Source organism: Triturus cristatus, chromosome 5_1 (assembly GCF_964204655.1).
Source record: "Triturus cristatus chromosome 5_1, aTriCri1.1, whole genome shotgun sequence".
Lineage (NCBI taxonomy): Eukaryota > Metazoa > Chordata > Amphibia > Caudata > Salamandridae > Triturus > Triturus cristatus.
The window spans coordinates 69,374,578-69,518,756 of record NC_140587.1 but is presented as its reverse complement, the minus strand read 5'-3'; the positions used below and the strand labels follow the sequence as shown (position 1 = coordinate 69,518,756).

Below are 144,179 nucleotides of genomic sequence, written 5' to 3'. Positions count from 1 at the left end.
TTGCCAAGCCACTGATAGCTCTACCTCAGCTGTTTTGACAGTCCCCGAGACACAGCCAGCTCCCAGTCCGCCTGACAGCCAAGTCTGAGTGGTAGTCACCCTCACACACCTATCTCTCACACAGGTGGGCCTGTACTGCACATTGTTGCCCCCTGACTGTGTTGCTGACCATGGAAAGGTACAGTTGCACACATTCCCTGTGCAGCTTCTCGTGGACATACTCTGCACCATGAAGTGGCCACTGGCCTTTTTGCTCTGTGCTGTGTTGAACTATTCCCTGTGCAGCTTCTCGTGGACATTCTCTGCTCCCTGAACTGGCCACTGGCCTTGTTGCTCTTTGCTGTGTTGAACTATTCCTTGTGCAGCTTCTCATGGACTCAGTCTGCACTTTGTCCTGCCCACTGGCCTTGTTGTTCACTGCTGTGAACTCCCTGCCTGTGCAGCTTCTCATGGACTCAGTCTGCATTTTGCCCACTGGCCTTGTCGTTCACTGCAGTATGCCCCCTGCCTATGCAGCTTCTCATGGACATGCTATGCATCTTGTGCATTGCTCTTCTCTTCTCATGGTACATATCTGTGCAATATGTGAATAAAGACAGTTGCTCCTGTTGTCTATTTTGTCAGTGTCCTTACTGAATGTGTGTAAATGGTTTACTGTGCCACATGGTCTGTGTGGCACTTCAACATAGTCAATGTTTGGGCTCACTTACTCTCTTTTTTTCAGGGGTGACCGGGTCTTCAGTTTTTCTTGACCCAGATACTTGTGGGGGCAATGGTGTCAATTTTCAATGGATAGCAGTAGTCATGTACTTAATTAGTTCATGTTGGCTATATTGTACACATGTCAGGTTGGGGGCACTGCCAGCACAGAGTGGATTTCTGCACACAGTATTGCAGGCAGGCTGTCCAGGGTCATCGTGGATGTGTGTTCTTCCTTTATGTGTGCCCAGTGGTGTATGTGTGTGGCCATCTTGTGATGGCCAGTCATCCTAGTCCCATGGCTTACTTTCCATTTGTGCTCATGGATGGCCAGGTAGTGTGCACTGTGAAGGGGTGAGTATGTGGGGAGTGTTGGTGTGTACATGCCTCTGCAATGTCAACTGCACACATGTGTCACCCAGGAGTTGTGTGCCTGTTGTTTTGATTGTTCATCCCTGTGTATGTGGTTGTATGCCCATGTGTGAGTTGTATGTTGTGCACTGTGCAGTGTGTTGGTGTGTCCTGGCAGTTCTGTCTGACTCCTACTTGTTGTTTTTGTCACTTGTGAGTATGCAGAGAGTGTTACTGGCAAGTCAGTGTTGTGTTTTGTTGCACATCCATGTGTCTGGTGGCTGTTTGTGGGGACTGTGCAGACCTGCTGCTCCACACTGCCATTGTGGTTGTGTTTTCTCATGCATTGCTGTCACATGGTGCCTTCTTGCCTCCAGTGTGGCATGTTGTGTGTGTTGTGATTAAACAAAGAAGACTAGCTTAAGTTGACCAAAGTGATGCAGTACTCAAAGTAGTTCTGTCACAGACACCTTGTAGGTGTATTCATGAAGCCCTCACCCACCAACCTAGTTGGTGGCATGCTTCATCATCGGGCCCACCCAGTGACACCTAGTATGTCCCGGGTGTGCTACGACGCCTGATTACAGCGGAGCTGGTATATTGCTGAGAGTGCAGTGAGGTTGGTTGAATTGTGATTTAAAATGGCTTGGTGGTGGTCCCAGTACCCAAGGGTAAATTAAATTTTAATAACTGGGCCGACACCAGCGGTTAAAAGTAAGGCTACAGGACGTGTAAGGGTGGAGAGTTACTGCCCCCTGCGTCCTTCAGATGGTCGACATGTTTCAGCCAGTGCCTTAGAGTATTCTGGCTTTCCTCAGGACCGTTTTTAAAAGGGTGTGGTGAAAATAAAACAGACTTAGTGTTGTGGTACAGACTATGTGATACACTCACTAAGGCGTTTTTCAATGTGTGAGAGGGGGATTCCCTTCTCATGCATACGCTTTGGGTTATTAGCCACGGCTTCCTGGAGGGAAGCAGTAAGGGGATGACCAGTCTTTCTGGTCAGTGCCTGCCTTGTACCTGTTGTCCCGCCGTCGTCCTCCGTCCCCCTCGGGGACATGGACTAGCTTTCTAGTCCTCTCTCTCCCTCTTGTTACACGCATGTTGTGTGTGTTGTCATTCCATCCCCTATCTGTGCTTCAGCTGCCTACCCATTGTGGGTCTGCACTTCCTCTCTTTGTGTATAGTACACTCCTGCCATGTCCCCTAGTGATATGCAGTACACTTCACTTTGGTGTGAGCTGTCCCCTTGGTTTATATGTGTGTGTGCCTCCCCATGACTTCATTTGTGACACTGTGCTTTGTGGTGCGGTTCTTTGGCCAGGGTCAATGTGTCACTCAGGGCATTTCACCAGTGGGTCATGTGTGATGTTCTGGTGCTGTTTGTCAATCATGGTTGCTCCTATGCAGTTCAACTGTGTGTGCTACCCAGTCCTCTGGTCAAGTTGTTTCCACCTTTGTGTCCCAGACGTGTGCGTCTATTGGGTGTTGTGTTGGATGTATGTGTGTTGTTTGTGTTTTTGCTTCACTTCCTGGGTGTGCTGTTGTCTTTGTGCTGTGCTGTATGATGTTGTCTGGGTTGCTGTTCTGTCACTGATGTCTGTGTGTGTCTCGTATGCTTGGTGTGCACACACAGCTTGTTGTGCATGCAGTGCTGTGTGTGTATGTTGCCTTGTGAGTGCCTGGTGTGCATCCCCTGATGTCCCCCTGATGTCCTGCTGTGCCTGTGCATCTGTTGTTTGTTTGCTGTGGCTGTGTTGTTCTGTGATGGTGCACTTCTTGTGTGTGTTGTGGTATGTTGTCTGTGCATTGTTCCTGAGTGATGAGGTTGTGCACCCATTGCCTTTCCCCAGTTTAGCTGCACAGGGCATGTCTGTTGTTGTGGCTCTGTGTGTGTTTCTGTTGGGTTATGTGTTTGTCTGTTGTATTCGTTTTGACATTTGTGGTGGCATCCCTTTGTGTGTGTGTGTGTGTGATGTGTGTGGCTGACCCCAGGGTGTGTGGTTGTTTGTGTGTGTATTGACTGTCAAGTATTGCCAGCCTTCAGTGTGTTTGCCACTGGTGTTGTGTGCTGCTGGTGTGAGGGAGGTATGTGTGTAGATCCTTACTGGTGTTTGTCAGACCTGAGGTGTGTAGATGGGCCCTGTGTGTAGTGCTGCTGGTGTACTCATGTGAAGTAGTTGTATGGATGTGTGGCTGTTCACAGTTTGACTTCAGGGCCTTCCTTTCATCCTTGTGCCTATATGTGGTTTGCCTTGCTGTCTCCCTGTGCTGTTGCACAGAGCTGTCTGTGGTTTGAGTTCACTCACTGTGCTAGCCATGTGTGCTTTGTTGGTGTGAGGGTGTTGTTCTCTGTTCCTTGTGTTGATGTGATGTACACATGCAGGTTGTGTGTCTCCATGGCCTTCCATGTGTGTGCAGACCACCTGGTTTCCCTATTTGTTGTGCTCCATTGCTGTTGGCATGTGGGGTGTGTATGTGTGTATGTATGTGTGACTGTGCAGGCTGTGTGTCCATTTTGGATGTCACTCCCTTGTATGTGTTCATTTTTTGCTTGTCCTCATTTTCATTTCCCTGAGTGTGGTGCTGTGGTGGTGTGTGTGTTTCCCTGGCCCTGTGCTACTGTGCTGTGTGTTGTGTGTTCCTGTGCAGCCACTCCTGCAGTGTCTATCTCCATGATTGTTGTGTGGTGCAGGGTGTGTATTGACCTGGCTTGTTGTTGTGCATGGGGTGCACAGTAGGAGCACATGGCATGTGCCTTCATGGGGTGTGCTAGTGTGTGGTGGTAGGGGGTGTGGCCCTGTGGTCTTTGTGCCCTGCCCATGCCTGGCACTGGCCCTGCATTCTGCATTGTGCGCATGTATTTGCTTGTGTTCGCCGCTGCGGTGATGTGACCGGGACATTGCTGCATGGTGGCAGTAGCTGTGTGTCCAGGATGCAGATGGGTAACTTTGTGGCAGGTGGGTGATGTGTGGGTGCCCTTGTAGATGTGTCCCTGTCCCCCCTAGGGTGTCTGATGTGGATTTGGAACCTGTGTCAGCCCGTGTGTTGTGTTTGTGTTGTTGCGTATCTGCGGCGGCGTCCGCGGTGGTCCATAAGTTCCTGGTGATGTAGCAGGTACAGCAGCGGAAAGACGTGTAGAGCTGGGTCCATGGCAGTTGTGACCGGGACTCTGGTTTCGCGCTCCGGTGTCAAGTTTCTGCCGTCTCTAGTTGGGCGGTGTCTCAGCTGTGGTGCGTCTGCTTGTGTGAGTCATCCTAATTTGTGAAGCGGGATGGACGTCATTCCGCACGGCGGTGAGTCTCCATTGGCTCCCACAGTAAAGTTAGGCCTCCCAACTTTAGGACTCCTAAATGCCTTCTGTGAATACCGAAAGTCTTAAAGTTAGGATTTTTCTTAGTTTAGGAGTAGTAAAGTTAGGACTCCTAACTTTACTACTCCTAAACTGAGAAAAATCCTAACTTTAAGACTTTCGGTATTCACAGAAGGCATTTAGGAGTCCTAAAGTTAGGATTCCTAACTTCTGTAAATACCGAAATAAGTAAGTGCCTTCTGTGAATACCAAAATGAGTAAGTGCCTTCTGTGAATACCAAAATGATCGTAAATGTAGGATTTTGTCTTAAGTTAGTTCTTTGAATCGGGCCCTCCGTGTTGAACTATGTGCCCATGATTTCCAGAGTGAAAGCACAAACACATTTCTTTAGATGTATTCTCACAGTGTAGGTCACATATGTTATGGATGATGGTGCTGGGCACATTGGCTGCAAAGGCTAACTAAAATGACGTTGCAGTTGCACTATATTCTACCGTCTTGCCATGCAAAAACAACTGCATGTTGAGTGTGATGTTGAGTAATATGACCATATCATGGAGATATTAATCAATTAGTCAAACAATGATCCTGTAGCTGTGCATGTTAAGGGGAGGTAACCTGTGGAGCAGTAGTTGTGTCCATGTGTGTGTATAGTCCCCCACATTGTTCATCCCACACCAGTCAGCACAAACCTTTTGTATGAAAGTCACGAAACGTCACAAACATGTTAAGTGAACAAGACAATGTTGTTGGCCTGTATAGCATGACCTTTAATTTTACACAAACATGTTGACAACTTGCAAATATGATGTCATTGTGGGTTCAGTATGGTAAGCATGCAGAGGGATAATCTTGCCAATGTCGTCTATCCACTCTGGACAAAGATTTAGCTAAGGTATATCTGACAGCACTGCAGCATAGTGTCCTCTTCAAGGAGATCTGCAGATCCAGAGATAGTGTCAGAAATAGTGGACACGGACAATTGGTGACCCTAAGACGTGTTAGTAAAGCCCACCTATAAGATCATACCTGACAGGAGCCACAGACCTGAGTATACTTGTCATGTATCCTCCTTGACAATGTGTTACACTGTCTTAGGACAGGCTCTTCACTACCACAAGTGTGTTGTAACAGGCCCATGATTCGTGAAGTTGATCTTTTCCATGTGACAGTGACTGAAAGTGCTTCATGGCTTAGCTCTGCTGTGAAGACATCGGCCACATGCTCAATGAGTTCTGCATCTGTTTAAAATGAAATTGCACACATGAACAATATTGCGCAGATTATGAGCACAAAGTGTGACACATTCCAGACCATCTATGTTGAGACTAGTTTTCAGGATGTATAACAGTGTCTTCTAACATTCATATTTAAGAACAGCATATACAGAGTCACACACCTGGCCTGTTAAACTGCAGACATAAAGATGTACACCAGCTGCCCTGACCCCCAATGGGGTGTAGTGGTACATCTTGTCAAAATAGTGTTGTAGTTAGTTTGGGATAGGCCATAGACAACCCAACCAGAGCTTAGTATAGTAGTCGGATGATTACTGTAACATTGGCTCTTTTCAGAGTGCATGTGCATCAACAGAGACCACACATTTATGCTCTCTCCAAGTTCTACTTGGACATGCTAGATGTTAAAAAAAATATTGAACTGCTGCACAGATGACTTCTGTCTTGCATGTCCATTCAGTCTCCTCATCTATTACATCCATCCAGATCAATGCCCATCTCAAGCAAAGACATTGGAAAGCCATCACCCAGAAAGTGCAGACCCTGGGAATCTACAGCCGGCACAATGGCCATTGCAGGAAGAGGTGGGAGGACCTTAGATGGTGAACCAGGAACATCGCAAATGTCCAGCTGGGGAAGTCCTCCCCCGGTCATAGGGGCATGCGCCGGACCCTGACTCCCCTAATGGCCTGCATCCTGCCGGTGGCCTACCCGGTGCTTGATGGACAATTGAGGTCCCAACAGTGGCTAGGAGGTGGTGAGTATTCTACTGCCTTATTTCAGTATTGGTTACATATCTCTTCATTGTTTCAGGCACCTGCAAACACACCAACCTAGAGCTTGTCTGATGCTAAACCATATAGAATACATGTGTAGTGCTGGTTGGCATTGGTAACATCTCTGTGTTGAACTGTCATGTGCAGAAGTGTCTACTACAAGATTGATCCCTTAACATAGTATGACATCACTGTTCATCACAAGTGAATGGGTAAGCCAAGATGTCAAGTACTTGTGTCTGTTGATGTGCATACATGTCATGTCGCATTACAGACAGGGGTGTTTGGACATGGGTGGCTGGGTCACACATACCCATTTACATATTTTACTCAAACACATCTGATGCTAATATTGATGGTTTGACATACTGTTATGTAGTTCCTTTAAATCTACATAGGATCTGCGCGTTTAGACAACATAAAATGTGGTATTGGTGTCCAGACGGTTTCCAGACACCCCTACCGTGCATGTTTGCCTGTATACCAGCTAGCTCACAGTGCCACTCTAGACTCCTCTTACCAAGGAGAGAATATTTCCTGGCAACTATCGAACATGACAACCCTGTCCTGTCAGGGATCGTGGAAACAGTGCAGTACTTTTTGCTCAGTCACTCATGCTCACTTTGTCTCAGAGAGAAACACAGAATAAACGGTGGGGACGTTTTCAATAAGTATTTATTGAACCAGCGTCATTCTAGTGTAAAATAGGTGTGCTGAAACAACCGTAAGACAGAAACAGATACCAATGATTGTAAGCACCGACAGAGTAAATAAATAGTAGATTCCTACCATAGTGCTAAAACAATAAATACAGGCAGGTATATAAATATATGACAATAATAATGCGTACACCTACGATGCAACCCTAACTAGATGTACCTAAGTGCACCGAGCATGTAAGTAGGTGTAGAGCCAAGAAGCCCGCTAGGATGAAGCTGACCCCATTACCTGAGTGAGAGACTGTGGGACCCCGTCTTGGTCTCAAGATGGACACAACGCGAAGGATGTCAGACCACTGCAAGCTAGAGTGTCTGCGTGCAGGAACCTCAGCATCTCGCGTCAGTGTGTCAGCATGGAAGTCTTTCTCCTCTGCCTGCCCCAACAAAGATATGGTGTTTATATACCCAAAAGGGTGCCCTCAGGGGTTCTATCTGCTTGTATCATGTGGGTCGAGGATGACGTAAGGGATGACCTTTATACATAGTTATTATGCAGAAGATGGTAGTCTTGCTTTGATTCCGAGAATTCTAATGCACAATAAATGAGGCTAGTTTTTGGAGAAAACCACACAGCATTTGTGCAGTACCTTAACTAGGTAAAAGGTCAGTACGAAAACCGTTACGTAGTATAATGGAAGGAGAAATGTAGGTGAAAGATTGGGTGACTACCTAAGCCTATATTGGTGTACATTTATGAATCATAACAATACATGTTATGAGGACTAACAGTAATGTCTCACAATGTGATGTCACATGCTGGTGATGTGTGAGGGGACATTTATGTGACATGCACATATGGAATTGTGGAGAAACGTTAGTCCCCTGTGACATGCAGCATATGTTTCCAAACAGAATTGTTGGAGTCAAGTCAATCAAGCTTTATTCAGTGCATAGTATACAACGATAAAAGCATTCTAATCAAAAAGGTAACATTACTAGTAATCATTAAAATTGTACTAAAAAGATTTTTGTTACATGTAGGTATTCTATCTACAATTTCTATGAAAGTTACTACTGCAATATCGGTCACAATTACTATCTCATAACAAAGAAACAATTGATAATACAAGAACATTTGATCATTACTGAATTAGAATGAAAACATTCCTAAAATAAGCATATAGAAAAATTGTAATCCATACAGATATTAAAAAACATCAATACCCTATTAAAAACTACATTTATAAACTAAGACTCAAGTTCTGGGCATGTTGCAATTTTGTGTTCATTTGGCTTATGTAAACAAAGGTGCTTTTCATAAAGTGCAAAAAGTATAGGCAGTGACTAATATCAGGATGAAAATTAAGTCCTTCAAGTGTTCAAACGTCATGTTTTTTCATACGTTAAGGCTTCTAAATGAGAGTTATCCGTTCTTCTGCTGATTGCCATTTCTATAAAAACAATAACTGCATTCCTAATTTTTATCATTTTCCAAATTGCAGATATAATGAAAAGCTTGTTTATAATGATATAGCTTATTATCTAAAAAAAAGTGGTTTTAACACAAATTTTCGAATGTCATGATAAAAACTACAAAAAAGTATAAAGTGCAACGTGGACTGGCAGGACTTACCGTCACAAGGGCAATTTGGAAGGTTATGACTCCACTTTTCCAATCTAGGGAAAGCTATTAAATAGTGTAAAGAGCCCAACGTTGGCCTGGTTAGATAAAATGCTGGATGTTTCTTACCAAAATAAGGTATGTGTGAATGCCCATCAATAGTGGGCACTCAGAGTAAGATTTGACACTCTGCTTTAAACTAGCTTCATCAACTCTTGCACGCTCCCTAGTGGTAGCTAGCCTTGTCTTTAAGTCTCTTTTACTATAATCCTGGATGGGCAATGGCTCATGAAGATCAGGGTCCACCTTACAATCTTTTAAAAGGTTATGAATATACTCTAACCAGGGAATATTCTTTTTATGGTCAAGGGCAAGGCAATCCAAAATTATATCCTTAGTAAACTTAGTCTCATCTTTCTTCCAGATTCCATGCCAAAAATTAAGTGCCGCTGTGCTTATAAAATCACTAATATATGGTGCACACAGCTCTTTGTGAACGGTGTATGAGGCAGTGGAACTTGGGACTGCAAACACCCCTTCTAAAAATGTGTTTTCTTGGGTTTGTAACAGGCTTGTGTTATCCCTCCCCCATATGGCTGCCCCATAGCATGTGCCAGTCATACACTTACTCCTATACAGAGTAAGGATTTCCCGTACTGGTTTGTTGCCTATTTTTGTAGAGAATCTAAAAATGCCCTTGCATGATCGCAAAAATTTCAAGTTACATAAGTCAATATGTGTGCCCCAAGTACCATTCCTATTAAAAAGAATTCCCAAGTGAAAGATGTGACTCTGTTAATTTGGGCATATCCCACGTGATGTTGCCTAGTCTTCACTCTACTTATCCCGCAAGTCATGACAAACGTTTTGCTAGGGTTCAACTGTAAATCTTTTTCGGTCAAGAAATTCGTGAATTTTTCTATCAAACATTGCAGACCATTCACAGTCCTCGATAACAGGACTGCGTCGTCTGCATATAGGAGTACAGGGGTGGCACGTGTGCTGACTCTAGGGACATCAACACTTAAGTTTTGTAGGAATGGATCAACATTGTTAATATATAAGGAATATAAAAGGGGCGCTAACACACATCCTTGTCGTATCCCCCGAGTGACCCTAAAATCGGGGCGACATTGACCTTTTGTGCCAAACCGTACTCCAGAAGTTAAAAAGGTATAGATCTGCGATAAGTAAATAATAATATCATTTGGAGCACCCAATCCTTCCAGTGTTTGCCATAATTTGCCATGGTTAACCAGGTTGAAAGTACTGGTAAGTTTGACAAAACAGAGGTGTAGCGAATAATATTATTATTATTAATAATAATAATAATAATACCTATTATCAAGCGCGACAGATACCTCAAACAGAAGTGTCCAGGCGCTAATGCAGTTGAGCAGGCTGATAGAATGTGAGGAGACTAGCTTTGGCTGAAAAGCCATGTCTTTAGTGCTTTCCTGAACTCCAATTCAGATTGGATTAGTCAAAGTCCATCTGGAAGGGAATTCCATAATCTGGCCGTTACCACCATGAATGTTCTTCCTCACATACAGGACTTTGTGAATTTGGGAACGCACATCAGATTCTGGGAGTTCGATCTTAAAGAGTGCCTTTGTTGATAGGAGCGAATACCTTTCCTAATGTAGCTGGGACGAATACCTCTTTGGGCCCTGAAAGCTATCGTCAAGGACTTGAATTCTATCCGTTTGGCAACCGGCAGCCAATGGAGCTGTTTGATGTGCAGAGAGGTATGTTGCTTGAATGGCACTCTTCAAATTAATCTTGCAGCTGCATTCTGCACCATCTGCAGTCTCTTAATTAGATATGCTGGCAGTCCTAAGTAAAGACTGTTTGCGTAGTCCAGTCTTGAGATCAGGGTGGCATGGACCACCAATCTTCGCTAGCTCTCAGGAAGTAGGTGTAGAAATGTTCTCAAACCCCTCAAGATGCCAAAGCAGGAAGATGCGATGGAGCGTACTTGGTTTGAGAAGGTCAGATCAGATTCCCATTTTACCCCCAGATTTTTCACCGTGGTTGCGGGGCAGAGGTGTGGCCCATTTCCTCTGGCCACCACAGTCCCGTCGTTGGTGGACGATTTTTGCCAAAAAACAGGACCTCGGTTTTCTCAGTATTCAGCTTATGCTTATTATTATTCATCCAGCTGAATATATCCCTCAGGCATCCCCTGAATCTCGCAAAGGAGTTTGGTGATTGGTCCTTGAAGGAGAACACCAGCTGGGTGTCGTCCGCATAGGAGATGGTGTTTATTCCCCATTTCACGATGAGCGGAAAGAGTGGCACCAGATAGACGGTAAATAGTAAAGGGCTCAAAGCCGACCCCTGTAGTACCCCACACCATAAGGGTTTGGCATCTGATTTAAAAGGGTGACAAATGACCCTTTGTGTGCGGTTGCTCAGATAAGATTTTATACTGGCGAGCGCTGTCCCCTCCACTCCCTCCCACTGCAACCTAGCCAGTAGGATTGGGTGGTCCACCGTGTCGAAGGCGGTAGACAAATCCAACAGCACTAATATGGCTGACGCCCCATCGTCCACCTCCATTCTTATAGATTCTGCCACCTCGAGCAGAGCTGTCTCAGTGCTGAAGCCTGCACGAAAGCCGGACTCTGTTTCATGCAAAATGTCTCAGCTGGCAATGCAATTGGTGAGTTGATGTTGGACCATTTTTTCCAGCATCTTTGCCGGTGCTGGCAGAAGGGAAATCGGGCGATAGTTTATAAGATCGCTCGGATTGGCATTTGGCTTCTTCAGAAGGGGTAGGAGCATTGGCGTGTTTCCATGATTCTGTAAAAATGCCGATAGTAAGCGCGCTGTTCCAAATGTGGTTCAGGGTGAGGTTAATGATGTGGGCAAGTGCTACACACAATTTGTGGGGACAGGCATCTTCTGGTGACCCTGATTGGCATTTCAGAATTTCTTCCAGGGATTCCTGAAGTGATATGGGATGAACTGCAGACAAGGAAACCTCCTTCTCTGAGTGCTCATGGCCAGCCTCAGCTTCTGACTCAATAGTGTCCATTCTTGTTGTGAAGGCATCATATACTTTATGAATTTTTTCCTCGAAGAAGTCCAACAATTTTGCACACAGTGAAGGTGGCGATGGGATCTTACTTTCTAGCGCAGCTGGTTTGGTGAAGGAGCTAACTATCTTAAACATGTCTTTGTCGGAGTTTTCTGCCGTGTTGATTTGCTTCACAAAGTAGTCACTTCTCGCTACTCTCATAGCTTTGTGAAGTTCTTTTAAAGCTTCCTTGTAGGTCCTTTTTGCCTGGGGAAGGTATACTTTCCTTCAGAGGCGTTATTTTTGTTTGCATTTACTCTTTAACACTCTAGGTTCTTCAGTGAACCATGGGGGCCAAAGGAGTGTTTATGGGGGATCTGCCTAGTCTAACTGGGGCTAAATTGTCCAATGCACCAGAGATGCACCCGTTGATCTTCCTTAGCTAGTGTGTATTTCGCTATTTATATCTCTAGGTTTACACATTGTTCCACCATCCCGATACCCCTTCTAAATCCATACTGAGCCTCAGTTAGGTATTGTTCTCGATAACCCAGCTTTCCAGTCTTCCCAACATGATTCTGTCTTCCCTCTGTTGCCTTTTTAAAAATAGGTACTAATATGCTTTCTACCTACGTTACTGGTAACACTTCTCTTATGGTGGCATTAAAAATACTTAATAAAATCGGTGACCAAAAGTCAATGTTATGTTTAAAAACATCAATCGGACCCCGTATGGCCCTGCAGCATTTCCATTTGCAATTTTGTTTAAGGTGTTTTTAATTTCATCCACGGTGATTGGTGTCATTTTAACAGTTTCCACTAAAATAGGATTACTGTTACCACTTTTCGTGACAATCACGGCATCAGGGTGAAAAATACGCTCAAAGTGCATTGTCCATTCATCAGGTGTTACTAGGGTATCTATTTTTGCCACTATTGTATCCTTAAAAAAGGGTGATCTATCATTTCCCAAAATAAAATTGGATCGCGTGTCTCTGCAGCTTGAATAATTTTTTTCCAAACCTTCTCTTGGATTTTTATTTTCCTTAAATTCAGGGTATATTTATATTTTTCCCTAGGTAAGAAATCCTTTCTCTATCCCTGGGACCTTCTTTTAGGGCTTTTTTTTTAGTTCCCTATTTATCTTTGAACACTCCTTATTGAACCATCTGGGATTGTGGTCACTATTTTTCGTATTTTTCAATTTTAAATCACCAGCGATTTCAGTCATGATATTGTAAAAAGCACTTGCAATATCTGAGTTTAAAGAGGAACAAGCCAAACAGATGTTAATGTCTTTTTGTTTTTTCTCTAATAAGTTTTCCATAAATGTAGTTGGGTTCACGCCATTTAATATAAACTCAATTACTACCTTGTGTTTCAATATCTAAATCAGCTGCCTTCCCCCTTTCTTGTCATGGTAGGCTTAGCTTCAGGGTCAAGATTTGCGGGCAATGGTCGCTAAACAGGCTTGCATAAATGAAAAACGTTTTCACTAGGCCCTTACAATTCCCTGATACAATAATGTGATTGATACTCGAGGAAGATCTCGCCCCTTCATTTGTTTGAGTAATTATTTCTCCATCATGTTCAACCGGCTCCATGATTTCTAAGTTATATTTGTAAATAGTCGAATTGATTGCTTCCCCATAGGTATTATGTGGAAAATGAAGGATTGAGTCACCAAATTGGTCACAGTATCCACATTGTTCTCCAGCTAGAATTTTACACTTTTCACAATTAAAATCACCAGCCCAAATTAGTAAATCTACCCTCACCCCCTTTAAAAAATTATCTAATTCTTCTTCTAAAGTCTTAATTACCCTATGTCTTGTACTATCAAAGATATTGTTATAAAAACTTATTACAATAATGAACTGTTTCCCCTTTGAACAAAAATATAAAAACTTAAAGAACTGTGACGAGGAATGGAATTTTCCTAAAGTTAATGGAGAGGTTACTGAAATTAAAGCAGCTTGCCGTCTTTAGCTCTCCCCGCCCTAGAAGGGGTGGCTTGTGTAGAAATAGTTTTGAATCCATTAATAAAGAAGGGTTCAGTATGCCAGGTTTCTTACATCAAAATTAAAGCGCAACCTGTATCATATTTGGCCATTCCCTATCTTTTAACTTTTTTTTTACCCCTGTAACATTCCAGGACATGATGGCTAAAAGCCCTTGTGTTGATAGGCTGGTGGCAGCTTTTTTTGTATTACAGATGGGAATAAAGTTCTTAATACAGACTAATGCTCGATCAGCGTCCTCCTTCTGTCAATCGGTTTCACTACAACCTCTTAGGGGGGCGTACCGTTATGTGAGGGATCGATCAAAAATGGATCATAACTGTGAGGTGTGTTCAATTTAGAGTATATGGACTCATTTCTAAGCCTATAAAAACAACCAAGTGGGACAGCTTTTATGGACTAATCCTGTTGGAAAAAAGGCTCAGCAAATTGGTTTAAAAGTTCTTCCAACAGGGACCCTACCAACTCCCTGCTTCAGAGATTTACAACCACAGTCTCCCTGGCATGATTTTCTAGTACTGCCCATCCAGTTTACTTTTCTTATCATTATATTGTTCTGCTGTAATACGTTAGTACCAAAATTAGTCTTTGAAGAAAACCAGTGCACAACCTGGTTTTTCAAAGTCTCCCATGAATCTGTGTTATTATCCACAATTTTTGGGACATTTTTCAAAACGATGACATAAGGAGTAGACTGGGGTGGTAAATGGAGTGAGACCTTGCTAAAGTTTGTGGCTCATGAAATCCTGCTCACTTTATTCCCTTGATTAGCATTGACAGTCCTTAAGGGATTAATTTTACTAACTTTGTGGGCCCTGGTTTCTGCCACAAATTGAGTGTTAGGGGGATCCTTTGATGGTAATATTGGCTTTGGATAGGTTTTGCCAATGGTGACTGGGGCACTTAGTAAGGGTGGGTGTCAAATTCCGTTCCGCTCGCGGAATTTGCGATATTTTGACATTTTCGCGTTTGGCGGAGAGCGCGAAAATGCCAAAATTTCCGCGATTTGCAGCGTTGCGAAGATTTTTTTCATGTTCGCGCTTTGAAAATGCGTTCTCGCGCGCGCGATCACCTTACGGAGATCCCCGCGTTTGCCGACGAGTTTTCCAATCCGTTCGCGTCCTCCACGAGATGTTGATAGCCGGTCGCGCTATCCCGCGAGAGTTCGCTATCACGTCATTCGCCTCGCCATCAGACACCGCGAGAGTCTGAGATCGCGAACACGTCATTTTCCAACGCGAGAAAGAGCGTGAGGTCGTGAACACGTCAATCTCCAACGTGACAGAGAGCATGAGATCGCGAACATGTAATTTTGGACGTGCCATCGACATCCGACGGAAGTGTGGTGAAGCTCGCGATCACGAACACGCCAAATTTTCAATCTGGAGAAGAATATTATCTCTAGCAGCATAAAACCTTCTGTAAATGATGATTTGGATGAAAAAAACTACTCAGATTGACATTTGCCTGTCCTTTTTTGTGCAAGGAGTCCTTTTAAAAAAAAAACTTTGTGGGGGGAGAGGGAGGAAGTGCCACAGAGTCTCCAACTTCCTGTTCCTGTCCAACAGGCTCCTCCCAGTGCTTTGTCCTTCTCCTGTTCATTCTGCCTATGGACACTCTTTGTGTCTGCTGCATCATTATCATTGGATTTGAGGACTTAAGTTGGTGTTGTGTCTGTTTGATTGGGGGCATTGCAGTTGCTGCAACTACAATTTTGGTACTTATAATTCTTTGTTTTATTTTTTTAAATTGTTGGGGGTAGCCAGAAGGCCCAGAGCAAGTCATGGGTGGGTGCATGATGAAGCAACTGTTCCTTTGGTGTGTGTTGAATGTTTTTCAAACATCATTTATGGCATGGATGGCATTGGATTGAGTTTTTTGGGGGGGTATTTCTGTTTTTGGGTGTGTGTTAAAGAAATGCCTTTGTTGTGTGTGCCTGGTGTGTTGGTGTGCACCCTGCAGACCTTGTTTTGCCCTGTGGATTTTCGTCTTTGCATTTTATTGCATAAAAAGGCAAAGCAGTATGGTTTAGCATGCATCTTGTGCCTGGCTTCTTTTATAGGCCTTTTGTCAGTTCATTGTTTCCCAGGCCTCCTACTTGTAGCTTGTGATTTGTGAGTGTCCATGTGGCTGGTGGCCTTTTCTGGTGGGAGCTATTATTAGTGTGCTGCTTATGCCATATAGGCCTGCATAGTTTTCCTATTGGCTTACTGCTTCCATCCATCCCCTTTGCCAGCAGCAGCTCCCTTCCATTATATTTGTATTTTGGTTGTTGTTCTTATTCTTTCCTATCCTTCCTGAGAGTGTAGTGTGTACACTGTATACAGTAAGTAGTATACCATAGCCCTTGTTGCCAAAGTCTCAAAAATGGCTACATTATGGGGCCGATTCCGATCCTGGAAAAACTGGGTACGAACCGTCAGTCGGAGCGTTTTCTCCGTCCGACTCGTACCCGGTAAAAACACCATACAAACTTGCAAGTACGATTCTTACGAAAATACCATTTTCGTACGAGTCGGAAAAATCACCGACCGACAGAAAAATCCATACAAATGTGATCCGGGACACCGCGGACGTGACGTCCGGAAGGAGTTAGGCATGTTTTTACGTCCCAGAAAGTACGATTCGCACCGACAGCAGTCCGGACGGCAATATTTTTACGGCACCCAAAAAGTGCCGGAAAAGCGAAGGATGCCGTGATGCGAGCGGAATAGGAGGCCCGGTACGCGCCGACTCCCCCCCCAGCCCCCTGTATGTACGCGCCGTCCCCCCCAGCCCCTCGTATGTACGCGCCGTCCCCCCCAGCTCCCGTATGTTCACGCCGCCCCCCCCCAGCCCCGTATGTACGCGCCGTACCCCCCCCGCCCCCCGTATGTACGGCACGTACCCCCACCCGTGTATATATGACACGTACCCCCACCCCGTAGGTACGGCACGTACCCCCACCCGTGTATGTACGACACGTACCCCCACCCCCGTAGGTACAGCACGTACCCCCACCTGTGTATGTACGACATGTACCCCCACCCGTGTATGTACGACACGTACCCCCACCCCCGTAGGTATGGCACGTACCCCCACCCGTGTATGTATGACACGTACCCCCACCTGTGTATGTACGACACGTACCCCCACCCCCCTAGGTACGGCACGTACCCCCACCCGTGTATGTACGACACGTACCCCGACCCCCGTAGGTACGGTGCGGACCCCGAGTGCTACGAGCTGGGGGTCCGCACCATACCTACGGGGGTGGGGGTACGTGTCGTACATACACGGGTGGGGGTACGTGCCGTACATACACGGGTGGGGGTACGTACCGTACATACACGGGTGGGGGTACGTGCCGTACATACACGGGTGGGGGTACGTGTCATACATACACGGTGGGGGTACGTGCCGTACCTACGGGCCTGGGGGTACGTGTCGTACATACACGGGTGGGGGTACGTGCCGTACCTATGGGGGTGGGGATATGTGTCGTACATACACGGGTGGGGGTACGTGTCGTACATACACGGGTGGGGGTACGTGCCGTACCTACGGGGGTGGGGGTATGTGTCGTACATACACGGGTGGGGGTACGTGCCGTACATACACAGGTGGGGGTACGTGCCGTACATACACGGGTGGGGGTACGTGTCATACATACACGGGTGGGGGTACGTGCCGTACATACACGGGTGGGGGTACGTGCCGTACATACACCGGTGGGGGTACGTGCCGTACATACACGGGTGGGGGTACGTGTCGTACATACACGGGTGGGGGTACATGCCGTACATACACGGGTGGGGGTACGTGTCGTACATACACGGGTGGGGGTACGTGCCATACCTACGGGGGTGGGGGTACGTGTCGTACATACACGGGTGGGGGTACGTGTCGTACATACACGGGTGGGGGTACGTGCCGTACCTACGGGGATGGGGGTACATGTCGTACATACGGGGGGCTGGGGCGGTACGGCGCGTACATACGGGGGGCTGGGGGGGTTGTTCGGCGCGTACCGGGCACCTGTTTGGATGTCGCCATGGTTGCTATAGGAGTTCGCTCCGGACGGTCTTTTTACCATACGGTTGTACAATCGGACGGACGGTAGGATTCGTACTTGCGCGCTCGGACTTCAGTTTTCAGATTCGATCGTTAAAATGTCCGGGGACGTGTCGGACACCTTTTCCGACCCGAGGACGTGTCGGAGAATTTACCCAATGCGATTCGTATGGACTTTTTCACATGCGAATCGTACTTGCCAGTTTGTACGGGACTTGTACGATTCGTACGGTAAAATATCCAGATACGATTCGTACGGGGAATATTTTTCCAGGATCGGAATCGGCCCCTATATCTTTTGTTTGTTTGTTTGTACTAGTAGTAATTGAACCACAACAACAAATGCAACATTTTACTGATGTTCTTCTCCTGGCTTATTTGCTTTTAGTTGCACAAAAAGACAGAGGAGGAGGTAACTATCAAAATCATCCGTTGTACTGCCAGACAGAAGTCCTGCTGTGCACCATATCACTTCCACGTGTGACCACATCTCTGCAACTTGTGCACCTGTTTCCTGTCTGACATCTGAAAAAGATGGCCCAAAAGAAAGGTACCAGGTGCTCCAATACCAAGAAAGTTGCCAGTGAGAAGAAGAAGGAACAGAAAAAAGGAAGAGGCACTAACCACGACTGGTGTGCCGGCAACTGTGTTTTTTGGGACCCAAAAAATTACGCCTGCAGCAGCGTTGTCCGGGAACCAAGCTGGGAGCAGCACCTCCGCACCAGCGGGCCAAACCCACCAACCTAGGCCCAAGCCCATGAGTGTCGCACAGGTAGCCAGTCTACTAACGAGCAGCGATGTTGAAATGTCATTATCGCAAAGTAGTACACAATCAACACAGGCGGAAACTCAGAAGATAAGTGTGCAGCAGCAGGCGCAGCTGCAAGAGCAGCAGCAGCCGCAAGAACAGCAGCAGCCGCAAGAACAGCCGCAAGAACAGCAGCAGCCGCAAGAACAGCAGCAGCCACAAGAACAGCAGCAGCAGCAAGAACAGCAGCCGCCACAAGAACAGCAGCCACAAGAACAGCCACAACAGCCCAAAATAGTAGTTGTTCCTCCTGAAGTAGGGGCATTTCAGGAAATCGAGCTTCCTGCAGACAAAGTGGAGCAAACCACTGTTTTAGAAGATCCATTGTCTTCCAGACCCCCAGCAAGGAAAAGGAGGGTTAGTCCATCATATTCTTCTTCAAGCCCCGCTTCTGATGATCTTGATGCCACTTGGAAGCCACCAGCTCAGTCTGAAAGTGATGCACGCCACAAGAAAGGCTAGTGAAAAGGAAGGTTCCAGAAAGCCTTAGAGTTATGGAGGTAGATGTACAAGAGGGGGATGATGATGATGATGACGAGCCAGTCATCACGGACATCACTCCCGGCCCAAAGGAGATGGAGACCAACATTATTACCCTATCCAAAATGGCTGCAAGGGATGTTGCATGGTTACCACCAACACAGGTAACACCACCACAACCTCCAGCTTCCATATTTTCATTTGCAAAAGAAAGGCAGGGACCTACATCCAGCTCAACCACCACCTCAGTAGGTAGTGGTAGAAGTCACAGTGTAGCTGCACAGAGTCACATTCCAAGCACACACTCCAGTTCATCTGGTATTGAAAGTGGCACATCCAGCAGCACCAGAAAGTTCTCCTCCACAGTTTGGGACTTCTTTTCGGTTAGCAGTAAGGAGGAGAACATTGCTAAATGTTCAATTTGTCGACATGCTTTTAGGCGGGGTAATCTTGGTACAAACTATGGTACCGGAGGCCAAACAAGTCACCTCAAAATACACCACACTATCGTGTGGGAGGCTCACCTACGTCGCTTAGAACAAAGTAAAACTCAACCCATTGTTGTTGGGCATGAAGAATCAGGGGACGATATTATCGCTGTGGAAGGTGAACAAGAGGGAGACATTTCTAGCCCTTTCCCCAGTAGTGTAGTGGTACCGCCCACATCCTCAGCAACATCTCAGTGGCACCGCAGTAAGAGTCAGAGTCAGGCTGAGACACCAAGGCGACCAAGTAGTACTGCAATGAAACAAAGTGCGTTGTTGAGCCTAACTGGGTTAAAGAAAACAACTGCACCACAAAGGAAAATAATCCGGCCTACCATTGACAGCATGCTTAGGTTGGAGGGGCAGTACCAACGCAACCACCCAGTGGCACGGTTGTACAATGCGAAGCTTGCTAAAATGTTAGCGCTGAACCTTATTCCTTTTTCATTTGTGGAAGGGGTGGGTTTCCTTGAATTTGTGTCAACCATCTGCCCTAAATGGAAGGTTCCCAGCCGGTCTTATTTCGCAAAAGTTGCTGTGGACAAGCTTTGCAGCAGAGTGCTGTTCACAATATCCACCTGACAACAGACATGTGGACCAGTTGCCAAGCCACTGATTACATGTGCATCACTGCACACTGGGGGCCCGATTCACAGAATTAACTTAAGACAAAATCCTAAACTTACTACTTTTGGTATTCACAGAATGCACTTACTACTTTTGGTATTCACAGAATGCACTTACTACTTTTGGTATTCACAGAATGGATTTACGACTACTAACTTTACGTCCGCACTCGGGAGGCGGAGCTTCCGGCCCGGAGGCGGGGCTTCCGGCCCGGAGGCGGAGCTTCCGGCCCGGAGGTGGGGATTCCGGCCAGTGGCGGAGATGTAGCCATGGCCAAAATCTCCACCTCTGGGCCGGAAGCTCCGCCTCCGGGCCAGAAGCCCCACCTCTGGGTCGGAAGCTCCGCCTCCGGGCCGGAAGCTACGCCTCCGGGCCGGAAGCTCCGCCTCCCGAGTGCGGACGTAAAGTTAGTAGTCGTAAATCCATTCTGTGAATACCTAAAGCAGTAAGTGCATTCTGTGAATACCAAAATACCAAAAAGTTAGTTCTGTGAATCGTGCCCTGGGTCTCCTTTGTGGGGGTTAGAGATACGCTATCTGAAGTAGGTGCTGTTGACACAGCTGAGATTTTTAAAGCTACTCAGAAACATGCAACTGTATCCATGTTCGCCATGGAGAAATCTCATACTGCTGTAACCATATTGGAAGAGTTTCGCAGCAAGGTTTTTGAATGGCTGCGCCCAAGAGGGCTTAAGATTGGTTTTGTTACCACAGATAATGGCAGTAATGTACTTAAGGCCATTGAGCTTGGTTCCTATTTCAGGGTTCCGTGTTTGGCGCACTGCATTAACATTATAGTTCAAGACTTTCTGAAAAAAGAAGCCATAGTCAGCAACTTACTGACCACCTGCCGAAGAATATGCACTCATTTCAGCCATTCTTTTAAAGCTCGGAAGCAGCTGAGGATCATTCAACGTGACTATAGAATGCCAGTCAAAGCACTCATCCAGGAGGTGGCAACACATTGGAACTCAACTTATTACATGCTTGACCTTCTGTTTGGGCAGTACAGGCCAATCAATGAATATGTCATGCGAAGAGGGGATGCTACTGTGAAAGGCATGACGCTTCAGATGGGTCAATGGTGCCTAGTTAAATGCCTGACAGAGATGCTTCTTCATTTCGAGGTCTTCACACGTGAAGTCAGCAAAGAGGACTGTACTATGGGCCAAGCTATCCCATTGTTGCAAATGCTAGAGCATCAGCTGAAGGAGGTTTCTGAAGCATACAAAGGTGCAGAGGAAAAAAAGAAGCATATGAGTTGGTGGAGAGCTTAGCCCGCCGCTTAGCTGACAATACAAGGGTGCAAAATAAGATTTTGTCACAAAAACATTACATTTGTGCCACAATTCTGGATCCACGGACAAAATGGGCACTGAAGACATTAATTCCTTTTTCAGAAAGGGATGTTGCCCGGTACAAAACGTGGATAGCTGAGTCAGTGAGTAAGTTGGAAAATGAACGGCTGCTAATTAAAAGCCCGCTAGATAAACCCACAACAAGTACTGCAGCAGGGCATCCGGCGTCAAGTTCAACTTCGGAGCCTGAAGGCAGTGCGTTTGGCTCAGAACACTCACCAACTCTATCGGCAACAGCAAGAACTGGATCATTAGGCCCAGTAAAATCGTTACAGGATTGGTATCTACAGCAAGGCATTGGTAAGTCTAGTGCTGATGCAACGAGAAAAGAGCCCGAAAAAGGTTTAGCACCCCTGAACATTGAGCGGATGGTCCAGGCCTATCTGGATGACCCAACAGAGGTGTACATTGATCAAAACCCATTGCGGTATTGGTACGGGAAAAGGAGCCAATGGCCACTGCTCAGCAGGCTGGTGATAAACTATCTGGCTTTCCCTGTCGCAAGTGTCTCTTCTGAACGTGTTTTCAGTGCTGCTGGTTCCATGGTAACAGTGAGAAGGACCAGTCTCTCGCCTAAAAACGTGGAGAGGTTAACCATGATCAAAATGAATCAGCACTTTATACCACCGAATTACACAATACATGAATCAAGGGAGGAAGATGAGGACAGCGACTCAGGTGACAGAAGTGGTGTGTTAGATGATGATTACCTACATCTGGTTGAACCCCCAGAGTTTGAGGACGAGCTATACTTCCCTGACAATTAGGCTTGCACTTCTTACTGTCTTCCTCCCTTATTTTTTTTTCTTTGTGTGTCTGTCTTTCTGGTTAGAAACTTCGAATCACAACAAATCCATCACCACCATCTTCTACTCGTTTTATTGCCATATACAAGTTTCAGCTGTCTGCATTTCACAGTACACTCCTCCGAATCCTGCTCCTCCTTCCACCTGAATCTCCCTAAATCCATTGCCCTCAAGAAGACAGATGATGATTGGATGATGCAAAATAGAAGAACAAAAAAAATCTTTCTTAGTCCCTCCAAACGAAGTGGAACATGATTGATGATGACTACTATAGCTATCCTCCTTTCTGATCCGAGAGAGACTACCCATTAACTGAAGATGAGAAGGAACAGGTAATGAATGATGCCATGCATTGGACGCTGACTGAGTGATTTTGTTGCTGTTTGTTGTGCATGATGTTACTTCATTGTGTACTTTATGTAATAATCTACACACTAAAAGTAACTCAAGTCACTTTTTCCCTTCTTGTATTTTTAATAACAAATTTGTACTTCTACTGCAGGCCGATACATTGCATTTTGAATATAGGAAGGAGACTCAATCTGTACATTGCAAACTGAGTAGGACAACACCATGTTGATGATGGCGAGAGAGACGGCCCCTTCACTTAAGATGAGAAGGAACAGGTAATGAATGGCATGCATTGGACACCGACTGAGTGATTGGTGTTTGTGTTTTTGTTGTTTGTTGTGCATGAAGTGAAGTCAAAGTGTACTAGTATTTACTCTACACACTAACAGTGACTCAAGTCAATATTTCCACTCTTGTTGTTTAATAACAAAAGTTTATTTCTACTGCAGGCCAATCCATTGCATTTTTTAATGTGGAATCTGGACTCACTCAGTACACTGCAGACTGAGTTGAACAACACCATCATGATGACCACAGTGACATAGTACCTTCACAGTCACTCATTACACGGATCGGAGATGATTGATGGAATAAGTCAGGGCGTTTCAAGAGTGGCATAAAAGGTAAACAAGTAAACAACAACCACAGCAGACCTAAATGTCTGTGTAGCGGTGGAGTCAAGTGTAGCGGTGGTATGACTGCGGTGCATTGATTTAGTCACCTAAATTGTAAAATGCTATGTTGCTGGATATGTGCTTTGTCTAACTCTTTCAAAAAATGTACGCTAAATAGAGGATGTGCAAAGGGTGCCGTCACCGTGGGCCTGCTCTGTCCTGTTGGTGTTGTAGGTTAATGCTGGAAACAGACTAGAGTAGAGATGATGCATCCATGCCGCCCCGGAAAGTGTTCTTGTTGCACTACACCATAACTTGTGCAGTTTTTTCAACTTGGTTTCTCAATATCCCTTTTATTTTTCCATCTACAATTACAGGCCGGGCCTTACCCTGTGCTATACTTGGGAAACAATGCACACTTACCTTACCAATGAATCTACATCTGCCAGGCAGGCAGTGGCGTCACCCAAGATTGATGGACGGAGCATCCATGGAAGGGAGGACCAAGAGGAATGCCGAGATTCAACTCCCCATTTGACCAGGATAAGACAGTAACAGTATCAACTTTCATCATCTTTTAAATATTTCGATTCATTTTTTTGTCTACAATCATTACAACAGTGTGTTCTTGTTGTTATTATTATCATTAGGTTTGCTCTCTGTTTATAAGGATCACTGACGAAATATCGAGAAGAAGAATATCGAATTGCCAAAATATCGAAGGAAAAATATAGAATGCCAAAATATCGAAGCCCTATCTCCAAACAGGTAAGTACAAAAATATAGAATCCAAAATATCGTTGTAAAAAATATAGTTAGTCACAATATCGAATTATTGTAAATGTCTTAAAATTAATGTAAAATTAATTTAAAACATGTAATTAACTGAAACATACTTAACAATACTTAAATTACTTTAAAATTAATAAATAATTAATGTAAGTAAAAAAATAATAATAATACATATATATTAACATAATATTAATTAAAAAAATGCAATATTTTTTGCGTAGGATAGCGGGCGGGTAAAATGTACTATTACCACTCCAGTAAGTGCAATAGTAGGGAAAACGTTGGATAGCGGGAGGGTAAAAATTACTATTCCCACTCCAGAGAGTGCAACAGTAGGGAAAGCGTTGGAGAGCGGGAGGGTAAAAATTAGTATTCCCATTCCAGACAGTGCAATAATAGGGAAAGCATTGGATAGCGTAGGGGTAAAAATTAATATTCACACTCCAGAGAGTGCAACAGTAGGGAAAGCGTTGGATAGCGGGAGGGTAAAATTTACTATTCCCACTCCAGTGAGTTCAACAGTAGGGAAAGCATTGGATAGCGTAGGTGTAAAAATTACTATTCCCACTCCAAAGAGTGCAACAGTAGGTAAAGTGTTGGATAGAGTAGGGCTAAAAATTACTATTCCCACTTCAGAGAGTGCAACAGTACGGAAAGCGTTGGATAGCGGGAGGGCAAAATTTACTATTCCCACTCCAGTGAGTGCAACAGTAGGGAAAACGTCAGATGACGTAGGGGTAAAAATGACTATTCCCACTCCAAAGAGTGCAACAGTAGGGAAAGCGTTGGATAGCGTAGGGGTAAAAATTAACATTCACACTCCAGAGAGTGCAACAGTAGGGAAAGCGTTGGATAGCGGGAGGGTAAAATTTACTATTCCCACCCCAGTGAGTTCAACAGTAGGGAAAGCATTGGATAGCGTAGGGGTAAAAATTACTATTCCCACTCCAAAGAGTGCAACAGTAGGGAAAGCGTTGGATAGCATAGGGGTAAAAATAACTATTCCCACTTCAGAGAGTGCAACAGTAGGGAAAGCGTTGGATAGCGGGAGGGCAAAATTTACTATTCCCACTCCAGTGAGTGCAACAGTAGGGAAAACGTCAGATGGCGTAGGGGTAAAAATTACTATTCCCACTCCAAAGAGTGCAACAGTAGGGAAAGCTTTGGATAGCGTAGGGGTAAAAATGACTATTCCCACTCCAAAGAGTGCAACATTAGGGAAAGCGTTGGATAGCGTATGGGTAAAAATTACTATTCCCACTCCAGTGAGTGCAACTGTAGGGTAAGCGTTGGATAGCGTAGGGGTAAAAATTACTATTCCCACTCCAAAGATTGCAACAGTAGGGAAAGCGTTGGATAGCGTAGGGGTAAAAATTACTATTCCCACTCCAGAGAGTGCAACAGTAGGGAAAGTGTTGGATAGCGGGAGGGTAAAATTTACTATTCCCACTCCAGTGAGTGCAACTCTAGGGTAAGCGTTGGATACCGTAGGGGTAAAAATTATTATTCCCACTCCAGTGAGTGCAATAGTAGGGAAAGCGTTGGATAGCGTAGGGGTAAAAATTACTATTCCCACTCCAGTGAGTGCAATAGTAGGGAAAATAATAATTTAATATTTTATTAAAAATAAATAAATTATTAATACCAAATAAAAATATTAAAATTAATTACCAATCAAACAATATTTAATAATTACTTTATTATAAATACCAATGTTTTTATTAATAACCTATTAATAATTAATTAACAACCAATTAATTTTCAATACCAAAAATTAATAAATACAATTAATACCAATTAATAATTAATTAAGAATAAATTAATTAGCAATATACAAAACATATTTCAATAATTAATTATTTACAAGTAAATTAATTCCCACCATATTCCCCTATAAACCCACAACCCAATACAAATAATAAATTAATACAATTAACATAATTATCAATTAAACAATTAATACTAATTAATTACCAATAATACAAATTATTTACCAATTAATAATTAATCAACAACCAATTAATTTTCAATACCAATTAATAATTACCTAATAACAATTAAATTACTTCCCACCCTATTCCCCTATAAACCCACAACCCGCTACAGAAGTAAAATGCAAAATTAACATAAAAATAATTAATAATTCCTAAAAATCATTATTTAGGTGCCGATTCCGATCCGTTAAAAATAATTTGCGTACGACCCGTATCCGTATTTTTTTACGTGCGAGTCGTACAAGTACCGTACAAACTGCCAAGTACGATTCGTCCGTGAAAAATAACTACGATTAGCGTCGGGAAAAGTCTACGAGAGTGCGTCGGAAAGTTTTCACGTCCGAATATCGTCGGGAAAAGTGTACGAGAGTGAGCCGGACATTTTTACGTGCAAATCGTAAAACACAAGTCCGAGCGCGCAAGTACGATGCCGACCGTCCGTCCGAATACACAATCGCACGTAAAATGGCCCGTACGGAGCCAACACAGTAGCACACATGTACACGGGTAAACTTATGTCCGTGTATGAGTCGTACAGCCCCCCACCCCCAAATATGTCAGCACCGTACACCACCCTGTCCGCACTGTACCCCAGACCCGCTACTGTACGCGCCGTACCCCCCCATGTATGCGCCGTACCCCCCCATGTACGCGCCTTACCCCCCCTGTCTGCACTGTACCCCAGCCCCGCACCTGTACGCGCCATACCCCCCATGTATGCGCCTTCCCCCCTGTACGCGGATCACCCCCGCATGTACGTGCCGTACCTCCGCATGTACGCGCCGTACCCCAGGGCCGCACGTGTACGCACCATTCCCCCACCGCATGTACGCGCCTTACCCCCATGTACGCGCCGTACCTCCGCATGTACGTGCCGTACCCCAGGGCCGCACGTGTACGCACCGTTCCCCCACCGCATGTACACGCCTTACCCCCCCATGTACGCGCCGTACCTCCGCATGTACGCGCCGTACCCCAGGGCCGCACCTATATGCACCGTACCCCCACCGCATGTATGCGCCCTCCCCCCATGTACGCGCCCTCCCCCCATGTACACGCCTTACCCCCCCATGTACGCGCCGTACCTCCGCATGTACGCGCCGTACCCCAGGGCCGCACGTGTACGCACCGTACCCCCACTGCATGTACGCGCCGCACTCCAACACCGTACCCCAGCACCCTCACCCAGCATCGCGTATGTACGGATCGTACCTACGCGAAAAAGACTGTTACAGAACCAGGACACTGTAAAACAGCACAAGGATGGTCAGTTCGACTTGCACAACACCACAAAACACGTCTACATGAAAAAATACATCTCAATGACTGACCTGGCACATCCACACAGGCAAACAGAGGCCCCAAATCACACCCACCAAAATTCAAACACAGCCACACCCAAAAATGTACCAATAAAAAGGGCCCACACACACAACCCATGAGCCTTTGCAACAGACCCACTGCGGCCAGATCCCACTGAGAAACAACTCCACTGAGAAACAACTCCACATTACTCATACCTCCACTTCACCTTCACTCACACACCTTCACACAACCTCCTCCACAAACATCCCCCTCTTCATATTCACACACACCGCCACATTCACACCCACACACCCACAACCATCCACACCCACACCCCACACCATGCCCACAGACAAGAATCCAAAGTTCACAACGGCGGAGCTGGACCTCCTTGTCAACGAAGTCATCAGAGTCGAGCCACAGCTGTTTGGAACATTGGTCAGACAGACCAGCATAGCTGAAAAATCTGCCATGTGGCAGAGGATTGTCGATAAGGTGAATGCTGTTGCGCCCATCCGAAGGACCAGGCATGAATGCCAAGCCAGGTGGTACGATCTGCGCAGGGCGGTCAAGAGGAAAATGAACGAAGAGTATGCCCAGAGTTACATCACTGGAGGTGGGCCGTCCCGCAGACCCGTACACTACCATCCCTGGGAGGAGACGGTGATGGCCCTGCTACCGCCGGTGGGAGTACACGGAGTCGAAGGAGTCGCAGAGCCTGGTGAGTACACAAACAACTTACGTAACATGGGGGCAATGGGGTCCACACCACATATACACCACATGCACGAAACTTCCCCCAAGCACTCACCGCACACAACCACACTCAAAAACCACGCTCATGCCACTAACGTCTCCATGCACCCTTCACAAATCAAGGCAAGGCCCTGTCCAAGGCTACAACAACCACAAACACAAGTCTGGATGTCCGGAAGGCTGGGAGGGTGGGCCCCACACAACACACTGTGAAAAAGAGATGCAGACACCAATGCCCTCAGCCCATATGGCATAGGTACATACCCATGCACAATGCACAGGGACTGGCAAAGTACTGACAAGGTAGCTGACACTTGGCCCTGCTGTATGCAGCACAAGGTCCTCCTTTGACCACTGTACACTCAAACACGAGCTCCACAAGCACAGGTATCTAGCACAGGAACTCACACTCACTGTCATGCCAGCATGCACCATGAGGGGACAGACACATCACCTGGGAGACCGAATGACAACTCACACTTCACACAACAGCACGCCCGGTCACAACCAAGCACACACCCCCGGGGCAGGCAACGGATTTACACACTCCCACACTCCCACAATGGACATGTGACACAACAAGACCAATCCAGAGCCAAATAAGCATCAGAGCCAAAAATCTACAGGTCAAACACTCAGGAGAACATCCCAATCTGGCCCTCGCAACATACCCATCCCCAAGTGGACATTGAGAGGAATGCTAGGCACATCCAACTACCTGGAGGAACTGTGTCAACTTGAAGATGTATGAAACATAGATGTCGCATGAAACACCATTAACATTGTCTCTCTCTCACACACAGGGCAACGTCGATGATCTCCCCCCAACACTGGGGGGGAAGAATCACAGTCCCAGGCTCCGCGTGAAGATGATCCCACCGGCAGCGACGACTCCCACCACTCCGTGGATGACCCCGACCAACCTGGACCCTCTGGTGCCCAAGCCCCTGCAGCACCTGCGTCAGGTACATCTGTGCCAACCACCACCCCCATACCTGCCACATCCCAGGACACACCCAGGAGCCCTGCTCGCACTGAACAACAGAGCCAGTCTGACCAGGAGGGACAAGGTTCTCCGGGCAACCAGGAGGAGGCAGGCAACCCTGCAAATGCCATCCCTCAGGGGTCCCGTAGACCCGATGTGCCCACAAGGGCAGGCCAGGCTCAAGTGGGCAGGGGTGGTGGGAGTGGAGGCAGGCGGAGGCGCGAACCTGACCAGCCAGCTCAGGACACCGGTATGTCACACATACGCAACATCCTGGACTCATACCGGCGTGACACCAGAGGCATCAACCAGGTCGTGTCCAGACTCTCCGAGATGCAGGGGACCCTCGATGAGATTATGAACCTGCAGGTCGAGCATCATGCCAGTCATCAACAACACCAAGGACGGATGGAGGCAAGACTGGCTGAGCTCCTGGCGGTGCACAGGGACGTGAGCCAATCACTCCGTCAGATCGCCCAAAGCATCGGCAACCCTCCCTGTGCCACCAGACGTAGACCAGCACCAGACACAGGGAGGGAGGAGGAGGAGGAGGATTCGTCTGACGGAGCGTCCCCAGCATCGTCAAGGCCTGCCTCTGAGGGTCCCCAGAGGAAGGTGGGTCGTCCACGGAAAAGACCGTGAGAGTCAGCGGACCATCCACATCTCCCAGGTCACCTGGCCTGGCACCTGGCCCTCTGGCGCAACAACAGCACCTCAACCAATGACATTCTCTGCCACATGGACTTGCTGGTCACAGTCTGACCAATGATGACCAACACTGTGACCTGGACTCTGATGACTTCCAATGCCAAGGATACCATCTCCCCCTGTGAACTTTGGATTCTATTCCCCCGGTAGAGTACCTAATTGCATCTACCAAACCACTTACCCCACCGCAAATAAATATATCACTTTGGACATGAGACGTTCCTGTCATTTTGCATTATTCAACAACATATGTGTGTGGAAATGTCAAACTATGCCTGTGTGTTGAACTAACTCCAGCCATCCATACCCTGGGATCAGAGTCTGGTACAGGATACACATGGGTCACAAGGTATCATTGAATGTAGGCATGGAGCACAACACTCACCTGTGATGGCCTCTGGCTGCTGAGGGGGTGCTTGCTAAACTGTGCGGAGAGACCTATTTGGGAGATTATCATCAAGGCGTAGAGGTCATGGCTCATGTGGAGGTTCCCGGGGAGGGAGTCCCAGGTAGGTGTGGCCAGGTGGGAGAACAATGTCCTGTATGCTGGAGTACGGTGGATGTGAAGAACGGTGGCCAGGGCAAGGTTGGATGCACGGAGATGGCCCAACGGGATCTAGGATGACAGACGTACAAGTTTGGTTGGGGTCGGGGTTGTGGACTACCTCCTGAGTGTGGGTGGGGAGTGAGGAGGTCATCCTGCAGCAGACAGTGATCCATTGCAGCTATCTATGGTGGACGGTGAGGTAGCTGGGGCGCAGTGAGGTTCCGTGTGGGACGGAACGACACTTTTGAGTGGTGACGAATATGGATGAGTTTGGTGTCTACGAACCGCAAATGACGAGTATAGTGGGTGTACGCAGTTTCGCTATGCAACCACGTATGGTTCGTCTTGTTTTTGGGTTTGTTCATCCGAACCCTCCGGTTCCATTTTAGATACAGCATCCATTTTGTTTCTTGCCCTCAAGTAGCCAGCGAACGGACTTTGTCCGCTTCGTGACCCTGGGACTACCAAGCCTACACGAGGGACACGTGTTCCTTTGAGTGTGACTTTTACGATGAGGGAAATGACACGGCGAAGGCAGATGGCCCCGCTCGAGGCTCATCTTGCCGTGCCGGTCTATTGTTTCAGTCATGCATACATTGGACATGAGGTCTTTGATCCCGTTATCAAGTTTCCTTTATTACTCCTAACACTCTTTTCTAATCTGTTGTGCATCCTTGTCTTTTCTTTGCATCTGTTTTCGTCCCTTCTCCTAATGTGTTTACGGTCAGGATGGAATGTGTTTTATTGCAGAGAAGATATGTTTTTACAGTTGGGAACCGGCAATACTGTTGTAATTATGTTCCGGCCTCCTGAAACATGAACACGACCCTTTTGAAGTTTATTGTGGGAACTGAGTTGTAACCTTTGTTCGCCATACTGTGCAATGGCAAAAACGTGTATAAAAGGAGCGATCCACTTTTGCAATTCGAAGCAGTCTCCGAGAACCTACACGTTGTGTACTTTTTGTGACCTCTGTATCCCTGCAGTAAATAAACGCTGATCTCTGACGTCGCTGGAAGTGTCCCGTGTCTCTGTATTTCGTACGCCAGAACAGGTAACCCACGAAGGTTTCAGGTGTTGTTCCCTGGCACCGCTGGGTCTTAGAATAACCCAGTCCTTCAGTTGGTGGCCAACGTGGGGCGACATCAACGGTACCGGTCCAAAGCCCGACGATCGTGAGGAACTTCGTGTGAAATCTCCGAGGGAAGGTGCACCCCGCTTCATCGATCCAGTTGTCGAAATAAGTGGCCCGATGTCTTTTCCCGCAAAGATCCCCACCTCCTGACGGCTGCGACGGACTGATACCCTGACTGTCGACCTGTTTTGGCGCCTGGCGTAGTCCTTTGTACGGCGAGACGATAGACGGGCCTTCCTGGTGATGCCATTGTTCTCTCAGTTAAGTATTTGTGGGTCGCTCCCAGTGTTCCTTTGTTGTTTGCATGGTTCCATAGCATTTGTGGTTCTTAGTTGTTGGGTTTTATTTGACGATAGCAATTGCCAAAAACCGGGGGTCTTGCATTTTTGTGCGAGGATATCATAATTCGATAGCCCTTGAAGTTTGTAAACTCGGCTAGTGTGCACGATGCCTGGTAGTACTTTGTTTGTTTTTTTCAAATGTTGCAGAATGGATTCCCGGCTGGAGGATTCGTGTCCGATACCTCCGGTTGGAACTCCAATTTACGAGCTCTATAGTCGTCATGGCGTGGGTCCTATCGTGTATAATGAATATTGGGTCCGCTACACTAAAAATGATGGCGTTCTTAGTTGGCCATCCCATGGTAGTTTTGAAACTGCCGTCTTAGATAATTTGGAAGCTAAACTGTTTAAAAAGAAGGCTAGGCCGGCCATGTTTGATTCCTTCCGGTTATGGCGGAAAGAAGCCAAGCAGAAAGAAATCAAACAGAGTAAGAAAAATAAAAGAGAAGGTGTTATTACGGTGATGCAAAATGCAGAACAGTATCAGCGAGACAAAGATGAGAAGGAGCAGGAAGTTAGTGCTCGACTCCATCATATGGCGGTGGATAAATGTTATCCGGTGCTACCGTCTAATGTCGATAAGACGGGAGAAGAAGCGATAGAGGATTCGCTATTGTCTTATCTGTTGAAATCACCACCTCCCTATGCTCCCGATACTGTGGGTCCTGTGATTCTACCTCTTCCTCAACCTGCTGTTTTGGCGGCTGCTGGTCAGCCCGCCGGTCCTCCCGCTCTCCCGAATCCCCTTGTGCCGCAGATCGTTCATCCTCTTTTACCGGCTTCTCTTCCTACTGCGCCTTTCCAAGTCCCTCCTCAGTCTGTCGTTCCCGCTACACCTGGTGCCGCGTCTACTTCTACTGCCTCCACTCCTACTGTTACTGCACCTGCATCTTCTTCCTCTTCTCCTTCTGTTCGTAGCCGTCTCCTGACTGCTGTTGCTACTCTTTATTCTCCGCTTTTTGGGCCAATACTCGGCTCGACTCTTTCAGATGTTGCTCAGAGGCGCAGCCAGCTTCCTGATGGTAGGGAACGTGACTCGCTGGTAAAAATGGCACGTAGATGGATTCGTAATCCTGTTAAATACACTTCGCGTGTAGTGTTTGAAACATTTTCTCAGTTTAATGCGCCCACTCAACGATTCGTGTTTGAAGAACTGTGTAAATCGTTGAAGGAGGAGTGGGATCATGATGTGGTCGATAATGTACCGTCTGAGGTTTCTGAGCTCCAGCATCAGTTCACAGCTGGTGTGATTGTAGGTGACAAGGTTCGAGATGCTCTAGAACGCTTGCTATCCTTTCGATGTACAGTGCAACCTCGGGCATTGTTTAAAGAAGAGACTGCAGAGTGGATGGCAAAACCTGGTCAATATCCTATGTTGGAAGTTCCCCCAGTGTGGATGCCAGGTGATCCTAATGCTAACCCTGCTGTCCCAGGCCGTTTCCAGAGAGTGTGGATACACCTCCCTTGGAAACGATCGGAAGTTTTACAGGTGAAGCAAACTTTGCCTGATCCCCGTAAAAATCCTGCAGGTTATTACAAGGAGCTGTCCCAATTAGTGGATGCTACTGTTATGAATCTTGCTGATATCGACATGTTGTTTGGCAATGTAGTGCCTCAGCCGATTTGGGCGAAAATTTGTCATGAGAATCACGTGGCCGAGTTAGGCGGTGACTGGGCTGCCCTTACGGCGGCAGACGCTCAGCAAGTTGGCGGGGCTAAGCCTGAACAGCTTATTGTGGATTTGCCCCAGAGGATAATTACCCTTATGAAAACGCTTATGCCAGCGATGCGCGTCAATTGGGACAAGTTGTCCGCGTGCAAGCAAAAGAGGGATGAAAGCGTTTCCGATTTCTTTACGAGATTCGAGGAAGCATTTGTTGATCATAGTGGCCAGGACATGAGTTCGGAGGGTGGTCAGCGGCTGTTTGTTGATAAGTTTGTATCGAACTTGTTGCCCGAACTTAGCAACAAGTTGAAAAATTCTGAGAGTTTGTGGGCTGTTTCTACCACTGCTCAAATATTGGCTACGGCCCAATATTACGAAAATAGAGAAAAGGAAGAAAGTGAGCGTGCAGATAAGAAAACGAAGGATCTTAAAACTAAGGTCTTATTGCAGCAAGCATATCCTCCGCGCTCGAATTTCAGTGACTCGCACCAGCCAAATCGATCGCAACCACAGTTTCCCAGATCGCAGACGCGAAATGACTCTCCCGCACCTCGTTTTGTGTTGGGATATAATCAATGTGCGTATTGTCGAGGGGAGGGCCATTTGAAGTTTAATTGTCCGGTTCTCCGTGATAGGAATAATGGTGTGTCAGCTCGAGGAGGCCGTAGTGGTCCCCAACAAGCTTCCCGTGGTAGAGGCCGTGGAGTTACTCAGAATCAGGCCGAGCGTTTTGCCACTTCCTCAGACTCGCAGAATTGTTTCGATCGGCGCGAACCATTGTCCGGTAGATCTGCACAGTATCATGTGGATGACTGTTACGTCGAGCGTGATGTTGATATGGACGGTATCTACTAGGACAGCCATAGACAAAGGAAGGGAGAAGTATCAGTTCCGGTTGATCAGAGAGGGCCTTATGTTGCAGTAGCCACTTTGGGCGTCGTTGAGCCTTTTCTGTTGGACACTGGTGCAGCAAAAAGTTCCATTATGCACTCGAAACTCCCTGGCGCGCCTTTGTCTGGCTTAACGAATGTTTCCGTTGGATTCTCTGGCGCCCCCGTTAGCAATCCAGTTTCTAGCCCCCTGCCCCTTACGATTGGGTCTCATGAGTTAGAAGCTCCTTTGATTTTGACTACTGGTTGTGGTGAGAATCTTTTGGGCTTGGATTTGTTGAAGAGGTTACATGCGACTTTGTACTGCTCTCCTACGGGTGTGGAGCTTACATTGGGTAAGAGTGTGATTTCCCCTATGTATTTATCGATTGATAAGCTCCCACCGGAATTGAGTTCTCTTCCGGTTTCTTTGTGGGTGACAGGTCCCAATGATGTGGGCCTGCTGGATATACCACCTTATGTTGTTCAATTGAAAGTTGATGCGCGCTTACCACGCATATCCCAGTATCGTATCTCCCTTGATGGTGAACGGGCACTATTAGCGATCATTTATGATCTGATCGATAAAGAGGTTATCGAGGAGACGCAAGGTAACGTGTGTAATAGTCCCGTGTTGCCTATTCTGAAGCGAACTGCTCCCTGCAAGCCTCCTGTGTACCGTCTAGTTATTGACTTACGGGAAGTAAATAAAATTGTTGTCCCGCAGTTTCCTGTGGTACCAGATATTACGGCTTTACTGACCCTGATTCCAGCCTCTGCATCATGGTTCTCGGTAATAGATCTGAAGAATGCGTTTTTTAGCATTCCGATTGCTGAGGAGAGTCGTGATTTGTTCGGGTTTTCATTAGGAGGTCGCAGTTTCCGGTTCAAACGCGCACCTCAAGGCTACTGAGAGAGCCCATCGATCTACAGCCAAGCTCTTAAGAGTCAACTGGATGCATTTGTGCTGCCGACTGGTGCGGCTTTGATTCAGTATGTTGACGATCTGTTGGTAGCTGCGGACACTGAACAAGTTTGCAAGACTGCTACTGTGTCTCTGTTACAGCATCTCTGTGATTTGCACCATAAAGTGTCACCTTCTAAATTACAATATTGTTGTCACGAAGTTACCTACTTAGGTCACTTATTGTCAAAGGCGGGAAGAAGGTTGACCCCTGAGAGAATCGCAGCAATTGCTCGAATGACTGTGCCGACGACTCAGAGAGATGTGCGTGCCTTTTTAGGTATCACGTCATACTGCAGACAGTGGATTCCGAATTTTTCACTGTTGGCAAAGCCATTGATAGCTCTCACGTGCAAGGATGTTTCGACTCCTTTGCCATGGACGGAGGAATGTCAGAAAAGTTTTTCCGAACTTCGTGATGCGTTGTGTTCGGCTCCTGTGTTAGGTACTTCTGATTACAGCAAGCCATTCACATTATACGTCCATGAGAGGGAAGGTTGTGCGTTGAGTGTTTTAACGCAACAATTTGGTGGCAAGCAGCGCCCGTGTGCATATTTTTCCTCGACCTTAGACCCGGTAGCTAGAGCGTTGCCAAGTTGCTTGAGGGCGACGGCGGCAGCAGCGGCGTCTATTCGGCAGTCCGCAGGTCTTGTTATGGATAATATGCTCATAGTGATGGTTCCGCATGCAGTTGACACTCTCTTGAATCGGACAAAAACTCAACATCTGACGAGTGCAAGGTTGTCTGGGTACGAGCTGACCCTTTTGGCAAGTCATATACAGATCAAGCGTTGTAATGTACTGAATCCGGCGACATTGTTGCCGATTAATATGGAATCAGATGATGTGCCGCCACATGATTGCTATTTACGAACTGAGGAAGAAACAAAAGGTCGTGTGGACCTGAAAAACACTCCCTTGATAGATCCCGATGGTACTTTGCATGTGGATGGCTCTTGCTTTAAATTGCCGAATGGCGATGTGACGACTGCGTATGCTGTAGTGACGTTGAGCACGGTTGTGGAAACTGCGAGATTGAATCAGAATTCAGCACAAGCGGCAGAGTTGATTGCATTGACAAGAGCGTGTGTTTTGTCTAAAGGAAAGCGAGTGAATGTGTTTACTGACAGCCAGTACGCATTCGGTGTTGCGCACAACTTTGGAAGACTGTGGAGAGAAAGAGGATTTATGACATCGCATGGTACGAAGATTCAGCACGGGCAGCTCGTGAATGACCTTTTGGATGCACTTACGTTGCCCGAACAAGTGGCGATCGTTAAATGTAGTGCACATCGGAAAGTGACGGATGACGTTGGTCGTGGTAATGCATTTGCGGATGAGATTGCTAAGGAAACGGCTAAGGATCTTGCGACCCGAATGTATGTCACGGGTTCAGTGAGGTGGCCGACGGAGACTGGTATGTGTGAGAATACTGTTGAAAGTGTGAAAGCAATTCAGAACGAAGCTACTAAAGCCGAAAAGGCCAAGTGGAAAGAAAGTACGGGAAAATTGGATATGCATGGATGTTGGGTTGACCTGACGGAATGTCAGAGGTGGATGTTACCAGATGCATACGTATTAGCTGTTGTGACGATGGCTCATGGGTGGTCACAAATTAGTGCGAAAGGAATATGTAAGTTCTTGTCCCCTGTATGGAGGAATGAGGGTATTGCTAAGTGTGCCGAGAGAGTGGTTAAGAATTGTATGGTGTGTTTGATGCACAATCCTGGCAAGGGCACCCCCACTCCACCTGGTCATTTTGCTCCTCCTGTTTGTCCCTTTGAGGTCATCCAACTGGACTTTATCCATATGGAGAGATGCAATAACCTGAAGTATGTTCTGGTTGTGGTTTGTGCGTTCTCCAGATGGATTGAGGCCTATCCTCTTAAGGATAATACTGCCCTGTCCACAGCGAAAAAAATACTGCTGAAGGAATACTTTCCTAGGTATGGAATGCCATGGATCGTATGGTCGGATAATGGAAGTGAGTTTGTGGGAAGTGTAATGCAGAGTGTGTGTAAGGGCCTGGGGATTCGTCAAAAATTCCATAGTGCTAATCATCCTCAGGCAGCGGGTTTGGTTGAAGGGTACAATGGTACCCTGAAACTAAAACTCGCAAAGATACAGGCTACGACTGGTTTATCATGGCCTGATGCCTTGCCTCTGGCTCTCCTATCAACCAGAGCGACTGTACACTCTCGAGTAGGGCTTAGCCCATATGAAATTGTGTTCGGCCGCCCTGCGAATATTTGGGGAGTCCCGAGGCCAAGGGCTTTTGATAGTCTTGAGTATCCAATGTTGATTGATTACCTGTATGATTTGACCACTAAACTACGGTTAATCCATCAACAGGTCTTTGAAGCTCTACCGGCGCAGACAGAGGGTCCTGGACATCAGCTCCGGCCAGGCGACTGGGTCGTTACCCGAAATTTCGGTCGGAAACGTAACTTGGAGCCAAGATTCGTAGGACCCTTTCAAGTCTTGTTGACAACGAGGACTGCGGTTCGACTGGAGGGCCGGAAGAACTGGGTCCACGCTAGCCACACGAAAAAGGTACTGATCCCTTTACCAACAGACGGTTGGGTAAGGACTGGGATTTCGGCAACAGAAACTGAGACTCCTTTGCGCTTTGTGCCGTTTAGTGACGCTCAACCTGTGGGGGATGATTTGTCACTGCCAAACCCACATGCGGAGTCATCGGTAGCGGAGAACCCAAGGTCTGACTCGTTGTCCACTTTATCGAACACTGTTGCGCCAGCTGAACAATTGTTTGTAGAGCAAACTCGACCTGGAAGAAGTCGATACTTTCTTCGTTCAAGGACTAATAAAAATTAGTTGTATATTTGCTTTTTGATGTTATGAACATTATGGACAATTATATCCTTTCTTTTTCACTGCTAAGAGATTTGTAATAAAACTGAAGGTTTTGAGGAAACCCTACCATCCGGTTTACCGTAGGGCCGTGCGGGTACTCCTTTCTGTTTATCAGGTTTCTGACGCTAGGTCGGTTACTTTTATCGATTCCTGGGAACTCCTGGGGATTGATAATCGCTACTCAGAACGAAGTGCGTCAAGTACGTCACGGACGGTTTGTAGAGGATGGCATTCTCTAAGCTGTTGGAAGTAAAAAGGATGTCGGCGCAGAGATTAGAGTTACTGAGGGTTGTACGAACAAAATGTTTTCTGTTTCAGGTGTTCCTACTGTTTCTGACCGTATCTATGTTACTGGTGGGTGGAGTGTATCTTGGAGTACAGTTGTTATTACCTTCTGCTTCACCTACCCTTTCTCCTAAACTAAGCTCCCTCACCACTGTTTCCCCACATTCTTTTCATCCTTTGCCTCAGCATGAACAAGTTAGACGTGCGGAATTTATGAATAATTCCTTCCTTCAACTGCTACATCAGCATCAATTGGTGATGAATACTACCAATTGTTGGGTGTGTGGGTTAATGCCACATACCATGGATAGGGGTATTCCATATTTGGTCCTTCCTTACAGCTCCCAGGGTTCAGCTCGGGCATTCCAAACTATGTTTCGTAGTGCACTAGATTCCTACCCCAGTCGAGAGCCACGTTCTGTCAATTTTGGCCCTGGGCCGTATCACAAGCCTTTGGTGATAGCGATAGCGGATTTAGATAGAGATGTTTTTGACGCATCGCTTATCCCAGATGAAGAAGTGCAGGCCTATAAGGATCTGAGCAAGGCTGAGTATAGTACGTTAGTGGGGGATAGACAGCTTAAGAGCTCGTCCCCAATATGGATTGTACCACACCTCGGTAATTTCTGCTTGAAAGGCTTGGGTCGAAATCCGAGAGCACAACTTGGGAACAGTGCTTGCACTGACACGTATGTTCTACCGATGCTCTCTTCCCCTGTTTTTCTGACCGCTAAGGGCACTTATTTTGTATGTTATGAACGCGCATATACATGGTTACCCCGTGATTTTTCGGGTACCTGTGAAATTGCGAACCTTTTACCACCGACTTTCACAGTCGCCTCAGATTATCACAGAACTAGAGTCGTGAGAGGCGTTATTAGCAAAGAGGATACTGCCGGTCAGGAAGCAGGAGACTTCTTTAAGGGTTTCTTGCCGTTTTGGGGACCTATGGTTAATAGTAGGAACCTACGACAGTTGACCCGTGTAGTTGAATCGACTGCTAATATTACTGCAAGTGCCCTTGGTAATTTAACAGCTGAGCTTCAGGCGGATAGACTCATGACGTTGCAGAACCGTATGGTTCTAGATGTTGTTCTTGCAGATAGAGGTGGTGTGTGTAAAGTTATCCATTCGAGTTGTTGCATTTACATTCCTGACAATGCTCCAACTGTCTACCAAGCCATCTCGAAGTTGCACAAGATTTCCGAGTCCATACACGTGGACGAAGGCAATTGGACGCTTCTAGGATGGTTTTGGGGTCTGATGTCAACTTGGGGTTGGAAGATTCTGATGATCGTGGGGGTTGTTGTAACGTTTCTGTTCACGTGTTGTCTTTGTGTACAGTGTGGTCCTGCCTTATGTGGCCTTTGTGCTACAACGTGTATAAGACGGCCATCTGTTACCAAGGAGACGTTGATGGATAGAATGATGTTCCAGCAGCAGCTGAACGATCTGATGAATATTGAAATAGATTCCGATCTTGACTAGTGCTTGCCTACATGAGGGCAAAAGGAGCGTCTGAGGTTCCGTGTGGGACGGAACGACACTTTTGAGTGGTGACGAATATGGATGAGTTTGGTGTCTACGAACCGCAAATGACGAGTATAGTGGGTGTACGCAGTTTCGCTATGCAACCACGTATGGTTCGTCTTGTTTTTGGGTTTGTTCATCCGAACCCTCCGGTTCCATATTAGATACAGCATCCATTTTATTTCTTGCCCTCAAGTAGCCAGCGAACGGACTTTGTCCGCTTCGTGACCCTGGGACTACCAAGCCTACACGAGGGACACGTGTTCCTTTGAGTGTGACTTTTACGATGAGGCAAATGACACGGCGAAGGCAGATGGCCCCGCTCGAGGCTCATCTTGCCGTGCCGGTCTATTGTTTCAGTCATGCATACATTGGACACGAGGTCTTTGATCCCGTTATCAAGTTTCCTTTATTACTCCTAACACTCTTTTCTAATCTGTTGTGCATCCTTGTCTTTTCTTTGCATCTGTTTTCGTCCCTTCTCCTAATGTGTTTACGGTCAGGATGGAATGTGTTTTATTGCAGAGAAGATATGTTTTTACAGTTGGGAACCGGCAATACTGTTGTAATTATGTTCCGGCCTCCTGAAACATGAACACGACCCTTTTGAAGTTTATTGTGGGAACTGAGTTGTAACCTTTGTTCGCCATACAGTGCAATGGCAAAAACGTGTATAAAAGGAGCGATCCACTTTTGCAATTCGAAGCAGTCTCCGAGAACCTACACGTTGTGTACTTTTTGTGACCTCTGTATCCCTGCAGTAAATAAACGCTGATCTCTGACGTCGCTGGAAGTGTCCCGTGTCTCTGTATTTCGTACGCCAGAACAGGTAACCCACGAAGGTTTCAGGTGTTGTTCCCTGGCACCGCTGGGTCTTAGAATAACCCAGTCCTTCAGCAGGGTGTTGAATCTGAGGTGTGCAGATGCACCCTGGAAGTGGACCAGTTTCCTGGGAGTTTGGATGTACTTGCTCCGTAGAGGGCAGGGCAGTATTTGACACGGATGTTGTCATGGACCTGGGGATGGTCTGTCTTTTCTTGGAGTGGATCTATCTGTGGATCATGTGCATAATGCAGAGGGCGTTGCAGCATGAGGTACAGATGGTGTGGACTAGCATGGCATATGTGAGCGAGCCAAACATGATGCACACCATCTTGTGTGTGTGGCCACTGGGTGCTTGTGCAGGGCTCTTGCGGGTGGGGCACAGGCACTTGACCCAGCTGGAAGGGGACAATCCTCAGATGATCACCTCCGTCCTGTACAAGTCCAGCCTCAGGTGGCTCGTGTTCAGCCATTCATCAATGGATCTTATGCATACTTTAATGATGGAACTGCCAATGTCTTTGTTGAGGGTGAGGAGCACCTGGCTGTCAATGGCATACGAGCTGATGATGAGGTGCTGTGCGCATGTGATGGTGGAGAGGGGGGTCCTGGACACTCTGTAGATTGACATGCTGAGAGATGATACCTGTGCCATGTCCCAGACGATGACACCATACTACATGCTGAAGCCTTGAGTCCCACTCCCATGCCCTTGCTGGGCTACAGAGCCTGCGGGGAGTATGAGGGACGTGACCTGGTTGGTGTTACAGGGCCTAGAAGGCGGGGCAGCGCAGTGTAGGCAGTTGGAGTTGCACACTCAGCATGCAAAGGTGTCGTGTGTGTGCCCAGTGTATGTCTGACAGCAGGCGTTCGATGTGCGGATGGACATAGCTCGGAGTGTGGCTGATACATCAGACTAGTGTGATGTGGGTTATGCAAGGACAGGATGGTGGTGCAATGTGCACCTTGCATGTGCTGATGGTCCAGCCTTTGGCACCGCATGGCGGCAACAGTGGCATAGACAAGCTGAGGACAGCCAAATGAATGGGTGGAGGGAGGAAGTGAGGAGCATCTTGGAGGCGTGTGTGTTGCCAAATCTGCATACTCTGTGGGCCCTTGCTGCAGGGGCCGCATCAGCAGGCGGCATCTCCTTGCAAAATGACAGCATTTGCACACATAGACTAGGATGTCAGAAGGACAACTGCAACAGGCGCGTGTGTAAAGTAAGGAGTGTCCAGTGTCACATGGCACACCCAGAGACAATGCATGCACAATCACCAAAGAAGCATGACACCGGATCAGGAAACTGAAGGCCGACCTGCGCACAGGAGACACACCCTCAGCAGCTGTTGATGGCCCATTGTGTGGACCAACATGCCAAAAAACATACACGACCATGTACTTCATGCCCAATAGGGAGCCTAATCCATGAGCAACTGCATGCATGTTGCTAAACTATACATGGACTCCTATGCATAATCTTCCACAACTATGCCAGATATGCCGCATGCAAAGTGGCAAGAGACCTGCATTGACAGAGATGAGGCACCTTGGAGTGTGACGAACACCTTTATTACTCAGCCTCACACTAAAGGAAATGCATCAATTGAAACAGACTCATTTGGCTGACCATGTGTGACCTACACTGGACACCCCCTTCAACACACAGATGTGTAAATCCTTCTGAGCTGGCACACAAGTGAAGGGGTTGACCCTAACACCCCTTGCTGCACACGGAGAGATGACAATTCCCGATTGAGCCTCATATGGGGATGTTCCACACTATGTCCACCATTAGCATCCCGTATGTTCCTGAGGGACGTTATACACACATTGATGCCTTCATCAGAATCCACAAACCATTACAGATGACTGTCAGGAAGGGTGACTATCAATTCACGGGAGCCATGCAACACGTCATGTGGCCCATGGTGAGTCGACATGTATGCATGGTAACACAACATGCACAGGAGCAGTCCCCACATATCACAAACACGTACCACCCACAAAATGCCTTGCTGCACTCCTTACCCCAAATGACTTTTCACCATGTCTGTGCATGTAACTCTGATCCAGCACACGTTGCAATACTCATGAGGAATAGCAGGAGGGCAATGATGACATGAGCAGACGACAGCCGCAAGAACCTGGGGATGCCAGACACACAACAAGTCAGCGAAGAGCTAGTAATCCTCAGACATGTACATGTACTCTACAGGAATGATGTTGTCACCATGCCCTTAATAAATTTAGTGTCCCAGCTAATATGTGTGGAATGACATCATCACTTGAATGACACATCAGAACACACCTCCAAGTCACTTAGCACACAGTCAGCTCGACACACACATTGCAACACATGCCACACAAGGCTCAAAGCGTGCACACTCAGACACAGGGACTCACCATCATGAGAAGAAGTTGCGGATAAGATGACTCCGGATGTCCTCATCCTCATCCTCATCCTCACTTGCCCCGTGCCCGAGCCCTTCATCCTCCACGGGTGGATGATCCTGCTCATCCGGATAAAGGATGAGTGGCACGGCCTTCTCCACTGCCATGTTGTGCAGCATGCAGCACACAATGAAGATTTTGCAGACCTTCACCGGGGCATATGGGAGGGGACCGCCGGTCTTGTGGAGGCACCGGAACCTGCTCTTCAGGAGTCCAAACGTCCTCTCAATCATGCACCTCGTCTGCCCATGGGTGTCGTTGTACCGGTGTTCTGCGGCTGTTCTGGGGTTGCGGAGAGGCGCAATCAGCCATGGCATGTTGGGATAGCCAGAGTCCCCTACATGGAAACATCATGTGAAGAAGTGGGTCAGGAGATGCCGTAAGATACAAAGATAGCGCTGAACACAGGACTAACAGAGTATACCCACCAACAAGACATGCTCGTTCCGCGTGCAGCTGCAGCATCATTTCTGGCACCCTGCTACACCTCATGATATATGCATCGTGTGCGGACCCTGGGAAACGTGCACAGACATGGGAAATCAGCATGTTAGCAAGACACACCACAAGGGCATTAATGGAGTGGTAATGTTTTCTGTTTCTATAGGCTACCTCCTGTGCCTGTGGTGGTACCAAAGCCACATGTGTCCCATCAATGGCCCCAATTACATGAGGCATCCCTCCCAGGGCATAGAACTGACCCTTGACACCTGTCAACTGCTCACGAGTGGGAAAATGGATGAATTCATCCAGGTGCACCAACATGGCTTCTATAACATCATGCAGGACACGGCTGAACATTGTCTGGGACATGCCACCGACATCAGCTATGGTCAATTGAAACGTGCCGGTGGCAAAAAAATGTAGGGCTGCAATCACCTTCACCTTGGGGGTCAGAGCTGTAGGATACCTGTGTTGTGGTTGGAGGTGTGGTGCAAGCCGGCGGGTCAAGTCCTCTATCAACTCTTGCGAGAAGCGGTATCTGCGTATGCAGTCATGTTCATGCATGGCATCCAGGTCTGGCATTCGTCTGGGGAGAGGCGGTGCCCTGAAGAGATTTGGAAGGAATAACAAAGAGTGAGTACATTACCACACCAATGTCACTGAGGTGAGCACATGTTCAACAGCTAATACACATCTGCTTAATACAGAGTCTGTGCTGTGCAATACATCCAGGACATGTGGGCTAGCCAGGTGATACTCCTACGAAGAGCCAGCCACAATAGTTGCATGGCAATGTTGACGTGACATGCCATTAAAATAGCTGTGGGCCAGTGTAAGTGACAAGCCAGACACATTACATGAGTGACAGACATCCACATATCAGCATTTGAAGGATGTCATCTCATACAGACAGCTGGCGGGAGTCTAGACGCACAGGTCACATGTCATCTGGAAAAGGACAGATAACACACATTTCCATGAAGGGGTCCATGTCAAAAACTGATGACACAGACATTGAGAGAACGCAGATATTGCCTCATATCAGGAAGTCATCTTCTAACCATCATGACACATGTAACGTGTGAGTCCACATGTGGCATGGTGTGCGTATATGTGTGTCATGTACATATGCACACAGACACATGTTGGATACTGCAACAGCAGATGGAGTTGACGGAACACCAATGGAAAGCTCATGGGAACACATGACACACACATGACATAGTCACATCGTGGCATGCTGGGAGTCACATGTCATGTGTAATTATCCGTGTACCTGGCATCAGGGGACAGTTGCGGGTGTTGCTGACTGTGCCATACCAGTGATGCAGTGCTTGACACGCGTGTCGTACATGCACACATGTGCAAAGTGTGAAGGGGAAGTGTGCCACGTAGTGCCCCATAACACATGACGTGTGTAAACAGCTCATCACACATCTATTGTGCCACAACATGAGGAGACATGTGCCACATCACTGCCTGACACACCTAGGTCCTGCACATGAAGGACTGCACTGACAATGACTTGATGTACACCCTTGTGCGAGTCTGACACCTCCATTCCGTTCGTGTGCGCCTCCTATCACCAGTGTAAGCTGTGAAACGCAGTACACACGCTCTGAGGGCGTGTGTAGGGCCCGTACTCACGCGTGAGTACCTGCCGTACACGCGTGAGTACGTGCCTATCACTATAGTCGTGTTACTGTAGGTCCGAGTGATACGGCACGTACTCACGCGTGTACGGCCGTACACGTGTGAGTACGTGCCGTATCACTAGGCCCTATGGTACCCCCAACTATTGTGATAGGCACGTACTCACGCGTATACGGCCCGTACACGCGTGAGTACGTGCCATATCACTCGGACCTACAGTAACATGACTATAGTGATAGGCACGTACTCACGCGTTTATGGCCCGTACACGCGTGTGTACGTGCCGTATCACTCGGACCTACAGTAACACGACTATAGTGATAGGCACGTACTCACACGTGTACGGCCCGTACACGCGTGAGTAGGTGCTGTATCACTAGGCCCTACGGTACCCCCAACTATAGTGATAGGCACGTACTCACGCGTGTACGGCCCGTACACGCGTGAGTACGTGCCATATCACTCGGACCTACAGTAACACGACTATAGTGATAGGCACGTACTCATGCGTGTACGGCCCGTACACGCGTGAGTATGTGCCGTATCACTAGGCCCTACGGTACCCCCAACTATTGTGATAGGCACGTACTCACGCGTGTACGGCCCGTTCACGAGTGAGTACGTTCCGTATCACTCGGACCTACAGTAACACGACTATAGTGATAGGCACGTACTCACGCGTGTACGGCCCGTACACGAGTGAGTACGTGCCGTATCACTCGGACCTACAGTAACACGACTATAGTGATAGGCACGTACTCACGCGTGTATGGCCCGTACACGCGTGAGTACGTGCCGTATCACTAGGCCCTACGGTACCCCCAACTATAGTGATAGGCACGTACTCACGCGTGTACGGCCTGTACACGCATGAGTACGTGCCGTATCACTCGGACCTACAGTAACACAACTATAGTGATAGGCACGTACTCATGCGTATACGGCCCGTACACACGTGAGTACGTGCCGTATCACTAGGCCCTACGGTACCCCCAACTATTGTGATAGCCATGTACTCACGCGTGTACGGCCCGTACATGTGTGAGTACGTGCCGTATCACTCGGACCTACAGTAACACGACTATAGTGATAGGCACGTACTCACGTTGTGTACGGGCTGTACATGCGTGAGTACGTGCCTATCACTATAGTCGTGTTACTGTAGGTCCGAGTGATACGGCACGTACACACGCGTGTACGGGCCGTACACGCGTGAGTACGGCCCGTATCACTGTAGTGATGGTGCCCTAGGAGTACGCGTGAAACGCGCCGTACCTGTGTGGGGATTTAAGAATTACAATGGGGACACATGAGGGACAAGTATTAGGGCCTAAATGCATGCTGGTTGTCATGGTTACCGAGTTTCAAGTTCAAAATTTTACATCATGTGGTCTGGAAAAAGCAGTTGGCCACATTATACATTGTTGCAAAGTGGTTGTTGACTTGACATGATGCAGCAAAGTCGAAAGATGCAAAGGCTGTCACTGGTGTATGTTTAAAGGGATTGGAGGAAACGTAGGATGTAAATGAGTCTGACCAATCACTCTGTACTCCTATAAATGAAATAGGCAGATATAAGGCAGGCAGAACCCATGAGAGGGCACTTGCCTGCACAACATGTCAGTCGATACCACTGCTGCTGTATTGTCTCCCTCTGGCACCATGTCAAGGACTGTGGAGAGGGCCCAGCCTTTCACCCAGGAGGAGAACGAGGCCTTGCTGGATGTGATCCTCCCATGGTACCCCATGCTGTATGGTCGACCAGGGGAGCAGGTGAGTGCTGACTCCACTACCTTTGCCTGTGCACCTTTATTGTGTCTGTCACTTCTGGCATTGTGGCCAGGTGTGACAGACATGCAATGTTGGGTGGAGTGGGTCCCTGGGGGCGGGGATGGCTTATGTATCTCATGCAGGGCTTGATGTAGTTCATGTGTGCACTCCTCACTTGCATTGTGCTTACTGTGACATTCACTGCATAGTGCATGGCACATTCCGCCACCCTAATCCTCTTGGGCATTCTTGTTCTATTGTCCTGCGGTGATTTAGTGGTCACCCTGGTGTGACAGGTGACTGCACCCACAGATGTGTGTGAGAGTTGAGTGGAGCTGTGGTGAGAGTGGTGAGAGTGTCCAAATGATGTGTACGCCCCCTGGACATTGATGTGTGTGAATGTTTCCTGTCATGTGGGTGAGTGTCTATGTGGAGTGTTGCACCACAGCTGCATGGAGGAGGCAACTGCTCAATCCATCTGATGTGTGAAGTAAGCCGTGCTGTGTGTCTGACTTGCTGAGCTAGCCCCACACCTGTGACCCCCCCTGGCAAGTGGCACATGTGCAGAGTGAGGTTTGCATCCGCTGTTGCCAATGGCAGGTGATTGATGTGTGCCTGTGTGTGTCTGTGTACTCTGCTGAGGTTTCGTCAGCGGCCTGGGGCATGTGACTGCTTTGCGGTGCTGTCCATCAGCCTTGTGTTGCTTGGGATGCACAGTGTGTGCCATGATCAGGGATTGTTTTGCACCCCTCATGCCACCTGTGTACTTACTATGCCATGTAGTGCATTGGTGCGTCCCCAGTGGAAAAAGTCCCTATGACTAAGGTGCTATTACTTGCCAGCATACTATGCCCTGTTCAACATATCTAAGATGTTCAAATGTGTGTCTCTGTGACATGGTGCAGGTGTAGTGATGTTGTCCCACTTTGTCATCCACACAGGTATCCCCCTACCACAAGGGGAAGATCTGGAAGGATGCAGTAAAGGCCGTGCAATCGGCGGACGGCCGCAGTCGGCGCCTGCCACAAGTGAGGAAGAGATGGCAGGACATCCGGTGCTGGACCCGGAGGATCGCCCGGGTCATGCTGAAGGACTCACCTCCTCGCAAGCATGGCGGGCGCCAGCGCCTGACCCACCAGATGCGGCGTGTCCTGGCGGTGGTCTTCCCTGACCTGGATAGGCGGATACAGGAGTTACAGCAGCAGGAAGGGGGTAGGTACATGTGTGTTTGTTGTGTGTCGCCAGCTTTTGGAGCTGCTCAGTCGCCTGGATACACTGCCAGGCTATATATGTGCAGTGCATATCCTGTACTCCAAAGTCAACCTGTGCTGTTCTTCCTCCCTTCCCCTCCTTGACATGTGTTACCTGGTCTGTGTGTTATCACTATTGCACATGGTCATCTAGGCTGCCAGTTTATCAAGGTGCACACTGCTTTCAGCATCATGTGTGGGGGTGGTCTGCCTGTGACCTGTCCTGTTCAGTCATTTGGTGGTGCATAATTGTTGGCACTGATGCTGAGTCCCAACATAGGAGTATGAGGGTTCAAATGAACAGACTTGCTGCATGCATTACCAATGTTGTGGCCTCAGACATGATGTGCATGAGTGGGATATATGCATAGTGCCGGGACGGTTGCTCCTGTAACAGTCAGCTCATTCCAGGACCATGGAGTAGTGTGCACACTACAGTCCCCTGACACAGCCTGCCCTCCTACTCATGTGTGTCATCCAACACTGTGCACATTCACTGTGGGTTCATCATGGCTCTGCCTCTGTGGCATTGTTCCATGCCCTAGGTAGTAGTTTTCACATGTGTGATACATTTGCCCACTGGACAGGGATACACCAGTTTGCTTGTGCATACTCACACTGGGCAGTGCCTGTGTGGCTATTCACAACAATCTGTTGATGTTTGTTTGTGACCAATATGTTTTGGCAGCCCTACAAGGTGATGTCGTGTTAATGAAGCTAGTTTTCAAGCACAGTTATTGTAACCCTGAATAAGAGGTTTCACTTCTTGATCTGTATCAGTCACATTGACTCAGGTATGGGTGGGTGTGTGCGGGAGGGGCGTGCATGTTCAACCCTGATGTTTCATTGCCAGTTCTGACTTGTGTGTGATGATTCGCAGTACAGAAAGTCATCGTGCAGTGCCCCCGTGATGTTGGCCAGTGCTTAATGTTGGTGCTTCATTGCCTGTGTCAGTTTTTGACAATAATGTATCCTGCTTGTACATTTTTGGCACCTGTGTGTGGTTCAGATGCTACACAGTTGTGACTTTGTGTGCTGACATCTGTGGGTACATTCTGGCTTGCCATGAGGGGAAACCCACAGTACAGTTAGGCTCTTTTGCTAAACAATTGCAGGCCCATTAGCTTATGCATTGTCCTGGGTGTGGACATGTGTGCCACTCCAGATGACAGTCAGTAGGTCATATGTGTAGCCAACTGTGTGATCAGGTGACGGATAGCCATGTGACAAATGGCATTATTCAAGTTGTTACTCAGAGAAAATGTCCATTGGCACTCACTACACCTGTCAACATGTCTCAATGTTTCATATGCTGGACTTTGTTGTTTGGTTGTGAAGGACAATGATGTGCCTGCATGACAGATGTCTCCCAAGGAAGTGCACAAGACACCACCTTTACACTTTCCAGGGACACGCTGGCACATTTTAAAGTAATGCACAGTTTGAACAAAACTTGTTTGGAGTTCATACATATACCTGTTCCCACAGTGTGCTAGCATTTGGGTAAGTCCTTGGTTGTTGCTGATACCAACTTACGAGTGTCAAGTCATCCAGACCACCCTGGTGCCATGTATATGTACTTACTGATACGCCATTTCTGCCTAACAGTGGCTGATTTGAATGAGTCTGGCAGCTCAGACAATGACTGAGTACATGTAGTTTGGTGTGCACCTCCTTGTGTGACTTCTGCTATACAGATACATGTGTGTTGTGTTCACAGAGTGCCACATTCACACATGCTAGACATTCCCATTGTGTAAAGGGTTGTGATTCTCCAGGAGTCACAATGTATTTCTTTGGGGTTTCAAAAGTACTCACAGGTCTCTGAGTGTGGGGACACCTTCTGCATTGGCATGTGGTATTTGGCCTTGGTTGCGACAATACTGTTTGTTTCACAGTGAACAAGAGGTGGCATGCCTTCATAGTCTTGCTGTGCTCAACTGATCCCAGACACTAGCTTCTCATGATCTTGTGATTTGAAGTTATTTGCTGTTGTGTCCTAATTTTCATTGTTTCCAAGTGGCATGGTGGGTCAACCAACTGGGGAGTGCAGGGCTTACATATGTGGGGAGTATCCTAGATGTTACTCATGATGCCTTTCCTGATATGCACTGTTGCCTATTTTGTTTGGATTCATGTGTCAGATGTATACAGGTGACTGATTTTTTCCTGTCTCTTCACCTTGCCCACAGCATCATCGGAGGACACCGAGGGAGACACCGGCACGGAGGGCGAGGGGACTGAGGCGGAGGACCTGCCCAGTACCAACACTGACTACGAGGCAGACGGGTCCGAGGCTGAGCTCCCAGAGGGGGCGGAGGCTGCTCCCACACCTGAAAGCAGCAGTACATCTCTCGCCGCCCCCTCCATTCCCATCACCGCCCTCCCACTTGCTCGGGTCCCTTCTGTCCGTGCTAGGCCACACCGTGTCTCCTTCGTGCCAGGCACCACACCCCCTGCCCCTGTCTCCCCTGCTGCCCTCACTACCGAGTCTGTGGACATTCAGCGGCAGTTGCATGTTGGGCAGACATCGATCCTGACTGTCCTCCATGGCCACACCAGACTGCTGACCCAGATGGTGTCGTACATTGAGGGCATGTCATCAGCGATGTCTGACCAACGGATGTTGCTGAGGTCCCTGGACTCGTCACTGATGGCAGTAGCGAGTCACCTGCAGCGCTGCCTCCCCCCCTACCCCTGCCCCATCCACAAGTCCCACACCCATGCCTGTCCCAAGCACACCAAGACATCCACACACACGCACCCCACCAGACAGAAGCAGCACACCACCACGTAAGGGCAAGCGCACACCTCCTGACACGCACACTCAGGGGGTAGCAGGCACACCCACTGGGTCTGGGGCACACAGGCAGGCACGCAGCCAAAGTCCTCGTCCACATGACTCACTCCCCAGTCCCTCCGATGTCACTCTCCTTGGCTCCCCTGCCCCAGATTCGGAGAAGGAGGCCTACTTTGCTGGGCTGGGCCTCAGCCCCACTAGTTCACCTGGACGCAAACGGTCAAGGGTAGTTAAGTCCCCCAGCCCGTCCACCACCTCCCCCAGTAGCGCTGCAACCCATCCCTCCGACCCCCACCCTCCTTGGGGCCTGTTGTTTCTCCGGGTGCAGGGGAGACGCTTGAAGAACTGGCAGAAGTGTGCAGCGCCGAGCTCGCCTCCACCTTTGACGCTGCCCCACCCCCTGTGGTGGAGTCGTCCATCCCTGCACCCACCACACCTACCCTTCCCCCTCCTGTCCCTGCGGTGCCTGGTCCTTCCCCACATGATGCCCCCCCCCCCCAGTCGACGACACAGTCTTGTGATGTGCAGGCAAGCTAGGCGAGACGCATGGCCATTTGTCCCCCCCCAAGGACTGATGATATGGACTGGCCATTGGCCTTTGTGAATAGTCTCGTTTACACATTATTATTTTCATGCTGAATAAAGCAATTTCTTTTTCGTTTGAAAAGTCTTGCATTTCAGGTATTGATGTTGATGCTGATGCTACAGGAGTTGGGGTTGTGGGCATGTGTTATGTTTCAGGGAAATGTTGTAGTTTGCTGCTCATGGGCTGGAACCTGGTATCTGCGTGCCATCACAAGGTCTCTGCAAAGATTCTTTGTTGTGTATGCTCTTTGTGTTTGGAGCCATTGTCCCAAGGAGTGTTCCTTCCTCTGTGGCACCTGACATCTCCCCTGCAGAGAGTTGCGCAATTGTTGTGTTGCCCTGTGTCTACATTTCCTTTGTTGGTGATGGATCCCTTCAACTCTGGCCATGCCTGCTCAGCAATGTCTCCGGCTGCATCGTCTGTGCCATCCTTGGTACTCACTGTACTTGTGTATAGAGTATTTTGCCATGCCTTAATGGATAAATTGTCCCTTTTCCGCACAATGCATGTGTGTAATCCCAGCCTAGTACACATATGGTACTTGTTCTGCTGGGTATTTGAACACCTGACTCACAATTGTGGCCATTGTATCTGTGGGAACTCCACCCTATTCCTTCCATGACAGACAACATCTTGGTGGCTAGCCCAGCACCTGAACATTCCTATCAGTCCTGGGATGTGCGTGACAGTGTGTGTTCTCTTTGGCTCTCTTAGTTTATTACGCAGTGACATGACTATATAGTCTTGTGGCATGATCTCAGTGTGGGTATTGTGCTGCATCTGCCAGGGGTGGGTATGCATGTGTTATTTGTCCTCACACCCACATGTGGTGTGTCATACAGTGGGGAAAAGACATCCATCCTCCTGGGAGTGGGACGCTGCTGTCAGTGATGTGTTGTTATGGCACTATCCTCATTGTCCAATGTTAGGGATACGTACATTCACTCATGGAGTTGTGGTCATCTGATAATGATGTACACCCCCCCATGTCTCTGTCCACTGGTGGTATTCCTCTGCACCCACCCCCATGTCTCTGTCCACTGCTGGGAGTCCTCTGCACCCACCCCCATGTCTCTGTCCACTGGTGGTATTCCTCTGCACCCAGCCCCATGTCTCTGTCCACTGTTGGGAGTCCTCTGCACCCACCCCCATATCTCTATCCACTGCTGGGAGTCCTCTGCACCCACCCCCATATGTCTGTCCACTCCTGGGAGTGATATGCACCCACCAGTCACATGTCCCTGTCCACTGGTGGTATTCCTCTGCACCCACCCCCATGTCTCTGTCCACTGGTGGTATTCCTCTGCACCCACCCACATGTCTCTGTCCACTGCTGGGAGTCCTCGGCACCCACCCCCATGTCTCTGTCCACTGCTGGGAGTCCTCTTCACCCACCCCCATGTCTCTGTCCACTGCTGGGAGTCCTCTGCACCCACCCCCATGTCTCTGTCCACTGCTGGGAGTCCTCTGCACCCACCCCCATGTCCGTGTCCACTGCTGGTATTCCTCTGCACCCACCCCCATGTCCCTGTCCACTGCTGGTATTCCTCTGCACCCACCCACCCACTTGCGCCCTTGCTGTGGTACACTGCTGTCCTGGGCATACACCACCCCCAATTTACAGCTGATTTGCTGCACCAAGCCGTACACCTACATCCATGACGTGTGTACGCCTTGTATCCATCATGTAATGGGGCTGTAGGGGTACGCGTGGTACGGCCCGTACCCATGCTCTGGGGGCGTGGGTACGGGCCGTACCACGCGTACTCCAACGTCACCGCCACAATGGTGGTACGGCTCGTACCCATGCTCTGGGGGCGTGGGTACGGGCCGTACCACCATGGTGGCGGTGACGTAGGGGTACGCGTGGTACGGCCCATACCCACGCCCCCCAGAGCGTGGGTACGGGCCGTACCACCATTGTGACGGTGACGTAGGGGTACGCGTGATACGGCCCGTACCCACGCTCTGGGGGGCGTGGGTACGGTCCGTACCACCATTGTAGTGGTGATGTAGGGGTACGCGTGTACGGACCGTACCCATGCTCTGGGGGCGTGGGTATGGGCCGTACACGCGTAACCCTACATCACCACTACAATGGTGGTACGGACCGTACCCATGCTCTGAGGGGCGTGGGTACGTCCCGTACCACCATTGTGGTGGTGACGGGTACGCGTCCACGTCCACTTCCGTTGTGGCGGGACGTGGGATTGGTGGACATGCCCTCTGAAGTGACCAGACCATGGAGGTAATTAATGTGCAGGATGCATTAGTATTTTGTGGGTGTGGGTTATGCTTCCTGCCCCTTGCACCCCCCCCTTTGCCCCTGGGTTTGTTCTGACCTTCTGCGGCGTCTGCGTCGGTTTCTGAACACGAGATCGTAGGCTATGAGGGCCGGGATGACGCGTAGGTTGGGGTCCATCGCTGTCCGTCGCGTACCGATGCTCCATCTTCGCGTCGTCCTCAATTTCCCGGCAGTTTTTGGCTCCCGTAAAATACGCTACGTGCGGAGTGACGTCGGCACGAATCGTACTTGCTGGTCCGTAAAACGCTGCCTGACTCCGTCCGGACGTCGCGTATGCGCCGTCCAGAATCAGATTTGTATGTATTTTTTTGCCGGTCGGTGTTTTTTACGACTCGTACGGAAATGGTATTTCTGTGCGAATCGTACTTGCGAGTTTGTAAGGTGTTTTTCCCGGGTACGAGTCGGACGGAGAAAACGCTCCGTACGACCATTTGTACCCGGGTTTTACAGGATTGGAATCGGCACCTAAATGTACTATAATTAAATTACTTCCCACCCTAATCCCCTATAAACCCACAACCCGCTACGGAATTAAATTACACAAACATTCAATAACATAATATTCATTACTTTAAAAATATTCAACCATACATTCTAAAATTAGTTTTAACACATATACTAACACTTAAAACACTATAAAAAAATTCGATATTTTTAACATCTATATTATGACTGTCGATATTACTTACTTCTATATTATTTAAATCGATATTTTATTTCTTACCTGATTTTCGATATTCTTCACCACTATATTTTGGCAATTCGATATTCTGTCCATTCTATATTAATAACTCGATATTCTGTCCTGTCGATATTTTGAATTCGATATTATGTCTGTTTACAGTTTATAATTCATCCCTACAGATATTTTAAAATTTTCTTTGCTATCTGTAAAAGTAAGCCCGGTAACACTGAACACAAACTGTATGTAATCCGGGTCTCCTTATCATCATCATGCAAGCATTTCCTTTTTCTCCCTTAACATATTGAAATGGATATGGTAGTCTACAAAGATTCTGTCGTTTGTTGTTTGTCCATGCGTACTGTTTTTCTTTCTCAAACCTTTCCCCAAACCCCCCTTCCCAACCATTCAACAAACCCTAACCCTCTTCCTCCGGGCTGTGTGACTTTTTGAGGTATGACTAAATTAAATGTACACCAATAATTAGGCCTGGGCTAAAATTTCGTTCCGTTTGCGGAAATTGCGATAATTTGACATTTTTGCGTTCCGCGGAGAGCGCGAAAATGTAAAAATTTCCGCTTTCCGCAGCTTGGCAATGATTTGTTTCTTGCTCGCGCTGTAAAATAATACATTCTGGCGCGCGCGCGATCGCCTTACCTGAATCCCTGCGTTCGCCGACAAGTTTTCTTGATCCGGTCGCATTCTCCATGAGATGTTGTATTGTTTTTAGCCATTTGCGCTGTCTCACGACAGTTCGCTCCCGCAGTGACGTCATGCGTCGCGCGATCACATCTTTCTTCTCACGATCATGCACCGCGAGACAACTCAAAACAAGATGGCCGCGCCCGCGAGCAACCAGATGGGTAAGTTGGCGACCTCCAACCATGCAGAAAATCTCGCGAACATGCGGGAAAAAAACTTCTGCATCTTCGCGATATTTCCGCTTGTTTGCGATAATTTTAAACATTTTCGCGATAATTTGCGAAAGTGGATTTCGCAAATTCCGCCCACCCCTACCAATAATTTATCACATGCTTGCTGGGGCGGATGTGGCAAAAGCAACAGTACTTCTATTTCAAGGCAGGGTGGGGATCTTCTGCTTGCCCACCCATGAGCAGTATATTTGTGAGATCATTTTTTTACCAAAGGAACCTAATACATCAGCATTAATTGCCGGCATTGATTCGATTAATGGATTTGTTGTCATCCTTCTACACAGCGCTAACAGTTACACTTGTGTCCAGTGTACTGTAGGCCTAGTCAAGTGACTCAACACAACTTGAATTTATAACTCTGTGTACTACTAGGCTATCCCAACCACCATTATGTTTTGTTATATTTTTGCATATTATTGTTTGGCAGTAAGTTCTGTACTGTACTTCATTCTACTACTCCTCGAATAGTCTCTCTCAGGCTACTGATTGTCTCATTTTCTTTTTTTGCACATGCTGCTGCCAGTGTCGACTACTACTACTACCACCACAACTATGGCATGTTAGGAAAGAAAACCCTCATCACCATGCAGCCATCGCTGTGCCTAAGTTAAACATCAAGCAAAGGTAAGAGAAGTTTGGGGGAGGCATAATTAATAATGGACATGTTTTCATTAATTCAATTTCACACACCCCTTTGAGTCCAGTTGCAGAATGCCTAGAGTAGAAGAGACTGACAGTACTAGTAGGACAAGTCACTCAGTGAGGGGTGCCGCATCTATCTGTTTGTGTCTTACAAAGTGAGCCAATTATTAAAATCAAACACTGGCTGTGGGCGGCCCTGCACCAGTAAGGAAACAGTGTGATGTAAAACAGTAACCCCACCCAGAAAACATTAACAACATCATATGTAAAGTAGAAATATATTATTTAATACCCTAACAAAAATAAATTATGGAAAAAAATCCCACAACAACTGGCCCACCCCTCTCCCTAACCCCAACCAATGTCCATAAATAAAAAGTACAACATAATATCTAATTGTCCAATGAAAAGAGAAAACCCAATACCCGATTCCCACCCACCAAAAGAATAAATGAAAAAGGGGCAATAAACAGGGTCTTATGTTCGGCGGGCTTGACTCTGGAGGGCACGGACTTGCTCCTCTAGGCGGGCAACACGGCACTTTAATGCGCGGCAGTTGCATCCACGGGGGGGCAGCACTGATGGAGGGGCGGCGGCGGGCGGCTGCCAGACGGTGGCGCCGTACCACTGGAGGGCAGTGGCTGGGGCCCGGGGCATTGGAGGAGGCTGCAGCTGCTGCCGCCTCCTCCTCCTCCTCTTCCAGAACCACCAGCCCACAGTATTCACGCTGTATGGCCTCCAGCTTCCGGCGCAGGGCCTTGGCTGCCAACTCCTTCCTGTCAGGTTTCCCCTTGGAAGGAGTAGCTATATATCAAGAAGAAAAAACAAGACAATTGCCAAACATACTCTTAACAAAGCAGTAAGACAAATTAATTCTACACATAGTGGCACGGTAGCACTAGCAAGCACAGTACATAACATTTGTGGTATGTATCGATCCTCCCACTTTCTTGGACTTTAACATTTGTGGGAGTTTCAGGCATTCAACCAACCATGCATCTGATTCCTATCACCCACCTATGCATGCATGCATCCCACGTATCCTTCTCTGCCAGTCATAAATATTAAATATCGCCCGTCCTTCTTCCTTCCACTCTTCTTTCCCTTTTCGTTCAACCCATCCATCAAGATCATATGATCTGACTCTTAGTCTTCTCCATAAAACTTTCACAGCTGAGTTGAAATCAGATAGAAGAGGCCATTGGTTACTCAACACTCCCGCCGCTAATCCTTTTACTAATGCTAAGTAAAGGGTGTCTCCAACTGTTCACAACAACTTCTTACTTAGTAAGTCTCAAGTGTACAGTATACAGTACACCCTTGTAGTGAGTGTAATGTCAATAAGTAAGGATTAGGAATCTAACTTACCACCTCCAGCCACTGCTGCTGGCTCACCCCCTGCAGCTCCTCCTGCAATTGCCGCATCCTCTCCACCGCAGCAGCCACGTCGCCTTCGCCGCTGGCCCGGCACTGGTGGTTGGCAGTGCGCCTTGAAAAAACATTACACATTTTTTAGGTGTCATATACACCTCCCCCTATTTTTCACTAGCAAGATTGAAAAATGAGTTAATAGTAATACATACTACATGAGCTCATACTGCTACTGTCTAAGCGCTGCGTACAAGGTCAAACAAAACAAGCCACTTTGTTATGGAGTTCTGGTATTAGACCATATTGCTTATCCATAAAAATGCTACACTTTTTGGCACGACTGAGAAACGCACACCATTTTTCTCATAACAGACGGAAGATTCCCTTCTGCGAACCAGAGCTTTGCAGAGCTTATGTTGTAACCAGTACTAGGTTCTTCTACGGTGAGGGGTCCACAGAATTCGCTCAGAGATCTTCATTTATAATTTTATATAAACTATATTCCTACAAAGGGGATGGTGGTGCTTCCACCACTGTTCAATTATCATGATTTCGCATTTATTTTTCTTCGTTCTATGGACTTGTAGTTGTAAGTGTAACTAAGTGTAACAATGTTTATAGTTTTAATCTTATGCATTTTGCTGTTGATGCTGCATTATAGACCAACGTACAGAGCTTGTCAGTTGCAAATAAAACTTTTGAACTTACATAGACTCGGTGGTATTTGGTGTGGATGGACTTACACGAGTGAGCGAGCGAAAGGAAGGGTGTGCATGTCCATTGCTTCCACGACTGAGAGGTCGGGAGTGTTATGTTCTGGGTTGTCCACCCATTGGGTATCTTGGGGGGGTTCGGAGAGCTAATAGTAATGAAACACTACTATAACTAGTCGGGCAGGGGATTGTGGTGTGTTCTGTTCTGATTGAGGTGTGAGGAAGTTCCAACCTCCCATCACCAACATCCTATTTTCTTCTGCAAAGTTCTGTATGTGCAAAATCCCTACAACAGTAGTAGTATGTCCTATCCTATCAAAATAGTAAAATCTGGTTGGGCATTTTGTTGGTGGGAATTGACGAAAAACATCAAGATTAATAAAGCCTCAAGATTAAGAAGACTTGAAGGGGTACAAGAGGACAACCCAAAGGACAGGACTCAATGGCTAGAGCTACTGATGAATCTGAGTCTTATTTAAAACCTTTTAAATAAAGAGTGGCCAACTGGTCAAGCTTAGCTACAGACAGACTAATAGTAGTAGTACAGAGTCATAGCAGAGGCAGTTAGAGGCAGGGATAACAAGAATTTAGAAACAGATAGTCTAGATCGAAGGATAATTGTTGGTAAAAAATAGCATTAGGAAACAGAAACAATTGTTCGGAAATATTACTGTGCAGTAAAAGTTAGTGAATTATTAATATTAAAAAAGGAAGACTTACTGGGGCCAGCAGAAGAGCCCTTGTTCAGGTCCTCCTGTCCCTGGTGGTGTTGAACTGCTCCCGCCGACTCTGACCCCGTCTTCTTGCCCCTGCGTGCTGATCATGAAAGATATAAGAAAGAAAGAGACAAACATTGATGATTGGTGTGAAACAAATAAAATATTTTTAAAAGACTGTCAAAAAAACATTTATGTAAACAACAATTGCAATAAAATTGACCTATCTAATCTGGTCGACAAGTAGTATCGGGGTATTCGCAGACCGACTAGTTATTATTTATCAACATTAATCCAGTGTTCCATTCTGATTCCAGAATACTAACTAAGCCCAAGTAGTACGTACCACTTGACCTAGCCCACCTATTCCAGGCGTGCCAATTGTACATTAAGTAAGCATTTCCACATCTTTTAGTCCTCAAAAATGCATAAATGGAGGACACATGCCTACATTTTTGCATACACCAAATTGTTGGTTGGTTGCTGCTGATGTTTGCTAGTGCTAAGCCTATTACCACTCACTGAACAAACTGCAAAAGGTTCTACTAAGGACTGGCAGCACTCAGAAGCACGTGACGTAACAGAGGGGGCGTCACGCAGACCACAAAAAAATTACAAACTCATAATAAGTAACTAAACCTAAGTATCAATCCACCCCTATCTCTTAGTGACAGTACAAAGGAAGGACTAGAGTCACTCTAGCATAACCTAACTTAAGTTTTCTAAAATAAACTCTTACATAATCACGCAAAACGAGCGCAAACGCAAAGTTGCAAATAACAAGATTAGTAGCGCAGAGCACCTGTGTCATAACAATCACAGGAGACTTTTAAACGTAATTTACCTGTAATGTAAGCAGAAGCATTCTAGCTGGTCGAAAAAAATATATATCCGCAATATATAACACTGAGCAGAAGAACAGACACAAAGTAGTAATAATTAAATAGCTACTCACCAAGACCTGGGACCTCCACTCCTAGCAGGTCCAGCAGGTCCTGCTCCCGGTCCAGGATATCGGACCACTGGTGCGTCAACTGGTTCTGGCTGCGCCGGACACCAGAGCAGCGAAACACTGCCCAGCACACCTTTCCCCTCCGCTGCCGACACTCCCGGAGCCCGTACCCGGACCCAGGCCTGCCGCCTGCCGCCTGCTGCCAGGGTTAAGGGGAGGTGGCACTGCACTAAAAAAAACAGTGCAGCCAACTCCACCTCCCCAAATAAGGCCCGTACCTGCACCCCTTGTGAGTGCTGCATTACGCAAGGAAGGCGGACGTGGCTCTGGCTGCGATGATGAGCCCTGCTGTGGCCCTTTGCCATGGTTCTGGGGTAGGCGGGGGCGGAAAAAAAAGGTAAAAATTAAAAAAGAAAGTAAAAGAAATGAGAAAAGCAGGTAATAGAAAAAGAGTGAAAACGTAGTTAAAAAACACACAAAAAGTAGACAAAAACAAAAAATATAGAATCAGGAAAATAGAGAGAGAGATAATAAATAAAAAAGATTAAAAAAAAGTTTTCAGAAACAAAGGATTGAAAAGATAGAGGGAGGATTGAAAAGCAGGCCCCAGAACCAATACAATAGAGTGAAAAAACAAGATGGCCGCGCCCATTGCGACCGCATGGGCAAGTTCGCGAGATATTTCCCCCCGAGTACGCAAAAATTGTCACAAACATTTAATACGCGTTCCCTGAACAGGAAATACTTATCGCTAATGGGCGCGAGCATGCATTGCGTGACCCGGAACAGGAAATAGCATCGCGAGCGGGCGGGACAAGTGAAAACAAGATGGCCGCGCCCATTAGCGACCGCATGGGCAAGTTGGCGACACATTTCCAACGCTATCACGCAAAAAACATTGCGAACAGGCGGGACAAGCACTTCCGCATCTTCGCGATATTTCCGCGTGTTTGCGGAGATTTGCGACGTTTTCGCGAACATTTGGGTAACGCGATTACGCAAATTCCGCCCACCCCTAGCTAGCACTTAGTCCTTCTTTTGGCCTCTCAACTAATTTGCTTGCAGTGGTTGTCTTGTGCATAGGTTTTGATGGTAATAATTATGTGACCAGATCTGTTAAATAGGTAACATCCTTTTAATTTCCGACATCAGACGTCGCTCGATATTATCGATTTACTGTGCACTTTTTAAAAAAGTGTTTCAAGATTTTGCACATTTTGCACATGATTCATAGTATCGCAGGCCCCATGTCGTTTGCCACCCCTGGATTTTTGTTCCCTTTCTTTGGCTTGGCTTTATTATTTACTATCTGTTTTACTGAAGGTACGATAGTTGTCTGTAATTGTTGTTTCGACTTTTTGGCTGGTGGTGAAACCATGACTGAGTTATTAGGTAGTACCGATATATCCAGAGGGGCCGTTAAAATACAGGGGATAGCCATTCTCGGAAGGTTATCCTCTTTATTTACGCAGGTACTAAGTGCTTCTGTAACAGGTTCCTTTTCAGTCCTGGTTCTTGCTAATACTGGTGATTCTGTCCCACACTCTGATCCAGTTTCTTTAAGTACAGCATCCAATTCCGTTTTTGTGGCCACCAATCGCTCCTCAACTTGAATAATCTCATTATTGATCTGCCCCATAGCATTTTTCAAATATTTAGTAATGGGTGTGTTTTTTGTAGGCAACATCCCAGTAATGGGCTGTAGTTTCCTTTTACCCATTATCCCACATTTAGGTTTATTCACAGAGGGCAATGGGAATAGATTGTTTCCTTACAGGTACTTAGCCGCTCCCGTAGAACTAAGGGGGTTGGCCCAGCCCAGCTTTGTCCTGCTGCGGACGGGTGCAGATGGGCCCAAAGTTAGACCAGGCTTTGCCTGGGCACGCCCGCGTGCATCATGCGCTATGGGAGCCTTGGCCGGGTTATAAGAGGCTCCTGGCGCAATCAATCAACGTTGGCGGCGTCCTACCTCTGGGCGAGCTGGGGATTGTAGTCTTCGCTCCCATGCGGCTCCACATGAACACAGGATCTCACTGGCAGCACACAACACCAACAGGTCAGTAACGGGCTCATATGAGTGTGCACTGTCAGCAACATATTAGAATATTTGTAAGTGGAAAAACTTTTGATGCTGTGATGCCCATTCCCTATTGACTACAAGTGTAACATTCACTACATGAACAGGACATTTCCTGTGTCTCATCACTCCTACCTGTTGTAGCAGGTATACAATATGCTATGGGGAAATGGTTTTGGGGAGCATAGCAAACTGGAGTGGTGATGTCCATAGACCTAGGTGGTGTTATGTCATTTGAATGTATGTGATGGCATCTAAAACAAAGTTGAGCCAGACTGTCTCTAGAATACTTTGGCATGAGACACATGAAACATAACTCAGTCAGTCAAAACCACTTTATTCGATTAATTAAAATCATAAAAGTATACTACACGATTAAATACATAAAATCTTGCGATTCACAAATCAACAGTTAAAAACAACTCCTAATAAAGTTTCATAATAGACCATAATCAACGTGAAATCTTAATACAGGATCAAATTCCATATATCAAATAGGCTCCACATCCTGTATAGGATTTAGTCTGACCCTCCTTTCTCTAACAGCTGCCACCAAGAAGCTAGCAACACAGAACATAGTTAATGGACATTCAAGCATGCTTAGAAACAATAGAGCTGGCTTGTACTGTGTAAAGTTCCTGCTCTTTAACAAAGGAATAATAAACCTCTTCCTGGCATATTTAAAAAAGGAGCAGAATAGCATAAAGTGCGTGGTGTCTTGTGGAGAAATATTATCGCACTTGCAAGGGGCGACATCTTCAGGCCTATTCCAGCCAGCCACATCCCAAAGAACTATGTGTATTTGGTTGAACCGGAATTTAGTCAACAGCCATTTGTGAAAAGGGTGGGTTACCACTGTAAGATATAAAGACAACCCTGAGAGCTGGGATACCAGGACGTGGCCCCTGACAGAGGGTTTACGAAGTTCTTCTTCTTCCCGCACGGCCTCCCTTTGCTTCGTAAAATTGGATTTTACCCACTCAAGATCTGCCTTGCAAAGAATTTCAGGGTTAAAAAAGATTTCTGGTCTCCCAATGTAGGCAGCTAACCTCTCGATATTTGACAACCATTGAATTTTATTCATGTTGTCAAGTCGAGTACAGTCCTTTAGGATTTTATGGTTTAAAGTAAGTTTCGGGTTTAGCCAAATTTTGATCCATTGCAGTAGTGGGGCTAATTTAATCATGTCTGCTATGTAACCTAACCCGAGCTCCAAATGGACTGAATAAGAAGCGGTTGATTGTGGGAGGCCAAGGAGGGTACGAAGAAATTTGTTTTCCTCCGTTTGGATCGCGTCGTGTTTAATGTAACCCCAGATTGACGCCCCATACCTTACAATAGAAACTGTTTTGGCTTTGTAGATTGTTAGTATTGCCTCTGTCGGTTTTCCTCCCAACCTTTTTGCAAAGCCAAGTACAGCCGCAGATGAGCTTCTTATGGAGTTTACCTTTAAAGAAAGCTGAGGGGACCATGAGCCCTTGTCATCAAAGACTACTCCCAAGTAAGTGAAAGTCTTCACTCTTGAGATTTCGGCTCCCCTGCAGAAAAAAGGCTTTACCTTGTTTTTCGCTTGACCTAACGACATAGCATGAGATTTGCCGTTATTAACCACCAAATCCAGGCTATGCATGAAGTCCCCGAACGAGTCCAGCAATCTTTGCAGCGCCAGGGGAGTCCTGGCCAGCAGGACAGCGTCGTCCGCGTATAGGAGGACCGGGATCGGGGTACCTCCCATACGCGGGATGTCCTGCGTTGCAGCCAGCAGATTTTGTTCCAGGGAATTTATGTATAGGGTGAACAACATGGGCGCAAGAATGCAACCCTGTCGTACCCCTCTGCTAGACTTAAAGCTGGCCGTGCACTTCCCCTCAGTCGTCATCCTTATCGAGGCATTCAGATCTTGGTGGAGCTCTGAAAGAAAATACACAAGGGGAGGGTCAAGTCCCAACTCCAGGAGCATTGTCCACAGCTTTGACCTATTTACGAGATCAAAGGCCGTGGACAAATCCATAAAGCCCAGGTAAAAGGAGCCCCCAGCCGCCTTGGTGTATTTGTCTATTATTAAGAGGAGGTTCAGACATTGATCCTCCGTGCTCCGGCCGGCTCTGAAGCCATACTGTGCATCGGACAAGATGTTATTGTCCGAGGCCCAATTTGGTATCCTAGCAAGTATGACTTTCCCCAAGATTTTTATAGAGGAGTCTATCAAGGATATGGGCCTATAGCATTTAGGGTCAGCCCTTTGGCCTTTCTTGAACACCGGTATTATGATAGAATGTGACCAGGATTTGGGAAAACCTACAATAGCCGAGGAATTAAATACATTAGTCAATATATTGGCCCAAAACACCGGGTTTGCCTTATACAAATCGGTGGGGACCCCGTCCGGGCCAGGAGCCTTCTTTCCTGCAGAGTCTTCAATTGCTTTTATAATTTCTCCTATACGAAAACTAACTGGGGTTAAAGTAGAAGCCGAATCTTGCCCGTTTAGAGATTCTAAATCTAAGTGACTACCATATATGTTTTTAAAATGACTCAACCAGTCCTCCTCTGCTATATTAGTTTCCAACACTTCATTTTTAACATCGGAAAAAAGAGGAGTGTTGATAATGGACCAGAATTTCGCACTGTCTTTTAAAGTTGCCTTATCCATAAGATCGGCCCAGGCGTTGTGTTTAATTTCTTTTTTCCGGACCATCAGTGCTTTTTTATAGTCGCTCCTTAACTGCGACACTAAGATTTTATTCCTCGGACTGGCCTGAAGTGCATTTTTAAGGTTATTATGAGCTTTGGTGCAGTTATGATCAAACCAGCCGGAGACTCCATTCTTAGGTGCTGGTCTACTTATACTAGTTAGGTCCTTTGACACTAGGGAGCATATGGCTTCAAACGAGGAAATTACTTCCTTCCCCGTAGAGAGTTGGTCCCCACAGATTTCCAAGTCCAGGGCCGCCTCTAGCTTTATTGAGTTGAAAAATTCCTCTGGAACTACCTTGGACCAGTTTAGCCTTCTTCCCTGATCCTTTGCCCTAACTTCAGTGTCCAACATGTGTGAGGTTAAGGTATTTAAAAGTGAAAGGCCATCTAACATTTCAATTACCACCGGGTTATGGTCACTAAAAATAGAGGCAATCGCGTTATAAAAACATACATATTTTAAAAGTCCAGATGAAAGAAATATGTAGTCAATAATAGTGTTACTATCCCTTCCAATAAAGGTGGGCACCCGTACGTTTAGTTCGTGAAAGCCTGGTTGGTACAGTTGGTTTTCAATAAGAAGTTTTTCCAGAGCTTCACCCTTACTTGTGTGCTCAAAATGCTGAGGGGATGTCAGATCTGGTCCGTCAATATCAGGAAAACAGCAGTTATGACTACATAAATGTACATTAAAATCACCTAGCAAAATATAATAGCAGAAAGTGGTTTGCTTCAAAGAATATGAATTTAAAAAATTCGCCAACCATAACAAGTGTTCGTTCGGCAAGACCTCTTCTTGGGAATTATAGCAATTTACCAGTAATAATTTTATATTATTGGTGAGTATAAATTCCACTATAAGAAAATTATTACTTGAACAAGATATCCTGCTAACGATTCCTTTTAGTTTCACCGAAAGCATAACCACTAAGCCTCCTGAGGCCCTTCCGGAAACTGATTTTGAAGCTGGAACAAAATGAGATGTAAAACCATCTAACCAAAAATTACATTCAGTTTCCCAGGTCTCTTGAAGTGCCAGAATGTCATAGTCCTTCAAGAAACTTAACCAGGATGGATTATCTCTCTTGGCACGTAAACCCGCAATATTCCACGTTAACAATTTGATCAACTTTTTAGGTGAACCCCCCTTACAGTTATTGGCAGGCAGATGACTAACATCGATATCTGCAGATGATACGGGGGGCTGATCCTCTACATAGAGGGCCTTAACCGGTGAAGACTCATCCCCCCCCTGAAGACCAGCCTCCTGTCAGTCGCACATATCCAACAGAGAGAGTGCCTCGAAACGATTAGATGTGGATATATTTGGCCCACCCATAAACTGGTGGGCAGCACCTACCCCCTGGTGGAAGAAAGGCATCGAGTCCGATGCTGGGATGAGATTTCTCTGTCTAGTCAGGTGGAAACAATCTCTAGGGGGGAGGTGGGTGTAAAAGAATCCAAGGGGACGCACCTGAATGCTATTAGCATCTTGTGCCAAGGATGCTGCTCTCAGTAAGACAGTAGCCACATGTTGTGTGTGTCTAAAATTGGCTATGACACAATCTCCATTAGATGATTTTTTGGAGGGCCCAATCCAATTTACCCTTCGAGTACTTAAGATGTCGTTGGCCATGTTAAGAGGGAACCCACACTTCCTATGTAACCACGACACTGTCTTTTGCTTGAGAGAATCATGCGATTCCACATGCAAGGGAACTGCCTGCCTATCCTGGGGTGGGACATTGGTTAAAATCACAACGTAAGGGGAGCAAGCCGGGGGTAGGTTAATAGATCTAGCTTTCAAGACCTCATCTACTTTATGCGCTGGGACCTGCTCCTTTACTACTGAGCTAGCTGGATTTGAAGCTATAGTAATCATAGGAGGTGTTGGCATGGCTATAGCATTATTACTAACGGGCTGAGATGGAATCTGTGGGTTTTCTACTCTAACTAGGTTATCGTGCCCAGCTGCACGCTGCCCCTTCTTTTTGTTGCTGTCTACCCAGTCTAAATGTTTTGTTAATAATCCTCCCAACCTTTTAACCTCATCAGCAACTATATCAAGTTTCCGTACCAGAGGTTTCATAAGTAGATCTAATTTTATATCAAGTAAAACCTCAAAGGAACTGAGTAATTGAGAAAAATGGTCAGGGAATAATGGGGTTGTTGCACCAAAACTGCTGTTTAAAAACTCGTCTGAATCGGTATGAGCTTTTTCCCCTATGTCGACCCTTCTGTTTCCTTTGGTAGAGGCCCCCCCCTTTTATTTTGTTGCTTTCTGCAGTTCCTGACTGGTCTGGGAACATGTGTAGCCCCGACTGTCACGTCACTCGCAGAATTCACACCCAGATCTAGAGGGTCCGTGTAGACCTGGGCTGTGGCCATAACAGTAGTGTTGGCTTGAGTATGGGAAGGGGAGACACAAATACCTTTGTCCAAAGGGAAACTCTCAGCATTTATCGGGTTTTGGGGGTTCTCCTGGAGGCTATCCATCCCCAGGGAAGCCCGTCGGTCACTGTTAATTTTATTGACCTTTTTTACTAAATAGTTGTCAAGAGGGCCTGACCCCGATAGTCCTGGTTCCCTTAGACTTAACCCCTTCAGTGCCCATGACGAGCTGGACTCGTCATGGGCCGCGGTTGCGCTGTGCCCATGACGAGTCCAGCTCGTCATAGTCCCCGCCCGCTAATGAAAGGCGCGGCACAGGGCGGGGAAAGGGGCGGGCACTGAAGGGGTTAAAGGCATGGTCAAGGCAAAACAAAGTAGCAAATGTCAATAACCGAAGGATTTAAAATTAATTGATAGTTCAACTGTGCAGTCAATCCATTGACGAGTTACCAGGTTAGATGTCTTCAATGTTCTGTGGCTCCTAGGATCGATGGATCGATGTAAAGGGTAGGGCCCAGCCCAGCCTCGGACAGTCCCGGACTGTCACAGACTGTCCGCCCTTAGTCCGGGCTTCGTCCGTGCGCGTCCGCTGCGCGTAAGCGGCGAGGCGCTTTAACGGCGCCGGCAGGAAGGCAAAGTGTGACCAGGTGCGGGCGATAGCAGCAGGCCCCCTGGGATCTGTAGTCCGCCCAAATCCACGCGTCTGACAGGCGAAGCGGCTCCATAACTATTACTAGACTTTCATTCTAAATGTATATGTGTTGTGACAGAGGGCATATAAAGAAGTGTGAAAGTGGTTGTGTGAACAGTGTGGACTGGGCACTTTCTTAGATACATTCTCCTTGGTATCACACATATTGCTGTATGATACCTGTATCAGGCTCACCTCAGTGCATAGGGACGTGCGTTTCAGGAAAGGATTAGTGGCTGTATCTGGACCTTGTGCAGAATAGGTAGGATTGCTGTAAGCATGGCAATGATACTTGATGTCACATGGTTACTGTAGTATGTGAAAAGGGCCAAAGTATACTGGGTGAAGACATACCCTGCAACATACATGAAGATTGAGTCGTGACAAGGTGACTCATGCAATAGTGGCAGACTGTGGTCCGCACGTCATTGTGTGCAACTGTTTCAGACTCATGTTGCCCACATGCATCCACTACTTCTAAGGTCAATCAATCCATCCTAGTAGGTTGTGTGATAAAAGTAAAAGGGTAGTGCTATGTGTACTGAGCTGTTCCTCGTGTGTGTCTACGCTGATGATTTTGACCAAGCCATTTTGTCCTTTCAACAAAGCTACAGTGGTTCTGTTGGGTATGAGAAGAATTATTTCACAACATTATGCAATTTTAAATGTTTTCAAAAGTACCATATAATTTAGTAGTACTTGACAAGAACACATGCAAAAACCACTTCATGTATACTGAATTCAATCAGAATATTTATTTAAACTAAATTTTTAGAATAATCAGGCTATCAACAATAAAACAGTTACATGAGAAATATGTGCTCAGTGACTGTGATAGAGTGAATGCAATATATACAAGTGCAGGTAAAATATATACAGGTATTCACAGTAGATGGTACAATTTAATCATAGAGGGGGTCAGTACAAGTCTAATCAATATCTCCAGTGGTTTTCAAAAGTACACTATGTTCAGAAGCCAGGAGACTCAATGATACTGAGCCAGCAAGTTACGCCGACGTTTCGACCCTGAAGACAGCTTAATTCTTAGGTGTCATGGCGGGTCTTCCTCAAGGCTATGGAAAGGATGTGAACAGCCTAGAAATAAGAAGATTGTGTCAGGGCATGTGTTCCAAATATGGTGTGAGATATTACGTGTCACCATCAAGGTGAACCACTCACCAGAGTCTGGGGTCTGACTTAGCCAGGGGAGCTCTTTTTCTTGGGTCTAAAATGGACAGCGAAAAGTTAATCTATCCATTCATCATGCTCCCACGGTGATTATCATGTGATACACAATTTGGTCTTATCTGATGTGAATCAAGTACCTGAATAATCCTTGTACGAACTAAGGTGGAAGACTGGGAACTCAGTTGTTCATTTCTTTTCTGATTTTAAACAGCGTGCTGATTCTGAAATGGAGCGAAGTGCATAGCTATTCATCTATGCGATCCAAGTGCGGTGGAATCAATACACATACTGGTAGTCTAGAATCTAATCAGGACGCATCCCTTAATGCAGGCCGTCTCAAATTAATTGCCGATACTAGTGATGCCCGCTTCACGCGTGAAATCAACTTCGAAATCAAAGAAGACGCTGGGCTCAGAAAAACCGTAGGTTTTCTGAAAGGTATCAGATACAAGTAGCACTCAATTTTTCAATCATCTTAAAGGACATCCAATATCCGATTCTAGTGAGCGGTTCAATTAAATTTAAACTGAGCGCTCATCCTAGTTGCTAAACTATCTGCTTCAAAGGTCAATCGTATTTACACACGCGCTTGTCTGGGCCTGCCGATTTGTGTCATGTATATTCTGAAAAGTATCAAATACAAGTAGCGCTCAATTTTCCAATCCATTAAAGGACATCCAATATCCGATTCTAATAAACGGTTCAATCACATTTAAAAGTAGCGCTCTTTCTAGTTGCTAAAATATCTGCTTCAAGGGTCAATCTTTCTATTGTATTTACACACACGCTTGTCTGGGCCTACCAGGCCGACTCACCTACTTTCACGTCCTCCGCTGCGACAGTCTTGAGTATGACTGTTGTTCGCGGGGTATGTAAAGTAGAATGACGTGGGTACACGTAAGGCGTGCTCACGTGTACAACGGAGCCGCCGTTGGATGCAACCGTAAAGGGCCATGATGCTACGTGGCAGGTCATTGGGATTGGTTGCTAGAGTGAAAGGGTGAATAATTACATCTGATGTAGACCTTGAAATAATTACAGAGGTAATATAATATTGCAGGTGTAACAATTTGCAAGAATAAATGTAAACATTACTACTTATTGTGAGTTACACGCTGCATGTATTAACATAACTCATTGTGCTTCAGTAGGAAGCCATGATGCTAAATGGCGGGTCATTGAGATTGATTACACAAATTAAATTACTTCATACAGTCAACGGTCCCATATTACAATAATGGTACATGTATCCATTGAAAGACTAGACATGTGGTGCAGACATTGAAATGTGCTAATGAATTACAAGGGCAATACATCTTCGTACAGTAAATGGTATGGGGTAATGTACCCATAATTAAATGCCATATAATGCATGCATGTTTACAACAAATACAAATGGATGTAGAAAGAGCATCGAATAAAGCGTAACATGTGTGAGTACAACCAATCTAGAGTAACATGTGTATCAGTAACCATCATATCAGGGGTATTAGACTGACAGCAATCCAACTTGTCTAAAAGATTCTTCCTGTTCATTAAGCCCATTTTCAATGATATTCAGAACATGCGTCAATCTACATTCTTTAAGATTTAGAGACATGGCAACTGAAAAAGCCACCAGGGAGACCCATCATTTCTGGTTGTGGGTCGATACTGGAACCTCTCAATCAATATCTAGACAGCTTCCTTCAACCATGGGTGGTTGACACAAGGTCCTATGTAAGGGATACCATGCACATAACTCAACTATTGGAGGGACAACCATTCAACACAGAGGCACAACTTATGGTTACCCAGGACGTGTCATCCCTTTAAACCAGCATCCCACAGGAACAGGCGGTATTGGTTGTAAAAGATACACTGGAGAAACGACCTAGGCCCCATTGGATACCTACTGACTTTCTGATTTTTCTCCTAAATATCGCAATGAAGAAGAATTTTTTCATCTTTCTGAACCAACATTACTATCAATGCAAAGGCATTGCAATGGGGACCGGATTTGCCCCAAGTCTAGCGAATCTGTTCATGGACTCCTATGAGGACCAACACCTTTACAGCCAAGAGAATCCTTACATAAAAATCAGATCACCATCTGGAAGCGTTATATAGATGACGTGATTATGATTTGGACAGGATCTGAAGCGACCCTCAGAGATTTTGAACAGTGGATCAATAATAGATCCACCGAAATCCAATTTACGATGACGTATGACAATATGAAGATCAACTTCTTGGATGTAACCTTCAGGGTAGAAGATGGAATACTCTTTACGGATTTGTATAGGAAACCAACTGAGAGGAATACCCTATTAAAATACGATTCAAACCATCCAAGATGTCTGAGAGACAATCTGCCCTTTGGGCAATTCCTCAGGTTACGGAGGAATTGTGCCAGGAGATCTGACTTTTTCAAGGAGACAAAGATCCTAATTGATCGTCTGAAGGAAAGAGGCTACCCATTGGGACTTCTCAAAAGGGCCAAAAAGCGGGCGTGGTACTACCCCCGTGAAACTTTGCTGCAAGTAAAACCCAAGACCACAACACAGGAGAACATTGTGTGTGTCACCACCTTTAATCCAAGACGCAACGAAATCAAGAAGATAGTCAAAAGGTATTGGAACTTGGTCGCGAGCGAATTGGGCACCACAGATGCACCAATCTTTGCCTTTAAGAGAGGAAAGAATATTAAAGATTTGGTTGTTAAGGCTTTTCTTGAACCACCAAAACCACTGGATATCAGAGGCCAGCTCAACCTACCACCCCTAATTGGACATCACAGATGTGGAAGCTGTAAAGCATGTGCCCAAACAATTGAAGGCAATTCTTTCACACACCAGACTAGGACTTACAAACTCCCACTCCACACAAATTGCAACAGTGTCAATGTCATCTACATAATTCAATGCCCCTGTGACAAACTGTATGTGGGTCAGACCACACAGAAAGTGAAAGCTAGGATGCTGCAACATATGAGCAGAATTAGATGTAGAGTACGGGGCGCTCCACTGGTTGAGCATTGCAATGAAATGGGTCACCAACCAGACAGCCTCAGATGGTGGGTAATAGAAAAAATACAACCACACCCGAGGGGGGGCTCAGCTGCCATTTCTATGAATCTTAAAGAATGTAGATGGACGCATGTTCTGAATACCATTGAAAATGGGCTAAATGAACAGGAAGAATCTTTTAGACAAGTTGGATTGCTGTCAGTCTAAAACCCCTGATATGATGGTTACTGATACACATGTTACTCTAGATTGGTTGTACTCACACATGTTACGCTTGATTCGATGCTCTTTTTACATCCATTTGTATTTGTTGTAAACATGCGTGCATTATATGGCATTTAATTATGGGTACATTACCCCATACCATTTATTGCATGAAGCTGTATTACCCTTGTAATTCATTAGCACATTACAATGTCTGCACCACATGTCTAGTCTTTCAATGGATACATGTACCATTATTGTAATATGGGACCGTTGACTGTATGAAGTAATTTCATCTGTGTAATCAATCTCAATGACCCGCCATTTAGCATCATGGCGTTCTACTAAAGCACAATGAGTTATGTTAATACATGCAACGTGTAACTCACAATAAGTAGTAATGTCGCAATTCGGGTTTTGCACCATGTGTTTACATTTATTCTTGCAAATTGTTACACCTGCAATATTATATTACCTCTGTAATTATTTCAAGGTCTACATCAGATGTAATTATTCACCCTTTCACTCTAGCAACCAATCCCAATGACCTGCCACGTAGCATCATGGCCCTTTACGGTTGTATCCAACGGCGGCTCCGTTGTACACGTGAGCACGCCTTACGTGTACCCACGTCATTCTACTTTACATACCCCGCGAACAACAGTCATACTCAAGACTGTCGCAGCGGAGGACGTGAAAGTAGGTGAGTCGGCCTGGCAGGCCCAGACAAGCGCGTGTGTAAATACGATTGACCCTTGAAGCAGATAGTTTAGCAACTAGGATGAGCGCTCAGTTTAAATTTAATTGAACCGCTCACTAGAATCGGATATTGGATGTCCTTTAAGATGATTGAAAAATTGAGTGCTACTTGTATCTGATACCTTTCAGAAAACCTACGGTTTTTCTGAGCCCAGCGTCTTCTTTGATTTCGAAGTTGATTTCACGCGTGAAGCGGGCATCACTAGTATCGGCAATTAATTTGAGACGGCCTGCATTAAGGGATGCGTCCTGATTAGATTCTAGACTACCAGTATGTGTATTGATTCCACCGCACTTGGATCGCATAGATGAATAGCTATGCACTTCGCTCCATTTCAGAATCAGCACGCTGTTTAAAATCAGAAAAGAAATGAACAACTGAGTTCCCAGTCTTCCACGTTAGTTCGTACAAGGATTATTCAGGTACTTGATTCACATCAGATAAGACCAAATTGTGTATCACATGATAATCACCGTGGGAGCATGATGAATGGATAGATTAACTTTTCGCTGTCCATTTTAGACCCAAGAAAAAGAGCTCCCCTGGCTAAGTCAGACCCCAGACTCTGGTGAGTGGTTCACCTTGATGGTGACACGTAATATCTCACACCATATTTGGAACACATGCCCTGACACAATCTTCTTATTTCTAGGCTGTTCACATCCTTTCCATAGCCTTGAGGAAGACCCGCCATGACACCTAAGAATTAAGCTGTCTTCAGGGTCGAAACATCGGCGTAACTTGCTGGCTCAGTATCATTGAGTCTCCTGGCTTCTGAACGTAGTGTACTTTTGCACACCACTGGAGATATTGATTAGACTTGTACTGACCCCCTCTATGATCAAATTGTACCATCTACTCTGAATACCTGTATATATTTTACCTGCACTTGTATATATTGCATTCACTCTATCAGAGTCACTGAGCACATATTTCACATGTCACTGTTTTATTGTTGACAGCCTGATTATTCTAAAAATGTAGTTTAAATAAATATTCTGATTGAATTCAGTATACATAAAATGGTTTTTGCATGTGTTCTTGTCAAGTACTACTAAATTATATGGTACTTTTGAAAAATTGCATAATGTTGTGAAATAATTCTTCTCATACCCGACAGAACCACTGTAGCTTTGTTGTTTGATACCGAGGTTCTGAGAGACACAGGGTGTCCCCATTGTTTTTGTGAAACATTTTGTCCTTCCAAGTGGGTCCGCTCGAGACACTGATACAGATGGATACTCTGGGCAAGAGGGCAGGGGGAGTGCCACGGAGAACTCTGACTCCACAACATCATTCACCAAGTTGGATGATTATTTACAGCTGGTGCAGCTGTTGTATCAACGCCCAACAGTGCAGGCCCGCACGGGCAAGCTCCTATCTGACTAAATAAGGGTGCGACGAGGAACCAGACAAGGGTGCCCCCTGTCCCTGTTGCTCTTTTCTCTAGCTATGGAACCTTTGGCGACTCTCCTCTGACAGGGTGGCGCGGATTGGGGCATCCCCTTGAGCGATGGACTTCACACAGTGTCCCTACATGCAGACGACTTGTTATTATATATAAGAGATCTACATGCTGTGCCGCCGGTGATATTAGCACTGTTCCGTAGCTTTGAAGCGGTATCGGGCCTCAGGGTAAACTGGGCTAAGTCAGGCGCCTATTCTTTCCGTGAGGACGTGGCCGAGACAGACATAATCATTAATGGGATTGCGCTCGACTGGTATCCGACCATGTTCAGATACCTAGGATCTACAGGTCCCCAATAGACATAGTGGAGGGCAATCTGGTTCGCGCCATCTCCTCAATAAGAGCACAGATGCAATTCTGGAAGACACTACCACTCAATGTGATGAGCCGCATCACCTTAACCAAAATGATAGTACTACCCAGGCTATTGTATTATTTTGCGAACCTTCCGGTATATGTCCTAGTGAGACGTTTTAGGGAATTGGAGGGGTTAACCCGAGGCTTGATCTAGAATGTGGGGCGGCCTAGGGTTGCATTACAGAAACTGTATGCAACCCCGGAAAGTGGAGACTTGGCAGTTCCTCATCTGGAGCTCTATTACTTAGCTGCACAATTACAGTGGGTCGCAAAGTGGTTAAGCGGAAAGAATCTGGCGGGCACGGCGACCCGGACAACAGTCTGGACGCAGACCCAGATATGCGGATTGTTTCACCCGCTGGCGAAAATTCCCCGCCCGACACAGATACATGTTGAGTTGGCTCACAGATGTTATAGGAGAAGCCTTGACCTCACAAAAGACACACTCCCCTATGCCCTGACGCTGCCACTCATAGGGACACCCAGAGGTAGGGACCCTATCACCGACATGACATTGACGCCCTGGATTGAAGCGGGAGTGGAGACACTAGGAGACTTGTACGCAGACGGCACCTTACTGCCTTTTGCGACACTAACAGTAGATAATGGAGTACCAGTGGGCCAATTCCTTCTATACGCAACCATTACGCGGACGTTTACACTAGCATGGGGAGATATGACTAATGAGCCACCGACACATCAACTATTGCAGTACCTGTATGTAATGGGGAAAGGATCGCATGTGATACATTGGCTGGTACAGGCCCTGCTCATTCATGTATTGAAGCCACTGCAGAGACTCCGCACATATTGGACTGAAGACAGAGGCCGTCCCTGGACTGATAAAGAGTGGGAACGGGTTCTAGCCAGTGCCACACACATACCACGCAATTCATGATTCAAACTCTTACAAACTTACATATTACACAGGGCGTGTCTCTCACCAAATAAAATTAATAAATATTTTAACATCAACACTTCCGAATGCCCAAGATGCCGTCTCCTAGGGGCTGGCCTATTACATATGCTGTGGTCTTGCCCACTGCTTTTAACTTATTGGCGCGCGATATCAGAAACACTAACCAACTGTACTAACACAGAGGTACCTACCACGTGGGAGGTCTGTATCCTGGGGTTTTATAAAAGAAATAAGGCCAATAAAGCGAGCTCCAGATTTCGTGACCTAGACCTCATAACAGCGAAACGACTTATAACTAAGAGATGGAAGCACAAGGATCCACCTGAGGTATTACATTGGGTGAAATCCCTAGAAGTATGGGCACAGGCGGAGGGCACCACCCTACACAGGGAAGAAATGGCAGGGTTGCGAAAGTATCCCATTGCACAGACCTGGGAAGATATGCTCAGAACTCTTACACGCTCTAATGCCACACTGCGGGCACCTCCCACACAGCAGGCGGGACCTTGCACCTGACATGTCACCTGGAAGTAGAAGACGCGCTGCATCCGTATGTTATCCCAACTACAGCTGTTGGGTTAGACGCAGGCCTCGCATTCCTTAAAGATACTACACGGATGCATATGTTACCCTAACAACCATGCAACCGCATAGAAAGCAGGAGCGGCGGCCCACGTTCATTACCCGCACACTAGCCTAGTCGTGACTGCACCCAGATGGCACACTAGACACTGGATACATATTCCCTCAGTCAATTGATGTCTCTTTTGTTTTGATTTAGTATTTGTTGTTAAAGGATGTGGTTGAAATGTTATAAAAGATGATATCTAGTGAACAGATACGGCATTTATATATATATTGATCTGTTTGCTCATGAAGCGTTATATGATGCAATTCAAGAGTTGAGTTCAAATATGAACAACATTCTCCTATAAGCATTGATGTTTTCATGCATTACTGACCGCTGTTATGAAGAGGCACACCAAACAATTTCACTCTGGCCCTCGATAGGGGATAACAGAATCTGCGGGCCATGGGTGCCCAGGGCGATTTATAATCGCATGAACAATCTTATACTGTGGGCACGAATTACACCATAACTGTGAGAAAGAAATGCTTTGATTTATATGCACAGTGTCATAGAGCAAGTGATGTTATTACAAATGCGATATGTATCGATGCTTGAAAACTTATGTAACAGAAAAGATAAAATGCAATAAAGATATTTAAAAAAATAAATAAAAATCATACACCAAGTTGGACTCCAGTAGCTACTCCTTATTTGTGGCAGACCCCTCCAATCATGGAGCTATTACATCATTGTCCGCCATCCCCTGTTCCATCTCTACCCTCCCTGCTGCTCCCCAACCAGTTGTCCTGGCCACGCTCCTAAGAGGGGAGTTATCTTCTCTGCTCCAGGCACCTCAGCCCCTGCACCTTTGCCCCCAGCTGCCCTTGGTGAGGAAGCGATTCACCTCCTGAAAAAAATCTCTGTAGGGCGGACTGCACTCTTGAAGGCCATCCAGGGTGTGGGCACCCAACAGACAAGGGATGGTTGCCTACCAGGGTGGCATGCACAGAGGCATGTATGCCCTACAAGGATATTTTCATGCTCTGGACTCATCATTAATGGCAGTTATAAACCCACCCATCTTCCACCCTACATCCTTCCTCTACCACATCCCCATCCACAGACACTATACCTCTGCCTACCCCAAGTACAGACACCTATGCATGCTCCCACCCAATCAGACACATGGAGCACACAACCATTATCACCAACCGCCATCAGTCATGACAGCATACCTGCACCCAAACATGCACCTTCACCACACACCATAAGTCCAGAGAACAGACCTGCACCCACATCAGAGACACCTATAGCAGACACATCCACTCCCTCTGCCTCCCAGCCTAACCCCATCTATGATTACCCTTTACCCTTTACCATTGACCAATACATCCTTTCCCTTGGACTTTTCCCTGTTGACCAGCTCCCATACCCGCCTCAAACCAGGCCCCCTTTTTCCCTCCCTATCCTCAACCCTACCAACTCATGTGCTATCCTCCCAAATCTATCAACCAAAGTAGGAGGAAAGCAAAGCACCATCACAGACCCAATAAAATAAAAAGTCCACCCCTCCCAAGCCCCCCACCCCCAAGCGCAAGGCCCCATACCATGCTCAATACCCCCCTCCCAAATGCAAGCACCCCCTCCCAAAGTGCAAGCTCCTCCTCCTAAATGAGATCTATGAGGTGCCTGGCATGCCCACTGATGCCCCTTCCTGGGGAGGTTCCCCTGGCAGGGTTTTGTAAGGAAAATAGGTAGCAAACAGTTGGGGAGTCCCCAATGGCCTGATGATTAAGAATATATATTTCTGTGTTTTGAATAAAATATACAGTTATTTTCATACACATGAATTCTGCCACTGTTTCTAATCAGAATGTGAAGTTGTCATTGTGTGCATGGTGTCACTACATGTAGGTCTCCTACATGAAGTATTATTTGCCATTATCAGAGATGTTAGTGCTCCAGTATTATACACTGGTGATGGTATACCACAGGAGATGTCCCCAACAGTACCATGGATAGACATGTTGGATGACATGGAATGCTGTGGGAGGTCACACGGAGGGTCTTTTGACCACTCTTGTATATTGTCAGCCACATTTGGCCTACATTTCTTGCAATGGTGTTTTTGGATATGATTTGAACGTGTTTAAGTGACTGACTTGGATCACCACACGTGGATGCATATATGTGTCCAGGTGTGGCTGCAATTGGTCTAAATGTCTTGTAATGGTGTTTGTGGCTATGATTTGGACATGTTTAAGTGACTGACTTGGATCACCACACATGGATGTATATATTCAGGCCTCATGTGGTATGAGTTGTAATGGGCATAAGTCCACATATATGTGTTGGGCTTTCAAATGCGGCGTGTTCCTGTCACACACATTCACATACTGCTGTGTTTGCTGAGCCTTAAAGCAGTTCCCCAGTTCAATATTTAGCATGACTGTTGGTCATGATGCTTTAGGTCCATGGTTAACAATCAAGCCACCGTTACTGTGCACATGGGGATTTTGAGCCATGTGCATCGATGACTGTGGCTCAGGCACTCAGGCTATCAGGTATCCATTTGGTGGAGTGAGTGCTATCCTGTATAGGGACCTATTTAAAGTGGTGTAGTACTTACTTACATCTCTTAATTCAATGGTTTAATGTTCTACAAATTGTAGGGACAATGAGACCGAGCATCTACCATCTGCCCAAAATGTACCTTCAGTGTAACGTACACATATTTAGACAAGGATCATGACCGATTTTCATCAGGTGCAGACACAGTTCTGGATTTGTAAGCATTACACATCCATCTTCTTATTTTCTAACTGACATATTTGCATCCAGTTAAATGATGTCCCAGCCTCCACATTTGTGTATTTCAGTGATATACACATTGGACATACTCCAATGGTGTCATCTACAGCCACCTTCACTACATATGTTTCTTTGCACCCCATTGTTACCGCCATTAGCGTGGTAAAATTAACAACAGAAATGGTGGGGACATCAAAATGAATGCTGTAGATTCCAGTCTGTGAACTGATAGTTCCTGAGATTAGCTCAACACCCCCTGTGGACATGTCATCATATGCTTGTAGTTGTTGTGACGCAGGCGATTACATGAGGTATAATTAACTTTATACCGCCAAGATAGCACTTGCCTGACCTCGCTTATCAGACATACAATATGGTTAACACTGCCGGAAGTTGACCGCTTAGTAGGCAGTGTCGACTATGGAAGATGCAGCCATTGGTTTTCATTGGTGAATTTGGATGTCTTGATCCAATGGCGGTGTCTGGGTATGCCGAAGACTGCCAATGTGGCGTGGATTTACGAAGCGGTGGGCTGAACTCTTCACTTGCTTACTGACACTGCTGCGATCTGCACCTCCTCAACGGCAGCTGCTGTTTGACATCTCTGAGAGTTATCATGTCCCATACTAAAGGGCCCAAGCCTTCTATCCAGAAGATCTTGAGAAGCTGGTGGAAGTGGTCCTCCCCCTGTATCGACATATCTAAGGCTCATCCGAGGATAAGGTAAGTTCCTCACAAACATACTCCACTCAGTTGGTCTGCCTTGCTTCTTGTCTCACAGGCTGTGGTGGTGCTTGGGTGTCCAGTGTGTCATATGATGTGGATAAGGTAGATTTTTGGGTGTCCCGAAATTGCACATCTATGTAATGTATAGAGAAGCACTTGACTCTGTGTACTTTACATCATCATTGTGAAAATTGTTTAGGCACATAACATTCCTGGGTAGCATACACATTTGTTGTAGACATGTTCTGTTGTTGGTGCCATTTCACACATGTGTGACATATTCCTCGAGAAGGGTGTTGGATGTATTTAGGCTCAAAGTCTGTGCTGTGTATGTAATGAGCAGGTAAGGATGAAGTGAGGCATGTGTACAGACATCTTTCGTCATATGAGTATGCTCCAGGAGTTTGCTACACCACAATGGCCCCCTCAGAGTGCCACATAAAGGCAATGTCACCTATGGCATGGAACAAAACTTTACAATTTGATTTGAAATGCTGTGTAAGAATTGTACATGGGGTTTGAGTGTACACAGACTGCAGAGGTCAAGAATAGATGCAGATTTGTACCCATGATTGGCCATGCCAGAGGCTCAGGGGCACAGTTGCTTTGGGCTGATTATGTGAGTCACTGCTATAACTCCCTGTAGTGCATCAGATCCTTGAAACTTCTACAAATGTTTCCCTTCCTCTAATACATTTTATTGACTGATGATGCATGTATTCATTGGGAGAGTGTTGTATATTTTTCACCCCATTGCAAAGGCAGAATGGTTACTCTTGGTGACACAGTAGAAAGAACCAGAGAGCATTAACACTCTGCCTCTCTAATGGAGATTGGAGTGAGAGAAAATATTCAACAAAATTAAATCACATACCCAAGTATTTATTTTTGTTGACCACTTCCACTTTATTCCCACACAAATGCCAATTAAACCCCCCTTTCCTTCCCCTAAAACCATTATCGTGATCTTAACTACATTAACCATACAACTTTAACATAAACAATAGTCATGGAAAGAATCCCGTTTCTTTTGTAGTGCCACTTCCGTCATGTCTACTATCACCGAATTATCGGCATATTATCAGCATGGGACATGGGTCCCACCCATTTCGGGGCAAAGGCCACTTACTTTATTTAATTTACTTGGTAGATCGACCAAAAATATAGTGAATAATAGGGGAGAAGGACACAAACCTGATGTAAGCCATGCTTTATCTGTATTCTCTTCAATAGGGTCCCTCTGGTTTCTAAGATCACTGAAGCCCAATTCTGACTATGTAGTTCCTGAAGAAGCGAGAGGAACTTCTTGTTGATGTAAAGCCGCCTCACGTATCCCACAACAATTTGCAGTCAAACAAGTTGAAGGCGGCACATAAATCAACAAAACAATCAACCCATGTTTTCAATTGACTTCTTTGTTGTCATTGCCCATAGACTAAGGCAATGGTCGATTGTTGAGTGGTCTACCTTCCAGCCACTTTGCACAACCGGGATTAAGGTATTTTGTTCCATCCACATTTTTGTTTGGCCTAGTAATACTTTGGAGAATACTTTCTCTCCCACATCCAGTAGGCTAATCAGAGGATAACTCTTGGGCAGCGTGACATCATACTTATATGTCGGACTAATTATTGCGGTTTTCCAAATCTCTGGGTAAAGCCCAGAGGCCAAGGCCTTTGGAAAGATGACATATAAGAAACTTGCCAACCTGTCCACATTATGGTTTATTATAATTGCCGGGAGGTAATCTGGGCCCGCCTCCTTAGTTGACTTGAGGGCCTGAATGGATTCTTTTATCCTCTGAAATAAATAGTACGACCTGATATCCTCCTCCACCTCAACATTGTTCTTCTGGCCCTCATCCTAATTTTTTCTGCCATAGAAAATTACTCAAGTGATTGACCCAGTCATCTTCAAATACTAAACACCTCATTTTGCCCTGCTCTCTCCCATCATGCACCAGTTACCAAAACTTCCTAATGTATTTTGCATCTATCACCTTGAATATATTTTGGCAATTTTGATTTATAAGCTCCATTTTCCTTTGCATCAGCATATTATTGTATGCTAGTTTTGCCGAGTTGAGCTTGCCAGCTTTAACTGGGTCATGCTTTTTCCTAACCAGTCTCTCCCATTTTTGTAATCTTAATTTTAACGTCCTACAGTCATCATTTTAAACCAGCCGTTTCTCTTGCCCATTATACTCTTGTGCCGTATTCCGGGCTCCCGAGTAAAATCTTATCCTCAGACAATTGGCAACCTGCTATGCCACTTGGTAATTCCATGTTGGAGCATCGCTCGGGTCCTCTGGCATGACGAGTACCGTATCGTCTATCATCAAGTCATTGAGTGTTTTAAGCTCTCCTCAGTGGCGTGGTTCAGGAGAAATGTAAGCACGATTCTCTGCGCACTGATAGTAATTTCAATCACCTGCCACAGTGGGCGTGGCCCTATGCGTGGCCTTCCGGGAATTGTAGTGCGCTTCAGTATTCCCCATGTGGGCTGCCCAACATTCTTCCAAATTAAACAAAAGTCAAAACCGGGTGGGGAAAGATGTCGTCCTGGCTGCAGCCTACCCCGCTTTCCAGGTGTCAATTCATGCATCAAGCCAGCTCCATCCTGCATATGGCGCAGAGACTTGCCTTCCTTCCATCACTGCCAGCTCCGTCATGGCGCCGGCACGGACCCGCATCAACGCGGTGAGCCTCTTTCCGCGGCTGGGCAAACAGCCGTATAAATCCATCAAAACAGGTCAGCCCCAAAGGAGAGAAGCCACAGGAAGATGAGTAGCACGCTAAATTTATTGACAGCTTGTAAGTAGGCAACTATCCAGGTAACAGGCATCTAAGTTCATTTTGCCAAACGCGTTTCAGGAGTTTTCATCTCCCTTCTTCAGTGGCGTGGTTCAGGAGAAATGTAAGCACGATTCTCTGCGCACTGATAGTAATTTCAATCACCTGCCACAGTGGGCTTGGCCCTATGCGTGGCCTTCTGGGAATTGTAGTGCGCTTCAGTATTCCCCATGTGGGCTGCCCAACATTCTTCCAAATTAAACAAAAGTCAAAACCAGGTGGGGAAAGATGTCGTCCTGGCTGCAGCCTACCCCGCTTTCTAGGTGTCAATTCATGCATCAAGCCAGCTCCATCCTGCATATGGCGCAGAGACTTGCCTTCCTTCCATCACTGCCAGCCCCGTCATGGCGCCGGCACGGACCCGCATCAACGCGGTGGGCCTCTTTCCGCGGCTGGGCAAACAGCCGTATAAATCCATCAAAACAGGTCAGCCCCAAAGGAAAGAAGCCACAGGAAGATGAGTAGCACGCTAAATTTATTGACAGCTTGCAAGTAGGCAACCATCCAGGTAACAGGCATTTAAGTTCATTTTGCCAAACGCGTTTCAGGAGTTTTCATCTCCCTTCTTCAGTGGCGTGGTTCAGGAGAAATGTAAGCATAATTCTCTGCGCACTGATAGTAATTTCAATCACCTGCCACAGTGGGCGTGGCCCTATGCGTGGCCTTCTGGGAATTGTAGTGCGCTTCAGTATTCCCCATGTGGGCTGCCCAACATTCTTCCAAATTAAACAAAAGTCAAAACCAGGTGGGGAAAGATGTCGTCGTGGCTGCAGCCTACCCCGCTTTCCAGGTGTCAATTCATGCATCAAGCCAGCTCCAAGCTACATTTCTCCTGAACCACGCCACTGAAGAAGGGAGATGAAAACTCCTGAAACGCGTTTGGCAAAATGAACTTAAATGCCTGTTACCTGGATGGTTGCCTACTTGCAAGCTGTCAATAAATTTAGCGTGCTACTCATCTTCCTGTGGCTTCTCTCCTTTGGGGCTGACCTGTTTTGATGGATTTATACGGCTGTTTGCCCAGCCGCGGAAAGAGGCTCACCGCGTTGATGCGGGTCCGTGCCGGCGCCATGACGGAGCTGGCAGTGATGGAAGGAAGGCAAGTCTCTGCGCCATATGCAGGATGGAGCTGGCTTGATGCATGAATTGACACCTGGAAAGCGGGGTAGGCTGCAGCCAGGACGACATCTTTCCCCACCTGGTTTTGACTTTTGTTTAATTTGGAAGAATTTTGGGCAGCCCACATAGGGAATACTGAAGCGCACTACAATTCCCGGAAGGCCACGCATAGGGCCACGCCCACTGTGGCAGGTGATTGAAATTACTATCAGTGCGCAGAGAATCGTGCTTACATTTCTCCTGAACCACGCCACTGAAGAAGGGAGATGAAAACTCCTGAAACGCGTTTGGCAAAATGAACTTAGATGCCTGTTACCTGGATGGTTGCCTACTTGCAAGCTGTCAATAAATTTAGCATGCTACTCATCTTCCTGTGGCTTCTTTCCTTTGGGGCTGACCTGTTTTGATGGATATATAAATATATATAAATTCACTGAAAAAAACCATAGGTTTCAGGGGTGTTATAGTTAGCTGGACATTTACCTCATACAAAACCCTAGAAATTCCCCTGTTATAGTTAGTTCAGCTAACTATAACTTGCGCCCCCGCAATGCACTGCTGATGACGTCACATATGACATGGTCAGTGACATCACTGATGACATCACTGATGACATCTCAAATGACATCACTGATGACATCACTGATGACGTCATCCAGTGACTGTGTGTTTCTGTAAAGTTTAAATATGTTTTATAGGGGCGTGGCTAGGCGCCCGAGGAAATGGCGGCGTCAGTGTGAGGGCTCCGTTCGTACCGGAGATTACGGGCGGTCCGCTCATACATTTTGAGCCATGAAGGGGAGCCTGCTTCGTCGGAAGGTCTTTGGACTGCTCTGAAACTTTCTTCATCGTTGAAGCACACTTCCACCGCATTTTATCTGCACTTTACTCTCGGTCGCGGCTCTACATCGGCCGCGACCGCCATTTTGTTTCTCCTCCGAGCGGCTTCCTTTGGTAGCGCGTCTATCGCGCACTCGACTCAGCATGCCTTCAATACCCGGAGAAATTCGCTTGGTGTGAATTCACTTTGATGGGTGACTATTTTAACTAATTTTTGGGCACAATTGTTCTTTTGGACTCAATTTTCTTTCCTTTTTACTCTCCTCATAGCTGGCGGCCATTTTGTGCTCTCTATTTGCATTCTCTGGCTTTCTGATAGAACTGCTTATCTGGATTGGCACTTTTTCACAGCAATTCTCCCTGCTTGCCCTTTTTCAACTCGCACTATATTTGCCTTTACACTCAGTTTGGCGGTTTTTACCTTCATTTTCCAGTCGCATTTATGGCCGAAGGCTCTGGCAAGACCCCAAAACGCAATTACATCAAAAACTCTAAGCTTTTTACGGAACTGGCTCTTCTGGAAGCTTCTCAGCTTGCTCCTAGTAACGAGATGTCGCTGAACATAGATTCTTCCTCACAGGCTTCAGTAAAGTCGACGCCTAAGCGCTTAAAAAAAGATCCACCTTCGCCTCCCAAGTCCTCTATGGCCATTTCAATGGAATTAATCCTTGAGGAGATACGGGCCTTACGCCCCTTCATGGAAGAGACCAACGCTAAGTTGCAGATTCTCACGGACAACTGGACCCGGATGGATGAACGAGTGCCATCGGTGGAGCGTGACGTCTCTTCTCTTCAAGATTCTGCAGCCAAGGTCACACTTATGCATGCGCAAATTTCTTCTCTTCAGAAGCAGGTGGAGGACTTGGAAAATCGAAATAGACGCAACAATCTTCGCCTTTATGGCCTTGTGGAGGGCTGCGAGGGAAGTGATCCCATTACTTTTTGCAAGTCTTTTCTTCCGAAGATTCTGCATTTACCTGACGATACCTCTCTCAATATCCAGCGAGCTCACAGGCTTGGTCGAGCTTCTTCCTCTCTTTCCTCGTCCGTGAAGCCCAGAGGTGTAATAATGTATTTTTTGGAATACACCGATCTGCTGAAAGTTATATCTGCGGCCAGAGCCTCTCCTCGTATCACCTGGTCGGGCTCCAACTTGTTCTTCGCGCAGGACTACGCCAAAGCAACTGCAAACCGCCGTAAAGCCTTCTTGGATATGCGACCTGACCTTCGTTCCATTGGCGCCAGATATGGCCTTTTCCATCCTTGCCTATTCAAAGTCACCCACAATAATAAGACTACGACCTATGAAGAGCCTGCACGACTTCGAAGTTACCTGAATTCCTGCGGCCAGATTGATATGGAGCTTTCTAATCCTTCCTCTTCCCTTCCAACATGACTTTTTTCTGAATTTTTATACAGATGCTCCAGTTTCTTATTCTGTTTGTTTTAATTTCTCTAACCTCGTTGGTTCAATAAGTTTATTCTCTTGTTGAGTGCTTGTTCTTCATGGTTGTATCTTTTTTTTTCTTTTTTTTAATTGCTGTTAGGTTTCCTTGATTTCTCCTATTTGTTCCTTATCCCATACCCTTATCATTTGCTGATATTTAATCTTGTTCCCCTTTTTCTTCCACAGATCTGTGTTATGCGTTCCGTCCTATATCTCTGGTTGGACGTCCCCCTGACCCTGAGTGTCCTGCCTTCTCCAGTTGGCCCTACCTCCCTCTCCCTGCATCCACGTATATTTTTGTCTGTTCTTGTTCCAGATCATACCTTTCCTCAACCACCCCCTGTGAGTATTCCTTATTCTTTTTATGTCACGTTTGTTCTGGTTTTATTTTTCCTTATTTCGATTCCTTTTCTCATACCTTCAGGTTTATTGGTGTCTGTACTTTTTATGCGATCTTTTTCCTCACTCCTCATTCTTTTCTTCTTTTTCTTCACCGTTTATTGGCCCCCTTGGTCTAATTCCATTCGCTTTCATTATATTTTTCGATTTTTCTATCTTCTATCTCATTTAAACTTACTTACCGATTTTTTTGGATTTCATTTTCTATTTTCTTGGATACTAACATCATCTTGTCTTTTTTCTATCTTCTTGACGTCTATGTTTCCTCTTTTCCTCTTCCTTCTTTCGCATATTTTCTCCCATTTCCATTTCTATTTCTTCTCTCTTTCCTCCTTTCCTCACGTTTTTGTTTCTCATGAGGCTTTTCCTTGGTGTTGTATCTTTTCTCTGCACTACTTCTTTAATATTTTTTAATGGCAGTGCGTATTGTTTCTTGTAACGTCAAAGGTCTCCATTCTCCTATTAAAAGACAGAAAATTCTTTCACATTTAGCCAAGTTGAATGTCGATATTGCATTCCTGCAAGAAACTCATTTGTCTGACATTGAAGCGGTGACGTATTTTCTGCTCCTGGTGATGGTAAAAGAAATGGTGTAGTTGTGTTAATTCGCAAGTCTCTTTCCCACTCGCTCTTGATTTCTGAATCAGATCCCGATGGTAGATGGTTGTACGTCAAACTTTCCTCGAAGGGTATCCCCATTTCTCTTCTCAACATTTATGCACCTACTGGTGGTGACCCTGCCTTTTGGCGCACAATGGCTTCCCGTCTTTCTGAATATGTCGATGACAATTTCATTATGGCAGGTGACTGTAATTTGCCCCTTGACCCCTTTTTGGACAGACATTCTAAAGCATCTTATATTCCTAATAAGTCTCAAAAACTGTTTGTCCAAGCAATATCCCAGCACAAACTCATTGATGCCTGGCGTCTTTGTAACCCCACTACTAAAGAATTCACCTTCTATTCCCCTTCCCATCATTCACAATCCCGTATAGATTACATTTTCCTCTCCCACCATATCTCTCAGTCCCTCACTCACGCAGACATTGGCCCCATCTTATTCTCTGATCATGCCCCAGTACTGATCAACATTGATATCCTACCCAAGTCCAATGGACAAAAACGTTGGCGTTTCAATAATACTTCACTTCTTGATCCCAGGTTTACCACTTCCTTTACTGAATTCACCACAGACATTTTTGTCGTTAATGACACACCCACCCTGCCCAAACATGTTATCTGGGACGCTTATAAGGCTGCAGCCAGAGGTTTCATCATTGATTTTGTATCCAAAAAGCGTAAGGCCGCTCGCAAAGCAACCAATGATCTCCTCCTCAAGATTAAAAAACTGGAGCACTCTTTTTATACTTCCCAATCGCAGGAAAGTTTGACTACTCTTATTGAAGCTAAAATGCAATATAACAAACAATCTACTAATGATGCCTCACTTTATTTGTTAAAATCTAGCTCAAAATTTTATGGGGGAAAGAACAAGGCGGGTAAAGTTTTAGCCAATTACTTAAAAATCAAACAAAACAAACTAAATGTTGATTCTGTTTTCGATGTCAACTCAGTTTTAAAGCATACAGATGTGGACATTTTAGAGGAATTTTCCCGTTTTTATTCCACGCTTTATTCTTCTGAAACTTGTCCTTCCGCTCAATCCTTGGGTACCTTTTTTTCCAGCATTAAGGCTCCTCCTCACTTTCCTGTTGACCTATCCACCCTTGAACCTCCCATCTCTGAACCTGAATTACACACTGCACTTCAATCACTTAAGAAAGACAAAGCTCCAGGTCCAGACGGCTTTACAGTTGAATTTTACTTGCACTTCTCCAAATTATTACTACCTACATTGCATTCTCTTATTGACTCTTTTATACTTAGCGGCACTTCCTCTGGCTCTTTTTCAGACGCCCATATTTGTATCATACCTAAAGATGGTAAAGACTCCCAACACTGCAAGAATTACAGACCAATCTCTTTAGTTAACATTGACTATAAATTGTATGCTAAATCTCTTGCTTTAAGATTAGATCCTTTTCTCCCTGAGTTGTTAGGCCCGGAACAATCTGGATTTGTTAAGGGTCGCTTCATCACAGACAATACTAGACTCCTGTTTAATGTCCTGTCCAAATCCTCAAAGTCCCAAGACTCCCTAGCGGCAATTGCCCTGGATGCAGAGAAAGCATTCGATAGGGTAGAGTGGACTTTCCTTTTCTCTGCCCTTGGGTGGTTTGGGTTTGGTCCCAATTTTATTTCTCTTGTTTCTTTTCTTTATTCCAGCCCCAGAGCAGCGGTCTGTGCTAACGGTCTAGTTTCTTTATTTTTCAGCTTAGGTAGAGGAGTCCGTCAGGGTTGTCCCCTTTCCCCTTTTCTCTTTAATCTAGCATTAGAACCCTTCCTTTCAAAGCTTCGCCAAAATCCTAACCGACATGGTTTCCAGACCTCCCAAACAAACATTAAACTTGCTGCATACGCCAACGATATCATACTCTTTATGTCAATGAAGTCCGCGAGTATTCCCATATTTCTGGTTATAAGTTAAATAATGACAAATGTGAAATCCTACCCCTCACTAAATTTACCTTTAAACCTGATTTTGACGCGTCCAATTTTACTTGGAGTCCCTCACATATTAAATACCTGGGTTTGTATATTGCCCCTTCTCTCCCTGAGACTATCTCGTTGTGCCTTACTAAATGTATCCAGAAATGATCTGAACTCACCTCTAGGTGGCACCCATTATACCTTTCCTGGTGGGGCCGCCTTGATACGATTAAGATGATGCTCTCTCCAATAGTTCTATACACTATATCCAATATTCCAGTACCTATCCCAGTTAAGTTTTTCAAGAAAATAAATAATGTTTTTTCCTCTTTCCTCTGGTCTGGAAAAAAAGCGCGTATGTCCTTATGCAGACTACGTCTTCCTAAAACGGACTTTCCCACTTATCACAAAGCATTTCTTTTGCGTCAAGCCTCCCTTTGGTTTAAAGATCCGGCTGAATCCTCCCCCTATGGCTTGTTCTTGAACGCCTTTCATTATCCCCCTTTTCCTTCGTGGAATATCTCTCATTTTCTCGTAAACCTCAGGTCCTTTCCACTCCCATACACAATTTTACCACCAAACTTCTCCTTTCCACTTCCCCCAGTCCCCCCTCTTCTGTAGCTGAATTTCTCAATACCACCATTTGGCATAACAACAGCATTCTCATTAATCACAAACCCGTTTATTGGAAGTCTTGGAAGCAAAAGGGTTTGATCTGGGTGTCTCATTTCTTCTCTGGTTCCGATTTCCTACCTTTTCCTATTCTCAGCCAAAAATATAATCTGCCCCATTCCTTCACTTGTAAGTATGTTATACTTCAGAACGCAATCATGTCCACATATGCCACACTCTCTAATTCCCCCACCCAGCTTAATTCCCCTACCCCTTCTTCGCATCTTCACCCACCCCACAGCTTCCTCCATTTATTACTCACTCCGCATGACTCCCACACCTAGGCCAAAATCCAAGGTAGAGGAACAATGGGAATCTGACTTTGGCATGTCCTGGCCCACCTCTTTATGGGATAAATTGTGGACCAAGCTTCGCAGATCGTCCAGGGCTGCCTCCCTCACACAAACCCTCTTTTTTATTTATAACAGACTTCTCTTTTCACCCCACACGTTAAATAAAAGTTTTCCTCTAATACCTGACCTTTGCTGGTCTTGTTCGGCCCCCAAGGCTACTCTTTTTCATATGCTTTTTTCTTGCACCGCCACACACAATTTTTGGAGACAAGTCTGGACCCAGATAAATGCCATTTTTCACACTGTAATTCCTTTCTCCCTTATTAATATTTTTTTAGGAAGTCTATCCCCTTGTTAGACTGATACCGATTTTAATGTGCAAATTATCGATTTATTACTAGCTGTTGCATTTCAGCCAATTACGGTTAATTGGAAAGACTTTGCCAATATATCTTTCAGAGCATGGTGGTATAATATCTGTCATAACCACAGGTTAGATACTGTTTTTATTCACCCCCTTATCTTGACCAAAAAACGCCATGATCTCTGGTTACCTGTTACCTTATATCTTGATAATTGTGCTAAACGCTCGGCCCTCCCACCTCATTTGCTCCCCTCCCAGCAAGAAGTTTCTAAACCTCCTTGATTGACCTTTATGTTCCTTTGCATTTATTATGTTCCACTTTACTGCATATTTATTCAATACCGTTTTCTATTATATAACCTTAGTCATCTGTTATTTCTTGAGTCTCATGTTTATTTTCACAGTCATATTTTATTTCGTATATCTTGCTACCGCTATGTTTTTTGATTTTCTGCTGTATTGACACCTGTATTTGTTTTAATAAAATTTCTTTTAAAACTTAAAAAAAATATGTTTTATATATTTATAGTGAAAGGCCTGTGGAAGAATGAGTGGGTGTACAAGTGTGTGAATGGATGATTTTCTAGGTACGTAACTGACTCTATGAGTGAGTCATTAAATGTATCTTACTGCAGACTAGTGACTAAACTGTGTGAATGTCTGTATGTGTCTGTGTGTAGGTGTATAAATGGCTGCATGGTTTTGTGAATAGCTATATGAGTGTCTATATGGGTTATTGATTGGTTGTCTGAGTATTTGTATGGGTGCCTGAGTGTTTGTGTGGGTAGGGTGTGTGTGACTCTATGCATAGATGTGTGAGTGGGTGATTCTATGAGTGCATGGTTTTAAGAGTGCATCTGTGATGAACTGTATGGTTGAGTGAGTGTATGTATGGTTGTGTTAGGGATTGAATGTATATCTCAGTGGTACATGTGTGACTAACTACATATGTGAAAGGCAGTATATAAATGCATGTAAGAGTATATAAGTGGGTATATGTGAGAGTGTGTGATTGTGAGAGTGGCTGTATGGATGAGTGTGTGCTTGTATCAATGATTGTATAAGAGCGTAAGAATGTGGTACTATTTTTATGAGTCAGTGAACTTGAGTGTGTATAACTGCATAGGTGAGTAAATGGGAGTGTGATTAATTATTTGCATGACTGACAAGGTGTGAGAGTACCTCTATGCATGAGTGGTGGTGTGTGAGTGTCTATGTAGGTGTATAAATGCATATGATAGTCTTGTACGGAGTGACTGTAAGTATGAGTGACTGTACAGGTGAGGGAGTAGAGGTGTATGTAGACCTAAGAGTTAATGAGTGGGTATGTAGTTATTGGTATTGGAGTATCTATGGTTTTGAGAATGGACGTGTGAAATTTTGAGTTGGTGTATCAACGGTTAAATTAGGGTGTGAGAAGATGCAGTAATTTATCACATGGATGATGTCATCAGTGATGTAATTTGAGATGTCATCAGTGATGTCACTGACCATGTCATGAGTGATGTAATATGTGACGTCATCAGCAGTGCATTGCGGGGGCGCGAGTTATAGTTAGCTGAACTAACTATAACAGGGTAATTTCTAGGGTTTTGTACGAGGGAAATGTCCAGCTAACTATAACTCCCCTGAAACCTATGGTTTTTTCAGTGAATTTCTAAGGTTTTTAAATGCCAATTCCTAACTATAACGCCCCTGAAACCTTTGGTTTTTTAAGTGAATGTCAAAGGTTTTTTAAATGCCAATTCCTAATTATAACGTGCATGAAACCTATGCTTTTTCAGTGAATTTCAAAGGTTTTTTAAATGCTAATTCCTATCTATAACTTATCTCTGAAGATATCATGTTTAATGATTTTGATTGGATTTGTATATTTTTCAAATTCAGTGTGTCCATTTCGGTTCGGTTCGTACAAGCTTTATTCGAGATATTTCTCATAAAAGCACAGCATAAAAACATTAGAGATTAAAAACAAGATATTTACAAATATAAATTCATATAGGCGTTCTGTGCAGCTCATACAGTATTAGCATAAAAAAGTTTACATTTGACAAGTAATTTTACATTATTAGCCAATCAAGATTAAAAGAAAACCTAATTAACTGGTCCCCCCCATTAAACGTTGCCTGATGGCCCAGGCCCAACCCAAGTATTTGGCTACCCCGATGACTATCGATTCATGGGTTGTTGTACACACAATTCTTAAAGCCACTGTACTGTCACGTGTCCCCAGATTTTTACATACAGGGGTGAGCCATAGTCTCCTGGGTAATGAGTAGGCTTTGCATACAAATAGAAAGTGACCTACACTCTCCTCTGCATTACCACAGGCTGGACATAACCTGTTAGTCGACTTATGCCAACGTGACGTTAGTTTTTTTAAGGGAATGGATCCGGATCTTAGCTGGAAGACTAGCTTCCTATCCATTGGTACCGTAATAGTATCCCAATAGTTTTCTAGGATAGGAAAAATTTTTGTCTCCAAGAAACGACCAGCCATAGAGTCAGACCTAACGTCTTTCAGCAAATTGCCACCCACCCAATCCCAATAACGTAATTTGAGGTCTTCTTTGCTTGGGAACTCTTCTTCCGCTGGGTTATTCCAAAGATTGGAAAACCCCAAATCAATTAGCATTGCCCTTAGATTTTTAAGCCATGTTATCTTGTGAAAGATGTCTTCCTTAATTATCCAAAGAAAACCCTCTGCATATTGTCTAATCTCTGGAGTTGTCCAAAGACGCCTCCAGTAGAGAACAGGGCGCAATCGCGCTATGTCAGTTATTGGGCGTTTACCCAACTCCAGGAACAATGGTATTAGGGGGGTGCTCTGAGGAAGTCCTGTAATCCCTCTGAGGAACTTGTTCTCAGATATCTGTAGGGCCGCAAGATTGTCCCAGGCCCATAACTCCGCACCATATAAAGTTGCACCTAAAACCTTGGCATCGTACACTATAAGTGCGGGTTTAATCGGCTTTGTTTTTGATTTGCGGTGTTCTCCCCTCAAAGCACCTGAAACTTGTTGATGTTTTATGACCACTTTTTCCAAATGATGCGACCAGCCAGCGCTCTCTGCTATCTGTACCCCTAAATATGTAAACTCCTTAACATTGTCTAACTTACAATTATTTAGGGTTACCTTGGGATAGATTCTACGGTTTGGGGTAAAGGCCATTAATTTTGTTTTCCCCACGTTTACTTCAAGCCCGTGCTCTGTGCAAAAGGTATCAAAAATATTTAATGCACGTTGCAGCCCTGCAGGGGTTTTGGACAAGATAAGAGTATCGTCAGCGAACATCAGGATCGGAACCCTGGCGTCCGCTAACGAGGGTGCGTCTACGCTTGCTTCCAACATTCGCTTAACAATCCCATTAATAAATAATGAGAAGAGTAAGGGAGCCATGGAGCAGCCTTGTCGGACACCCCTTTCCACGGGAAAGTCCGAAGTAAACTCGCCATTCCCACCCCACTGTATTCTTGCGAAATTGGATTCGTGAAGACGCATAATTAGTGTAAGCAAATCAATAGGAATTCCCATTTTTCGCAAGACCAACCATAGCTTAAACCTGGGGACTAAATCAAATGCCGCCCGCAGGTCGACAAACGCGACATATAGGCAGCCTCTTCCCAGTAAAACCGTCTTCCACCGCAGTATGGTAAAGCGGAAGACCTGATCAATGGTACTGGTAGCTCGCCTAAATCCTGCTTGGTATATGGAAAGGGCATTGTTGGCATCAACCCAGTCCATAAGCTGGTTTGCAACCATTCTTCCCACTACTTTTTGCATGGTTGCTATTAGGCTTATGGGCCTATAGTTGGCAGGCGATGAGCGATCTCCCTTCTTATGGATGGGAATAATAATTGCACCTTTCCAAAGGTCGGGGACCACCCCCCCCTTGGCTAGGGCGTTTGCTACTAAAAAAATATACCTCACCCATCTCGTCATATCATACTTGAAAATATCCGGGGGTATCCCATCTAACCCTGGCGCTCTCCCACTTTTCACAGATCTAATCGCGGTTTCTACTTCTTTGGGGGAGAACATGTTGTCAATAGCATAGACTGGCGCTATGCCTTCACCTACCCCGGGGTGCATGACTTCAGTATATTGTGGTCTGAAGTAGTCAACCCAGGCTTCTTCAGCTACATTATTATCTGGCTTTACTGGGCCACCTCCCCTACCCCACTTAATAATTTTCCAAAAGGACCTAGAGTCCTTCTTGTTAGAGGCCTCTTTCAACTCAGCCCAGTGGTCTTCATCCCATTTCTTTTTTGCTTGGAAAATGGCCAGTTTGTACAGTTTCCTTGCCTCTTTTATTGCGACGCGGTCCCTGTTCCTAATAGCTTGTCCCAGTACTAGACGTGCAGATCTACATTGGCGATTGAACCACCTTCCAACTTCCTGGGTTTTCCTCCCTTTCTTACTCTTGGTCAAAAAACATGGTTTGAGGAGGGAAAATAACTTATTGTGGATATCGGTGATATCCCTAACCCCGGGAACTATTGGATCAGCCGCCTCCATTGCAATAATTGCGCTATCAACCTCATTGTTGATATAGGTCATGGTTTCCTCGTTGGCCAATACCCTTGGCCATTTTAGCCTACGTTCGTCGTTGCTCATGACCGGAATCTGATCGTTCTTTAGATACAAATTTCCCACTCCTGGATTCCACCACCTATGGGTCACACAAAGGGGGTTGTGATCACTTTCTACTCTAGGCCTAATGGCCATATCAATAACCCCCTGCCACAACTGAAGACTACATATTAGTTAATCGATTCTACTCCTGCTATTACCATTATCGAAGGTACAACTACCCTCCTTGTCCCCTGTAGTTCTCCCATTCAATGCTCTTAGACCATGTTCCATACAAATAGCATTTAGTAATAGGATGTCTTTTGTCCACCTTGGGACGGGGTTTAAACATAAAGATGGTACTCCCCAAAGGTTGTCCTCATCCTTCCCTAGGGGATCATTTGTAGAATCTAAAGGTTCAAAAGTCCTATTAAGATCCCCGGCTATAATTACCCTGCTATCTTGGGACTTTGTCTCTAAGCAGGCAGACAACAGTTCTAAGGTCGAGGAATTGGTTGTATTACTGCCTCTTATATAAACATTATACAAGTCCAATGACGGACCCTTATCTGCTGAGATTCTTAACAGTTGTAAGTCGCTACTTCCCAGGTCCAATATTTTGATGGTAATGTCCAAATCTTGTTTTACCCATACAGTAAGACCTCCCATGGGCCGACCCCTACCACCTTTCGATGCTGGTATCGAAAAGTTTAAATAGCCACAACAAAACAGGGGGTCACAAGCCCAGGTTTCTTGGAAGCAACATACATCGAACCCACAGATATATTCTACCCAAAGTTGGGAGTCTAACTTGCTACTCAACCCTGCCACATTCCAGGATAAAAGCGTACCAAAGCTAAACTCAGACCCATCATGATTATTAGTATAAGAAGACACTCGGGAAATCATTGGGCTTTTGATGTTAATAACTACCTTCCCCAGATCGTCAATGGGGTCAGCAAGTTTCACAGTACTAACATTTATATTTTCCATCCCGGTACCTCCCTCTACAACAAAACTCCCCTTCTCTGTGTAACCAGCAGTTAAGATTGTGACAGTAGAACTAACATGATCTTCACAGGCCCCCTTGGACTCATTATTAATCCCTCCAATACTACTGCTCCACTCTCTAGTAATTTGTCAATATCCCCACCCTGGGTCCAGCCGTCCAGCTTGAGGATTATAGTTAGTACATGTGGTATAGTTCTGACCAAATAATGAAGCTGGTATGGAAGTAATTGGCCATGATACAGCAGAAGGGTTCAGGGGTTCGTTATGCAGGCTAGTCAGTACACTGGTTGGGCGGGGGTAGAAAAAGGTAAGATCTACAATTCTAATATCTCCCTTATTTTCACCCCATCCCTGCCTAGTTATCCATCCCGCCACCCTTGGATCTTGAAAGTTGACCACAACACAGTCCCCACCCAAACTTTTTGGTGTATACCCTATCCAATCTATTCTCCTTACCCCTATGATTAACCCGTCAAGATCTCCTGGGAGAGGTCTATTCTCCCTTAACCAGTGCATGGTCTTATTTTTAAGCATCTGGAAGGTTTCTCTCTGCCCTATGGGGAGTGGTGGGACGTTTATAAGGACTACTACATAGGGGAAGGAATCCGGAGTAAGGTTTACTGGGGGTTTTCTGTGGTGTGGCTTTATCACGGGAGGTGGGATTGATTTGGAAACTGTAGGACCAGGACGGGGTGCAGGTTTCAACACCAACTGATTATTAGTTGGTTGGGTTGGAACTAAAACTTTACCTGCTGGAAGACATACATTGTCCCCTGTCCCAACCGCAGGATTGTTTCGAACTAACTGCTTGTTGGTTATTTTTGTGGGAACTGAAGCTTTACCCACTAGGGAACATGCAGTAACCCCTAAACCAGCCACGGGTGATGGATTTTGTGACTGAGATACCATCGACTGGGGTGGATTTGTGGTATTAGTGGTATTAGGCTGAAGTTGGACAGGGCCTAAATATACCAAGTCAGTAGATTTGGTAGTTGTTTTGACAATGGTGTTACTTGTCTTCGGGGGTGAAGGAGAGTTGTTTTGAGACCTTCTACCCTTATCTTGAGTGACAAGGTTAGTATTATCATGGGGCTTTATACTTAAATCCACCCTTGCATTAGATTTAATCAATGATTTTGTAGAATAAAAATTATCTAGTGTTGCCTGCTCAAAGTGGTTTAACCTATCAGAGAGCTTGGCAATTCTATTCTCTATCGGGATAAGTATTAATCTGAGTAATCTTTCTAGCTCAGGGAGCAGGTTTGCAAGTGGTAGCAATTTATCGTTAGTTGATAAAGTAGACTCAAGGCAAATTTTCTCTTGTGAGTCTAGGCTACCCAAGGGAACAAGGTTTGAGTTCTGAACACTTCCTATGCTATGATTTTCTTCAATAACAGCCTCTCTTGTGCCCACAGTTTTGTGTAGCTTCCTTTGCTTTAGAGGGGGTTTGGCCACATTTTTACATTTTCTTTGTGGGGCTGTTCTTTTTCTCTTGGACCCAAGCTTAGGTCGAGTCGGGATAACCTGAGCACCTGGATCAGGAAGCAATATGAGACGGTTGTAACTCCCACTGGAACTATTCAAATCTGTAACAGTTTCCTCATTTATTATTTGTGTCTGTCCTTCAGATTGTTCGTTGGCAACTGGAAAGTGTACTGAAGATAATGGAGTCACCAGAGTGGGATATGTTTGAGTTAAATACTTGTCCGTAGAATTTTTAAGCAATTCAATTGATTGTCTGCGCTCTGCGCGCCTCTCGGCCCAGGTTAACTCTTTATCAATTAAAGATGAACGGTTAAAAAAGAATTTATCTAAAGGGCCAATAGCCAGTAGACCAATCTCAGTCGGTGAGGTAGTTGAACGGGCGCTGGCGGTACTTGTTATGGCAGACATTGCCCTACTTCACGCCAATACAGGATACAAAGAAATTCACTTACTAGAAAGGAAACTGTAGAATACTTGTCAGGCCCCTGCAGCCCCCGGCAAACTCCGTCGCGCTCCCGCGCAGCGTATTCACGCGTTAATTTATGACTCTGGCAGAGGCTACCCGGTCGTTGGGGTCGGGGGCGGGGAGGGAGAGCGGGCCAGGTGAAACAGGCGGGGTTACTGGGACTCCTAGGAAATGTAGTCCCAGCCCTCTTGCTCGCAGCCCTCAGCCCCTATCTTACCCCAGCTGCAGCTAGCAGCCCACAAAGAAGAGCACCCCTCTGTGAAGCGGGACCTGTGCAACGGGTTCGGCCAAGCGTTAGTCACAATACAAGGAATCCACGGTCAATCTGGGTAGCAAAGGCAACAAGGGCATATTTGTCCAGGTGTCCCTATTGTATTTCTAACCTCTACTGACACGTGGGGGTGAGCACAATAAAAACCACAACGTAGTGAATGAACAATATATGCTGTAGATGAATCCAAGATCCGTGGCCCAGCCCTGTCTCCTCTGGCCTCTGAGGGCCACAGAGGGCCCGCCCTTTGCCCGGGCTTAGCCCGGCGCCAACCCACGCGCGGACCCGCGATGCGGTGGCGGTAATCAAATTTAAGCGCCTCCAGGCGCGCGAGAGGGTCCTGCGGCTTCCGGGTCCGCCGCAAGTACTGCTGGGGATTGTAGTCCGCCCCGGCCCGGCCCGGCTATGATGGAACAAGCTGCCGGGGACCACGCCACACAACAGGAAATGAAAAAAGGCACAGGTAGCGGGAAGCCAGGGAAACAGGTTCTGCTGAAGTCGCCCGCTCTGACAGCGGCGGTAATCAAATTTAAGCGCCTCCAGGCGCGCGAGAGGGTCCTGCGGCTTCCGGGTCCGCCGCAAGTACTGCTGGGGATTGTAGTCCGCCCCGGCCCGGCCCGGCTATGATGGAACAAGCTGCCGGGGACCACGCCACACAACAGGGGATGAAAAAAGGCACAGGTAGCGGGAAGCCAGGGAAACAGGTTCTGCTGAAGTCAATTTCATCAATTACATTTTTTTTAAAATACTTTTTTTATCACCATTTTTCAAACTTATTTTTTCAAATAATTCTTTTAAAAATTAAAAAATATTATTTGAACTTAATGGCTTTTTCAAACCTATTTTTTTATATTTTTCAAAATATTTTTTTAACTATATCTTCCAAACTTTATTTTATATATATTTTTCAATGTTTTTGGATCCGCGCACCCTATGCGCACCGTTCTCGATCCCTACGCGATAGCATCCACGCCTGGTATGCGTCGGGTACGTGGTTAGTGCGCGATTCCAATGCGAGCGGTACGTGACTCCCAGCCTATACGCGACATGTTTGATGTACGTAACGCGACGTTTACGCGCTTCCGCGATGCGTCATCTGCTTCTATGATGCGGTAGGTGCGCGGATCCCGCGAAGTATTTAACATTTAAAAAACATATATATGTATTTCATGTGAATATTAATTGAAGACAAACTCTGAACTAGTCTTAAAAGTAATATATTTTTATATCAAATCCTATTATTTTTTTTAATTCAATTTCGCGGATGCGCGCTGGGTGCGTTCTGCGTAAGCGCAGGGTGCGCGGACTCCATGTGACCTGCAAAAAAAGAGATTTGATTGGTTCATTACACTTCCTCTTCTAACTATTGAAAGACCCCACCCATTTCAATCATTCTTCTTTGACCTTCTTTAGAGGACCATCTCTTTGGGGAGAAGAAGATTTTTTAGACTAAGTTTACACTTAGCTCTAACATTTTTCAACCAAAAATGGCTTCAGGGCAGCAGGCATCACCTGCATCTCCTCATATTTCTGAGGATGAATTTTTGGAGGAGGCACCACCCAAAGAACGTTTTTCTTCAGTGGTGTGGAAATTTTTTACTTTTCCCGAGGGGCAGAATAAGACCAATGCCACCTTGGTCACGTGCAAGATTTGCAAAAGAGTCCTGTCGCGAAGGGATCCTAACAAGAAATACTCGTGCGGCACGGCAAGTATGATGAAGCACATGAGAACCCTTCATCCGAGCAATCTTGCATGAGAAGAGTGCCGACAGATGAGAAACACTCCTGCCCCTGCACCTTCCACCTCATCGCAGCCGAGCACATCATGAGTGCATCCATCAGCCCAAAACTTGGACATCCGTCCTCAATTTCAATATTTAAAAGTGCTCTGCACTAAGTGCAATGCGACTTTGTGCTATGGTGAGCAGTCGATCGATCTGATCTGCCACCGGCAAGAAAGTCACATTTGCTAGTTTTTATTTTTTATTTTTTTTATTGTTCCCTGAAGTTCATTGTCTGGTTTCTCCTGGTTTCTTTTTGGTTTTTTTCAGAAAAACCAAAAAAATCACATAATTGTTAGAAAAACCAAAAACAAAATATAAAAGAAGAAAGAAAAAAAAAAGTTATTGTAAGAACTAACTTCCCTGGTTTAAAAAAGAGCTAAATTTCTTTGTTAGTGTGTGAAAGTTTAGATGATTGTATGTGTAGTACGTAATTGACTGAATGAATGCATTAGTAGCATATGGTGAATGTATAAGTGCAGAACTATGAGGAAGTGCTGCAGCATCACACAGTAACCTCTTTAACTACAGTGTGCTGTAGTACTTCCGAAGCACACGGATGCAACATATGTACATAAATATGTTGCAAATCTATGCTTCTCTCTGCACGGCTGCTTAAACTGCAGCAATGTGGTGACACAGGCACCGTTGCACCATAGTGCAAGGATATCTGTGTCATGTGCTCTTTGTTTTTCTGCAGGAAGACACACCTTCCTGCACAAAAACAATGAGAAAATGCATTTTTCTCCTTCAATGTATGCGGAACATTTCAGCATGCATTGAAGATCTAAAAATGTGGAGAAATGAAAACAATTCTCCTTGTTGTGCTTTGCTACACCAATTTTAGAATGGTGCAGCATTCACACACATATCGAGATTCATGATTTCTGATAAATCTAGACATGTGTCTTGTTCTAGAGTATTCAGAGCAATCATACACAACAACACTTATAGAACACCCTTTCAACGAAAAGTGGTGTGCATAATGAGGTTGTATTTACATGGAGTATAAAAAGTGCACACAGTTCCTTTTCCTCTCTTTGTAAATATGAAAGAGTGTCTTGCGCAATAACTATGTTACAAAAAGTGACATATTTCCGGTTTCAAAATTCCTTGTGAATGATAGAAGGTATACACAAAAGGCTTATTAAAAATCGTTTTTTAATTTAGCCAACAAAAGGGGTTGAGAGGATTCTGGGTCGGAGTAATACCTCCCTTTATACTCAGTATCACAACAATTTTACTCCAACTGACCTTCAGAGATAGTCAGATATCAAGATACATAGATGGAATAGTATGATGAAGTTACTGTGGGGGAGTATTTACTTCAACAATAGGTGAGCAAGGAAAAGATTCCTTTTGATTTAGGTACCCTCACACACCCTAGTGGTGTCATGCTTCATCATCGGGTCACCCCGACACCTAAAAGTCGGGGTGGGCTCAACCACAGTGTTGGGAGCTCTTTGAAGATGTTACAGATCAGGGGGGCTAGAAAATTCTTAAAAAACCTCAGACAGATCCCCAGTATCCCTTTATTTGCTGGTCTGTCTGGGATACTAAAATACTTCAAATAGGGTCTTCATAGGATAATTATGGTCCTAAGACCCTAGTGCCAACATGTTTCAGTCCTAGAAGTGGCCTTAAAGGTCCAGGACTTTCATCAGGGCAAAACTAAATGCCACCCCGGAAGACAGTGCAGGGGATTCCCTAGCCTGTTTATAGATACAAGGGCAGAGTAGCTGCTCCTTGAGGTAATGACTGATTAATTAATCCGTCATACTTCGTATTCCATCTGAAAAGAGAATAAAAGAAAAGAAAACAAACAGCAACCAACTTGTATTTGTGCGTTTTTTCGTGGCCCTTCCCATTGTTTGCCACGTGTAATACCTACATATGTTAGGTGATCATTAGGCCAGGTGGTATACTGCTCACTCCATCCATGTGCCACTCATACCTGTATCTGTACACTTAGTCAGTGTGCCAGGTATATTGTGTGGTGGCGAAATTGCTCGCATCCTAACTGTAACTCCATGCCAGTTAGTGTACACTATCAATATAAAAAACTCTCATAAGTACCACACACACTCAACACTCCTGTGGCATCCGTGATCAAACATGGTATTGTCTTCACCATGCGTGATTAATAAAAAACTGTGTGGTATTTTGTGACATTTCACGCACATGCATTCTCTCGTACCCGATTTTCGGACGGGATCCTTTTCTCAGGGGATCGTAGGACTGTATCGGGGTAGCTCTGTAGTCACACTCTTTTATAGGGACCCCCGAGTATGAGGGAGAGAGGAGATATATGGAGGTGATATAAGGATACTCTAATGATGAACATCTATCACGATGGGAGCGGTAATCTCTCCGTATGAAAATATATATCCTCCCACTCTGTCACCCCACTTACTTCATCAAGAGTCCTGCCCCATTTGTCCACCTACTTGGTCTCGATCCCCGGCGTTTCGCGCCGAGTATCGTTAAGATGGTGAGTTTATACTTCCGCATATGATGTAGCTTAGACTGGGTTGGTCAGCATGCTCACGTGATATTTCACGTCAGCATATCATCCCGTCTACGTTGGTTAAAAAATAATAATAGTAGTGGCGGATTATTTACATGTTTGGCTAAAAGCTGGGTTTGATGTTCGCTTATCCAAATTTAGATTTTACACCCGATCATATACTGAGGGAGGAACAATACGCTGATTCTCTGCCGTGTACGCGAGAGACACGTGAACGCATTCCGATCCAATCAGGTTTAACACGTATTTTGTAGTCCCACGTTCGTGAACAAAGGGAATTGTAGTTTCAAATACTTCAAGTTTGAACTTTAGCGAGAGTTGGATTTTCTATTCATATTACTATTAAATTCTTCCAAGTTTATGAATAGGGACTTTAAATACTGGTAAGAGGTTGGTCGTGCGCTAACACTGTTCTAAGGAGTGCACATATCGTCAGGTATATTTAGAGGATGTATAGAGTCTCAAAACGTTAGGGTATCGTCTCAAGGAGTTATCAAGACTTATCTGGGATTCCTTACGTGTGTTTCACCAGTACCCGATTTTTCTTATAGCACATTCATATATACTTTGACTGATATGTATTGGATCTAATTCATAACAATTATAAGTTTGCCACTTGATGTTATTGATACTACACGACTTTTAGTAGTGAATGCAGGATCTCTTATTTGTTTAATTGATTCCAAGGTATGGAATCACTGAGACCCGTTACATGAGTTTTCAGACGATAAACCCATCGTTGCTCTCTTTCTAAGAGTTTTTTTTGGAGGTTACCAGTGTTCTTTACCTTTTCAAGTACAGTCCATTTTAATTCAGTATCCTTATGATTTTTCTCATTATAGTGTGCTGTCAATTTGGTGGCTGTGATTGCTCTCCTTATTGTGCTCCTATGTTCGCTAATGCGGACCTTGACTTTCCGAGTGGTCATCTTAATATATTTTAATCCACATGGGCAATTTATCATGTAGATGACTGAATCGGAATTACAATTTTTATGTGACCTTTGCTCCCATGGTGAATGTAATCCCAGGTCTAAGATCTTAGTATGTTCCGTGAAAGGGCAAGCGACACATGAGCCGCACGGGTAATGTCCCACGACAGTGGATGTACCCCAGAGAGTGGTCTGCATTGCACCACTAGATGCCAACGTGTTGGTGTGTACCAGGGCATCTTTTAAACTGCTGTTTCTTTTAAAAGAAAACATTGGTTTCTCAAAGGCCAATCTATTAGATGTCAATATGGGCCATTTCTTGTTTATTATTTTCTTCAGTTCATTTGATGATGAATTGTACGTAGTCACGGAAATTAGCTGGTCCAGTTCATTTTTCACATGTGTTTCCAAAAGTGCCTCTCTTGGGGTGTTTCGTGCTCTTTTGTTTGCCCTATCCACGATCTTAGTTGGATATTTCTTCTGTTTCAGCTTGTTTTTCAAAATTGCTGCTTCTTTTTTGTAGGTCTGGATGTTGGAATAATTCCTGCGAATTCTAAGGAATTGTCCTACTGGAAGATTTTCTCTGAGGGAGCGAGGGTGAGCACTGTCAAATCTTAGTAAACTATTCCTATCCGTAGGTTTGGTATATAGGGAACTTTCAAGAGTCCCGTCTTTCGCTGTGAATGTGACATCTAGGAAGGACATTTTTTCTTTGTCCATGTTCATTGTGAATTGAAGGTGAGGGTTCAGGGAATTTATCCATATCTTAAAGTTGTCAAGGCTCGTAAGATCCCCCTTCCAGATCATGAAGACATGGATGTTCTCACTAAATGGGTTATGTGTCCATATATGTTGGTCTTCAAAAACACTGACATACAGACAGGCCAGACTAGGGGCGAATGTGCTGCCCATAGAAGTACCGTGTACTTGTAAATACATCTGGTCCTCAAATATAAAGAAGTTTTAAGTTAGGGCTAGGTGTATAAGGGTGACCACCCATTCGACCGGAGCTGCCCACTTCCAATCTTCTTGTGTCAAACTCTCTTGTGCTGCTCTAATACTCTCCATCTGTGGTATATTACTATAAAGAGCTTCGACGTCCAGGCATACCAAGAAGTTCTCCGTAGGGTCGTATTCAACCTGTGTGAGAAGGTTAAACATGTGCTTAGTATCTTGGACGTGCGATTTGATTTTCTTCACCAAGGGACGTAAAAACCAGTCAGTGTATTTAGACAATGGCTCCAAAATGGACCCAACCCCGGACACGATGGGTCTGCCTGGGGGAGGAATCTTCCCCTTGTGTATCTTGGGGATAGTATAAAATAGTGGGGTTCTGGGATCTTCCTGATTCAAAAAAGCATGTTCCTTTTTAGTGATCCACTCCTGGGTGAGCCTATCTGTTGTCAGTGCCAGGATGGATTTTTTGAGACGTTATGTTGGATCCCTATTGATTTTCTTATAATACCTGGTATCCGCCAGTAGATTTAAACATGCCGTCCTGTATGCATTTGTGCTCTGAATCACGGTAGCTCCTCCCTTGTCAGCCGGTTTTATTACTATATCCGATCTGGTTTGAAGGGATGTCAGTGCCTTGCGTTCTCTGTTGCTTAGGTTGTTGAACCCGTCTCTTTTAGGTTTAAGTGACTCCACTTCCTTGGTGACAGACTCTTCAAACGCCAGGACTTCTGGAGGCATCATATTTGTAGGTGGCAGAAAAGTGGATTTCAGTCTTAGATCGGTATAGTTATCCTTTTCCAAGGGTTTCTCTTTATCCAGAAAGAAGGTTTTCAATCGTATCTTTCTGAAAAATTCCCCAAGCTCACAGTGGAGACGAAATTTGTCCAGGTAATTAGTGGGGACAAAACCCAATCCCTTGTTCAGGACGCTTAGTTCGTCTGAGGTCAAGACAACATCAGTGAGATTAACCACTAGTCCTTCGTCTTGCTCGTGCTGGGCTGTTGGTGCCTGGAGTTGCTTCTGGTGTTCATCGTACTCCTGTCTTCTTCCCATTGGATTCTTTTGTTGCCTCTTCTTCCACGTCTCCCTCGTCTTCCGCCCTGACCTAAAAAATGCTGGTTAAAGTCAGGTTGGAAGTATGGGCCTGTTGGAAATTGGGGAGGTCCATGATATTGAACAGGGCCAAAAGGTCCTGGCCAGGGATACATCTGCTGATGTGCATATCTCTGGTTATAGTTTCCTCTTCGTGGTCTCCTTGCCTTCCCTCTCCAGATTTTGTTAGATCCGTCACTCGACCAGTCATCATATTCAGAGTCAGACGATCCTGTCTGATCACTCCTTCCTGATCCTGAGTCTGAAGGTTCCTGACCTTTATAATCATCTTTGATGTAAGGGTAAACTTTCTCGTGGCTGAATTTTTTCAGGTCTTTTTGTAATTTATTGATCTTATTCTGCATAAGGTAATCTTTATGCTCGTTGATTTCCTTATTGACCTCTTCAAGTTTCTTTTTATACAGGGTTAATTTAATTTCCGTGAGCAACGAGTCTTCGCTGACTTTAATTTTTATCAGTAAAGCTTCGGAGAGATGTTTTGCCGTGTTTATTATTAGGATCAGCCAGTCTCGTGAGCATCTCCAAGCGATCAATGACCATTCCTTCTTGAATTGTGGATCATCAAGAAATATCCTTGGTGCATTCGTCACTAATAGTCCTGAAGGTGCAACGTTGCCACGGAGATATTCGGTCATGATAGCACCATGTAGGAGAATTTTCATTTGGCTCCGTTTTAACTCCTTAAGTTCATCCCAATTTTGTGCCTGCGTGAGAGACTGGTTGATATTTGTGTCGGTAAGGAGAGACGGACCTGCTAATATTGCACTTGCTTCTTCATCAGAATAGCCAATACCATATTGTTCCGCCATTGTTTTCGTTTTTTTAGAGAGGTAAAGATGAATATACTGTAGATAGTGAGAGGATGTCACTGGAGAGTGATAGGAACAAGTGTGATTGGAGAGTTAAAATACATCAATGTGTGTTATTCAGGTACTTCCTGTGAATTAACCCTACAGCTGTGCGCTGCGCTAAATACGTATACACAAAAGGCTTATTATAAATCGTTTTTAATTTTGCCAACAAAAGGGGTTGAGAGGATTCTGGGTCGGAGTAATACCTCCCTTTATAATCAGTATCACAACAATTTTACTCCAACTGACCTTAAGAGATAGTCAGATATCAAGATACATAGATGGAATAGTATGATGAAGTTACTGTGGGGGAGTATTTACTTCACCGATAGGTGAGCAAGGAAAAGATTCCTTTTGATTTAGGTACCCTCACACACCCTAGTGGTGTAATGCTTCATCATCGGGTCACCCCAACGCCTAAAAGTCGGGGTGGGCTCAACCACAGTGTTGGGAGCTCTTTGAAGATGTTACAGATCAGGGGGGCTAGAAAATTCTTAAAAAACCTCAGACAGATCCCCAGTATCCCTTTATTTGCTGGTCTGTCTGGGATACTAAAATACTTCAAATAGGGTCTTCGTAGGATAATTATGGTCCTAAGACCCTAGTGCCAACATGTTTCAGTCCTAGAAGTGGCCTTAAAGGTCCAGGACTTTCATCAGGGCAAAACTAAATGCCACCCCGGAAGACAGTGCAGGGGATTCCCTAGCCTGTTTATAGATACAAGGGCAGAGTAGCTGCTCCTTGAGGTAATGACTGATTAATTAATCCGTCATACTTCGTATTCCATCTGAAAAGAGAATAAAAGAAAAGAAAACAAACAGCAACCAACTTGTATTTGTGCGTTTTTTCGTGGCCATTCCCATTGTTTGCCACGTGTAATACCTACATATGTTAGGTGATCATTAGGCCAGGTGGTATACTGCTCACTCCATCCATGTGCCACTCATACCTGTATCTGTACACTTAGTCAGTGTGCCAGGTATATTGTGCGGTGGCGAAATTGCTCGCATCTTAACTGTAACTCCATGCCAGTTAGTGTACACTATCAATATAAAAAACTCTCATAAGTACCACACACACTCAACACTCCTGTGGCATCCGTGATCAAACATGGTATTGTCTTCACCATGCGTGATTAATAAAAAACTGTGTGGTATTTTGTGACATTTCACACACATGCATTCTCTCTTACCCGATTTTCGGACGGGTTCCTTTTCTCAGGGGATCGTAGGACTGTATCAGGGTAGCTCTGTAGTCACACTCTTTTATAGGGACCCCCGAGTATGAGGGAGAGAGGAGATATATGGAGGTGATATAAGGATACTCTAATGATGAACATCTATCACGATGGGAGCGATAATCTCTCCGTATGAAAATGTAACGGGTCTCAATGATTCCATACCTTGGAATCAATTAAACAAATAAGAGATCCTGCATTCACTGCTAAAAGTCGTGTAGTATCAATAACATCAAGTGGCAAACTTATAATTGTTATGAATTAGATCCAATACATATCAGTCAAAGTATATATGAATGTGCTATAAGAAAAATCGGGTACTGGTGAAACACACATAAGGAATCCCAGATAAGTCTTGATAACTCCTTGAGACGATACCCTAACGTTTTGAGACTCTATACATCCTCTAAATATACCTGACGATATGTGCACTCCTTAGAACAGTGTTAGCGCACGACCAACCTCTTACCAGTATTTAAAGTCCCTATTCATAAACTTGGAAGAATTTAATAGTAATATGAATAGAAAATCCAACTCTCGCTAAAGTTCAAACTTGAAGTATTTGAAACTACAATTCCCTTTGTTCACGAACGTGGGACTACAAAATACGTGTTAAACCTGATTGGATCGGAATGCGGTCACGTGTCTCTCGCGTACACGGCAGAGAATCAGCGTATTGTTCCTCCCTCAGTATATGATCGGGTGTAAAATCTAAATTTGGATAAGCGAACATCAAACCCAGCTTTTAGCCAAACATGTAAATAATCCGCCACTACTATTATTATTTTTTAACCAACGTAGACGGGATGATATGCTGACGTGAAATATCACGTGAGCATGCTGACCAACCCAGTCTAAGCTACATCATATGCGGAAGTATAAACTCACCATCTTAACGATACTCGGCGCGAAACGCCGGGGATCGAGACCAAGTAGGTGGACAAATGGGGCAGGACTCTTGATGAAGTAAGTGGGGTGACAGAGTGGGAGGATATATATTTTCATACGGAGAGATTACCGCTCCCATCGTGATAGATGTTCATCATTAGAGTATCCTTATATCACCTCCATATATCTCCTCTCTCCCTCATACTCGGGGGTCCCTATAAAAGAGTGTGACTACAGAGCTACCCCGATACAGTCCTACGATCCCCTGAGAAAAGGAACCCGTCCGAAAATCGGGTAAGAGAGAATGCATGTGTGTGAAATGTCACAAAATACCACACAGTTTTTTATTAATCACGCATGGTGAAGACAATACCATGTTTGATCACGGATGCCACAGGAGTGTTGAGTGTGTGTGGTACTTATGAGAGTTTTTTTATATTGATAGTGTACACTAACTGGCATGGAGTTACAGTTAGGATGCGAGCAATTTCGCCACCGCAAAATATACCTGGCACACTGACTAAGTGTACAGATACAGGTATGAGTGTCACATGGATGGAGTGAGCAGTATACCACCTGGCCTAATAATCACCTAACATATGTAGGTATTACACGTGGCAAACAATGGGAATGGCCACGAAAAAACGCACAAATACAAGTTGGTAGCTGTTTGTTTTCTTTTCTTTTATTCTCTTTTCAGATGGAATACGAAGTATGACGGATTAATTAATCAGTCATTACCTCAAGGAGCAGCTACTCTGCCCTTGTATCTATAAACAGGCTAGGGAATCCCCTGCACTGTCTTCCGGGGTGGCATTTAGTTTTGCCCTGATGAAAGTCCTGGACCTTTAAGGCCACTTCTAGGACTGAAACATGTTGGCACTAGGGTCTTAGGACCATAATTATCCTACGAAGACCCTATTTGAAGTATTTTAGTATCCCAGACAGACCCGCAAATAAAGGGATACTGGGGATCTGTCTGAGGTTTTTTAAGAATTTTCTAGCCCCCCTGATCTGTAACATCTTCAAAGAGCTCCCAACACTGTGGTTGAGCCCACCCCGACTTTTAGGCGTCGGGGTGACCCGATGATGAAGCATGACACCACTAGGGTGTGTGATGGTACCTAAATCAAAAGGAATCTTTTCCTTGCTCACCTATTGGTGAAGTAAATACTCCCCCACAGTAACTTCATCATACTATTCCATCTATGTATCTTGATATCTGACTATCTCTGAAGGTCAGTTGGAGTAAAATTGTTGTGATAATGATAGAAGGTAAGCACAGAGTTTTGTCTGCAAAGATGTTCAAAGAAGAATGATTGAAATGATTGCGGTCCTTCAATATGTACAATGGGAAATATTATGAACCTCTCAAATCTCTTTTTTTGCAGGTCACATGATATCTGATTATGGTCAGATTTGATAACTACATACGTATAAACAGAGTGTTTTTAGAAACGTGTTTCAACTTTGTAGCTTCTTGCAGACCTCGTCATTCTGCATATTGAGACTTAGTTAAACTTACCTTCACAATAATAGGAGTAAAAAATGGTACACATTTTTTTCATATATTCATTGCAATCTAAATTCATATAAATTGCTTGTTTTAAAATTTGGATCTGTGAAAGAAAAGAAAAAAAAAATTATTACATGTAATAATAAATTTTTTACAACACAGCATAATTTCCACCAAGTAATTTGTTTGCCTTTTTCGCTGTTCTCAGAATGTATTGCATTTCACTAGAAATAGTGATTTCAATCGTACTCATCACTTAACAGTGGGCAAAAAAAAAACTATCAGAAAGATTGTTAAAAAAAACCCAACATACTATTCTCAGTAAAATACCAGAAAATACAAATCATACATATATGAAATGCTTACAGATTACAACATTTTATAACGTTCATTTATAAAAACTGTAAATGTTGCCGCATTAAAATAATCGCCAAATAAATGACCACCAAAAAGTCCATAATTCAAAAATATACCTTTCCTTGAGGCCAAATGGTATTTTTGCACTCCTTCTTTATGTAAATTGTCCAATGGTAGTCCTATTAAATTATAATAATAAAATACTCAGACAGTGAATTATCTTCCTAAAACTTTGGCTTTAAAAATATTAGGTAGGAATTTGGTAATTCACTAGGCAAACGTTGTTTGAAAACCAACTGGGCATCATTACAAAGTATCCACCATTGTCACATTTTAGATAGGCAGTGTAATGTCCAGATGTGGTGGAAGGACCATCATGGAAAATTATTGCAATTGCTACAAAAGTCCTTCCTGATATTGATAGTTGTACTCCTACAAATTGTTTTATTAAAGTATCCAATTTTCTTCCGTCAGCTGTACAACGTTGCATCATTAAAATTATGTATTTTCCATAATGTGGATAACATTTCTGATTTACATTGGCTACACTCCATGTTTTGAATTGCACCTGGGCTGTTGCTGGAATCCTTTGTGTGCGGCCGGGCTTGTGCTCCGCTGAGCACACTTGCACTGACTTTTCCCCTCAACGTCACGATCGGCCAGGCTTGGCTCCGCCGAAAGGGACTGCATCTCCCAGCATTCCAGGGGGACCAGGTGACGCTCCCGCTGACGAGCTTTCCCGCGCCTGGAGGCGTTTAAATCTGAGGGCAGTGGCGAGGACTCTGTGGGCTGTTGCTGGAATTTTTTGTGTGCGGCTGGGCTTGTGCTCCGCTGAGCACACTTGCACTGACTTTTCCCCTCAACGTCACAATCGGCCAGGCTTGGCTCCGCCGATAGGGACTGCATCTCCCAGCATTCCAGGGGGACCAGGTGACGCTCCCGCTGACGAGCTTTCCCGCGCCTGGAGGCGTTTAAATCTGAGGGCGGTTGCTCGTCCCGCGAGGACGCGTGCGGGACACGCCGGGCTAAGCCCGGGCAAAGGGCGGGCTCTCTGTGGCCCTCAGAGGCACTAGGAGGCCGGGCTGGGCCACGTCTAGCCACAACTGATTGAAAAAGTGGGTACTGGACTCGTATGACATATGAGAGCTTCTGTTGCAAACTAGTGAATATTGTAGCAGTATTTGGATTGTCCAGGTTACATATGTTGATTGGTGTGGTGGTTGTGTAGCACTGCGGGTAACACAGTAACTGATATATATGAGGTGTATTCTTTTATGGAGTAGGTAACTGCTGATTAACAAACGCTGATTAATATCTAGGGGGTTGTTTACATAAAGAGTGTTATGGCTACCAAACCAAAAACTAGATCTACCAAGAGTAAAGCGAGCACCCCGCTGATTACGTCAAATGGCCCATCTAACACTGATACTCTTGCCGGGTATTCTGCACCCCCAACGGCCATTGATTTAATGCTACGGAAGGTCATTGGAGCAGTAAATGGGGAAATTGAACGTACCCAGAGACGCTTATCAATGACCCCCACGCAAAACCCTCATACACAAACACACAGAAGTCCTATGCAAACCCCACAAGTAAATCTGTGTGATAGCCTGCTAGGTAACAGCCCGGATATTTCAATTGAAAATTTACCTTGTGGCCAGCAACTAATAGAGGTCGATTCACCCATTGCTAAGGTAACAAAAAAACTCAACTCTGATAAATCTATGTTGCCTAAAAGAGGCCCCAAGTTCACGCAAGCTAAGAAGCCAAAACCCTCTAATAAGGGTAGGAAGAAGCAATTAACTGAGGACGAGCCCATAGATGTAAATACATCAACTCCACTAAATCCCCCAGGATGGCTACAATCAGTCATAGCTGATTTAAAAAAACATCTAGAATCCTTCATCATTGCTCAAATAAAGCCACTCTTTAGTAAACTAGATAAAATCACTAATGAGCTTCATAAACAGGCTAAGTTGAAGGAAAGTAACTCCAACCCTACTGGAAATTTAACCTCAATTGTAAATCCCCCATCAAGGCCACTACCCATGGATAATACTAGCACTAGAAATGAGCTATGCATTACTGCCCAGGTCCATGTTCCATCTATAAGTGCAGACCAGTTACAGGAAAGAGGTCGCCCTGAAAACACTGAAGACTGTCGACTCAGAAATAAAGATCAGTCTAGTAGACCGCAGATAAAGTCAGGGCAGGTTGTGTCCCATGAGCAGGTGGATGCATGGCAGAAAGTACCTATTAGCAAGGGAAAAACCTACCCCTCCCCCCCTGGAGTAAATCTACCCCCTGAAGCAAGCCCTTATGTTGTTATTTTCGCTGGGGTTCCTGAACTCAGGGGGGGTCAAAGGTAGGTACACCTAGAGCTAAAAAACAAAATCATATACTGGTTAAATATACACAGACCGCTCCAGGGGAGGGAAAGGGGAGAAATCATCCATGTAAGAAGAGTACCATGGTTGGGCAATAGAGGAAAATACATTGAAAGGGATTGCATTATTGCAAATTTTAGGAACCCAAAGTTAGTGGAGTATATACTGGGAAATCATAACAAAAATGCAACTAGCACTATTCGAACTTTGCCTCTGGCCTATTTTTATCCTAGAAATGGCCCTGTGCACCCTCTGACTCACAATTTAGGTGGGAAAGGAGGAGGTACAGATGGAGGCTGGATAAGGAATAGTGAATACAGTTATTTTCCACTATTAAACTCGATTGGCCCACAGTGGGAGAATAGATTCAGCCCCCTCCAATCACTGGACGAAAATGATTGACTGATTAAATCAGATGTATGTTTGGTAGGGAAGGAAATAAAGACCCCCCACGGAAATAAGTGAACTAACATCAGAGGGAATGCACACATCAAATGACTTAGAAATCGGCCTGCAACGCCAGATTGGGGAGAGGATAGATCCACTATTAGAAGGGAGGGAGGTACACAAATTGGTTACCCATGGCTTAAGGCTCTCCGGGACACAGGGTCCAAGAGTGAAAATAACATCCTGGAATATTGCAGGCCTTGCTGGGAAAATAAGCAATACAGAATGGAGGAATCAATTAAGGGACTCCCATATAATAGCCCTGCAGGAGACATGGGCGGTTGAGCCGGATAATTATTATTTAGAGGGGTATAAATCCTTCTTTGTACCAGCTCGAGAGAGTAGGGCTGGTAGAGCAAAGGGAGATCTATTAATATACGCTGATGTTAACCTGAAGGGGAGATGGACTGTGTCTGCTTGGACCTCAGATAACTTGCAAGCAGTTACTTTCCAGGGACATGGGCTGAGGGTACAATTATTTAACTTCTATAACCCCGGCCCAGGAAGTGGCACTAATGCCATGTTGGAAGAATTAGATCTTAGACTACAACAGGAATCTGATCTAAGAAAAGGTGGAGATAATTTATTCGTCCTCCTAATGGGGGACCTAAATTGTCATCTTTGTGCACGTTTGACACCGGTAACTACCCATTGGGATCTATGCCCATTTGAAAAGGGCCCACATTTGGAGCACACAGTTGAGGGTATACTAATATCAAAAATATTAGGGAGACACTCATTAGTACATACCATTGACTTGGTAATCCCAGAACCGGAGGGCACCTTGATACCGACTTTTAAAGGAAGGGGATGCTCGTCTATTATAGACTATATTTTTATATCCACCTTCGCTAAACACCTGATCGGGATGATAAATACCAAATGGAGTGCCTTCAGCGCTCATAACCCTTTGGTTATAGAAATACTGTATAAAGACTATACTAAAATGAATAAACAACTGGATATTATTCTACATCCCACCGATCAGGGAAGGCGGTTAAAATGGGCAAAAATCAACGCCCCTGAATTTTATATTGCATTGGTGCAAAAGGGGAGAAAGTGGCTTGAGGAGTGTTTAGACCTCCACATAGAGGGAGCTGATTTAGTTGCCGCTTTTAGGGATTAAACGGAACGCGTTGGGAAACTACTGGTGGCAAAAGGCTCCAGAAAATTAATGACTCACCCAAGATGGTTTGATGTAAATTGTGCACGAGCACTAAGAAATCTAAAGTCAAGCCTAAAGGTAAAGCCGAGGGATATTGGGGAAGTGGCAAAGCATAGGAAAATTTATAAAACAAAGATCCTAGAAAGAAAAGCCACATTAAAAGCGGAATTATGGGCGGATTTAAGAGAGGCTGGTGAAAACAGAGACTTCACTAAATTCTGGAAGATTATAAATAGGCCCTCTCTGTATGATTGTAACACACCGGTCGTCAGCACAAATATACTCCCACAGCAATGGGTAGCCCATTTTGAGAAGCTCTATAATAATTCCAAGGTCTGTAAACAAGAAGGGGAATGGGTTGGCAGTAGGAATGAGGCACGGGACTTCATACTCACTGAGATTACGCAAGCAATTAATGGATTAACTTCAAACAAAGCACCTGGGCCAGATGGCACTCCCCCAGATTTGTATAAAAGTAATGTTGATCTGTGGGCACCTATTTTGATGAGAGTGCTAAATGTAGCCATTAAAACAGGACTCCCGAGGTCATGGTCCACTGCCTTAATAGTTCCTATTTTAAAAAAAGGAAATAAGGACAATCCCCAATGTTATAGACCTATATCACTAATTGATGTTTCGGCAAAAATTTTGGGGCGGGTGGTTTTAAATCGTCTAATGGCCTGGACGGAAGAACAGCACACAATAGTTGACACCCAGTATGGTTTTAGAGCGGGAAGATCGACCAGTGATCAATGTTTAAATTTACACTTACTGGTCGCTAAATATACTTGTGCGAGTAATGGGACCATTTACATGGGATTTATGGACCTTGCAGCGGCCTTCGACAACGTGAACAGAAGTAAGCTTTGGGAAATGATGACTTCGTTGGGGATTGATCAGGGATTGATAAACATTCTGAGAGAGCTGCACTGGAACACTACGGCGAGGGTTCGCTATAGCATGGAGGGGGGACAAACTGATACCTTCCCGTGTTCAAGTGGAGTAAGGCAGGGGTGCATTCTTGCCCCCTTCCTATTCTCACTATATATAAATGACCTAGAGGCAACCCTCGTAGCCAAGGCAGCCGATTGTCCCAGGGTAGGAAAGCGCCAAATACCAGTCCTCTTATATGCGGATGACGCGGTCCTCCTTGCTCGGACACCGCGAAGTCTTCAAATATTAATTAATGGTTTTGTAGACTTTATGGAAAAATTAGATTTGTCTGTAAACCTGACCAAGTCATTTGCGTTGATCGCAGGCAAAAAAACGATTAAAAAACCAGTGTTCAATATTGGGACCCATGTCATGGATATAGTAAATACCTTCCCGTATCTAGGTCTACTGTTTGATCATAAAAATCAATTTGATAAATTGGTGGAGGAACGCTGCTCTAAACTAGCTTCGTCATGTGGTGCAATGCTGAATTTCGCTCAAAGATTAGGCTGCTGGTCCCCCGAGCAAGTAATGACCTTATACAACTCAATAAGTATAGCCAAAGCGGTATACGGAGCAGAGGTGTGGGGCTTCAGGGATGTCAAATATCTGCAAATGGAAGAAGATAAATTTATTCGCAGAATACTGAAGATCCCACACACGATACCAGCTGAAATCGCACACTCTGAACTTGGTATCCCATACATTGCTGATTTGGTCAAAACTAAACCAGTTTTGGCTTGGCTCAGCATCTGGGCAAACCCGGATGCTGAACTAAGCAAGGAAATTCTTAATGACTGCTTACAAAGAGACAAAGGAATGTCAATCCCATGGCTGAAATATGTTAAAGTAACCCTAGAATCTGTAGGCCAGCACACACTCTTTAGCACCCCTGCTCTAATTTCAAGAAATAGTAAAACACAAATTAAAAGATTGTTGGTGGATAAAATGGAAGCCCTTAGGGAGACTAAAGCACTCACATTAAAACGCTCAGTGGTAGTGCATTGTCTAGTTAAGGAGACAGGGGGCATGGAACCATATATATTCCTGTTGCATAAACAACAGGATAGATTCTTAATGTGTTGTTTTAGGCTCAATTTGTTGCATAATATTTTATCTTATCCATCGGGGTTTACTGCAACTATTGAGCAGAAGGGTGCCTGCGGCTGCGACAACCTGTCTCCGCAGGACACCCTTCATTTTGTATTATTGTGTCCATTTTATCGTTTACCTAGACAAATGTTTTTAATTGATATTTTAAAACGTGGAAAATTTCGACATGCAAAGGTAGCCTTGTTGTTTCTTCAAAAAGCAAGCGATATGTACACTTTATGTTCAGTGATAAGCTTTTTGAAAGCTGCAGTTAGATTAAGGAACACTAGAGACTAATTCACTATTCGTACCTATATGAATTGTAACAGTTCGGCTGATGGTTATTTTTATATTGATGATATGTATAATTGTATATGTTGTTGCTTTTTTAATATGCACTTTTCATGATGATTTTTTAACCATCGAAATAAAGATTTTGAACTGAATTGCACCTTTAACTAATTTATTGAAAGACACTGATTTACAGTCTGGTAATATTAAATACAGAAATCTCTCAGTGTCTACATTGGTGCTACATGTATACATGCAATTTTCACAATGATGTTCCCATTTGTAAGAAAGACAAACAATATTTTCTATTTATACACCTTCATTTTCAAAAATGGTAAGCATATACATTAAAAATTCCTGAGCATCTTGTTAGATATTTTGTGTAAATTGTGTAGAACCAGAACATACATCCAAAAGACTACGAACATCTGAAACAGATTGTATTTTACTTCTATCTGTTGTAAATTTTTCATAAACAGAATGCAACAGAGAACAAAATCTTTTTTGCCGATTCTCCATAATTTGCTCTTGCAAACCTTCAAGATAAAAAACAACATTGACCACTACATTAGCATAGCAGTTGACACCAGAACTATTTTCAAACTGATAACCAACAATCTCTCCAACAGTGTCCAATTTCTTTTTACCTGCAATCACAACATTATCTTGTTCTTTACTTTTCTTGACACCTTCAGAACAGATTCTCTAACCTTCTTTTTCGACCAACCACACGCTTTTCAAATACAGGATATTGACCTAAATTTGGAGCATACACCCTTCTTAACCTATTATACTCAATAGACCCCTCGCCTTCACGTCCTACCGTTGTTCCATCAATGTTCCAGAAACTATTACATAAGGGAACAGCTGTTCGCGGAGAAATAACACAACCAGAGCCAGTCTCTCAAACGCCCGGCTCTCCATTCCAATTGCCTGTCGCTCCTGCTCAGGATACAGTGTGCCACACAGTCCCCCTAATCACCTGTACAAATCGCTTCGCAGTCTTAGCCGGGGAGTTCGATCCCCATGAGGAAATGCAACCCATACACCCTACTGTAACTCCGAAGAAGAGCCTAAATTAGTTAAATAATATAGGCTCTCTATCCCCACAGTCCCTCTCCCACATGGTCAAGGTACTTAGGGAGGAGGTTGGGTCTCTGAAAGCAACTATTGAGGAGCTGGTGGCTACTGTCAAACTCCTAGTTTCTAACAGTGCATCGCATACACCAACCACCTGTGCTTCATCTAATTTGCATTGCATGTCATCACTAGGAAACCATTTAGATAGTGTTGTGCCACCAGCTTCCGTCGCCCGTCCACAACGTCTTAATAAGACCCAATCTATCCCGCCCCTAGGTTCTCTTGGACTCCCTCCCCCTAACACTTCACAAAAACAATCCTACTCACAAACTGTAGAAGATCAACCAACGCCCCATTTATTCCTTCTTTAGGTGGTTACACATCTCTTCGAAAAAACGCAGAACCACCTTGTTTTACTAATCAGGCCCAGACAGTTTACATGGTCAATGTCCCCAAAATAGGCACAAAAAATGAGAACACTAAATCCCTGATAAATAAGTCCATCCACTGGCTGCGACACGTTAGGGGTTGCCGCTCATTGATCAGGGAAGACATAGCTAGAGCAAGGAGACATACGTCCATTAGCCATCTATCGGATTGTATCGAGCTTACCCTGATTAATCTCTTGGCACTCGAGTATAGAACCTGTTCTCTCGATTTTTCATCTATCCATTTCAAGCATTTTCCCACAACTACCACGGCCAGGGCCAATGATAGTGTGCAGCTATCATCTATCCCTAGTAGGTCCCTGCTTGAGGTCGTGGACTGACTAGGGCAGCCCGTTCAGTTTAGACAGGAGTCACAACATACGCCATCTCCTAACACTTTAAATGTCCTTGGCAATCTCGGAATGAATGCCACTTCTGATGTCCTCCAAACCCCTCAAAAATTTAGTATCAATAGTAATAATTTGACCAATGGCTCAAGTGATCAAGGGGCGGTAAAATCTTCTAATATTCTTGCCCCGTCACCGGCCCAACCCAAATTGAAATGTCAAAATCTTATCTGTAATAAAATCTCACTTTCGCAGTTTAAGATTCTCTCATGGAATATTGCAGGCCTTCATAGGAAAATGTCCCTACCTGATTGGAATGATTTGATCGAGGAACACCATATTTGCATGTTCCAAGAAACATGGAGTTTAGTCCCATTGTATAAATCTGGCTACGTTTGTTTCTTTAAACCTGCTGTTTCCGAGGGGAAGGCCTTCTGGAGGCCTTATTGTGTGGATTAGGATTGATATGGGCTGCCAAAATTACTGAACATCATTGGATAACTTAGATATCATGCGGCTCATGATCAAGGGACATAGATGTGGTAAAACCGTGGAGCTGTTCAATGTATATATAAGAGGTACACCTGGGGGCAAACCGTCAAATATTGTACTGTCCTTAGAACAGGAGTTAGCCAATTGTGCACCAAATTCATGTATTATGATTGCAGGCGATTTTAATTGAACTTTCGAGCCATTAGACTCAGAGGATTTGACGGGGTCAGATGAAGTGGATACCAAGTGGGGTGTCCCAACGTTAAATCTACCCCCCATTAAAAATGGTCTCAAATTGCAATCCAGATTAATGCGCTAACACTGGAATTTGGTTTAAGGGCTGTGAATGGAAGAACCCCATCTGATGTTACAGGAGCATATACATTTAATAGAATTAATTGCCCCTCACGAATCGACTATATATTAGTAGATGTGAGGTTATGGAAAAAGATACTGGATATGGAAGTGCTCCCCTCCATTGACAGTGACCATAACACACTAAGTATGATTATAGCCAATCCTTGGGTCTCCCTCTCTTCCAGTAACCAGCCCCTAGATCCCCTTATGATTACAAAAGATCTAGTGCCTTCTAACTCTAGAAGGACCCTCAAATGGCCCAAAGTTCTTGCCCAAGAACCCATTTACTTCTAGAGGCCATTGAGGAACCAGGGGGGTTAATGAAAATACCAGATTTGTATGACGGTATGACAGTTCAGATAGGAGCATATTTTATAGCAGGTAATCCAGGTAAGGCAACTAGAAGAGCTAAAAAGTGCCATACTTGGTTTAACGGGGACTGCAGACAAAAAAAAGAGGACTTGATCTTGGTAATAAAAAGTAAAAACTGTTTTTTAACTAGAGAAGCCAGAAAGGCCTACAAAATTGCAATTTACCAAGCGAAATTAGACTGGGATGAGTCACACTGGCAAGACCTAAAAGACGCAAGCATAGCCAGAGATCCCAAGCTTTTCTGGAACAAGGCCAGATGGGTCGGTAACGAAGACCCTGATGCGATTCTTAATCATATCACAGGCGAGGGTTGGTACAATCATTTTGAGAGCCTTTATTCTGAATTAGATTCTACTGACCGTGGAGCTATTTGCAGGAATTTCCATCTGATGCACCAGCCCTGGCAGGAGATAGGGTTCCCACTTTACTTTTTGCAGACAACACACTGCTTATCTCCAAAACGCCAGCAGGACTTTAAAAGCTCCTAGACAGATTTTATACTTTTTGTGAATCTAGGGGCTTGATTGTGAACACCTCTAAGACTAAGCTCATGGTGCTCAACCCTTATAAGCCTTACAGAGACAACTTTAGCTTAGATGGAACACGCTTGGCTAAAGTTCGACTACTTGGGAATAAGACTAGATGACAAAATGCGATGGAGGCATCACATTGACAAAATGCACCTAAATCATAAGCGTGCCACGGGCATATTAATTAAAGAACATCGTCTATCGTTGAGCAGACCTGTGGCTCCTGCCCTTACAATCTATGCAGCTAAAGCAGTCAGCTCAGCCCTTTATGGAGCCGAATTGTGGGGCTTTGAGAATACTGAAAGTATTTGCAGGTCCGAACACAAGTTTTTAAGAGATTTAGTGATGTTACCCAGAAGCATGCCATTGAAACCGCTGTTAACGATTTAGCGAGATTACGACCCCTGTTATTTTGGGCCCGCCTATGTCGGACCCCCGAACTAGCCAACTACACAGCCGCATTTATAGAAATTATGGCCCTAGATGTAAATAAAAGAATCAGCTGGCTAGTTAATCTTAAAAAATCCCTCGCTGCTTTAGGCTTCAAGGAGGAATGGGACACGCAAACCGCCCCTAGTAAGGCTGATCTTAAAAGACGTTACTGGGCCTGGGTTGACGCTCAAGAACACAACAACCCAAGAGTAGGAGGCTGACGGAAGAGTTTTATCTTCACAAGCAATGTACACTTTTAGAACCATATCTAGATTTTATAAAAACACCACGCGATAGAGCGTTTTATATTCAGTTTAGGGTAGGTTCACTGCCGGTCAGAGAGCTAACAGTGAAATGAAGCACCCCACATCAGACGCCTTTAGGGGGCCCCTATTGCAAAGCACCGACAGAGAGCATAGCCCATCTTATGTTTGCCTGCCCCGCTTATAAAAGTGCAAGGAAGAAATGGCTTAAACCTATCTGCAGAGAGTTGAGCACGCGTGAACACTTTACTGCTCTACGCATTTTAAAGGCTGATCCGCGGACCCTCTTTGCTTGTGGTGTTGTCAAATACCTTGGCTGTGCTTGGATTGTAAGGTTTAAATTCTTGCGCGAAGACTTGAAATGAACTATGCCCATATTTTTAGTCTTATGATTTACCTGTGATATATTGCACTGCCACTTTACTCTCGAGAAATAAACTAAGAATAACTTAAAGGGGAAAAAGGCCTTTATGACTGGAAGGGCCACAAACGAATTTTGTAATTATTGATCTAAGATTGGATTATCTTTGCAAATAATTATACTACTTAATATTGCGGGCAATTAGAATTTGATGTGCTTAATGTCTGATTGTATTTTATATTTTTAAACTGATGTTTAAATTTTTTTAATTTTTTTATGGTCTATAAAAACTGACGGATGTAATCATGGAAATGCTTTTAAGATATTCGATATCGAAATAAAGCTACTTTGACTATTATACTCTTTTACTGCAGTAACCTTTGTCTCATCAAAATCAATCAAAAACAAACCAGGTAATGTTCTGACTCGCGACAAAGCAACCTATGCCATACCCTCTTTAAATACGGTAGATCCAATGTTCACCAATGCACTGTCTACACTTAATCCCTGAGATTTATGAATAGTCACTGCATAGGCCAGAGAAAATGGAAATTGTTTCCTACGGACATATAAATCTTTAACAAGCAAAAAACGAACTGAACAACGACCAATTTCTTTAACTTCATCAATCTGATCAAATTTAATTTTCAAAAATTCAATTCCTTCTTTTTTCTGATAATTCACAAAATCCACCACTTTGCCCATTGCACCATTAACTAAACCTTTCTCTACGTCCAAATTACGCCTTAAAATTACCCAACAGTTTACACACGCATATAGTGTCTTTTCTAAACCAGCAGTTTTTGATATTTTTTTTTCTAAACAATCCTAGTTTTGATCTCAACTTACCCGTCAAAATAATAGTGATTCTTCATGCAGTATTTTATCGATGGCTTCCATTTTTACAATTTCTTCATTTTCCAGTTTTAATAATTCTTCGTTGAATATTGAACACTCACGCAGTGTTGGCATTAAGCAAATCACCAACTTATTTTTAGCAATTTCCACGTACACTTTTGCAGGAACTGCATTTTCATTTGGAACGACATTCCAAAGTAATCGACTCTCCAAAGCTTCTTTCCCTTGTTTTGAACGAATTCCAATTCTTATATCTTGAAGAATACTTCCATGTTCAGCATCATTTGCCTGTCGCATATTTGTCAGTTCTTTGTATTCCAAATTACTCCAAATGTTCACATTACCAACACTGCCAAGAGACTTTCTGGTATCTTCATGGGCAAGTGTTTTAAATACCGGTTGTCCTTTTACCAGAGTCAGTTGCAGTTGATCTCCAAAAACTATGACGTGTTTTCCTTCGAATAACATGTCATACTCTGTTTTAAGAATTTGCTGCATTCTAAATGCACAAAGGCAAGCATCAAGTTTGAAACCATGCTCACCTCATCAAATAATGAGAAGTTTCATTTTCTTCAGGACTCTTGAAACTTCACAACAAGCTTCTCCAGATAGCTTGTGGTATTCCAATTTGTTCTCATGCTCTACTGGTAGCATTAGTAAACGATGTAAAGTAATTCCTTTAATGTTATGTGCTGCCAACCCAGTTGGAGCAGTGACATCACAAGACAAATGCGACTCAGTTGTTTTTTGCAGATAACTTGTAATTACTTTAATTAAGAAACGTTTTCCTGTTCCAGCTTGACCACTCACATACATTCGGATAGGTTGAAATGATGTACATGAGCACCCTCTCTTTTCATGAAGTAATCCATGGACAATCTACTCTTTCACTTGCTGATATATATGTTTCTGTTCAACATTTAGTTGCTGTTCCAAGTTTCCTAACTGTATTGCATCTTCTTGTGCTTGATGCATTGCTGTTTCCACCTCATTCATTGCAATCGCTGCTACATTTTCAACAATTGGTTGTCCTAGTGGATCTTGACTCAGTGCAGCAGTGCAGCAGAACTTTGACCAGCAATCTCAGTTGCAATTATAGCTTCTTGATCAATTTCATCATTCAACATTTTGACATAATTTGCGAAAGCACTGCATTGTATGCTATCTTTACAAGCATTAAATGAATCTTCATACCTGGGAAAATCTCCAAGTAATTCCAGTTCTGAACGCCATGGTTTAAACATTTGCAAAAGGGCTAAATAGTAAAATTCCCTTTTGTCAGCAGTGTCGCAACTCCGTTTTCTGTGATTAATTAAATTTCCTTTCCTTTGTTTCGGAACCAATCACTCCATATTTTCCATCGTTGATGTTCCCTGTAGTATTCTGTTTAAAAGTGTAGTTTTGCAGCACTTCATAGAGACACATGTTCTCAAGATGATGACTTCTATTTGGATAGTATGTGTCCAACATATTGGTTTTCAAAATATCTGTACTTTCAGGGTCATTTTCTGCTAAATATTCAATTTCTTGAACAGATCTCAGTACCCGATTTCACATTCCTGCAAGACCTAGACTCACCCAAATGATTCTTCTACTTTTGGAATATAGACTTGCAGATGATATGCTCCAATTTCACGAAGCGATAACATCTTCAAACTGAAACTGTATAATTTCTTACTTAGAGTCTTCTCGTGAGAAATCTCTTCCCACATTTCTTTCAATTCAGTCTTTTCTGATTTAGTAATGTAAGACGTTACATATCGAGCAACAGCAATGGAATTGTCCGCAACATACTGAATATCCATGTTAGCGTTCCACATGGATAAAATAACTGGATTGTAGTCATTTATGTATTTTGATTCTTCGCTTCTTCTTAAGTTGTAGGTGTTTTTCGGAGACTTTCTTGTGATGGTATGTCATACAGCTGACATAAAACTGTTCACTCTTCCTTTGGATAATACAGGACGTGGAAATCCAAAACGCCATTTGGTATAGAACTTATCCTTTGACTATTTTCCACACCTGTGGCTTTGAAATCGTAAGACTTGTTGTTTTAAGTTTTTGTCTTCTCTGCTATTGGGAAGAGCACATGTAGCATAATCTTCAATGAAAGACAAAACAGTTTCATCTGAATCTGTTCCAAATTTGGGGGCGTCCTTGACCCATAACAACATATGTATGTGAGGAGCACCTCTTGATTGATACTCCTTTCTCCAAAAGAAATCCACAACTTCTCCAAGAGGAGGATTCTTTTTATTGCAGATGAAAGACATCATAGCTTCAAATCCATGATTGAAATATCTGCATACATTGACACGATCCAAAGAGCACAATTCTCCAGGTGTCTTGTATTCAATATTTTTTATATTGGAATTTGCCTCTCGAAGAAATTCAAGTAAATCATCTCAAGCATACTCAGCACAGCTTAGTGTAACGAACCATGTAGGAGTTCCCAAGTTCCGTAGCATACATTTTAGTTCTCCATGTCGACGATACCAATATTCATTAGTCCCACGCTGACATGCTATCAGATTAATCAACTGAGATTCTAAATGATCATCTCTCTGATGCACTTTATCCATAAAATCCTTTGCAGTTACATTTTGAAGATGCATTCCAGTTTTTAAAATGTGATTTACTGCATATGAAAGTCCAGACAAGTCACTTTCAAACAGAAGATGAAACATATAAGGGATACATTGACGAAATCTTGGATTCTGCATATAATCTTGTTGTCTGATATTCAGATGCAGGAATCTGCACAGGACGTTCATTATATCGTCCACCTTTTCCTGTTGGAAACAACTGCAGGAAACAACGAGCTTCCAAGCTCTCTTCCCATACACTCATGGGATTTTCTGTTGCTTTTTTCATTTGAAACAACTCAATCGTATTCCCCATCACCTCTTTAGAATGAAGTGGATGTACACTGTAATGTTCATAGATCTCTTCACATCTGGACATGTCCACTTTTTCAATTTGTCCACTTAATGTTTCAGTATCTTCTGCTAAATCTATTTCTTCTTCTCCAACAAACACATTTCTATAGTACTCATTATTTTTTAACAGATACAATGACGCCTTTTGCACTTTTCTAACATCCACTAACTCTTGCCAGATTTTCTTATTCTTAGTAGGAACACCATTAACTAGAATGACTAGTGGCTCATTTTCTGCATGGTCTACACCAATAGTTTCAATATTTTTCCTTAAATCTAATGGTAAATACACAACTCTTCCTTTCAATCCTTTTTGCAACTCTGTTGGAGGTAATTTACTTGTTTTGGGCTCCATACGAACAATAGCCTGAAACGGGTGAACACATTGTATGAGAATAGACTCATACGTATTTAAATCTATCAGCTCTTGAGGAATAGCAACCAACTCTAGATTATTATGAACAGCTCTAGCAGGCATTTTATTCTCATCTAATTTGTTATAACAATATTTGCAAATACGCTCCTCACATCCCAAATAAAAACAATCCTCTACAAACAAATAAGTTGCAAATTCCATCCACTTATCATTATCTTCTATTTCACTTTTTAAATACAGATTGACACCCCTAGTCTGATTTTTATAGTGACTTCGCCGACAACAAATACAAGAAACATATGGTCTTTCACCTGAAATTACCTTAAACTTTGTGATTTCATCCTTAAATTTTTCTGTAATTACGGGTTCTACATTGTCTTCAACATTTTGTTCTACTAATGTGTCAGTTTCTTCACTCTCTTGCTGAGGCCCAAAGTAACAAAATTCAATATCCTCACAGACCTGCTTCACATCTGATACTGACCAACGCAAAAGAGCACTGTTCAACTCACTTAACTTTAGTGCTGGACTTTTTGCATAATACAACCTTCTCACTAACTTCCGCATTTGAGTATGATGTACTGCCAGCATTCTGAAAAGGTGAAAAACACTTTGACAAACTTTCCTAGAAAGACAAGCCAGAGAATGACCTTGCTAACCAGTATGTTTTCTCACTCTGCAAGGGTCTAGTCCTTGCAACAGCTTAGGGGGCGATTCCGATCCTGGAAAATTTTTCTCCGTACGAATCGTATCCGGATTTTTTTCCGTCCGAATCGTACAAGTACCGTACAAACTGGCAAGTACGATTCACATGGGAAAAAATACATACGAATCGCATTGGGAAAATTCCCCCACACGTCCTCGGGTCGGAAAAAGTGTCGGACACGCCCCCGGACGATTTTACGTACGAATCGGAAAAATGAAGTCCGAGCGCGCAAGTACGATCCATCCCGTCCGTCCGATTGTACAACCGTATGGAAAAAACACCGCACGGAGCGAACCTCAATAGCAACCATGGAGACATGTGCCCGCATACGCGCCCTCCCCCCCCAGCCCCCCATATGTACGTGCTGTCCCCCCCAGCCCCCCCACGGATGGACGCGCCATACCCCCAGCCCCCCTCTGTGTATGTCCGGTGCGGACCCCCACCCCCGAATGTACGGTGCGGACCCCCACCCCCGAATGTACGGAGCGTACCCCCACCCCCGAATGTACGGAGCGTACCCCCACCCCACCCCCGAATGTACGGAGCGTACCCCCACCCCCGAATGTACGGAGCGTACCCCCACCCCCGTATGTAAATAATGTATTAATAATAAATTGCTTCGTGATCTTACCAGAAGATTTTTTCCTTTTAGCCACATTATCTTGTTCATTCAATACTTGTGGTTGATGTTTCTTCAAATAATCCTCCTGTCTCTGTTCTTTTTCTTTTTTTTTCTGGAATGATTTCTCTATTTTAACGTTGAAAAACAGTATCTGTAAAAAAGAATCACAAATAAATGTATATTAATAACTTTCAAATTTACATTATTCCATTACTGTACAAACACATTTTATATAAAAACTGACTAAGAAACTATAGCCCTGAACCACAAGTGTGATTATGGTTAAAACACTACATGCATAGTGCATACTAATTTGAAGCAGTTCATGCCCTAAAGCCTACCTCACTAAAAGACTACATGCTAATTGACTGAATGATTACAGTACTATAAGGAGACACACTGGGTGAGTAACAGGGTGTTTGCTAGAAGTGCATGAATACTAACTGGGGAATTGAAGGTGTGAAAGACAACTGTGTAGGTGATTAGAGGACTGAATGCATACTGGATAGGCATTTAAAGCAGTCCATGTGCTAAGGCCTGGCTCACTGCATGAGTACTTGGGTACTGACTGAATGATTAGAGTACAGCAAGAAGACTGCCTGGGTGTCACTAGAGGAGTGCAAAGGGAGTGACAGGATGTTTGCTGGACTGTATGGATACTGACTAGGGAATTGAAAGTGTGAAAGACAAGTGTCTAGGTGGTTAGAAGACTGCATGCATAGTGGATAGGGGTTTGAAGAAGTCCATGTGCTAAGGCCTGGCTCAGTGCATGAATACTTAGGCAGTGACTGAATCATTAGAGTACTGGAAAGAGAGTGTCTTGGTGAATTTATAAGTGTTTGGGTTTTGGCACAGTGAATGGATTAGTACATGGTGCTGAATGGGCCATTAGAGGACTGCAAAGGGAGTGACAGGGTGTTTCCTGGAAGTGTATGGATACTGACTAGGGAATTGAAGGTGTAAAAGACAAGTGTATAGTATGTTAGAACAAATGCATTGCCTGTAAATTTGCGCTTGAAGTCAAACAATTCTCCATCAATGGAGTCATGATATACTTGCAAAATCTGACCAACTGCAAAACGACAAACATCATATACGCAATTTTATGTCCCTGCAATAAAACATATGTAGGCGAGACATCCAGATCAATGGCAACACGACTTACGGAGCATAGGTCGGCCATCAGGACAAAAAAGCTGCAAGCACCATTGGTGCAACACTTTGTTGATCTCAACCATACGACAGAGGACCTACGATGGTTAATTTTAGAAAAGATCAATAATAATGGACCGCAAGGGACAGAAATCCGTAAAAGGAGGGAAGTATATTGGATATTCTCCCTCGACACTTACAAAAGAGGGCTCAATAATGAAATTCCATGGAGCCAGGTGATTCGCTTCAATAACTAGCGAATGGGCATATTAGACAAAAGTAAAAAATCGCGGGACATATAGTCTGTTGCCCCAGGTAATTCCAGGCTCAAATATCAACTTCAATATGGCACAACAAGGCACGGGGTCATTTTTCATACTTGGGAAGGTGCTCATTTACCATTCTACGGACCACTTTTTGCGGCCCGATTTGATCCCCATAATCGCAATGATGAAAATAGTCATACCTAGGATATCCTTCTATTACTGCGCCCTGTTTTGGTGAATTTTGCGTTAAGAATCTCAAATCAGGAAACACTTTGGTCAACAAATGGCCTTTTACCTTCTTAACTTCTTTATTACCCACTCGATACCACACTAGCGCAATATGGCGCACGGTTATTCACTTTGTAGACGTTAATAAGGGTCTGCATCTATCAGTACATACCGCTGGACGCTATAGGGTAAAGCGCGCAGTTGCTGACCTATCGGTGAGAAGCGGCGGGGTTATAGGTGAACTCCGGCACACTGGTCCTGTCTCTACGGCCCCCACAGAAGCGGAATCAGTGGCCGATAGTTTGTTTGAATGAGGATCTACTGAAACAGGTAAGGACGCTCTCACCTTCAGCTTAACAAGTTGTTAATCGTGTCCCGAGGTCTAGTTAGCCTTTTAAAGGACCAAGATACAGAACTCTCTGGTCCACCCGAGTGCGCACGCATAACAAGGGTTTTTGGGGAACTACAATCCCCAGGGCAGTTTTCATATCGGAAGAACCATCAAACAGAAGTTTCCTCTGAGGCATCACGCCATATTGTCAGACAGGATATGAACTTAAGCATTTAATAAGGTATATGACTGACACATTGTTAGACAAGACACGCATGGAAAAGTTTAATAGCGTATTTCACATCAACAACCTAAAACATAGTTTTCTTTCCCCATTGCAGATCGTAAATCTGTGCTCCAAAATAGAAGCAGTGATCTCCACAAAAAAACTCTATGCGAGACCCTCGACAGGCAGATTTTCGGGACTGCAGGACGTGACTTAGTAAGTGTGTACGCTTTTTCTCGATCACGCACGAAGGGCTATAAGACACAAAAGAGCTGGGCATTCTTCCATTATTTTCCCTCACAATGCCTTTTTAACGTTTCCTCTTTTCCTTTTAGACATGTCTTGCCAGCAAAGATTCCATCACATCAGTCACGTCTGATCCCTGGTAGAATACCTGTATATGATCAACAATACCGGTTATTAAGCATAGCCCCAGGAACAGTGGAGGACAACACATTGATACATTTGACATAAGGGACCCCTGAGACTCAGGAACGTTAGGTAATGCAAGTTCGATTCCACTTATGTATATATAAATACAAAGCGTCTTTCTCTTGGCGAGGTAATGTGCCATGAGGATAGATACTCTCTGCTTTCTTTTTGAAAATAAGGGGTAGCGCAAAATTTGAGTTGAATAGTTCATTTTCCATCCACAGACACAGTGGCGCAGGTTCTGGCCAGTCTGCGCTGACATACAGAACAAGGTGTATCACCTGGTTGCTCAAGTTTAATGCTTTAAACCCTCCACACCATTTTAGGTGCCACAAGGTATGTTATCTATAGGGCCTTTACAGCTCTATAGTCAGTTCATCTTTACAAACCAAGACTATCAAGGTTACAATATATCCAGTTTTCAACACATGGGTAAAGCGGGAGGTTCACATATTAAATTATTTTTTTTTTTCACATATCCTATGTCTCCTACATACCGGTTGGAGACATTATGAATTTGATAACCAAACTAGAGTTAGTTTTTAAAAATGTGTAAATAATATAGGATGAATGTATATGTTGTTATACTTTTTCGTCATTTATGAGTGTACTTTGAGTTGCCATCATTTGTATAGAAGAGTTCATAGTTTGTTTGTTTTTTCTTGTCATGTTATAGGAGCTAATGAATAATGGCCACCTGAGGAAGGCGGAACGCCGAAACGCGCGTAGATTCAATAGAGCCATGTTCAAAAAAACATTTCTTCTGTGATATCAAATAGCATGTAAATTGGTCAATTAAATATACAATGATTTAATACCCTCAATATGAATATTTTTGTATAATAAGTACCGAAAAAAGAAAAAAAGAGTAAATGATACATGATATGTTTGGATGTTAATAGGTACATGAATTGTTAAGCAATAAAATAAAAATATAGAAACCAAAAAAATTTCAGTTTGGGGTTATACTTGATCTTCACGACAACTCAGTGCACGGTTTTAAACATTTAACTCTAATCGTTTTTCAATTCCTTTACTGTGTTTGAATAAGTTTCCTATGCATGAATTCGCAATTAGTATGTTAGAACACTACATGCATACTGCATAGACATTTGAAGCAGTCTATTTGGTAATGAATGGTTCACAACATAAGTACTTGGAAACTGACTAAATCATCAGACTACTTCTAGGACAGTGCCTGGGTAAAACTTTTAAATTTTCAGTTCTGCCACAGTGGAGAGAATAGTACATGGTACTGCACCTTAGTGTCAAACCCTGACTTATTTTATCAATGCATAAGCAAAGACTAGCTACCAATGCTACTAAAACTTGACAACATGACCGGTTTTAAAAGAGTTATCTGTCCGAAAATACACGATGTTACCCAATCCTTCTCTCACAGTGGTTCCCAAATGCACACAGACTCACTGTGTGACTCTAGACAACAACCACTATCCCTAGAAGTTTACCAACACTCATTCACTACTGTGGAAGTGGTAAGGGAACTGCACACAATCTACATATTTCAGGACTGCCTTTTGTGTCAAAGCCTGACTCATTTAATCAAAGCATAAGCAAAGACTGGCTTCTAATGCTACTAAAACTTGACAACATGACAGGTTTTAAAACAGTTATCTGCCACCAAATACACAATGTTATCAAATGCTTCTCTCACAGTGGTTCCCAAATGCACACAGACTCACAGTGTGATTCTAGACAACAACCACTATCCCTAGGAGTTTACTAAAACTCATTCACTACTATGGAAGTGTTAAGGAAACTGCACATAATGTACATATTTCAAGACTGCACTTTTGTGTCAAAGCCTCACTCATTTAATCAATGCATAAGCAAAGACTGGCTTCTAATGCTACTAAAACTTGACAACATGACCGGTTTTAAAAGAGTTATCTGTCAGAAAATACAATATGTTACCCAATCCTTCTCTCACAGTGGTTCCCAAATGCACACACACTCACAGTGTGATTCTAGACAAGCACCACTATCCCTTGGACTTTACCAAAACTCATTCACTACAGTGGAAGTGGAAAGGGAACTGCACACAATCTACATATTTGAGGACTGCACTTTAGTGTCAATGCCTGACTCATTTAATCAAAGCATAAGCCATAACTGTCTTCTAATACTACTAAAACTTGACAACATGACATGTTTTAAAACAGTTATCTGTCAGCAAATGCACGATGTTACCAAACGCTTCTCTCACAGTGGTCCCCAAATGCACACAGACTCACAGTGTGATTCTAGACAAACAACACTATCCCTAGCAGATTACCAAAACTCATTCACTACTGTGGAAGTGGTAAGGGAACTGCACACAATGTACATATTTCAGGACTGCACTTTTGTATCAAAGCCTAACTATTTAATCAACGCATAAGCAAAGACTGGCTTCTAACGCTACTAAAACTTGACAACATGACAAGTTTTAAAACAGTTACCTGTCAGAAAATACACGATGTTACCAAATGCTTCTCTCACAGTGGTTCCCAAATGCACACAGACTCACTGTGTGATTCTAGACAAACAATACTATCCCTTGCACTATACCAAAACACATTTCTTCATCTACAAGGAGTACAACATTTTAGTGCAGAAACATAACTCATTTCACAAATTCATAAACAATGACTGGTTTCTAATTCTACCAAAATATAAAAACTGCACAGTTATCTGTCTACAAACACATGAAAAAAAACAAATGCTTATCACAGAATGGTTTCTACATGCACACACACTGTCAATAAGATTGTAGAGAAAAAAAGTACTCCCTACACTTTAGCAGGAGAAATACATTAGTCTGATTAAAATCAAAATAGTCTACATACATCCCCTCACAATTAAATAACTCACCTTTCAAGTTGTTTTGTAGATTAAGAAGTATATCAGTCACACACCAGATATCAGTCACACACTGGATTTTCTTATACAGAATCTCTGCACGGTGCACCTGTCAGCAGAACCAAAGAATGGCAAAGTTTCCCACTTATTTTCCACACATATACATGTAAACATCCAATCACATTCCTTCCCACATAAATTCAAAAGCAAACACACATTTCTATTGGTTAAACATTTCAACCCTTTCCAAATAACATAAACTTCAACCCTTCCCCCAATCTGCCTTCTGCCCGTTACCATAGAAACAGGTCATGGAACACTGTACTGAGCACACAGGTCACAAGTTCAGCACACACAATGTTGCTAATCAAGACAGCAAGTGTGCTTGACTTTTCAACATATCAGCTTATCATATATAATGTTCCTTACAATCAGTTTTTGTTAACCAATAAGATTCATGCATTTAAAAAACAGAAATATACACCCTACCTTTCAGTGTAGAAGGTTGTCAAACAACCAATGATTTCTTGTCTTTTTTCAAAATTGCATCTTAGCCACCATTTTAGAAACATCTTACTTTCCAAACTGCCATTTCATTTACAGAGACCATCTGAGTGCATCCAGACCTCCTTACAAGATGCTTAGAGTGTGGATTGTGGGACACGGCTACATTTTCTGGAGCCAAAGGTATGCAGAAAATAAAGGCATTCACAAAGACCTAGGTTTGCCAAATGTAGACATTAAATGGATTGGACAGAGAGGGTTAAAGTGGCACCAATTGATGCCATTGGTGAAATCCTTCATGCAAATCCAACACCCTGACCTCATATTAGTGCACTGTGGTGGCAATGACCTAGGCACTTTGACTGGGGTAGGTCTAGAAATGCTTATGAAGGACACCTTTGCAGAACTGATTTCACTTTTCCCTAAAACTGCCTTTGTGTATTCTAACATATGCCAAAGGCAGAAATGGAACTGGTCCGATCATTTTTGACCACAGATTGAGAAAGCTAGAAAACATGTGAATAAATCTGTTTCTGCTTTTCTCCGAGACTTCAGAATGGGGTCTATTTACAATAACAATCTGCGCTTTCATATGCAAGAGATGTATAGGAGAGATGGAGTACACTTTACTGATGAAGGAAACAGAGTCTTCCTCAACAACTTTAGACTCTGTATAGGTACTTACTTATAAGTACCAAAAACTCTGAATGAACACAACGGCTCTTTTTAGAGCCACTCAAGAACAAAACACTTAGGGGCATATGCATCAACATTAGCATTTGCGATTCCTTATTAGCGAAAAATAAGGAATCGCTAATAAGGAATAGCAAAAGGCTATGCATGTAGGAATCGCTATTCAAATAGCGATTCCTTAACATTCCTTATTACAGAATCGGTAATACCGAATCGGTAATAAGGAATACCTACCCATTCATTCCTATGGGCTTGGAGGCCCATAGGAATGAATGTAAAGCCATTCTGTATTAGCGATTCGGTATTACCGAATCGCTAATAGCTGGAGCACTTTCAAGGGTGCCAGGGTGTCAAAAGGACACCCTGTTGCACCCCTGAAAATGAAATGTGCACATATGTTGCACACACACATGCTCTAAGGGCATGTGTGTGCGCAACATGACACTTTGAAAAATGCACAAAAGTGCATTTTTCAAAGTTTTTGCAAATTACCATGCAGTTCATCTTCATGGTAATTTGCTCCCCTTATTAGCGAAATCGCTAATTTTTTAACTTTGATGCATTGCATTTAAGGAATCTCACTTTGGGATTCCTTAAATGCAATCGCTATTTAAGGAATCGGTATTTAAGGAATCCCTATTTAAAGAATCGCTATTTAAGGATTCCTTAAATACCGATTTCTGCTTTTGGGTTGATGCATTGGGATTGGGAATTTTTTACTTAATACCGGGAGCTAATAAGGAATCGGTATTTTACCGACTGGATTTTGGCTTGATGCATAAGGGTGTTAACCTTAATCTTTATCGCCCAACAATTTCATTTTTTTTTTAATGGATCCGCGAACCCACCGCAAGAGAATCCGTGCATCCAACGCGATAGGATGCGCGCACCGTGCGCGCATTTCACCGTTTTTTGTTTTTTTTAAAAGGGGGCCCCAGGGGGTCCTTCTGGGACCCCCTAAGCACCTCTAGAGGGTCAGAGTATTTCTACTCTGCCCTTTTATATGTTTTACACACTTATTCCCCTTGCTTCTTCAGCCTCACTTCTACCGAGGCAGAAACTGGCTGCCAACAGTTCCTGGTTTCGAATGTAGATAGACACTTGACAGCCAATTAGCGTTCAGCGCGCGATCAGGAGGGTGCGCGCACGGTTCGGGGAGGGTGCGCTTACGGTGCGGGTAGGGTCCGCGGATCCTCCCCTGCCATAGATATTTATGTACTTTTAACTCTAATTTTCTCAGGAACTACTGAACGGATTCACACCATTTATGCAAAAGGCACGAGTCTGAACTAGGCCTTGGCTAAAATTTCGTTCCGTTCGCGGAAATTGCGATAATTTGACATTTTCGCTTTCCGCGGAGAGCGCGAAAATGTCAAAATTTCCGCTTTCCGCAGCTTGGCGATAATTTGTTTCTTGCTCGCGCTGTAAAATAATACATTCTGGCGCGTGCGCCTTACCTGAATCCTTGCGTTCGCCGACAAGTTTTCTTGATCCGGTCGCGTTCTCCATGAGATGTTGTATTGTTGGTAGCCATTTGCGCTGTCTCGCGACAGTTCGCGCCCGCAGTAACATCATTCGTCGCGCGATCACGTCTTTCTTCTCGCGATCATGCACCGCGAGACAAGTGAAAACAAGATGGCCGTGCTCGCGAGCAACCGCATGGGTAAGTTGGCGAGCTGCGACCACTCAGAACATACCGCGAACGGGCGGGAAAAAAACTTCTGCATCTTCGCGATCTTTCCGCGTGTTTGCGATAATTGTAAACATTTTCGCGATAATTTGCAAAAGTGGATTTCGCAAATTCCGCCCACCCCTAGTCTGAACTGAGGACTACCTCTTTGCCAAATTTGGTGTCATTCCGTTCAGCGGTTCGGGGTGTAGCTGCGACAACAGATCCTATGGGAAATTGCATGGGGAAAACGTGTTTTGGGACCCCCCATTTTTCTTGGCCCCCGCTTGACGAATCACCACGAAACTTTCAGGGTAGGAGCGGAGCTGGCCAAAAGTTTGGAAAATTTCGCGAGGATTCGCCAACCGGCGCCAGACTTATTGGGAATAGAATGTTGCGGGTTTCCTATGGAAAATAGGTCCTAACTATAACTATCTACTGGCGACCGCCAGTAGATAATATTTATATATATTAATTATAAATATATATATTTTTGCCTGAGGGCCACTACAGACCTCTATCTGGCCAGCCAATAACCATCGACTTTTAAACTTCAGCATGGTTACTTTATTGGCTATTGCTTGTCGTAACTAGGGTAACTAATCCACTCAAAGGCTGACCTGGGCTCAATTGCATAGCCTCATACTTTCCCAACATTTCTTTAAAACTGTTTTGGGTAAGATGTTTCCTATAACCCCCTAAGTTCAAGGCTGCTAGGCTGTGTGAAGTCTTCTATCCCTAATCCGGGTCGCTCCCCCCCCCTTTTCCCCCTTCTACTATCCCTGCGACTTAACACTGAGTATTGAAATTGATTTCTTAGCTTTGGTCCTTTGACTCCACTTCCTATGGTCACTCATAGGCCACCTTCACTTAAATTAGTAAATGTTCTACAATGTTGGACCCTTGTGAACGGCTCCTTACTTGAACTATGCTTAAACTTGCATGGCAAGTGAGGGCCCTATGGCCTTCTCTGCCTCCATTCCTAATTCATGCAGTCAGCAGTCTTATGCTTTCCTTCCATAGTTCTTTCTCTGCCCTCACCACAATCTGTTTTGCAATGTCGAGTAAAAGAGGTCCTTTGTGACCTCTTCTCCCTCTCACTTTGTTTCAGGACATTTGGCCAGTGCTTACAATATATGTGAGCTGTTCAAGGGCTTGAGTTTCCTCTGTTGTTTCCTACCTGTCCCCCTTCCCTGGTATACCCTAGGTATACCCATAGACTGTCCCCTGTATTGTACTCCCCTCGTCTTCTAATCTCCCTGCCTTTGCCCTCCTATCACTTCGAACTTCCCTGGCCGATAAGGACCCTCTTTTCGGAGATTGTTGTAGATCGGCCTCTTCCCAATAGGTTACATCGGGCGCCACACTCTGCATTTCTCTCTTTCAGTGGTAGCAAAATCCCTGACTGTATCTTTTGCGGGTCTTCGGGGTTGTATCATTCCGGACGGTATCTCAGTGTCCCCTTTTCATAGAACTTTTGTACCCCTCAAGAACCCACTTATCCTCTTCCTTCCTCCCATTTCACTCGTCTTTCAGGGCTCTGACCTTGGAGCACTGTGCTGTTCTTTCCTCCCAATTTTTTTACTCCTTTCTTTTTAATCACCGTTTGTGCCTCCCGTAATCTTCCTCCCCGGAGTATAAAGCTCGTAGCTGCCCTGTACATGCCCTGTTTTGTTACCAGCATAGGCTGTTTCGATTTCGATATGCATACCATTGTAAATCTTGCTATATTTGTAGGGGCAACCTCTACTTCAGGAGACGTGCCTACCTCCAGTTCTCTTTTCTCTATCATGGGTCTCACTAGGGTGGGCATACAATTAATAATTTGTTTTAAGTCCACCACAGGTCCCTGTAGTTGGGTTTTGAGACTTTTCCCCAGCCCATTATTCAACATTAGTGCTTTTTATTGCTATGGAGAGTTTTCTCCATTAGAAACAGCACCTCTAACAATGATGAAGAGTAGGCTGCCATAATATCTAGGCCCAGGAACGTTTGTGATGGAACAGAGGAGTTCTGTCGAGGATCATCCCTTCCTATCTCTTCCAGTGGTCTATTTACCCCTCTCTTTCTCCCCCCTCTCTTGGACCATGAACCTCCTGAGATAGACCCTGGCTATCCACCAAGAAGCTATTAACCATAAAGGAAGAGAGGTGGGGTGATGGGGACAACCTTGGTTCAGGTAAAAGCCCCCTCCCAATCTCTTTACCCAGTTCTCCCTCAGAACAAGTTCCAAGTCCGGTACTGATTCCAGAGCGATAGAGTCACATGTTACATCCATCAGGCTCACTCTCAGTCTTCAACTGGTGGTTTTGTCAACAATGCAAATTGAAAGTGGGTTTGAGGTTTCCTTTTAAAATACTTCCCTATGAACTCCCTCATGGATTTTCCAAGGGAAGTTGCATCTCCTTCCGCTACTGTATCCAATGATGCAGGCCAAAGGCTGTTTCAAACTCGAAAAGACAAATGCCCAAAAACACAAATTCCCTTCGTTGGTGGGTTACACTACGTCAAATATTATCCCGGACAACAAGCCTCATTGTCTGGAATCGCTGTAGCCGCGTCCTCAGTGAGCCGTGAAGAGCGGAAACAAGCACGGTAACACGAGTACGGCGGCGGCAGGCACAAGCACGGCAGAGGCGGGCACAAGCACGGTGGCGGCAGGCACAAGCACTGCAGAGGCATCACAAGCACGGCAGAGGCAGGCACAGCAGAGGCAGGCACAAGCACGGCAGAGGCAGGCACAAGCACCGCAGAGTGAGTAGCACAATCAGGACTGCACGTTCATTAGTAGTAGAACCTGTGTACAGGCAGTACCACTTTACCAGGGACTTACAAGTAAATTAAATATGCCAATTGGGTGTAAGCCCATGTTAACATGTTTTAGGGAGAGAGCACAAGCACTTTACCACAGACTAGCAGTGGTGAAGTATGCAGAGTCCTAAGGCTAACAAAAACAAAGTCAGCTAAAACAGGAGGATTGAAGGCGAAAGGTTGGGGAAAACCACACCAAGGATTCTCCAACGCAGGGGTACTTCAACTTTTACGTAAATAAACAATACCAACAATTTTTGCAAAAGGATTAGTGCCCCCTATGATCTAGCGGGGATAAAATCCTTTGAACAGATCAAAAAATGTTTTGTTCTGTGAGACATAGAAAGCATCTTTTACCCACAAGTTAAGCATTGGAAAATCACCATTTGAAAAATAGCTATCAGAAAAGAAAAGGATTGATAACTAAGGGGCCTATTAGGATATCTGGCGGATCACCACCGTCGGGCCGGCAGTGGCGATCCGCCCGCCAAATATCCTTTTTCACCACCCACCATATTAGTATGGCGAGGGGCACCGTGGAGGACGGAAAGACCGTCCGCCGCTTTTCCACCAGTCAAATTGCCAGCCGGGCGGAGAAGGCAGACAATATGGTGGCGGTGCCTTGCAGGCACCGCCAGCCATATTAGCATGCCTGCGGTGACATGCCTTTCCATTTCGGAGACTCCGCCATGGAAGGACATGCGGAGAATGCCATTGAGGGCCCCCGGGGAGGTGGGGGGGTGGATGCCTGCACTTGGGGAGTACCCATGGTACCCCCCTTCATTGGCATGCACAAGGTGGCAGGCGCCGCGCAGTGTCTGTCACGTTGTGCATGCCGATGCACAACATGCATTTTTTGCATTGCAAAGGGTGCTGCAGACAGTACCGCCTGCCGCAATGTAAAATGTGCTGGATGCGACCGCCAGGGTGGCGGTCACATTCTAATTGCCATAGCAGGACCACCACACCTGGAGGTCGATCCCATTTACCCTTACGGTCCGCCCGCCATCGTAATGGGCCCCTAAGTCAGAAATCGTCAGACTCTTATCTCATACACCAATTGTAAAAAACACCCCAAGGTCAGAAAAGGCAGGAGCCACAGGTAGGCAGGTCACTAACAAGTAAAGTATGGTGGAAACTTTAGCCTGAACTGCCTCAAACATCACAGCAGGAAATGAAGAATTATTGAAAAAAATGAATGCGCTCTCAGTATGAAAAGCCTCTTTAACAGGGAAATTGGATGAACTATTTGTGCGACCTTCTTGGAAAGGAAAAGATATTGAAGGTATTGGAGCAGGGCAGTCTATGTATTTATGAATGTGTATGGTGTTTGTATAGCCCAAACCTAAACAAGGAGCATCAGAGTGCTTTACAGAATCAAAGACTAGAAGTAATAGAAATGGTAGTGTTGTGTAGTTCCTACTAATCCGTAGGATCTGTGCATTGTCTGGACAACATAAACTAAGGGCTAGATGTCAAGACTGATTCCAGACACCACCACAGGATATGTTGGCATATAGACCAGCTAGCTCACAGTGCCACTCTAAGCCCCCCTAACCTACCAGGGAGTGAACAGTTTCTGGCAGCCACTGAACATGACAAACATGATCACTCAGGGATCGTGGAAACAGTGCAGAATCTTTCGCTCAGTCACTCGTCCTAACTTTCTCTCAGGGAAATATACAGAGAATACACAGTGGGACATTTTTAATATATTTATTGAACCAACATTATTCTTGCATACAATATGTGTGCTGCAATGATTAGGAGACAGAAGCAAATAAAGCAGATTACATGCACAAGAAGAGTAAACAGTAGATACATTTCTACCATGGTGTTAAAGCAATGAGTATATGCAGGAATATATGCAATATGGTAATCTAACGGACTCCTACGATGCGTACCATACTTAGAGTGTACCTAAAGTATAAATGGGTGTAGAGCTAAGAATCCCCCCAAAGGACTATCCAACCCCATTACCTTATAACAGAGAGATAAGGACCCCGCCTTGGTCTGGCATTGGACACCCCTCACGGAATGTCAGACCGGTGCGTGATGATTTCTCAGCATGTAAGGGCTATGGTGTCAGCGGAAGTGCCTCCTCTACTAATCTACCCGGATGCCTATTATTTATAATAAAAAAAAGCCTTGTGATATGTGCGCTAATTTAGTGATCTTATGGATATGTGGATAGCACTGTAGCCCAGTGGATGAAGATAGGACGATTTTGTGGCTAGTGCATAGAGAGGACTAGTAAATGATGTTTAAGGCGGTTCCATGTTTAAATATCGATGTAAAAAATATAGTTAAGAAAAATATCACTGTATAAATATTGAATACAAAAATATCGACTCCCTATACTTAAACAGGTAAGTATGATAATATCGAAACAAAAATATTGAAGTAAAAAATATAGGTATACAAAATATTAACTTAAAAAATATATATAACTTAAACAAAATATATTAAATAATATTAATATTTTTAACAAAATAAATTACATTTAATAAATATTTGAACTAAATTTAACAAATAAACTTATTAAAAAAAAAATTTGTGCATATATATATATATTTTCTTCAATACTATTATTTTTATTTAATGTATAAACTTTTTAAATTATATAAAAATAAAATATATACATATATCAATAATTTAAAATAAAATAAAACATCCTATAATTAATTAACACATTAAACTATTAAAAAAAAATAAAACATACATTTCACAACACAATAATTACAAAAGCAGGAAAAATGTTGGATAGCGGAGGGGTAAAAATTACTATTCCCACTCCAGTCAGTGCAACAGATGGGAAAGTGCTGGATAGCGGAGGAGTAAAAATTACTATTCCCACTCCAGTGTGTGCAAAAGCAGGGAAAGTGTTGGATAGTGGAGGGGTAAAAATCACTAGTCCCAATCCAGTGAGTGCAATAGTAGGGAAAGTGTTGGATAGCGGAGGGGTAAAAATTACTAGTCCTACTCCTGTGAGTGCAACAGTAGGGAAAGTGTTGGATAGCGGAGGGGTAAAAATTACTATCCCCAATCCAGTGAGTGCAACAGTAGTGAAAGTGTTGGATAGCGGAGGGGTAAAAATTACTATTCACACTCCAGTGAGTGCAACAGTAGGGAAAGTGTTGGACAGCGTAGGGGTAAAAATTACTATTCCGCTCCAGTGAGTGCAACAGTAGGGAAAGTGTTGGATAGCGGAGGGGTAAAAATTACAATTCCCACTTCAGTGAGTGAAAAGCAGGGAAAGTGTTGGATAGGGGAGGGGTAAAAATTACTATTCCCACTCCAGTGAGTGCAACAGCAGGGAAAGTGCTGGATAGCGGAGGGGTAACAATTACAATTCCGACTCCATTAAGAGCAACAGTAGGGAAAGTGCTGGATACCACAACAATAAAAAAAATCTAAATTTGTATTACATTTAATTTCCATTATTAACATAAATAACATTGAAATTTAAATATATTATTAATAACAAATATGATAAACATTCATTAATTACACATTGTTTAATACTATAATATCCACAACACTCACCTAAAATTAATTACACAATTACAATTATTAATTACTAATTAATTTATACAAATGAATTAACAAATAATTAATAATTCATCAATAAAAATAAAATTACTTCCCACCCTTCCCACAATATACACCTATAAACACCACAACACACACTTAAAATTAATTAAATAATTACCATAATTAATTGATAATTAGTTAATTTAAATTAATTAACAATTAATTATCAAACAATTATAATAGATTAATGAACACGTTTAACTCAATAACATCACAATTATACAATTATGAATAAATATAACCCGCTACAAAACCAAAAACGCAAAATTCAATGTAAAAAAAAATAATCTACTAAAATTTTAAAACATATAATAAAAATACAAACAATTCTCATACAAAATACTAAAATACATAACATTAATAATAAATCGACATTTTTTTCAACTATATTTTTGTAAACGATATTTAACACTTCGATATTTTTGCAATCAATAATACTTACCTAACAATCGATATTCTTGACATCGATATTTTTTCTATCGATATTTCCCACCCACGATATTTTTACCTCGATATTTATGTACATCGATATTTATACATCGATATTCTTGCTCTGTACCGTTCAAGGCATCATGAAAATGTGTGAAGCTGGATGCGCAAACAAAGTAGTTTCAGAGAAACGAATCCAACATTGTCGTGCATGCAAATGTGTGTAAAAGTTTACAGCTTAAATGTTATTTTCCAGGACAATGTAAGAAATTAGTTGCTTCGCTACATGGGCCTGACTTGAGAATATAACAGTAGCTGGTAAGGTGGATTGTGATTTAGTGCCCAGTTTAGGAAAAAAAGGTTCTCCATGGAAAATGCAGTACCCTGCTTGCCCAAGTCTCGGTCCACCTCATGTAGAGATCGGCTGACCTTTAGTATTCCATCAACCTTCTTTGACTACACCGATGACATGCTTCCCTTATGGCCTAACATTATAGGTGGTGCCGGAGGAAGGACGTCACACCATCCACTATATTTAGAGAAGATGTTGTAATGGCTTTATTTCCCTGTCACTTTCAGCAAAAACCTGATGGTGAGACTCAGGAAAAAAAGCAATAATAACGCCTCCCTCCCCCGTCTGGGAGAAACCCAGGGTGTGGGGGTCATTTTTTCTGTTTTGTTTTTCAAAAATAGACTTGCTATTTGCAAGGTAACATTTTAAACTACCTAGTCTGACAAATACTAATTCAAGTCCTTAGTGTTCTTTAAAGAAGTGCATTTTAGGCATTGTGGGGCACATGCATCAATGAAGGATTTTGCGAGTCCTTAATTGCGATTATTAAGGAATGTAATTAAGGACTCGCAAAAGTCTATGCATGTAAGAATCGCTATAAAAATAGCGATTCCTAAACAATCCTTAATTGCGAGTCGCAATTTGCGAGTCGCAATTAAGGAATGGCTCCCAATTCATAGGCCCATAGGAATAAATGGGAGATTGCATGCGCAATTTGCGAGTACCAATAGGTACTCGCAAATTGCACATTCAATTTCAAGGGTGCAAGGGTGTCAAAAAGAACACCCTGTTGCACCCCTGAAATTGTGATGTATACCCATGTTGCGCACACACCTGCACCAAGGGCATGTGTGTGCGCAACTTGAAACTTAGAAAAATGCCCTTTAGTGCATTTTTCAAAGTTTTGCAAATTCCCGACCAGTTTAATTGCTCTGTAATTTGCGGCCCCAAATTGCGAAATCGCTATTTAAAAATTGGTTCTTGCATTGCATTTAAGAAATCGCAATTAATTACGATTCTTTAAATGCAATCATAATTTAAGACATTGCAATTAATTGCAATTTCTTTGATGCATCGCAAAAGCCCTTTTTACGGGCGCAAACGGACGATTTGTGCGAATCTCACTGTTTGCGCTTGCAAAAAAGGTTTATGCATGTGCCTGTGTGTTCCTTAATAGTGAGATTTGAGTCCAGGGTGAATGCAAGTGACTCGTCATTCAGTGAAACTTAGGGTTTGGAGAAGCCTTCAAGGTTCATATGATTGGGTGAGGTTCTTATTATTTCTTGCTTGTTATTCTTGGCAAATAAGAAGAATTCTACATTGATTGATGTGAGATTCATGTAGGCTCTGACGTCCAGGTCTGTATGAGGTGTTTGAGGTGTTGGATATCTAGAGCTTTCAAGTATAGTTTTCTATTTGGCATGTTGGTCAATTTTAATGCTTTTTTGTATGAGTAGAGTACCAAACAGCTCAAGGTCAAGGTTGAAGATGGCAGCAGACAGTTTAGAACACTGAAGGACTGCTCTTGGGACCTGGTGTGTCAGACGTTGTTTGTAGCAAATGCCTATAAGCAGAGTTTATTAACTTTCTTGTGAATGAATCCATAGAGCTAACATGTCCCTCCCTAGTGTGTTGACATCCTTCAGATTACACCAAAACCTCTGGTGAAGGACCCAGTTAGGAAGGAGTATTGGGGAGATCAGCAGGGAACTCATA

General features: G+C 44.4%; 1 long non-coding RNA gene across 4 annotated transcripts; it reads left to right on the top strand.

The window, feature by feature from the left end:
• The first annotated feature begins 72,971 nt into the window (after positions 1-72,971).
• LOC146830201 (uncharacterized) lies at positions 72,972-130,549 on the top strand. 4 transcript variants are annotated; one of them, XR_014961133.1, is made up of 6 exons: positions 72,972-73,087; positions 86,441-86,596; positions 129,293-129,393; positions 129,513-129,678; positions 129,834-129,945; positions 130,286-130,549. It is a non-coding gene; the product is annotated as an uncharacterized LOC146830201 (long non-coding RNA). The 4 variants fall into 4 exon arrangements; XR_014961135.1 differs by having other exon boundaries at positions 73,065-73,083; XR_014961136.1 differs by lacking the exon at positions 72,972-73,087 and adding an exon at positions 73,506-73,566.
• The last annotated feature ends 13,630 nt before the right edge of the window (positions 130,550-144,179 follow it).